This window comes from Trachemys scripta, chromosome 15 (genome assembly GCF_013100865.1).
Source record: "Trachemys scripta elegans isolate TJP31775 chromosome 15, CAS_Tse_1.0, whole genome shotgun sequence".
NCBI lineage: Eukaryota > Metazoa > Chordata > Testudines > Emydidae > Trachemys > Trachemys scripta.
Window position 1 is genome coordinate 30,925,258 of NC_048312.1, and position 117,710 is coordinate 31,042,967.

General features: G+C 47.0%; 4 protein-coding genes across 19 annotated transcripts in view; 2 read left to right on the top strand and 2 right to left on the bottom strand.

The window, feature by feature from the left end:
- Nucleotides 1–11,122: 11,122 nt before the first annotated feature.
- Nucleotides 11,123–31,947, bottom strand: ZMAT5 (zinc finger matrin-type 5). Its single transcript, XM_034790720.1, has 6 exons — nt 31,848–31,947; nt 26,220–26,381; nt 24,665–24,727; nt 23,119–23,199; nt 15,924–16,026; nt 11,123–11,377 (listed from the first exon to the last, which is right to left on the bottom strand). Exons 2-6 carry the CDS (start codon nt 26,344–26,346, stop codon nt 11,248–11,250), a joined length of 504 nt encoding a protein of 167 aa, XP_034646611.1. The 5' UTR covers nt 26,347–26,381; nt 31,848–31,947; the 3' UTR covers nt 11,123–11,247.
- An 82-nt stretch (nt 31,948–32,029) lies between these two features.
- LOC117887923 lies at nt 32,030–34,980 on the top strand. 2 transcript variants are annotated; one of them, XM_034790722.1, is made up of 2 exons: nt 32,030–32,433; nt 34,719–34,980. In XM_034790722.1, the coding sequence occupies exon 1, from the start codon at nt 32,045–32,047 to the stop codon at nt 32,384–32,386; it is 342 nt and encodes a 113-aa protein (XP_034646613.1). In that variant the 5' UTR covers nt 32,030–32,044; the 3' UTR covers nt 32,387–32,433; nt 34,719–34,980. The 2 variants fall into 2 exon arrangements, with proteins under 2 accessions (XP_034646613.1, XP_034646612.1); XM_034790721.1 differs by having other exon boundaries at nt 32,030–32,371.
- Nucleotides 34,981–38,104: 3,124 nt separating this feature from the next.
- On the bottom strand, nt 38,105–77,996 carry ASCC2 (activating signal cointegrator 1 complex subunit 2). 6 transcript variants are annotated; one of them, XM_034790718.1, is made up of 19 exons: nt 77,753–77,996; nt 74,603–74,702; nt 73,410–73,568; nt 72,944–73,036; nt 70,845–70,974; nt 67,710–67,777; nt 66,013–66,123; nt 64,117–64,229; nt 62,394–62,468; nt 59,974–60,081; nt 57,050–57,118; nt 56,232–56,306; nt 55,783–55,969; nt 54,400–54,614; nt 52,590–52,709; nt 43,676–43,900; nt 41,084–41,180; nt 39,897–39,976; nt 38,105–38,864 (listed from the first exon to the last, which is right to left on the bottom strand). In XM_034790718.1, exons 2-19 carry the CDS (start codon nt 74,681–74,683, stop codon nt 38,693–38,695), a joined length of 2,178 nt encoding a protein of 725 aa, XP_034646609.1. In that variant the 5' UTR covers nt 74,684–74,702; nt 77,753–77,996; the 3' UTR covers nt 38,105–38,692. The 6 variants fall into 6 exon arrangements, with proteins under 6 accessions (XP_034646609.1, XP_034646608.1, XP_034646607.1 ...); XM_034790717.1 differs by having other exon boundaries at nt 39,897–39,973; nt 72,866–73,036; XM_034790716.1 differs by having other exon boundaries at nt 72,866–73,036; nt 74,603–74,698; nt 77,773–77,995.
- Nucleotides 77,997–102,143: 24,147 nt separating this feature from the next.
- Nucleotides 102,144–117,710, top strand: part of MTMR3 (myotubularin related protein 3) — a 208,749-nt gene continuing 193,182 nt past the window's right edge. For all 10 annotated transcript variants that reach the window (XM_034790895.1, XM_034790894.1, XM_034790900.1 and 7 more), the window contains exon 1: nt 102,144–102,305. The gene's annotated coding sequence lies outside the window, so the exon portion shown is untranslated. The remainder of the gene's footprint in view (nt 102,306–117,710) is intronic.

Genomic DNA, 117,710 nt, shown 5'->3' on the forward strand with positions numbered 1-117,710 from the left:
GCCCCCCCCCAAACTCCCGACCCCCCCCCTTAACTGCCCCCTCCAGAACCTCCCTGCCCCTTCTCCTGCCCCCTGGCCCCCTTACCCCGCCGCTCAGAACATGGTGTTGGGCTCTGTGCGGAGCCGGACACGTGGCTGCACTCCCCAGCGCAACACACAACCTGGTCCCTGGCCCTGCACAGTGCTGCCCGAGCGGGGTGCGGGGCTGCAGGGGAGGAGGAGCTGCCGAGGCCGATGCAAACGGCCCGGCAGGCCGGCCGGCTCAGAATGCAGGGGAGGGGGGGAGGAGGAGCTCTACAGCTGCTCCGGAATCTAGCCCGGCAAGCTACAGGGGGAAGGGCTCTGGCTGCCAGAGCCCCAGGCGAGAGGCTGACTTTCCTGCAGCCCTCCCAGCCGCACCTCGTTCTGCCTGGCGGGGAATCCCGGACAGTTTGAGTGATTTACAAATTCCCCCCCGGACGCTATTTTTAACACAAAAAGGAGGACATGTCCGGGTAAATCCGGACTAATGGTAACCCTAGGCCCTAGTCCCCATTGCGGAAATTTCATGGATCTCTTCAATATGCTGGGCCAGACCATGGAGCACCTCAAAGATTGGGCCTGAGACCTTGACTTTATATTTGACTCCCAAACTGTGGTGCAAAAAGAGGTGAGCAGCCTGCCTGGATGACAAAGGATCCCACAAATTCTCCCGGGGCCAACCCAGGGAAACACAGAACAAAGCGAATCAGAAACAGTGCTAACGCTGAGAGACTCCACAGCCCCGGGAGGGAATGAGAGTAGGGCCATATTCCTTACAGTGATTAGCCTGCAGATCTCGCGGTCTCAAAACACCAGGACAAGAGCTTCGCAAGGCCCAGGAAAGGCTGAGGCATTGATAGGGAGGATGCGCACAGCAGGGTTACATTACGGAGGGGCACAAACCAGCCTCTAACTGCCTGAGGGGAGGAAGAAATGTCCCCTGGGAGTCAGTTAGACCACAACTGCCAGCTGTGGGATTTCCTGCACCTTCCTCTGAAGCTGGCCTGTTGGTAGGGTGACCAGACAGCAAATGTGAAAAATCGGCAGGGAGTGGGGGGGTAATAGGAGCCTATATAAGAAAAAGACCCAAAAATCGGGACTGTCCCTATAAAATTGGGACATCTGGTCACCCTGCCTGTCAGAGATAAGAGTCGAGTGAGTTGTTCCCTGCTATGGCAATTCTCAGGTTCCTAACAAACTAACCGGCTTCAGAGAGCACTAGACATCATGGGCACTGGGTCAGTCTAATGGCTTCCCATGAGCATCCACCCGTTTGGGCAGCACTGAGCCCCTGGACGTCACAGCACGAGCACAGCGCCCATCAAGACAGGAGTTGGCCAAGATTATGGCCTCAGCCACTGTTGTCCCTTCACCTGCATCTGCATCCTCCCCATGCAGCCAAACCTGACATACGCTCCTGCTGTGTTCAGTGTGGCCCGAACTGCTCTTCTCCCAGTAACCGGAGAGGCTGCTCCAGGGTGCTGCCAGCATGGCAAGACTGCTCCAGACTGGGCTCTCTAGGTTGCCAGCCATCTCTCTAGGGCTAGGCTGTAGCTTGACCTGACTGGCTCCATGAGAGAGCAGAGCCAAAGGGCCTGATCCACATCTTCCTGACAGTAGTTTTATCCTAGTGCAGGGGTCGGCAACCTTTCAGCAGTGCTGTGCCGAGTCTTCATTTATACACTCTAATTTAAGGCTTAGGGTGCCGGTAATACATTTTAACATTTTTAGAAGGTCTCTCTATAAGTCTGTAATATATAACCAAACTACTGTGAGGGTTAGGGCCAGGCCAGAAAGCAGGCTGAGCAAGGCTGGAGATCCAGACCCCGGCTGGCAGGAAGTCAGTGGCTGGAACCCCAGATCGGCAGCTGAGGTGAGTGGAGCTGGCAGCTGGTAGGGCTGAGCAGGGCCGGAGGCCTGGACCCTGTCTGGCAGGGGACCTGCACTGGAACTCCAACCAGAAGCAAGGTGAGTGGGGCTGCGGCAGCGGGGGACCCCAGCTGGCAAGAGGCCAGCACCTGGAACCCCAAAGCAGCAACTGAGGGGCTCAGCCCGCCCCCGCTCTGGGGTTTCGGCCACCAGCTCCTGGCAGCCAGAGTCTCAGCCCGCTGCCAGCCTAGGGTTCCTTCCCCCAGGCCAACAGCAGGTGCTGAGTGGGACCGGCAGTGGGACCCCGGCTGGCAGGAGCCGGCCGCGGAAATCCCAGAAATCCCAGCAGCTCAGCCCGCGCTGCGTGCCATCAAAAATCTGCAGGCCTAGCTCCATCACAGCACTAATCTGTCACCTTCCTTCCCCAGCAAAGCAGAGGCTGGAAGGGCTGTAGCCACAGCACAGAGTGCCTCACCTCTCTCCTGGCAGCAAGAGAGGGGAGGCCAGGTATGTTCAGGCTGCCAGTTCTCTGAGGCTTGGAGAGGAGACAGCAGGAGGTAACAGGAGGATGCCTGCCTCTCCACTGTGTGCAGCGGCCAGCCCTCACTCCCCCACCCCCATTCTCACCCCACAGCCAGACCAAGTGGGAGAACAAAGCCCCTCCAGCCATCTCCCAGCTGCTCACAGAATCCTAGAGCCATAGGGTTAGAAGGGCCCGCAAGGGTCACCTAGTCTCACCCCTGCAAGATGCAGGAGTTGTTGGGTCTCTGACCCTCCCAGACAGATGGCTCCTTTAGAAAACCTCCAGGGAAGAGCTTCCACGACCTCCTGAGGCGTCTGTTCCGTTGTCATTTAGGGCGTTTTTACAGTTAGGAAGCTTTTCCCGAGATTTAATCTAAATCTGCTCTGCTGTATTTGAACCCATTGCCGCTTGTCCTGCCCACTGTGGCAAGAGAGGACAACTTTTCTCCATCTTTTTTATGGCAGCCTTTCAAGTATTTGAAAACCGCTGTCATGTCCCCCCTTAATCTCCTTTTCCAAACTGAACATACTCAGTTCCTTCCTCCTTTGCTCCTATGGCTGCATTCCATCCCTTTGATCCTCTTTGTCAATTGCCTCTGGATCCTTTCCAGTTTCTCTACATCCTTCCTATACATTGGTGACCAAAATTGGACACAGTCCTGCAGCTGAGCCCTAACCAGTGCTGAGGAGAGTGGTACTATCACTTCCTGTGACTTGCATGCTATGCCTCTGGTAATGCCACCTGAAATTGCATGGCTGAGTGATGTTGAGGGTGTGATCCACCACAACTCCCAGATCCTGCTCAGCAGTGCTGCTGCCAAGGCAATTATCCCCCACAGCATTCTGTATTTGTGCATTTGGGTTTTTCTCCCCTAAGTGTAGCACCTTACATTTGTCTTTATTGAACTTCATTTTGTTATCTATAGCCCAGTTCTCCAATTTATCAAGACCCCTCTGAATTTTAGCTGAAATCTGATTTGGCATGATTTTTTCTTGGTAAATCCATGCTGGCTGCCAGTGAGCACCCCTTTATCCGCCAGGTATTTGCAAATTGAATGTTTTATACATTGCTCTAGTACAGTGGTTTTCAAACTTTTTTCTGGGGACCCAGTTAAAGAAAATTGTTGATGCCCATGACCCAACAGAGCAGGGGATGAGGGGTTTGGGGTGTGGGAGGGGGGCAGGGCTGGGGCAGGGGGTTGGGTGCAGGAGGGGATCAGGGCTCTGGGCTGGGGGTGCAGGCTCTAGGGTGGGGCTGGGGATGAGGGGTTTGGGGTGCAGGAAGGGATTCCAGGTTTGGGGGGGCTCAGGGCTGGGGATTGGGGCACGGGGTTGGGGCACGGACTTACCTCCCATAAGCTGACTGGGAGCTGGTACTCGGGGTGGGGGCAGTGTGCGGAGCCCCGTGGCCCCCCTGCCTAGAAGCTAGACCCACTGCTGAACGCTTCCGGGGCGCAGCTCAGTGTCGGAAGAGGTAGGCACTAGCCTGCCTTAGCCGGGCAGCACCGTCGACAGGACTTTTAACGGCCCAGTCGGCAGTGCTGACCAGAGCACGTCACGACCCAAAGTTTGAAAAACGCTGCTCTACTAGCTTCCCAGGTACCGAAGTCAGGCTGACTGGTCTATAGCTCCCTGGCTCCTTCTTCCCCCCCCTTTTTAAAGATGGGCAGAGGTGACTTGCAAAGACATTCTTTAAAAATTGGGGCTTGTCAGCAAGAAAGACAGATGGATATTTAGGTATTTGGCTACCTTTTATTTGATACTCAGAAAAAGTATATTCACCTGAAAAAATAAACCAGCATGCCTGTCCCACTGTTCTGAATATTAAGACCTGCCTGGGCGTTAAATATGTATATAGAGATATTTCACTCCATTTAATAAAATCTTTAGACACAACATAGGTGTTGCAATCTATGACACACTACACCTCAGCGTAGCACCCTGTAATCCCCATAGTCATCATTTGTATATGGTTGTGATATTTCATATAAAGCATGCCATGTAAGATACCATATGAAAGGTCATGATCTGCTGAAACTAATTGTTCTGACAAAATATGTGTATCATTAGTGTGTACGAAGTCATGAGATTTTGCTATATGGTTGTTATTGAAATATGTTGTGAGTTTGGGAGATGCCCACTGCTAGTTCTCCAGTGACAACAAAGGTGGTGACCCATACCCAAACTGGTGTTAAGTGACCATCACGAGCCATCGATCAGCAGGGGAATTGTAAACAAGAGATTTACAGTTCTGTAAGAGACAGTTCTGCAAGCACCACACATTAGGGATTGCTCAACTCTGCGATTCAGCAAGGCCCACCAGGACATGCCTGGGCCAGTATCTTCCCTGGGACATGAATTAAGAGTATAAAATAAGGAACAATGGCATCAAGAGACCACCTCTCCCCTCCCCCACCTACGCGGAAGGCAACAAGAATGCTTGGAAGATAAAGACTTTGAACTAAGGAGATTAGCCCCAGGCTGAGAAGGAAATTCAGCCTGTGTATTAAGCACTGTAACCTGCCTATAACATCCAGTGGGGTGAGAAAAACTGCTTGATTCAAATATTGCTTAGTCTGAAAGTTTAGGATTTAGAATGCGTGTTTACTATTTTTTTTTACTACCTTTATGCCTACCACTTATAATCATTTAAAATCTATCTTTCTGTAGTTAATAAACTTAGTTTAATGCTTTATCCTTAACCATAAGTTTGTCTAAAGCGCTCAGGGAATCTGCTCAGATTACAAAGGCTGGTGTATGTTCACTATCCTTTGACAAAGTGGTGAACTTATTAATGAGCTTGCATTGTTCAACAGGTCTTGAGCAGTGTAAGATGGTACATTTCTGGGTGCAAGGCTGTGGATGAGGGGGATTTGCTGGTGTCTCCCTCTGTATAGTTCATGAGTGACTTGGAGAGCATACACGCAATCTAGCTGGGTGTGGGGCTCGACCTCCTGTTGTGCTGAGTGATCACAGCGCCTGGAGGGGTTTGCTGCTTGTCACTAGCAAAACATTGAGAGAGACAGCCCAGGCTGGAGAGTCAAGGGGGCACAGTTCCAGATTGTACCCCAGGGTCCTGTCACATACTGATGCTCTCTCTATAAGACGGGAACTTGCGGTTAAAACAGAAAGGACTGATGACTATATTTCTGTATAATGTCCTTTTAAACAAAAGCTCACTGTTGTAATGATTGTTTTGTTTCTGATATTTACATGGCAAAGATTTGTAAACTTGTTAAAAATTCCTAAATAGTAAAAAGAAAAAAAAAAAAACCCAAACCCTGAGGACTTTCCCTTTTTGGCTTCTTCATGATGAAGAAAGAAAGCTTGAAGGATGGCAGTTTTGGGGGAGTTGCCTTGTGGTTTTTTACCTTAGAAAAAGAAAGAGTGGGAATATCAGGCCTGGGGTAGCTGGAGGTCTCTGGTTTCAATAGCTCAAATAAAAGGGCGAGAATGTTGGATTTCACAAAGACTTCCTTTCTCCAAAATGCAAGTCACTAAAGTTAAACAGATGTTAACAAAAACCTGAGATTTACAGTCTGGCTAGAACTCCCTTCCCTTCCACTGTCATTATAACTACAGTAGTGCAAAGTACCCCACCCCTGGGCCAGACTCCCACTGCTCTAATCATGTACAAACACAAAAAACAGTGCCTGTCCCAAAGTATGAGATAAGACAACAGTTGGCCGCAGACAGTCAGGAGCGCAAGGAAGCAACAGGACAATACTGGACAGACAGTGGGCTCAGCACACCAGCTGCCTAATTGTACTCAAGATTGTTGTAGGCATCGCAGCAAGTTAGAATCATAGAATATCAGGGTTGGAAGAGACCTCAGGAGGTATCTAGTCCAACCCCCTGCTCAAAGCAGAACCACCCCAACTAAATCATCCCAGCCAGGACTTTGTCAAGCCGGGCCTTAAAAACCTCTAAGGAAGGAGATTCCACCACATCCCTAGGTAACGCATTCCAGTGCTTCACCACCCTCCTACTGAAATAGTGTTTCCTAATATCCAACCTAGACCTCCCGCACTGCAACTTGAGAGCATTGCTCCTTGTTCTGTCACCTGCCACCACTGAGAACAGCCAAGCTCCATCCTCTTTGGAACCCCGCTTCAGGTAGTTGAAAGTAGCTATCAAATCCCCCCTCATTCTTCTCTTCTGGAGACTAAACAATCCCAGTTCCCTCAGCCTCTCCTCATAACTCATGTACTCCAGACCCCTAATCATTTTTGTTGCTCTCCGCTGGACTCTTTCCAATTTTTCCACATCCTTCTTGTAGTGTGGGACCCAAAACTGGACACAGTACTCCAGATGTGGCCTCACCAATGTCGAATAAAGGGGAACAATCACGTCCCTCGATCTGCTGGCAATGCCCCTACTTATACAGCCCAAAATGCCATTAGCCTTCTTGGCAACAAGAGCACACTGTTGACACATATCCAGCTTCTCGTCCACTGTGACCCCTAGGTCCTTTTCTGCAGAACTGCTACCTAGCCATTCGGTCCCTAGTCTGTAGCAGTGCATGGGATTCTTCCGTCCTAAGTGCAGGACTCTGCTCTTGTCCTTGTTGAACCTCATCAGGTTTTTTTTTGGCCCAATCCTCCAATTTGTCTAGGTCCCTCTGTATCCGATTCCTACCCTCCAGTGTATCTACCATTCCTCCCAGTTTAGTGTCATCTGCAAACTTGCTGAGAGTGCAGTCCACACCATCCTCTAGGTCATTAATAAAGATATTAAACAAAACCAGCCCCAGGACCGACCCTTGGGGCACTCCGCTTGAAACCGGCTGCCAACTAGACATGGAGCCATTGATCACTACCTGTTGAGCTCAACGATCTAGCCAGCTTTCTATCCACCTTACAGTCCATTCATCCAGCCCATACTTCTTTAACTTGGGGGCAAGAAGACTGTGGGAGACCGTATCAAAAGCTTTGCTAAAGTCAAGGAATAACACATCCACTGCTTTCCCCTCATCCACAGACCCAGTTATCTCATCATAGAAGGCAATTAGGTTAGTAAGGCACGACTTGCCCTTGGTGAATCCATGCTGACTGTTCCTGATCACTTTCCTCTCCTCTAAGTGTTTCATAATTGATTCCTTGAGGACCTGCTCCATGATTTTTCCAGGGACTGAGGGGAGGCTGACTGGCCTGTAGTTCCCCGGATCCTCCTTCTTCCCTTTTTTAAAGATGGGAACTACATTAGCCTTTTTCCAGTCATCCGGGACCTCCCCCGACCGCCATGAGTTTTTAAAGATGATGGCCAATGGCTCCGCAATCACATCCGCCAACTCCTTTAGCACCCTCGGATGCAGCGCATCCGGCCCCATGGATTTGTGCTCATCCAGTTTTTCTAAATAGTCCCGAACCACTTCTTTCTCTACGGAAGGATGGTCACCTCCTCCCCCTACTGTGCTGCCCAGTCCAGCAGTGTGGGAGCTGACCTTGTTTGTGAAGACAGAGGCAAAAAAAGCATTGAGTACATTAGCTTTTTCCACATCCTCTGTCACTAGATTGCCTCCCTCATTCAGTAATGGGCCCACACTTTCCTTGACTTTCTTCTGGTTGCTAACATACCTGAAGAAACCCTTCTTGTTACTCTTAACATCTCTTGCTGGCTGCAACTCCAAGTGCGATTTGGCCTTCCTGATTTCACTCCTGCATGCCTGAGCAATATTTTTATACTCCTCCCTGGTCATTTGTCCAATCTTCCACTTCTTGTAAATTTCTTTTTTGCATTTAAGATAAGCAAGGATTTCACTGTTAAGCCAAGCTGGTCGCCTGCCATATTTACTATTCTTTCTACACATCAGAATGGTTTGTTCCTGCAACCACAATAAGGATTCTTTAAAATACAGCCAGTTCTCCTGGACCCCTTTGCCCTTCATGTTATTCTCCCAGGGGATCCTGCCCATCTGTTCCCTGAGGGAGTCAAAGTCTGCTTTTCTGAAGTCCAGGGTCCGTATTCTGCTGCTCTCCTTTCTTCCATGTGTCAGGATCCTGAACTCGACCATCTCATGGTCACTGCCTCCCAGGTTCCCATCCACTTTTGCTTCCCCTACTAATTCTTCCCTGTTTGTGAGCAGCAGGTCAAGAAAAGCTCTGCCCCTAGTTGGTTCCTCCAGCACTTGCACCAGGAAATTGTCCCCTACACTTTCCAAAAACTTCCTGGATTGTCTGTGCACTGCTGTATTGCTCTCCTAGCAGATATCAGGGTAATTAAAGTCTCCCATGATAACCAGGGCCTGCGATCTAGCAACTTCTGTTAGTTGCCGGAAGAAAGCCTCGTCCACCTCATCCCCCTGGTCTGGTGGTCTACAGCAGACTCCGACCACGACATCACCCTTGTTGCTCACACTTCTCAACTTTATCCAGAGACTCTCAGGTTTTTCTGCAGTTTCATACCGGAGCTCTGAGCAGTCATACTCCTCTCTTACATACAACACAACTCCCCCACCTTTTCTGCCCTGCCTGTCCTTCCTGAACAGTTTATATCCATCCATGACAGTGCTCCAGTCATGTGAGTTATCCCACCAAGTCTCTGTTATTCCAATCGCATCATAGTTCCCTGACTGTGCCAGGACTTCCAGTTCTCCCTGCTTGTTTCCCAGGCTTCTTCCATTTGTGTATAGGCACTTAAGATAATTCATGGATCATCCCTCTTTCTCAGCATGAGACAGGAGTCCTCCCCTCTTGCGCTCTCCTACTAGTGCTTCCTCCCAGGATCCCATTTCCCCACTTACCTCAGGGCTTTGGTCTCCTTCCCCCGGTGAACCTAGTTTAAAGCCCTCCTTACTAGGTTAGCCAGCCTGCTTGCGAAGATGCTCTTCCCTCTCTTCGTTAGGTGGAGCCCGTCTCTGCCTAGCACTCCTCCTTCTTGGACACCATCCCATGGTCGAAGAATCCAAAGCCTTCTCTCCGATACCACCTGCGTAGCCATTCATTGACTTCCACGATTCGACGGTCTCTACCCAGGCCTTTTCCTTGCACAGGGAGGATGGACGAGAGCACCACTTGCGCCTCAAACTCCTTTATCCTTCTTCCCAGAGCCACATAGTCTGCAGTGATCCGCTCAAGGTCATTCTTGGCAGTATCATTGGTGCCCACGTGGAGAAGCAGGAAGGGGTAGCGATCTGAGGGCTTGATGAGTCTCGGCAGTCTCTCCGTCACATCATGTATTCTAGCTCCTGGCAAGTAGCAGACCTCTCGGTTTTCCCTGTCGGGGCGGCAGATAGATGACTCAGTCCCCCTGAGGAGGGAGTCCCTGACCACCACCATCCTCCTCCTCCTCCTCTTGGGAGTGGTGGTTATGGAACCCCCATCCCTAGGACAGTGCATCTTTTGCCTTCCAATCGGTGGAGTCTCCTTCTGCTCCCTTCCCTCAGATGTGTCCTCTAGTCCACTCTCCGCATTAGTACCTGTGGAGAGAACATGGAAACGATTGCTCACCTTTATCTCCATTGCTGGTACATGGACACTCCTCTTTCTCCTCCTGGAGGCCACATGCTGCCAAACTTCTTCACCATCCTTCTGTCCCTGCTGCGCCGCCTGCTCTGAATCTTCAGAACGTTGTGGCCATAGAAGCATCTCCTGACGTCTGTCCAAGTTGGTTCTTGTCTCCGTTCCACCAGTTCTTCTGGCACCATAGAGGCTTCCCGCCTAGACAGGATCTGAATTTTTATTGTAAAAAAGATTTGGGGGGGAGGGGAGGCGGGAGAATAAAACCTCTCCAGCCATTTTTGTCCCAAAAAATTAAACAAGGACAAAAGCCCAATTTTCCTCCCTTCACAGGTCACCATGGGAACTGGCTGCTAGAGTCCTGAAGAAACAATACAGCTAAACAGCGAGAGAAGCAGGAACTAACACACTTTGCTCTCCCCAGCATATGGCTCTTAACAGTCCAGGCATTTCCAGTGCTGGAGAGGTCATTAGCTGAATGACTAGATCAGGAGCAGGCAACCTATGGCACGTGTGCCAAAGGCGGCAAGCAAGCTGATTTTCAGTGGCACTCACACTGCCCGGGTCCTGGCCACCAGTCCAGGGGGCTCTGCATTTTAATTTAATTTTAAATGAAGCTTCTAAAACATTTTAAAAACCTAATTTACTTTACATACAACCATAGTTTAGTTATATATTATAGACTTATAGAAAGAGACCTTCTAAAAACATTAAAATGTATGACTGGCATGTGAAATCTTAAATTAGAGTGAATAAATGAAGACTTGGCACACCACTTCTGAAAGGTTGTCGACCCCAGACTAGACTCTAGGCCTAACAGAGACCATTAAAAGACAAAAATCGCTGTGAAAGAAGCACATGTTGCCTCATTAACGCCACTTTACTTTAACCACAGGTTTGTTGGCTTGTCCATCATCAGGAATCTGCCTCTAGTGCAGCCATATGACTGGGGCTTGCACAGACAGGTAGAGCTGCCACTGTGCCTCAAAGGCCACAGAATGGGGCTCATGCTAATCTTCATTAGCAAAGGCCTTGCACCCCTACCCCACTAAGGGGCAGGAAAACCCTGCTGCCTTGTGGGAATGACCCTGCATGCAGTGCAGGGGCTACACAGTCTGGGGTTCTGATAGGTTGGTCAATTTCAGCAGAGAGGACAACTTCCAGGTGATCAACTCAACCCCCAGGCGGCTGGAAAACACCACAGTGGGGGGAATACCAGGTCCAGTAGGCCACACACCCAGACCAGCCACAACTGACTCAAGTGACTTTTATTCATTTAAAAAATATATATGAAGTAATACTGAACATTTCCTACAGCAAACAGAGCCCCTCTCTTCTCCATGAGGCATAACTCCACACATCTACGCCCCTGCAGCCTTCATCCCCACTGGAGGTTGGGTAAGACTGGCCATCCTCCAGGGGGTGGAGCTTGAAGGGATGGGGGAAGGTCCTGTATTGGAGGCCAGCCCGGGGGGTACTGAAAAACCAACGTCTTCTCCGTCAGGGAACTGGGTGAGAGAAAGAAATAGCAGCATCAGGTCAGATCCAGCCAGGCTGAGTCATGGTGGTGCTCCCTCTGCCCCCCTCCTCTCCACCCCATTATCATCCTAGTTTTTCAACAGCCACCAGACCTGCCCCCCACAAGAATGAACCTCCAGAAGTATTAGGGGCCATAGGGCTGTCTAGGGAGTTGGTAGAAATCTGAGACTTGGGAGACTTGAGCCAGACAGCAGCAGCTGGTGAACAAAATAAGCAGAGGAGCCGCAAGTAGCAAAATTTGTGCAGGTAGCACAAATCCCTCCAACCTTCCCTGACCGGCCTTTCCAAGGGAAACCCTGGGACTCTGGTCAGGAGGCAGCGCAGGGAGAAGAGATGGCAGAGGGAAGGGTTCTGCTGGGGAAGGGAGCCAGTGGGGAAATGGGAAGACAACAGAGGAATGCAAAGCTGGGACATTTTACAGTCAAGAGCACGGGATGAAAAAGTAGCATTTATCCCTCTATACACTGCTTTACTGCTCTCCTAGTTCCAACCTCTACCCCATCTTCACAGCAATAATCCCGGGAAAGGATCTCTGTGCAAGCAGAGAGGAGCTGCTGAAATGTCTGGGTGCTTTGTGACAGGCCCCACTGCTGGGTGGGAGATGTTTTCCTGATCTAGCCACTGGGAAAGCCACACCTCCTCTCCCTGTTGTGTATCAGTTAAGGTTGCTGCAGACAAGCAAGGATGGGAAAAGTTAAGCCACCTAATCTGACCTAACCTTCCACCCACAGCTATACACCTCATTGCTAGAGCAGTTGCCACATGCCCCAGCCTTGACTCTTTCCCTTAGGCATGCCAGCCTCCAGCACTCCAGGGAGCTGGCTTCCCAAAGCTCTGCAGAGAAAGGGGGGGGGGAAGGGTGTCAGGCTGGTCTTTGTTGTGGTGGGGGTTTGGGGCCAGCACATCCCAGAGAGAGAGAGTCACCACCACAGCAGATGCATTTGCCCTGCGCTTGCTGCCTGAACAGGTGAAAATTTGCAGTTAACACTAGCAGGCAGCCCCTCCGCCCAAAGCACAGCACTCCCATGCCAGAGGTGAACTCCTCTCTTGCTCCGGAGAGGATAATTAATCATTCTGCACATCAAGGGCCAAAGCCAGCCGAGGTGTCACTCTATTATCTCTGGAACAGGGATGCGCTTGGCCCTTTAAGTCTTCCATTGGCAGGCAACCTGCCCCCTTTCCAGCAACTCCTCAGTGCAGAAAAAGAACTCATTTGTTCTCCAGCACGAGTCCTGACAGCCGCTTTCACTGATTCTCGGGGGCTTCTACCTCTGATCCTCACGCATCTCTTTTTAATTGTTATGCCAGGATGAATGTAATCAAGCTCCTTTACATAATAGTCCTTATCCAGAGAATCGCGGAGTCCAGACCATGCGCTGGAATTGACTAGTAACGTTTAGTGCATTACCTTTCATGCGGTCCAAGTGAAACGATCATTCAGGGATGGTCTAGATAATACTTAGTCTTGCCATGAGTGCATGGGACTGGACTAGAAGACCACTTGAGGTCCCTTCCAGTTCTATGATTCTATGATTCGGGCTAATGTTTATATCCCCTTGGGGGAGCTTCTTCTGGAGTTTGGATGACATTGCAGATGCTTTTGGCGTCTGGTGGTAACATTGCTTTTGCTACATTTAGGCTTTATCTATACACAAAAGCTGTTCTGCTTTAACTAGACCAGTATGGCTAATGCCATATGACCTCCCATAGTGTGGACGCAGTTATACCAGTGTAAGAGTGCATACAGGGGTACAGCTATACCCATACAAGAAGGGATCAAGTCTGACTTCCTGCGTGGCCCAGGCCATTACATCTCACCCAGATGCCCCTAATTGAACTTAATGACTTGAGTTAAACCGAAGCACTTCAGTTCACAGGCAGAGAACACAAGAGACCGAGGTGCCACCAATGCCTGAGGCCCCAGCAACGGCAGGGAATTGATGAAGTGAGATGTGCCCAGATGATTCCAGCTAGTGCTCCATGCTCCATACTGCAGAGGAAGGAGAAAGACCCTTCCCAGGATAAGACAGGGAAATGGGTTACTTGCCCCCTGCTGCCAACGTTCTCAGCACTGTCTACGGCCACCCACACATTAGCTGGGTGTCTCAACGCCCTGTGAAGCATCTCACAGTGGAAAGTGAAGGCTCCTTCCCAGACAAAACAGAACACATGGTTGCTCAGGACAGCAAAATAGCAAGGGCTGCTGGGTGTCCTGTGGCTGTTTGTGTGGGTAAGCGTAGCTGAGGGATAGACATTTGCCAGGTCCGTCTAAAGGTGAAGTTCTTACATGAATGATATTCAGCTCCTGGCTGGCAGATGCACCAGCAGTATCTAGTGGAGCAAAGAGGAGCTTAGCAAATAAAACACCCAGCATCCAATGCCTCCTGCCTGCTTCTAATGACCAGGGAGACAGGTGCTGGTTCGTGGCCATTCCACTTGGTACTGCACGAGTCCCTGAACAGGACAAACAAGGGGCGACCGCACTGCATGGGTGCCAAAGTTATTCATTGCAAGCAGGCTCTGCTGCAGGGCTAAGAGCAGCCAAGCAGACAGATGGGAGAAAAGGAAAGCAGCACATCTAGAAACACTCCAGAAGGAAGATCGTGTCCAGACCAATGCGGAAGGGACAAGAGTAAACAGAAAAGAACAAAAGAGAGATCTGGCACCTGACCAAGCAACAGCCAATTAAGCCTGCGGCACAGTCAGGTGAGCGAGACAACAGGCAATGCCAGGCTGTCAGAATGCCACTGGGAGGGGCTGGTTCCATTCCACTGCTAGCAAACCAGAAGGCAGGGGCTGTGCAGGGAGGACAAGCAGAGGGCAGAGAAGCTGTCATCGAGCCGGGCTCAGCGGTCTGTCCGTGGAACTCGGGTTGTTAATGACACACTACACTTCAGTGGCATTTTCCACCCAGAGATCTCCAAGCACTGTGCAAATGGAAGGGAAATATCACTAGCTCACATTAGATAGGGAAACTGAGGCAGAGAGAGAGCAAGGCTGAGATTTCAAAGCCATCGGTATGTAAGGGGACTGTTGGTCCTTACTAAAACTCACTGGGGGTGTTTTGGTTAGCTAGCTCCTGGTACCAAAAGAAAGGGGAAGGGTCGATGGGAAATCAGTATCCTGAGACTGACAGTCCCCAGGACCAATGGGGAAAGGCCAATGCTCGAGGTCAGTCTGACTGACAGGGTGGGCAGGCTAATGAGGGAATCAGGAGGCCGGAGTCCCGTCCTCTGTGTGAGCTGGAATTGCCTGGAACAGAGTGGGGCCCAGCTAAGAAGAGAGCAGGGGCACAAGCTGAGCTGGGGCGAAGGGTCAAACCGGTAAAAGCCAGAAAGAACCAGAGAAACAGCCCAAGGAGAAGGTCAGTGCTGGGAGCGGAGCCGTAGCAACAAGAGCCATAGAAAAAGTCCAGAGAGCAGCTCCATGCTGGGGGGCGAGTTGCAGGAGCCAGAGGGGCCAGAGAAGCAGCCCAGGGGGCTGGAGGCACAGCAGCAGCGGTGCTGGGGCTGGAGCCAGGGCAGTGAGCAGCTGGGGAGAGTGAGGGGGACCCTGGGCAGAGGACCCCAGTGCAGGGAGATGCCCCTAGCCAAGAGGCCTTGCAGGCCAGACCTGGAGGGGGATCATAACTCCGATGGGGGGGGTCGATGCTGGGAAGAGGGTCCTGCCACCTAGAGCCTGAGGGCGTGTGGCCACCGCCAGAGCAAGTGTCCGACATGCAGTATCCCTGCAGTACAGCCAGGGCCTGGGAGGGAGGCCTGGGACTTGTGAGTGACAGACTGTGAACTTTACAACCAGCATCTCTGGAATGTAAGGGATGTTCCTGTGCCACCAGAGCGGGGTTATGTGTTTTCCTTTAGCCTTTCACATTTTTAACTTATTTTTTAAATTGGTTGCTGTTTCATAAATTGTATTTGCTTGAACTGTATATAATGATCAGTGAGTCAGGGAGGTGTCCAGAGCGCAGAGAGCACCCTGGAGTGGGGACACCCTAGCCAGTGCCCTAAGTGACCCCAAGATTGGGAGTCGAGCTCCCCAGGAATTGTCGGGGTTACAAGGACTCTGCCAGACAGGAGAGTGGTAGGGGAGCCCTCGAGGTCAGGCAGACCTCTGGGTAAAGGGAGTGGGAGCGAGGACTCGGATCCTTTCGCTAGCCCATTTCACCGGGGTAGCGTATAAGCCAGGAAAGTTCCCCACAATAGCGGGACCCATCCCCAGTTTACAAGTGCATGCAACCCTGATCTGTGCGTGCAAGTCCAGATTTGCACAAGCAGGTAGGTATGACGTACACACCCAGCGCACGTGCATAGTTTTGAAACCCAGGCTTTAAGTGACTTGCCCAAAGGGTCACAGCAACTCACCAGCGGGGTCTCCTGATTCCCAGCTCCCAGAATCAATCCACTAGCTTAGATTCTGCTCTGACTAACCTCCAACATCTTTAAGATTCAAGGAGGCTGGGGTGAAGAACGGGACCATCTTCTGACTGGGGCAAGGGGAGCTGCCAGCCTCACATACCTGTTGCTCTGAGCCAAGCTCACCCTCTTTGCTCTCTTCTCCAGCCAGTCCTCTACTGTGCCAGCTGGGACCTCTGCTCCTTCCTCCTTTGATCTCCTTTCCTCTGTTTGGGAGAGAGAAGGTAAAGAGGGACCCGTCAGAGTGCCAGCCCTGCAATCCTGCTCATCCTGCAACACTTTCCCTGCAGTGAATCAATAGCTTCTCCAATACAATCCGGTCCCTCCTCCCCTGCTGGCCACCTGCATCTGGATGCTTGGCTTCGCCATGGCCAGGGGCATACCCAGGAGCATCCATTGCCAGACACATGCCCAGCAATGGAGACTGACATGCCCAGCTATTCAGAGAGACTAACAGCCTCCGCATCTGGGAGGGTGTCAGCTTCCTCTCCTGCAGCGCTTAGCCTCTGCTGGCCCGCAGCCCTGAAAGATTTCCAAGGACCTGTCCGTCTGATTGGCAGGGAAGTAACCAGACACCTCAGCCCCGGCTAGCTGGCTGAAAAAAGGAGCATTTGTATCAATTGATGCAGTTAGCAAGTTGCAGGATGTGTGTGTGTCTCAGACAGACACACACACAGGGTTTCTGCTGGAAGATAATGGGGACACTGCCAGCGTTTGTTCTTGGGGCATTTGCTTCTCAACACATCACAATCCCAAACACTTATGAGGGGCAGGCCAGAGCCAGAGGGATTGCTGGATCAATGGGCAGTGTAGTCCAGCAGCCGGTCTCTGACCAAGGCCAATAGCAGATATTTCAGAGCATAGCACAATGAGGGGCGAGGGGGAGGGTACGGCTAACCTTCCTTAACCTCTGCTCAGCCAGCCAAGAAGAGGAGGGGGTGAAAGTGACTGTCACCTTTGCACTTTCTTGATCCCTTGGGCTGCCAAGAGCCTGTTCAGCCCCAGCATAAGAGAGCAGCCTCAAGATTGCTCTAGCTTACCCCATCTGGTAATAGCTCCCTAGGCACTGTTCTGCCAGCTGGAGGTAGCCAGAGTGCAACGGCATCCAGTTACACCCTTTCCTGTGGCACGCGCCCTATGTCCAGAGAGAGTGTTGTACGGAGCCAGCTAGCATGGCTCTGAGAACACCCCGCGCGGGGGGAATTCCCAGCTGCCCCGTTTGGGCAGCTTTGTGCCCCCAGAACAGCATGAAGGGGCCATGGCATGGGCCAGGGTCTAGACCTCTGTGCTGACATTAACAACACAATCACACCCTGACAGCGGGCAAGGCAGAGACAACCTGCTAGATGCTCACAGCTCCGGGAGTCTGCAGCCTAGGTTAAAGTTTCCAGCTGATGGAACTGGGAGTGCAGCTTTAAAACACTCTGAAATTAACAAAAGGAAACCAAACATCAAGTCCTGTCTCGCCTTTCTGGCAGTGGCCAGTAGTGTCTCGTGTGGTACAGAAGCACCAAGACTAGGTTACAATGGATATAAAGGACAGACAGACCCTTGGAGCGCTCTAGCTCCCTGACAAACACAGCATTTGCCGCCCCTTGGCCCCTTCCACAAGGTGCCTGCTCAGCATCAAGACATCATATGTCAGGCTTTTAAGCAAAATATTATACATTTCCAGACAGGGTGTGAAATTAATATCACTCCAGCAGAGTGAAGGATCGCTCCATTCTAATGGTGGCAACACATTATTCATCTGCCTGGTGAATTTTAATGAGGACAATGTGCTACACAATGAGCAACTGGAGATGGATAATTTCCCATACCCGGAATTCGCAGCCTTTGCTAAGGGGGATTGGTTTGATCCCACCAGCTGCATGTCACTCTAAATACAGTGATGAGGATCTTTGCTGGAGAGCTCTGTTCTTCTGCTGTTCTCCCTGGAGAGCGGGGAGGGATCCCCCGTTTAGAATGGCCACCCAGCATAGTCCCAAACCAAAGGCTTGATCAGAAGGGGTGCACAGGGGGGGTAGGAATGATAGTCCAGTGGACAGGGCATTGGACTGGGGCTCAGGAGTCCTGCGTTCATTTCCTGGCTCAGCCAAGGACACACCAAACATCTATGGGCAAAAAGAACAGGAGTACTTGTGGCACCTTAGAGACTAACAAATTTATTAGAACATAAGCTTTCGTGGACGACAGCCCACTTCTTATGCATCCGAAGAAGTGGGCTGTAGTCCACGAAAGCTTATGTTCTAATAAATTTGTTAGTCTCTAAGGTGCCACAAGTACTCCTGTTCTTTTTGCGGATACAGACTAACACGGCTGCTACTCTGAAATCTATGGGCAAGTTCTTTAGTTTCAGTTTCCCCACTGGCATTCCTATTGGGATGAATCTACCAGTGATTGTGAAGTGCTTGGACACATGGTGATGAGGGACACAGAAGTACTTAGACAGGTTTCTCTCCTGCATCCGCCTTGTGCTGGGATTGCCTTTCTACCCTACTTCTTCTATTCAACAATGCTTTTCAATGCCTCTGTTAAAGCTGTTTTATTCAGCCAGCAGGGGGCACTCATGAAATAAACTGCCCCAAAGCATCTCCATGACTTCAGCTCTGCTGAGACTGAATGGGAGCAGGTGGGACTCCGCAGACCCTCGGAGCCAGAGTCTGCTCTCCGTTACCCCACAATAAATCTACTCCAGATCTACACTGGTTTAAGTGAGATGTGACTCTGGCCTCTGGTGTGCACATTAAAACATCCAGTTAGCTACTTGTTCAACAACATGAGTTTCTGCGCCAAGGTGCTCTGATCCTCAGACACCCACATACAGGCAGCAGGGATCAGATACATTTAGCTCTATCCTGCTCTCTGCACACCCGCTTTCCTCTGCAACATTCCCCTCCCCAATCCCATGTTGCCTGGGATGATCCTAGGTGCCAGTGCATTTGGGACGCTCCCAAAAATTGGGATGGATTTGCCAGAATCTACAGTTTAAGCTTGAGAGGCAAGGTTCTGAGCCCATCTGCCTCACTAATAAAAATACATGTACAATACCGAGTACACAGCGAAACAGACAGTAGGAATGGCAGCAAGACTGGGGGGTTCGGTTCAAAGCCTGACGACAACCAATTAAAGAGTGGCTGTAGTGAGTAAAGTGCCTCTCTAACGACGCTGTGAGGGGTTTCCAGATCAAGCTTCTCTCTCCGTGTGGCTTCCAGAACAGGTTTGTTCAACTGGGGGAAGGGGAGGAATATATCTATCTATCAGCTTTTGACTCGCACAGTGACAGTGTGCAAAGCTCATCTGGGATCGGAGAGTCAAGCTGGGTTCGCTCGGCATCTGACATCAGCATCTGTTACAAAGAGAGATGAGCCAGAACCAAACCTTCAGAGCAGAGCAGCCCAACGCATCCTGAGCAAGTTCAGATCCAGATCTGAACTTTGGGCCACTCTCTGGTTAGGAAGCTTCTGCAACCAGAACTTCTCTGGCTCCTCTGCAGCAGTGCATGAATGTGAAGGGACTCCGGCTCTCTCCCACATCTGTATGGGCTTGCCAGGGCCGACAAGAGAGATTGGGGTGCATCAGTACTATGAGCATGAGGGACTCAACGCAGCAAGGAGCCAGTAACTGTGTGTAAGAAGATGCCAATTTTACTGTCACTTTTCCTGACCATAACTGCATTTAAGACGACAACCCTCACATGTCTCGCTGCTGAATGACACAGCAGATCCAGCCAGCGAATGCTCTGAGGCAGATAGTTGGGACACTGCTCCCCATCCTACTACAGGGGGAAACTGTTGCTCCAGGACACGCACATTGGAGTGGCAGCACAGGCAGCTAAAACCAAACTGGTCTTGATGCCTAAGCCACTGTAAAGCAATGAATGGTAGAGAAAAGCTCCTATTTTACCCTCAAATGTGACACAAAAACAGGGGGACACCCACCTCAATTAAAAGGCAACAATTAAAAAAATTTTTCCTTTGATTAACCAGTGGAACTCACTGCCACAAGGTTATCGAAGCATTTAACTGGATTCAAGAAAGGATTTGATATTCATATGGCTAATAAGAACAGACAGACATATTAGACAAGCTCTCGTGCTTCAGGGTATAAGCCAACCACTAACAGCGCTAGGAGGAAACTTTCCGTAGGGGCAGGCTGTTCCATAACTTTTCTTTATGGGGTTTCTTGCACCTTCTTCTGAAGTATCTGACCACTGTTGGAGATGGGAGGCCGAGCTAGATGGGCCTCGGCTCTGATCTAGTCTGGCAATTCCTATGTCCCATACGCAACACACAAAAGGGAATTAGAGCTGGGCTGCTCGAAGAACCCTGCCAAAGATTGATTTTTGTCCCTCCCTTGACTCCATCTGAGGCACAGAGCAGCCACCTGCAGCAAGTTAATAACTTCTGCAAGTGATGGGTTCTGGGACTGCTGCAAAGGAGAGACCCACCCCACCTGGCAACTGTTTGCTGCTCCCACCCCTTGTGACTGTGACTCAGCCCTAACAATCCCCTGCATCCTGTAGCCAGACCATCTTATCACAATCCCACAAGCTAAGCAGGGGCAGGTCAGCAGTCGGATGGGAGACCTCCAAGGAGCAGGGAGTGGGGCTGGTAATCCAGTAAGTGGCACTATCCCCTGTGAGTCAAGATCGCTGGTCCAACAAGTCCTGTGTCACATCCCCAGCAGTGGCCTGTGGTGCATCTTGTGGGACAGAAAATGGATGTAAAGGGAATTCTTTACTGGGACAGATACACAGATCCTATGGAGCTCTCTAGCTCCCTGACAAACACAGCCTTGTGCTACCTAGTGCCACCACGCGGGGCCTTCCTAAATCCTGGCCTGGCCTCAGCATACTGTACCTCTTGCCTGGCCTCTGGACTCCTGCGAGGTGCTGCTGACTACTCCACATGGCGGATACACTTGGTTAATTGCAGTCTGTTCCTGCCTGACCCCTAGCATTAACACCACTTTACCCTGTCTCTCTGAAACTCTCCTGGCATCTGGCTCCATTTTACAAGCCCAGCTACAGTATCTGACCCCGATGTCCCACGCCTGTGAATCCTGCCAGCTGACTGCATGCTGTGCAGCGCTACCTTGTGCCAGCTGTGCTCTCCGACCATTCATGTGATCCAGATTTTCCATGTTACTAGATCCCACCTCCCTTCCACTGTGCTCTTCATTCACAGCCTTAAAAATTCCAGAAATTCCAGAAATTCCCAGTCAGCCCTTGTCAGGCTAAACCACCCTGGGTCTCTCATCACAGCACAAACCAGCTCCCATGGCCAGCCTTTACTCACAAGAGGATTTCCATTGACATGACTGAGACTGCTCCCAGGAGCAAGGTGAGCATAGCCCTGAAGCCAGACATTTATACCACACTCCTCCCAGTGGTGCCAAGTCTAGATAAGAGCCCTGCCTGTCTCTAGCCATCTAGGCTGCTCACTCCTTACAGGGGAATTGCTTTAATTCAAGAGTTAAGTTTGTAAAGCCAAGGGCAAGGGTTCCAAGGAGTCCCCCTGGCCAGTCAATTCAATTCCCCACTTTCATCCAATCAATAACAAATGTACTTGGCACACAGCCCTGTCAGATCCTGCCCTCTCCCTGTGGCTCCACTCAGGACAGCTGTTGCCATGGGCGGCGCGTGAACCGCCAGTTGGGGGAGGCTAGCCCCCAGCCCCACCCCTTCCGCCTGAGTTCCCACTCCTTCCGCACGACCTCACTGGAGCCCAGAGCCCCCCCACCTTCACCCTACAGCCACCGGCCCCTGCCCCAGGCTAGCCCCCCTAGCCCTGGAGCGCCGGGAGGGCCAGCAGCGTGGCCCCAGCCTGAGCCGGGGGCCACCGCACAGGGGGACTGGAGCTGCTGCCTGTGGCACGCAGAGCAGGAATTGGGGGGAGGGCCTGGGGGCAGAGCATGGGTGGGGCCAAGTCTGGCTGTTTGGGGAGGCACAGCCTCCCCCAGCCCATGGTACCCACCACCCATGGCGGTTGCTTCCCCTGCTATAAATAACCTTAAATGGCTAGAGTTTTACAGGTTCTTTCAGTTTAACTGACTTCCCGACCAGCCCCTTGTAGGGCCTTGCAGCAAAGAAGGGTCACCAAGAGGTTCCGCCCAGGGATGCAGGAGCAGAGAGAAAAGGAGGCGAGATGGCAAGATGGGCATTGCTTTTCTGTGTGTACGATGCGAGAGGCAACCGTCGCTGGCTCTCTCCATCCCCCACGTGGCTCCAGTGGAGGGATTTTTACTGACTGCCAGCGCCGGTCAGGGAGCGATTCACAGAGAAGCCTCGGGGATGTGCAGCCTGACTCAGCAACAGCCAGGCCTCTCCCTCCCACTCTTTCAAATCTAGAGCAAAGGCCAGGGGTCCCAAGAGTCCCCCCCAGTTAGCAGCCCCCCCCCTTGCCAGCTTAAGGCTGTTCCCTGCTGGACTGTTATCAATGCGATAGTCGACCTCTCCGACTCCTGGAAGCCTGGGCAAGTGACTGGCTTGGAGGCGGTCAACAATGCTTGACCCTCGGTTTCTTAGCCTGGGGAGGTCATGATCCCCAGGAGGCGTTGCAGCTGCCTTCCCTTTCTTCAGGGCTAGATGGAAGGGGGATCATCTGGAATCACAGTATGGAAAAGCCATGGCCTCCCCCAAGACTGGCCAAGGGGAGAAGACCCCCAGCATCTTCTTTCTAATCCCTTACCCCATCCCAAGCTCCACTCCCCCAGAAGCAGAAACCCTGAATCCAGGTCCCTGTGCATGCCCCATAGAGGACCCAGCTAACTCTAGATCAACCTTTCCTGGGGTTTGGAGAAGCAGTTTCCCTTTAATTGTGGGGAGGGGCTGCGGGGAACCACAAAAGTCTGAGAGTTTGGGAGGATGTGATGCACTGGTGCCCCCTGCTGGTGACAACTCATATAGCTGGCTAGCAAAACCTTCTCCCAGCCATGCTGCAGAGAACCCACATAGCCCAGAAAGCCACCTTCCCACGCCCATTACTGGGCCGTAACTCTGAGCAGTAACATGCACAGGTCTCTCCCTGTGCCAGGAAATCAGGGAAAGAATCCATATAGGAAGTGGCCCCATCTCCAGTAGTGTTACAGGCTCAGATGGTGAGGAGTAGCTGGGGGGCCGGCAGGATGGATCTGCACTGATCATTCCATGCAGCTGCGCAGTCCCACAGACTGTCATTGCACAATTGCTCCTCTGTGCCCCCTTGTGCCCCACCAACACTCTGCAGTCAGGATTCACAGTCCTCACAAATCACTTGGCAGTTTCTTGTTCCATCCTCCCTTCTCCCAATATTCACCTTGTACCTGTGCGTTCAGCTTCTCCAGATCCTCCTCAGTCATGTGAGAGAATCTGCAGTTGAACCCAAAGTCGCATTGCCCTGGAACAAGAAACAAATGCAGGCAGATTAGAGCAGGGCTCACTCCAAACAGCAGACGAACAGGCTTGGTCTCCCCCATGCATCTGCACAAACAGCCTCCATCCTTCCCTTTTTTACTCCTGGGGGAATTCTGCACCACTGCGCATGCGCAGAATTCACATTCCCTGCAGATTTATTTGCTTCCCTGCAGAAAATTGACTTTCTGACAGGGAAGCCACAAGAGTAGTCATGTGACCCTACCCAGCAGGTGCCCAGGGCAGCCAGCGGAGAGGTAAATCACTGTGGGGCGGGAGGCAGGCCTGGGGAAGACCCAGCTGATGGCTCCTACCCTGTGCCGGGCTCAGTTGCTAGTCTGGTTGGCATGGGGAGGATGGGACTTCCTCTTCCCCTACACAGCACCCAGATCAGAGTCAGACCCATCCCCAGATTTCTCTCCAGGATGCAGGAAGGTCTGCAAACTCCCCCGCACCTTGGACCCATCGCTCCTCAGCTGCAGGGGGAGGGATCACTGTACAGGGAGCTACTCCCCCAGCTGCCAAACCCTCATGCATCCGCTGAGCCTCATCCCCCTACCCAGCACCCCCCTGACAAGCCCGACTCCCTCTGCACCTGGACCTGGACCATCCCGACAAGCCACCCGGATCTCCACCCCACTTAGCCCCAACCAGCCGCACCTGGATCCCCAACTTCACTGAGCCCCACACCACTAGCATCTGGACCACCCCACACCCAGATCCCCCTGCTGAGCTCTATCCCCTCCCACACCCAGACACACACACACCCCGCTGAGCTCCAACCACCTTCACCTAGACCATTACTGCTGCACCCAGAACCCCCCAACAAACCTTTCTGCACCCAGATCCCCTCTGCACCTGGATCCCTCACTGAGCTGCCCACACTCAGATTGCCCCACACAGAACCCTCTCAACCCACACCTGGATCCTCCCACACTAACCATCCACACTTGGATGCTGCCTTGCTGAGCCTGCCTGCCCACACCTGGTGCACCTGGCACTGAGGGGCAGAGCCCTGGGGTGTTTCTGAGGCAGGCACGGTCCTTGCGCTGTGTCAGGGTCGGGTGCAGCCTCACCGCTGAGTCTGTGTCCCAGGGGAGAGCTGCACAGTGATCTCCCACCTCTGTGCAGCCAGTGGCCTGTGTTCCCCAGTGCCATGCTGGAGCCTCCATACTTATTTGACAAATAAGATTTGCAGAATTTTCAGACTTTTAAAATACTGTGCACAGAATTTTTAATTTTTCTGCGCAGAATGTCCTCAGGAGTAAAACTTTTTACATGCGTGTGCACATGGGGGTCCACACAAGCACACCCAGCAGCTCCCCGCCATACTCTGTTAGGCACAACTTCCAGGCCAACCCAGAGCGGCACTGACCTGGCTAACAGAAATTTTTTTGAGCTAGTGCACCCAAGTTATCACTGTATGGAAAGACACCATGCAAAAACCTAACCTGTTTGCAGAAATTTCCTGCAGGGCTTCTTGCTTTGCTCCTCCAGCAGGACAGCAGCAGCATCTGGGGAAGGAAAGGAATGAGAGAGATGGGAATCAGTAGAGCCATCTCACCCAAAAACCATGCACATGTCACCACACTTGCATAAGGGCCTGCGGCCCACCAGAATCACATGCAGGTCAGCTGACCGGTGAGCAATCCTTTCACATGAGAGCCGTGAGCAGCAGCCATGGAAAGCTCACTACAAGACAACTGGTGACTAACATTTTCCTTGTCTGCAGGCTCCTCCCTTGCATCTCACTGGCTTCAGAAGATCTTGTTTTCTTTCTGCTACATGCTTCTTCTCCAGCCACACAACAGAAAAACAAGCATGAGGCCAGAGCAAAGACAGTCTGTAAAGCTCACGGGACAGAGACCGACTCTGGTTCAAACTGATGGCAACAAGGGGGGTGGTGCGCAGCAGTTCTGGAAGCTGGGCCCCCAGCACCTCATCCTGTGCATCTAGGGAACACCACGGCAAAAGTGGCCTTTAATGACTATTGAGGTTGTGCCCTGGGAATGAGCCTGGAGAGCCAAGCTGAGCCCTGGTAGAGGCAACTCCCTCAAATTTCAATGGAAACTGCAGCTGCTAATGCCAGGGCTATATTCAGTCTGGAGACAGGAGTCCTTGCTAGCCAAAAGGAAGGTGACCCCTGTAAATCAAGGTTGGGGTGGGTCACTAGGACAGCAGCACAAGATAGGCTTGGGAACGAACAAATCGGTAAGGCTATTCGGCAGCTTGCCCTGGCAAGACCCCATTGGTCCTTCCACGCTCAGCAACAGTCACCTAAACTTCCACAACCCAAACTGCACTAGGCAAACTTCCTGCCCAGCCCGAGCCCATCAGCACCACGCTGTGCCTGACCCAGCAAGCCAGGTGATTTGTCCGACTGAGGCAGTCTCTAACTCCTGGCCCATGGGAGCCCCAACAAAGGCCGTGCGATTTCCCCAAGTCACAAGGGCATCTCCTGGGCTGCAGCTGCATCTTCCAACACAATTCCACACCCGCCTCTGCCTCCTCTGTCCAAACCCTCAGTGCCACCCTCCCCCATGGTTGCGGAACCCCCATACAAACAAAGCAGGACCTTTTCTCCCCATCACACATCTCTGCTCCCCCAGCTCCCAATTCAGGTCACAGTAGTCCTCTGGGGTTTCAAGAGCTGCCTAACTCCAGCACTCTCTCTCTACACCCCTCATCCAGCACATGCCTCCTCTCTCAGCCTCACCACTGTTGGTGCAAGAGGCTTCCCTTTTGCACTTCTACCATCTGGAGCAGACTTCCTGGTTCTTTCCATCTCATTTCAAATCTCACCTGACACCCAGGATTCTTCACAGTGTGATATTGCTGCCTTGGAAATAATTTGGCAGTCATACCACCAAGTCTGGGAGGCGTCCTTGACACACTGGGATGAATGATGACGGATACAGATTACTGATGCTGATCCAGCCTCATTTACTGACCACCTCCCATGACTACCCTCCTGGGAGAAGGTTCAACTCGGCTGGCAGGACCCACCTCGGAACAGGTCATACCAGGCCTTTTTGGCCCTCAGGTGCTGCACCCCGTTCAGGTGCTTCTTCCTGTTGTGAAGATTGTCTTGAAAGGATCGGTCACAGTAGTCACAGAAATACCTCTTCCCCATTTATCCTCCGTTGGGCAGAGCAGGGTCAGTGCTGCCTGGAAAACAGCATCAGACAGATGTCAGCGCCGTGCAGTATTCATTCCCAGGGAAACCCTTACAGCTACTGCTCCCAAAGGACAAGGATATGCACCCTCTGGAGGTGTACACTTGAGAGGGATAGAGAGGAGGGGGCGAGACAGGCTAATTTAAACTATTGCTCCTCCCCCCAAGACATGGCAGCTCTGAGTCTAGTGGATAACGCTCAGCACTGCTGCAGGGAGGCTCCCATTCCCTTCCATGGTGTCTTGCTCCCTAAGCAGTGGGGGGCCAGCTAAACACACCTCCTCCCCAGGGCTGTAACCAGGGCAGGGTGAGCAGGGCAACCGCCAAGGTGCAAAGCTGCAGGGGCAGAAAAATAACGAAAAAAAACAGTAGGGGGAGCAAACATGCTTGCTCGCCCCAGGCACTAAAATGCCTCCTCACGGCACTGCTCCTACCCTTAGGGTTCTCTGCTGTGAGGAGTCCAGATCGTCCAAGCAGCAATGCCAGAGAACCTCCGCAAGCTGCCCAGCAGCTCCTGTGTGGTGAAGCAGTTACCCCTGGGAGCTGGGATGATCTCAGGAATTAGCCACCCTGGATGATAAAGTGATGGTACTGCCTAATCCAGTGCTGATCTAGCTAGAGTTTAATGCTGCCTTACAACATGCAGGATTAGCCTCTCCCCATCCTTTTCTCCTCCTTCCAGCCCACCAATGTATCCCTCCAAATGATTCCATTCCTAGACCTTCAGAAATTGAAGCAAGAGGGATTCTCCCTTCCACTGCACCCCCTGTACAGATGTCCTGGCAGCAAATAAGGGTCATATAAAACCCCTAGCCAGCTGGGAGATAATTTCCCTGGCACAGACACTGCACTGAACCACCACACATTACCTGATGCTGCCCAGCCTGGCATGGGAGAAAGGCTGGTGGAGGGCAGGGGCATGTCAAATGAGTCTCCGTAGCACTGAGCACTACAGAGATTTTGTGCTATGGTCCATTGGCAGGATCTAAAAATTATAACAGGAGCTGACTGCTCTAACTTATACTGGGGCCACGTCAGGCCCCAGAGCAGGCCAAAATCCCGATGGGCAAAGATTGCTCAAACCACCTGTGCCCCATCGCCCGCTGGACTGTGCCTGCTCGAAGCGCAGTACAGAATCTCAGCCAGTAGCAGCTGTATACTCCCGCTCTTGGAACATGACGGACACCTTACAAATACCTAAGATGGACAGATAGGTAGATAGACTCTGAAAATGCCTACCCAGCTTCAGACACCTTGATGACCAAGTCTCTGAAAAGCATGGCACAGAAATTAGCACAAGAAATAAAGACTTAAAAACAAAAAGACAGCCAGGACCAGAGCCCCCAGGAGGTTCTCCAGAGTCAGCAGGAACAATGCCATCAACAGGTGATCCCTTTAGCGCCAATACCCAGCCTTCCCTCAGAGCAGACACCTCAGGGGCAAAACAAATCACTGCTACAAAGTCAATCTATCAGCCTCCCAGAGCCTGAGAAAGGAGGTGTCTGTTCCTTTCGCTTCCAGTGCAAGATTCCTCAATGCCTGTGCCAGCCACTGCACAAATACAAGGGCCTGGAGGAATCACACACCAATAAACCCCCACCTTGAGGCACTGAATATAAATGCCTCCTTTTGGATCGCCCTTTGTTCTCTAGGTACATGATGGATGGTAAAATACTTGGATAAGAATAAGCCAGATGGGGTTGGTCTCTCTCTCTCTCAGGTTCTGATTACCCTACTGGGAAACCAACTATGTTATCTAGAACGATGGCTAAGTCTAGCTCTTGCTAGTAAAGTGCTACCATGGCTTGGATGGCCAGGAGTTTCAACCCTGGTGAGTTCTTAAGCTCTGCAGGGGTGAAGCCTGAAGCTCTGCTCTGCAGTCCTGGAAGACACAGCCCATCTTCAGCATTTACCTACCATTTGTCACCTTCTACCTGATGTACTACAAACTTTTGTAACCAACTGTGGAATCTGGCACTAGGCATATCTCAGCAGCCAGACAGCTTTTGGGATCTGTAGGGGAAAGTTCTTACAGCTTTCCACCACATAAAGGGTCACTCAAGGATTTGGGTTTTTTTTTTTTAAAGTTTCTATGTTTAAAGCCCTCTGACATCTGATTCCAGTGGATATGCCAGCAGCTGACATTAACCCAAACTCTAGATTTCAACCACCTGCTTCTGCAGTCTATTTTTACCCCAATTTCCACAAAACCAGATCTCAGATCAGGGGAAATGAGCTTGGTTTCTGCAATGGATCCACACACAAAATATCCATGGAGTTCAGTGTGAATTTCATGTCCAGAAAACATTACAGCATCAGACTCTGAGAAAATTCATTTAAATCTTTACTTTTCTTTATTTGCATTTTTCATCATTCTGGCCCCATAACTGCAGAAATTAATTCCCAAAATAAACAGCAGCAGCAAAGAGTGAGAACTCTTGTAGATTTCAGCAAATGCTACTTTCTACAAACCAGACATCCCTTGTGGTACTGGCTCCTGCATTCTTGTAGCAAGTCAGACTAGGGGGAAAAAAATATCATAAAGCTCTATTAGAGGGTCACCGGATACTCGATAATAATGGGGACGGGGATGGGACACAAAATGTTTTTTTACAAGGAGTAAGAGCAATAAATATTTTCATCTTCTTCATATAATTTCAATAACAACAGTTATTTGTTTAGATTTTAACAATCCTCTGTAGTGCTGCAATCCAGACTCTTCAGCACAGGGCTAGTGCCTGGGAATCAAAGTGAAAATGACTAGAACCAAAAGTGATATTGACTAACCTATTTCTGCTCTCCCTACCGAATGAAGCACAAAATAAACAGCATTATTGGTTAAAAGTACAAATAGATTTTTTTAAAAGAATTCCCTCAGTTTTAATAATCTTGGCTGTTACTAATAACAGGAGTAAAAAATTCTGCTTAATATTTTTTAACCTGGCTTTTCTCCTGTAATGTAATATTTGCTATTGGATCCATGCAAAGTGGACCCCCGAGTCTCTGTGGAGCCACCACACGAACATCAAGGAGCCTGTACAGGTGCAGAGGTCCATCTGCCTTAAGCCCATTTTAAAATAATATTGTTCCAGTTTAAAATCTTTTCAGAGCAACCTTTTCAAAAAGCAATAGCACAATCCAATGAGTGCAGTGGTTGGCGTAACCACATGGGCTGGGTGGTTGAAAGGATCCAAGGTACACTGCATAATCTCACACCCTTCTTCTCTAAGGGGCCTTTCACTGATTTCATTTACAGGTGCATGCAATCCAGGGAGAGGGAAGGAGATGCTGAAGAGAACATGTCTGATTTGTTTTCATCTGGGTGTAACTGATTTTTTTTGTACTGGACTCTGGGCCTCTCTCTCAATTTCCTGCTTCCTCATAATCCAGGCTCAGGGCATTTCAGCCACCTTGGGTAGGATATCTAGGCAGATGTGAAGTTCATTAAAGCCAAGTGTCAAGCTTATGAGACCCAGCTGCCAATTTAAATATGCTCAGATCTCTATAGTAACAAGTGAAACCAGTGGAGTCTGCCAGCATCTCTCCATGCTGAAAAGAGGACAAATTCTGATCTAATTTATACCAGTGTAAATCCAGAATAACTCTCAATGGATTTAGTCAGGAGTCATGCCAGCATAACTGTGATCAAAATCCAGCCAAGTGGGAATAGTTTATAGGCTTATTAGGAAGATTGCCTTAGCAGAAATGATGCTCAGCAGTTACCATTGAAAAATTGCGGCTGAGTTTTCAAAGCCACCTAAGAGATAGGTACACCTAATTCCCATTATAATTAATGGGAACTGGGTGTCCAAACCTCTTGGCCAACTTTCCAGCTTTTCTCCATGTCTCCGACACAGACAGAAACCTCCACTGATCTTAGCAGAAGCTGTGTGCAAGATCAAGGAAAGCAAATGGCTCTGCAGCCAGGACTCCATTTCTGGGTGGCTGACATGACTGAAACACAGAGAAAATGTCAGTTTTTAAGATCCATTTTAAAATTCAATTTAGATACTCATTAAATGGAAACCCTGGAAGAGAGAGGGAGGTTTTAAAGCGAATTTTCCCCTCCTCCTTTTAGTTTGCTTGAATGCAGCCCCAGATACCCCTCCCCCACACGCTTCTAAACACAGATTTACCTCTGCCCCACTGAGGTTTGCATTGATGGGGGTAATGTATAATTGCTCCCCTTGTTAAAATGAACCACTTTGATATAAATAAACAGAAGGCAAATGGGAACTGGAATTCCTCCAATAAAACGTATTCCAAGCAACTTCACCCTCCTCGTGCTATCACTAAAGTCAATGGCAGAACTTCCACTGATTTAAAGTAGAGGCAACACCAGGCCACAAAATTTAGTGGCTTAGTCAAGAAGCTTGGCCCTGATTGTCAGAGATGCTGTACACTTACAGCTTACATCAACTTCCAATTGCAGCACTTCCAAAATAGCCTCAAGCCCCCACTGTCTCAAGCTTGTGCCTTCTACCTTAGAAGTCTCTGCTCTCTAATGATAACTACTCTCACTCTCATGTGTGATCAATAAAAAAAAATAGCTGCATACACACACACACACACCAATATATGAAACCTAACATGCCTCCCTTGTGGTCCCTTCTATCCCTAGGATTCTATTTCCAGGAGCAAATGTTCTTTCCTCATGGATTTCTCTTAGTTCTGCTCATTACCCACCACAATCCAGTGTCATTATTTGTGGTGCTGTTTCATGTAGATTCAAGACTCTTTCTGTAGGTATGAAGATCACCAAGAATGTCTATTGTGCTGTGTAAAACACACAATATGCAGCTGGTCTATATAAACTTGAGCTGAAATGTTCATTATTAGATACTGATCTTGGGTGCAATTTGGGCTGCCCAAGTCAAGAAGCTTGGCCCTGATTGTCAGAGATGCTGTACACTTACAGCTTACATCAACTTCCAATTGCAGCACTTCCAAAATAGCCTCAAGCCCCCACTGTCTCAAGCTGAGCACATACAAAGGGAAGCAGCTCAAATCAGAGGCCACTGTTTGTTTGGCCTTGATGGTTCATTACTCCTCCCCACAGCAGAAGTATTTGAAGTCATGCTAACATTATAAAGCCTGGTTTGCGTTAAACGTATTCAAATCCCCACCTTCCTTCTGTGCTTTTATTGGGCCGGATTCCTCAGCACCTCGCACTAGCATAACATGGTGTGAAAGTCCCAGCCCGAGGGGCTCCATTTGAGACGCACTCTACACAAGGTGCCAGGCAAAGGGCGCCTCAGCCCATGCTGTGTGTACACGCTGCCTTGGGGTCCCTGGGGCGGAGCGCGCGAGGGGTATCAATGGGCCGGGCCGGGCCTGCATCCCCAGAAGAAATAGTTCCTCTGTCCCAGCTCTCCCGAGCCCGGCCGCCCAGGAGCCGCCGCGTTGCCCTAATCCCGCTGTCCTGACCCTACCCCAGCGCAAAGCCCGGCGCCACTCACCTCCCCACGGCCACAGCCCGACTCCCCAACCGCGCCTCCCTGAGCGCGCACCGCACAGCATGCTGGGGCTTGTAGTTTTTTACCGCCACCAGCGAGGATCCGGCGCACGCGTTCGAATGAAGGGACTACATCTCCCAGAGGTCTCATCGCTTAGGGACGATGGTCAGAGGCGAGCGTGGCGCTGTGCATGCCGGGAAATGAAGTCCGCCTCTGCCCCCGAGAGCGAGGTGCTGTCCCCCTGCGGTGGAGCGGCGCGACGCCGCACTCCAAATCCCATGGTGCCTCGCGGCAGGACTCCAAGCCCCAGGGTGCATCGCCGCCACTATAAATTCCTGGTGCAGGCCGCGCCTGCGCTGGCCCGGGCATCGCCAGAGGAGGCCGTCATGCCGCTGCGCGCCCGGCTGTACAGTGTGTTTTTCCGCCGCACCTCCACCTTCGCCCTGACCATCGTGCTGGGGGCCCTCGTCTTCGAACGCGCCTTCGACCAGGGCGCGGACGCGTTCTACGAGCGGCTCAACCACGGGGTGAGGAGCCGCTGAGGGGCCGAGGCGGAGCTCGCGCAGCTCCTAGGCCGGCGTGGCTGAAGGTCAGGGCGGCCTGCGCACTGCGCGAGGCCCCGGCTCGGGCGCGGCCCCTTGACCGTCCGTATCCCCAGGCGTGTTCCGCCTGCGGCCAGAGTGGGGCCGCGGAGAGCCGGGCCCCGGGGGACCTTGGCCCGGCCGGTGACGCGCTTCCCCGCCGTACTAGCGGGGCTGGCTGCCGGCTCCAGACCGCCTCCGGGCCCCTGCCTAGACGGGACCAGCCGCCCGGGTGGGTCCGGGCCCCTCAGCCCCGCCGATCGGGGCGGGGCGGCGGACAAGGGGCCTATTCTCCACGCTGCGGCTTCCTTCCAACAGACCTCGCCCCTTCTGCGCTCGCCGCTGCGCCCCGTGTCCCCCGCCGCTCTGTGCTAGGCCGGGGGGCACCGCGCCCTGCCGCACCTTCCAGCCAGCTCTGAGCGGTCTCTGCCGAGGTGAACCCAGCAGTGGCTGGGCGAACCTACTCCCTTAACACAGGCTGCCTGTCATGGTAGGGAAGCAGTGGGGTTGAGTTCTGCTCACTTTATTCAGCCCTTTATTTTACAGGGCCAGATGCATATGAAGGGCTGAGGATCCAGCCACCATGCTAGTATCATGGCAGATGCATTTTGTAAATGCATAGTAATGCCAGTGCTGAATTGCCTTGTGATAACCACCATGATTATAGAAGTACTGCTATTATGGCACTTATAGGGGGGATTTATGCATGCTCTTGGACTTCTCCAGTTGTCTTGGCCCTAATGGGGGAGACAGTCAAAGAAATTGTAACACAGGAAGCTTAAAACAAGGACTCATATTTCTTGAATGTCTTCAGTTTCATATTTCTGATGTCTAACTCAACAAAAAAGGTGACAGCAACTTTGCACACAATGTAGGTCATATAGGATGTGTTGCCAATATTGCAGTGCTGTCCCAAGCAGTCTGCAATGTAAGATGAGATGAGTCAAGTCATCATTGTAGTTAAGTTGCATCCATGGACAGGAAAAGCTTGATAATTAATGCTTACATACCATGGCAATAAGTGATACACACATTACCTGATCCTCCAGTTATCTGTAACTGTCCCCTTAGCATACCAAGTTGTGATAAAGTATGTATTTCAACTCTAAAGGCACCCAGAGTTTGTGCAAAATACAAAATTACAGCCAAATATAAAGTGTATGATTTGCACATTTCCTTTTCCCTTCCAGGAGTTTGGGGCCAGAGGAAACTTCTAATATCCAACTGGAATTATGTATTTCTTTGGCTACTTTCTTAATTGAGCAATTCAGTTATTACGTGTTAGTGTACTCTGTCAGTCTAGGGTTGTATGCTGATTTTCCCCTTTTAAAGAGGCTATGATCCTGTCTAGACCAGGCATTAGAAATGCTATGATACTTTCTGCCCACAAACAGGAATCTTACAAGTATTTATTGTATCAGTTGGTTGTGATGGTTGGGCTAAAGACCTTGTTTTGGGTCCAGCTTGAATCTGTTAACTACAGTGGCTTTTCCTCAGTGTGAATGGGGAGCCAGAAGTTGCAACAATTTGGTGTTTCTTAACCTGCAAGGTTACAGAGTAGGGCAGCAGTAGGAACCTATAAAGTTGTATGATCCTAGACTGCCTCCCTATAAAAATATTCTTGAAAGCTACCTACATTCCCTTTCTGCTATTGTAGCTTACCTAATGCAGATCCTGAGAATGGGGCCCCAAGCTGAGGCATCAGTGCACTGCTCCGGGCTCTTGTGGCACTCACCTGGTATCCTACGCTCCTCTGGTGACTGGGTACAGGGAGGTCATAGAACAAAAGAGCAAAGCTACTATAGAAATATTAAGCAAAATGCAGAAAAGGATGTGTGACTAGAAGGAAGAAATGGCAGCAAGTATGCTGGGACTTGAGAGGAAGGGGACATGGTCTCATTCTGCCAGTCCACTGCAAGAGGCAGCTTAATCAAAAAAGATGAGATCCATTATCTTAACTCCATTCAAGAGGAGGAATTGCACTGTAGAAGTTACCCCAGAACCTGTGTTTCAAGTGTGTGCTGTGCCTTCTGGAACAAGTGCTTTGGTATTCCTGGAGTGCACTGGTCTGGCTAGGTAAGGCATTGTGTGGATGTGCCAAAGTGGTCACCCAAACAAGTGCCATTAGGATATGCTGTCAAGGGCAAGACACCAAATGGGACAGCAATGGCAGGAAACTTCAGTGTGTTCCTCACTTGTAGGCATTCCCTTTAGGTGAAAGTAAGAAATTCAACCCAGCATCACTGGGACACATACATAAGACTTCTTGCTTTTGTTTTTTTTTCAAATGCAGAAACTGTGGAAACACATCAAGCACAAGTATGAGACACAAGAAGAGTGAAGTGAGAGCTGCAGGAGCCATGCGGGGGTGCCTGTATCCTCTTGTGTAAACTCTTCAATTGCCTGATACCAGTTACCAAGCATGAAAATGGGCTTCTGACTGAAGAAATCTGAGCCAGAGTACATCACCAACTTCATCTGTGGCAGAAACCTTGATGGATTTACTCCTGCTTTGTTAAAACATTCTGTTAAACTAATAAACTCACTAACCTGTACCTCTTGTGCTTACATGTTCAGTGAACTTCCCTGTGCTCCATATGTAAATAAGGGTTTATTGTTAGCCACAGGATGTTGGGCTCTAAATTAATGTGGCATATAAAGCCTTATTTCTGTGGCACTAGTATGGAAAATCATATGCGGTTTGTTTTTGTATAACCTTAAAAAGTGGAAGCACAGGTACAGCTGAAAGCCTTTGTCAATATTTATTGCTTTTGCCTGGTAAATGTTCCAGTTTATAACTGGACCAATGTACAGACAGGAACAATAGCCTTAAATAGGCAGGCAATAGCTAGCCAAAATCTCTAACCATAAATGGTCTCTCCAAATATTCTTAACAGCACTTTATTTAAAAAATTCCTCCAGCATTCAAACCCATCTTTCACTTTGCTCTTGGTTATATGCAACACTTTAGTCTCTTTATTTAAACATTGTTTTTTATTGTAATTAGTATATCAAAGCACCCAGTTTTGGTTCTGGGGCTGTATCTTTGTTACATCTCAAACAAGCCATCTAGCCTTTGCTTGCTGACAGATGAGATGCATTTGTTCAGGGTGGCTGCCTCTGTAGTATTGATTTTAATTAAAATCTTAACTTTCAAATAGCCTTCACTACTCAGTGAGAAGGGCTGCTTTGCTTTCAGACAGCTGGCCTGAGCTGCACTTAAAAACAAAACACCCCACCCTGGGGAAGAAGGGCTAAAATGAAGGGGCTGTAAATAAGATGTATAGCTGGTGTATTCTAATGACATCTGAGCCCTATAAGCTTGAAAAGTGACTAACTCATTTTAAATGTAGTGCAGAGCTCCAGACCTATATTACCATGTTGGGAGGTCTGTAGTGATCTGTCTTGAGTGTTCGGTTCAGCCTTTTCTGCTTACAGAATGAGTATGCTGAAGTGGTGGTGTAGGTGCCTTACTCTTTTGCTGTTTGAGACACTACATAAGGTGCTAAACAGCTAGTGCCTGCCCTGGGAGCATAAAGCTAAATATCATACAGGCATGGGGGAAAGTGGGAAAAAGCAAGCAATAGGAAGGGATATGGCAATACTATAGTGAGATTGTAGCTATGTCATCCTTGGTTATGTCTGTACAGCAGCAGGCAAGACGTTTCCCAGAATGGGTAGACTACTGCCTGAGCCTGTAGCAGGGGGGTTGAGTGGGATTGTATGCAAGCAGCTAGCCCAAGCGGCCATGCTTGGTTTTGTGTCAAGATGCTATTCTTAGCCTGCTAGGTGGAGCAGCACTAGTGCCTTTCTGGCTGTAGTGGGAAGCAGCTTTAAGAGTCTCATCCTAACTGATAGCAGTGCCATCAGTTCCCATGCCCCTTTGCTGCCTATTTCCAGAAACCCTCTTCCTTCACAGGCCAGGAATGGAGGAAGATAAAGCATTATCTAACTCCCTGGTTCCTTTAAAACTTATCCAATAGGAATCTGTTTTTAGTGGATGGGGATGACTGAAACCAGTTACTACTTGCCTGGCCAGTCCTGTACAAACCAAGCTGGCTGCCAGTCCTCCACACCTTACACTTGAACTGTCTTTCTGCCTGTTACATTTCCACTAATAACATGCAATTGAAGTTTTGCTGATGGATGACTCTGAAGTGGAATGGAACTTGCTACAGCAGTAGTATGAACTGGAGAAAAGCTTTATGGATAGTGAAAACAGCTTAACCACACTAGGTGCCATTTATATTTGGTGGGTAAGAAGGATTTGCCAATATTTTGTTTGAGGAAAAAATGGTGGCTGTAGACTCCTAGCAGCCTTAAATTGCTTTTATAGAGGCACCCTAGGGGGTAGGATTTAGGCCTTGCTGGGCTAATCTCATAACCTAACCAAAAAACCCATGTTTGCTTCTAGTGTAAGTTCTACCTGCAGTACTGATAGCTTTGTGCTATGCTGAACTAGGGATGGTGGTTTCAGTAGCCTTGAAGCTAGAGTTACCTAGCAGTGAATACATATTAGAGGGGGAGATGTGGTAGCAAGTCTGGCAAAAAGCAAATTATTAGCAACGGGATAACAAAGTACAAGGGTTAAGTAGTTTCCCATGACAATGGCTTTTGGGGAAGCACAAAGAGTTAAATTCATTCCTTTTACCCCATGTCCTAGTGGGCTGTTGAATAGTGCAGAAAATTTTATCCTGTGAACATTCAGGGCTTTATCCTATTTGCATAATGGTGACAGCCATTTCCATTCTTTCTGAAAGCAGCCTCACTGTTATAGCACTAATCACATAGCTGTACAATCTCCTCCCCCTGCGTATAACTTGGCAGTGAAGGATGTGCATACAAAGCTTAATACAAAAGCCTGCCTTCTGCAGTATTTGGAGAAAAGCAACATGTAGTACTACACACACCAAAACAAGGGTTAGAATGCTGGAAGCTTAGAATTCAGTGCATTTTACGTAGCAGCAATACACCAAAAATAAATTGCTCTTGACTTCCTTTGGAACAGGTAGATCTACCACAACCCCTTTGTCATCTGTTTATGTGGGGAGCTAATGTACTCATTTATTTTCAAATGTAGGATAAGTCTACATGCTGGTGAGCAGAACGCATTTTCAATGTGCAGATATTTAATGACAACTTATTGACATTCGTATCACAGACAGCTAGCTCCATCTCCAATAGCTGTCTAGGCTCTTGTAAGGTAGCCCTCACCCTGGTATCCGAGTACCTTACAAATAGATTAAAGTGACTTCAGGCACGGTCTCATTCTGTAGAAGTGCCTTTTTGTATGACAAGATTGTTTCTCTTGAGACCTCTGTCAGCAGGCAGAGATTGCTATTACTAGCGCATAGCGTTCCCCATGACAGGTATGATCTGAGCTGTTCTGCTTAATGAGTGGTGACAAGTAGCTATTGGGAAAGCAACTCTATGGACTGACTGCAGAGGCAAATCACTGCATGCCTTCCCCTCACCTAATTTGCATATTGCAATCATCTTGCTTTAGATGCCTTGATAGTGAAGGCCTTTCAAAGGGGCTTTGGGCCATGCATATCCACTGCATACCTCACTTCATTAAACAAGCTCCTAACTGCAGGCATATGATAGTTCACTGCTAATGGATACAGACAGATTAAATTAGATAGGGTTCATTGACGGAAACTGCATAAAACACCAAGCCGAAAGATTCAAATTCTTTATCTGCATGTTTTTATACACGTTTCTCGCTCAAGGGAGAGGAATTTAAAGTACATCACCATACAGCTGAACTCCTAGGGCTTTATCAGCAACAGGACTGGTCTGTTGTGCATTTGTTTCTATACATCCCATGAGTCTACTGCAGGATAAGGCACCGTGTGTGGAGTGGGCAGCTGTAGCTAATGGCACAGGCGAACCTCACTGTCAGTTGTAGCGCTCATTCTAAGTGCTCTTAGCTGTGCTGATAGTTGTGGGGGCAGGGGGATGTTTCTTATATGAAAATAAAGTTCTCATAGAATCATTACAAAATAGTTTAAAAAAAAAATGAATGGCTGTTGCAGCCTGTCCTATGCATCTGAGAGACCTGCTGCTGCATTAGCTGTATTGACAACTAGCACAGCAGCAAGCCTGCCTGATGGGCAGTTCCTATTCATAAATGGAAAGCTCTCCCCAGGGTGGGGTGATCCCAGTTAAAATTGAAGGGCTGGGTATTGCACCATAACCTTAAGATCAGGAGGCCCTCAGAAGTGAAGGCCTGAATCCAATGCAATGCCTTGGGCTAAGAGTCCCTCAGGAAGGGATCATGCCTTTGTTCCGTTTCCTGTCAGCCATGACGCGGCGGTTATGATTAGCTCTTGCCCCTTTGTTGGCTTCCTTCTTCCTTCGGTCTTGGACTGTATCCCGGCTTTGTCCATGCCCCTTGGCGTTCCCTACGACAGCTGAGGTGTTGTCATGCTTGTACCTAAAGTACAGATAAAAATGGGAATCACCACAAGTTCTGCACAAGGCACACTGAGGATCACACATCTAATTTCTCTTTCTAAGACAAAAGAGCCTGAGAAAAAATCAGATGTGGAGAGAGCACACCTGAGGGGAGTCCATCCACCCAGCCATCTCCTCTGATGAGTGAGCTGTGCAGCACTTCTATAGTATCCGAACATTACCCATCAGCCATATGATGCCAGCTCCCTCTTCCTGCTTTTAGCATGCCAGCAGCCAGCCAGATGTTGCACTGAAGCCTTGTACTGTCTAGGCATCCCCTGTGGTAGTTACTGAGGATCTGGGAAGCTCCTGTACCCCCAAATCTTACTAATCTTATGCAGGTTCCTGCTCTCCCTGCCCCCATATAACTGCAGCAGTAGCATTGCTGTGCCAGTGAAGGGACTTGCCAGGCATCCCTGCCACTTGGTGTAGCTGCACTCTAGGCAGCAAAGTGGAAGCTGAGTAAGATGTTGGAAATGGTGACACTCCCAACAACTCTCGAAAAGTGGACTGTCATTTCTGAAAGCCAACCTGAGGCTGTGTGTAGACTGCGCATCTTACAACGGTGCAGCTGTGCCGCTACAGTACTGCCATTGTAAGATATGTAGTGTAGCCGCTCTCCTGACGACCAAACAAAAGCACCCCCAACGACGGGCGGTAGCTTCGTCATCAGGAGAGCGTCTCCCGCCAACAAAGCACTGTCTCCACCGGCACTTTTTGTCGTTAAAACTTTTTTTATTTGGGGTTTGTTTGTTTTTTTCACACTCCTGAGTGACAAAAGTTTTAATGATGAAAGTGCAGTGTAGCCACAGCCTAAGACCTGGAGCTTCTAGTCAACTCAAGATGCAACATACCATTGTGGCTGGAGCCCTGAGGAGACAGAATATTCCGACCAGGTGCAACAGCATGACAGTCACCAAGGAGGAAATCCTGGCCCACTAAAGTCATGGAGTGTTTTGCCACTGACTTCAATGGAGCCATGATTCACCCCTGGAGTAGGATTCCATCTTACCCTTTCCTTGCAAGGTAAGTCATCCGTCTGGCTTCAGCTCTCTCCCTCAGCACTGCTGGGTCCTGCACAAAATGGTCCTGCTGGGGGATGGAAATAAAGTCTTTAATCTCATTACCGTCTTATCAGCATTAAGCGTGACTTGGGGAGCTACAGAAGCCTGACTTCTTGTGGCTCCCTGGTGTGGGGAGAGTCCCCCACATCCCTCAGCTGAAGTTATTCATTACAGCCAAGTAGTCCTCCAGGATCAGTGACAGGGAGCGGCTGATGTGAGGTGCCAAATTGATCAAAGTGAAAAGCATCCGAAAATTTGAATTGCAAGTGGTTTCACTGAGATTTTAGGGATTTTTTCCCCCCATCACAGCCAAATGGTCAATTCCCATTAAATCCATGACAACCATGAAAATAATACAGCTTTAATGATCCTCCCCTCCCCCTCATGCACTCCGCTGGCATCATATCCTCTCTTCCAGAGAGACATGCACACCTCTCCAAGGAATAAGAGTCCTGTGACATGCCTAGGTTGGGAGGCTGTGAGCAATTGCACTTGGGGGACACTTCACTGTCCAACTTGCTGCAGCCTGCCACTCTGAAAAGCAGAGCTGCCTCAATGCTATGTGAACAGATTCATGCTTTGGAAAAGGAAACCCTTTCCACACTGTTACTGGTCAGGGCTTCAACCAGCGGCGTATTATCACCTAGACCGACAAATTTGCAGGGGCAGCAAATTTATAATAGCAGCATTTTTGTAATCGCGGCATCAGTGATGCCGTGATTCTACCAATCATCGCGCATATTGAAACCACCAATGACGGCGCGACACCATTTCGTAAACATACTCGCGAGAATCCTAAACTGCGCTGGACCCCCGCTTGAACGTGGGGTTTTGGATCCATGCGCGGTCCCGCGCTATAAGCGAAATCGCGCTATACAGACGCACGTTCAAGCGAGGGTCCACTCTACTTGTAATTTTATTTATAATAAAACTTGTAAATGTTCAATTATTTTAATGATATTTACATTCATTTTAGTTCAAATGAATTTGTAAAAAAACTAAAACAAGTTCATATGGGGCTGGGGGTGGCAAAATCATTAATCCGCTACTGGCTTCAACAGGTGAAATAGACAGGGCACACAATATAATTTAGCATAATGCCAATTCCCATCAGCCTACAAATTAAGCTAGTAACCTTTGTTGTTTCCTTTTCAGGCTCTTCCACTTCCTCCTCTTCCTCCTCCTCCTCCTCTTGTCCTTTGTGTCTCAGGACTTGAGGGATGGTAAATGGCCTGGGAAATGGAGAGACAAAGGTGAAAGATTCAGTACTATTTCATCTGGGCAGTTCTGATACTAGAATCTTTTAAAGACAATTCTGAATTACAGAAGGGCAGGTCTTTCAAGAAGTGAAATCCACAGCTTTTATGGACCTGCCTAATTTGTAAAGCAAGTGGACTGAATTAGCAAATCTAGAGAGAAGGAGAGCAGCCAATGACAAATTTGCCATGTTCCACTGACTTCCAGGAGATCTGCAATTGGTGAAAATTGACTAATAGGGAAAAGTGTCTTAGTGGAACATGTATCCTTGATTTCATATTTAATACTTCACCACCTGTACATTTGGTCTAGCTGTAGGACCATATACATTGGGGGTCAAGTGCAGCCCTATTGTAATTCCACAGAGGTCAATGGAGATCTCCCCCAGACCCACTCGAGGATAGGGATGCCACCTCTGATGTACAAAAAATCCAGACATCCAGGATGATCCTGAGCCCATAAAACTGGCCAGCCGGCCGTGTGTAATGAGCTCCCTTACAGATTTCCTGGGACAGCTACCTCAGAAAGGGATGATCCCTGGAAAACCTGGACAGACAGCAACACTACCTCAGGATGAATTTGGGGCTGTGTATTCAGTTTAATTCTCCCTTTTTATATATGCACATCTTCCATTCCCTGTGGAATGTACTTTTCACATCTATCAAATCTAACTTAAAAAGGGACAGTTTAAAACACTTACTATCCAGTGCCACCTTGAGGCAGGGATAGGATGGCATTTCATGCACTGGGTGAATTGCTAGGGGGAGGAGAAAGGCAGAAAAGACTTGAGACATGCAAGGGACAACAGAGCTGCACAAAAGAAAACATGCCTTCCTCTAGGAGACCACCCAGAAAGCATTTTGCATAGAGCAATGGCATTTGATGGTTAACTCTCTCTAGACCTCAGCACACAGACAGCGATGGGACTGAGGGTTGTATGTAGGCATATCAACTCACATTACGTGCACACCATATTAAAATCAGGTATCTGCTCAAAATAGTCCCCACTTTAAAACTGCTATGATTGGTCAGAGGTTGTCCCATTGATTCTCAGTTGCACCCATTATGCTGGCTTTGCTGGGGAGTCTTTCACACAGGAGGAAATCCATCGGCTTTATGGCCCCTTTGCACACCTCGAGCAGTGCAAAGGCCTGGAGCGAGGAAGAGAAAAACTATCCCTTTATTTCTGGCTCTAATGTAGTTCTTCTAAAGGATTCCATTTGATTTTAAATCTGTGGTTGTGTCACCAAGGAAAATAAAACTTAAAACCAAAAGTACAACAGCCTTTGTTTTATATCAGACACCCAGGCCTGATCTTCAGAAGTGCTGAGCACCCTCAGACCTCCCAGAAAAGCCAGTGGGAAGGGTGGGTGCTCACAACTCCTGAAGATCAAGCCCCAATGTGTTACAGGTGAACCGTAAGGAAGTTTTTATTCAAGTCCCCTAGAACTCTTTAGGAAGATTCCAAAAGAAGAAAAAAGTAGAGAAGAGAAATATTTTGTTTTAAATGGGGTTAGCACTGCCTGTTAAAAAGGTACAATTCCTGCTTCCTGAAAATGCTGTTATGGCTGGAAAATTACTCTGTAAATCACAAGAGAAACGTTAAGCTTACAGCTTCCAAAAGATGTAGAAAGAGAGAGAAAGAGTGGGTGTGCATACTTGGTTGTCTGTCAAAATCTCATTCCTTTTCCCAACATACCTCTAGCCATGCTCTTAGAATTAATGTTTTTCAGTTCTAACTCTCAGCTAACCCTCATACCCCTGGGAGCCAACTTAGTATTAGCTCTATTTTGCAGATGGTGAGACTGTGGCAGAGAGAGGTGATGGTCACATGCCGAGGCAGTGGAGTGGAGCCCAGAACTCTCAGTTGCATGCTCTAATCACTAGATCACAGAAGAGCCTGTGCCCAGGGTGGGGGGAGGGACTTGCCAAACAAGCAAGAACAGAGGTCAGCTTTTTCTTACTTTTTGCCCAGCGGCTATTCTGCATTGGGATGGGGGGAGAAACAAGCATAAGAGGCCAATTCACATCCTCCATCCCCAATGACCAGCGTTCCCCTCTGTGTGCAGAGTGAAGTGCTGCCTCAGTGAAAGCTTAACCTCTCTGAGCAAAGCCTCCCGCTCAGGTTTTAAAACTGAGCTCAGGCAGCATTTGGTTCCACACATGAAGAAAGGAAAGGAGGTATAGGAGGAATGGGGAGCATGACAACTCCCTGTTCCCACGGCTGGGAGAAGCTCCCAGACCAGCAAGGGAAAGGGGAGACCCAGAAACCCCTCCTCCAGGCTGGGAGCAGAAAGAGCAGAGAGGTGTCTCCAAGCCCCTCTGTCTGGGGTGAGAGCAGAAGCATGGGCAGTGGAGACCTGTGTGCAGGATGAGCATTTTCACCCGGGCTCTGTGCTAGTGTGCAGACACGTGGCTTATAGGACACACCAACCATCCTCTTCCTGTTGGCCAAAGATGCTGTACCCACCTCCTACTGATCAGCTCATCGTCTGAGTCAGCATCGTTCGCCCCCACCTGGTTGCCATCATAGGTGTCGTCGTATTCATCCTCATAGTCAACCCTATAGAACTGGGCTTCCCCCTCCTGCTCAGGGACCTCCTCTACGATCACACTGTACTGGCTGTAGCGTTCCTTCTGCTCAGCTATCAGTCGCTTGTCATTCAGTAAACTCTTTGTTGTATCCTTGTCCTTCCTGCACGTCGGTGGAGAGGACAGAAAGAAATAAAGGCAGTTTAGAGTTGCTCTTTACAGCTGGATTTTTTAAATAAATGGAAATTTAAGCACCATCTGGTGACTACATTTTATTCATTTTGCTCTAGCATCTTTCATCTCAAAGAAGCTCACAAACATAAGCCTCACTGCCTCCCCTCCTGAGGTAAGTAATGGAGATGCAAAAGGATCATTTGACCCACTTCTGGTTTGGAACACAACAGCTGTTTAACAGCACCCAGCAAGATTGTGCAACAGGTCAGAACAGGAATGGAGATTGCCACCTCCGGCAGAAACTGCTGAGGAGATTTTAAGAATGGCCAAATGCAATTACTCAAGCTGGAATTTGACCAGGACCAAACTCTCCCCAAAAGTACCATGGACCGTGAATAACTACAAGTGGTCAGGGCCTGGAACTTGTCTCAGCTGAGGGGCAGCATGTCCAGGTGCACAGTGCCCTTTAACACCAGGCTGCAGCTGTACTGGTTCATGGGGGTTAAGTATCTGTATTGCAGAACTAGCGCCTAAAGACACAAATCAGGGCTCAGCGCTGCATTGTACTAGGTGCTGTACACCTCCCCCCAAGTCAAAGAGCTTCCAACCTAAGCATAGGATGAGAGAACGCAGCTGAACACAAACAAACAGATGAGGAGAGCACAAGGTAACAGTGAGATGATTATGAGTATTACACTAAGGGCACGTCTTCACTACCCACCGAATCGGCGGGTAGCAATCGATCTATTGGGGATCGACTAATCGCGTCTAGTGAAGACGCGATAAAATCGATCCCCGATGGCTCTTCCGTCGACTCCGGAAATCCACCACGGCAAGAGGCGGAAGCAGAGTCGACGGCGGCGCGGCAGCGGTCGACTCGCGCCGTCCTCACAGCCAGGTAAGTCGACCTAAAATACGCCACTTCAGCTACGCTATTCACGTAGCTGAAGTTGCGTATCTTAGGTCGACCCTCCCCTGTAGTGTAGGCCTAGCCTAAGCAGGGGCTAGAAACGCAGGATTCAGAGGGGAAAAGACAGCAGAACAAAACACCAAACAGGGAGATCTGCCTCAGCCAGGAAATCAGAGCCCCACAATAACACCACTTTGCATTCCTGTTGCACTTTATCTATATATCTCAAATCACTTAAACACCCATCAATTAACCCTCATCCAACCCCTGTGAGGCAAGTAATATTAGACCCATATTAAGATAAGGAAATCAAGACATGGGTACAGCCAAAATTCAGATATGGCCATTGATTTAGCATGCCTCAGTTGCACAGGGATCTGATACCTCAAACCGGATTTTCAGACACGCTGAGCACCCACTGGTCCTGTACAGTGATCAAGACCTTGTGATGCTGAGTTGTAAACCACATATGAGAACTTACTGCAGACTTATGGGAAAATCCTTTTCTGAGTCTACTCAGGACCTGCAGCTCCCAAAGCCTGAGGAGGAATTCACATCTGAATCCAGAATTCATTCAGAATCTGCATATTATTAGTGGAGGAACCTGTCTGATGAACAGGTATATCAAGAATTGCCACGTTCCTGTGACACACTTGCAAATATAGGGAAAACCATCCTCTGCCCTGACCATCAATTCCATTCCACGCGACTCAGCTCCGCTCCGGCCAGGGCACTGGGTCAGGGGCCGCACCACGCGGCTCAGCCCCACTCCGGCCAGGGCACTGGGTCGGGGCCGCACCAGGCGGCTCAGCCCTGCTCCGGCCAGGGCCGCACCAGGCGGCTCAGCCCTGCTCCTGCACTCCGGCCGGGGCGCTGGGTCAGGGTCGCACCCTATGTCTCCCAGAAGCAGCGGCATGGCCCCACTCCAGCTCCTACGCGCTCCAATGGGAGCTGCAAAGGTGGTGCCTACAGATGGGGCAGCACGCAGAGCCACCTGGCTGTGCCTCCACAAAGGAGCCAGAGAAGGAATATGCCACTGCTTCTGGGAGCCACTTGAGGTAAGTGCCGCTTGGAGCCTGCACCTCTGAGCCTCTCCTCACGCCCCAACCCCCTGCCCCAGCCCTGATACCCCTCCTGCTTTCCAAACCCCTCGATCCCAGCCCAGAGCGCCCTCCTGCACCCCAAACTCCTCATCCCCAGCCCCACCCCAGAGCCTGCACCCCCTCTCGCACTCCAACCCCAATTTTGTGAGCATTCATAGCCCAACATACAATTTCTATTCCCTGATGTGGCCCTCGGGCCAAAAGTTTGCCCACCCCTGAACTTGTACATTGGGGCCCAGCCAGGTTGTGGTCTTCAGGTGCAATATCATGCAACAACAACAGAACTCTAATAAGATAAAGAGCAAGCACCACAATTATATCACTCTGGTTTTAAGGAGGGAAGCAAAAAGAGTAGAGATCATTGAGACCCAAATCAGGCCTTCGATGAGGCTGGAGAAAACCCTATTGCCCAGAAAGCCTGGGCAAGTCTCAAGTTTTCTGCCTGCTAGACAAGGACAACAGTCTTCACCACAAAATAGGTATGGTTTTGACATCGAAACAGCTATCTTGATGTAAATTCCTAGTGAAGACAAGGCATTGTAGTTTTTACCTTGATGTACCAAGTCAAGGTCAGCCCTAAGTGGAGATATATGGGTGATTCCAATTAGCTACCAAAGGCTACCTTCACTTGGATTTTACATCAAAAGAGCTATAACTAAGGCTACATTTTAATCACGGGACCTCGGCTGGTGCTCGGGGGGAGGGGTTGGCAGGGCCGGGAGGCTCCCTACCTGGCTTCGTGCCTCTCCCCCACAAGTAGCAGCAGTTTGGGTGTGGGAGGGGGCAGGGGGTTGGGGAACCACAGCCAATGGGAGCTGCGAAGCCACTGCTCTGGGCGGAGGCAGCACACCGAGCTACCTGGCCATGCCTCCGCCTAGCAGCTGAGCGAGGTGGATGTCGCCGCTTCTGGGGAGCCCCCGAGGTAAGCGCCGCCCAGCACCCGCCTCACCTTGTCCCGTGCCCCAACCCCCTGCCCCCTCCCACACCCAAACTCAGCTGCGGGGAAGAGGTTGGGAGCACAGGGCCCCGAGACTGCCCCAGCTGCGGCCAGTGCACCTGGCACAGGAGCTGCCTAAGCTGACCCTGAGCCAGGTACCCCGGCTGCTGCAGAAGTCACAGAAAGTCAGCCTTAGCTATAACTGATCTAAAAAACACACCTATTTTGCAGTGAAGACATAGCCAGGAGGGCAGAGCGACAGACACAGCAACATGGGGAACTAAAGGAGCACCAGAGCACAAGAGATCTGAGCTGTCTCAGAAAGATGGAGGATGAAGGGGCTGAGATGAGCAGTAGACATGTGCTGACAGACAGATGGGAAAAGAATGGGTCTAGCTCAGTGGTCTCCAAACTTTTTACACCGAAGATCACTTTTGGAATTTAAGGACAACCCAAGATCTACCCCACCCCTTTCCCAAGGTCATGCCCCGCTCACTCCATCCCCACCTCTCTCCGTCACTCAGACTCCCCCACCCTCACCAAGCTGGGGTAGGGGTTTGGGAGGGGGTGCGGGCTCTGGGCTGGGGCCGAGGAGTTCGCAGTGTGGGAGGGGGCTCTGGCCTGAGCCTGGGGCAGGGAGTTGGGGTACAGGAGGGGGTGAAGGTTGCAAACTCTGGGAGGGAGTTTGGGTGCAGGAGGGGACTCCGGGGTGGGGCAGAGAGTTGGGGTCAGGGCTGGGGCTTCCCCTCTCTACAAGCACCGCTCCCGCAGCTCCCATTGGCCACAACTCCCGGTTCCCAGCCAATGGGAGCTGTAGGACAGTGCTTGCAGGCAGGAGCAGTGCGCGGAGGGAGACCTCTGCCCTCCCTACCCCCGGGACCGCGCTGTCCTGCTGCCACTTCCGGGACTGGTGTGGGGCTGTGGTAGGCAGGGACCCTGCCTTAGTGGAAGCCCCACTGCACCACCAGGGTGGGGGGGCAGGGGTCTCCCTCCGGACACTGCTCCTGCCTGCAAGCACTGCCCCCGCAGCTCCCATTGGCCGGGAACGGGGAGCTGTGGCCAATGGGAGCTGCAGGGGCAGTGCTTGTACAGAGGGGAAGCGCGTGGAGCCAAGTGCCCCTCCCGCCCAGGAGACGCAGGGGTGTGTTGGCCCCTTCCAGGACCGACATGGAGCCAGGGTAGGCAGGGACCCTGCCTTAGCGGCAGCCCCACAGCACCACTGGAGATCACCATCGACTGCGAGATCCTCTAGGATAGGTTGGTGACCACTGGCCTAGCTGATATCAGCCAACAAAGGAATGGTTTGGGAGAAGGCATAGAGCATTGCTGGGTCTCACATGCATGTGATGTCTGCTGGTGCTTTGATCAGAGGAATGTGGTGAATGGGGATGGGAGAGATGGGAGATAACCTAGGGCCAGGTCCACGCTAAGTTAGATCAACCCAGCTACATCGCTCAGGGGTGCAGTTAAGATGACCTAGCCCCTGGTGTAACTACCACCTCTCAGGGAGGTGAATTAACTACTGTGATAGGAAAACCCCTTCTGATGCTGTAGTGAATGTCTACACTTCAATCGCTTCAGCAGTGCTGCTGTAATGGTACAAGTGCAGACGTAACCTGAGTCTGGGGGTTTTCCAGCTGTACTTAAACAGTTTAAAGGTAGGTATTTTGGCCTGCAAAGCAAGCAACAATTTTGTTTGACAGCCTGTGATGCTGACAGATCAGGTGCCAACTCAGGCCAAGGTACTTCGGGGAACTACAGGCCAGTCAGCCTCACCTCAGTCCCTGGAAAAATTATAGAGCAGGTCCTCAAGGAATCAATTATGAAACACTTAGAAGAGAGGAAAGTGATCAGGAACAGTCAGCATGGATTCACCAAGGGCAAGTCATGCCTGACTAACCTAATTGCCTTCTATAATGAGATAACTGGCTCGGTGGATGAGGGGAAAGCAGTGGATGTGTTATTCCTTGACTTTAGCAAAGCTTTTGATACGGTCTCCCACAGTATTGCCGCCAAGTTAAAGAAGTATGGGCTGGATGAATGGACTGTAAGGTGGATAGAAAGTTGGCTAGATCATCGGGCTCAACTCCATGTCTAGTTGGCAGCTGGTTTCAAGCGGAGTGCCCCAAGGGTCGGTCCTGGGGCCGGTTTTGTTTAATATCTTTATTAATGATCTGGAGGATGGTGTGGACTGCACTCTCAGAAAGTTTGCAGATGACACTAAACTAGGAGGCGTGGTAGATACACTAGAGGGTAGGGATTGGATACAGAGGGACCTAGACCAAATTAGAGGATTGGGCCCAAAAAAACCTGATGAGGTTCAACAAGGACAAGTGCAGAGTCCTGCACTTAGGACGGAAGAATCCCATGCACTGCTACAGACTAGGGACCGACTGGCTAGGTAGCAGTTCTGCAGAAAAGGACCTAGGGGTCACAGTAGACGAGAAGCTGGATATGAGTCAACAGTGTGCTCTTGTTGCCAAGAAGGCTAACGGCATTTTGGGCTGTATAAGTAGGGGCATTGCCAGCAGATCGAGGAACGTTCCCCTTTATTCGACATTGGTGAGGCATCATCTGGAATACTGTGTCCAGTTTTAGGCCCCACACTACAAGAAGGATGTGGAAAAATTGGAAAGAGTCCAGCAGAGGGCAACAAAAATGATTAGGAGTCTGGAGCACATGACTTATGAGGAGAGGCTGAGGGAACTGGGATTGTTTAGTCTCCAGAAGAGAAGAATGAGGGGGAATTTGATAGCAGCCTTCAACTACCTGAAGGGGGGTTCCAAAGAGGATGGAGCTCGGCTGTTCTCAGTGGTGGCAGATGACAGAACAAGGAGCAATGGTCTCAAGTTGCAGTGGGGGAGGTCTAGGTTGGATATTAGGAAACACTATTTCACTAGGAGGGTGGTGAAGCACTGGAATGCGTTACCTAGGGAGGTGGTGGAGTCTCCTTCCTTGGAGGTTTTTAAGGCCCGGCTTGACAAAGCCCTGGCTGGGATGATTTAGTTGGGAATTGATCCTGCTTTGAGCAGGGGGTTGGACTAGATGACCTCTTGAGGTCCCTTCCAACCCTGATATTCTATGATTCTAAGGTCCCCATGCTTCAATACTGACAAATACATAGCTGGAATCACTTATAACATCTGTATCACAGATTGTAAAGTAATATTTGAGCATTTGCACTATGAGCCTTGATAATTGTGTAAGTCACCAGACAGGAGAGATGTAGTTGTAGCCATGTAGGTCCCAGGACAGCGAGACAAGATGGGTGAGAAGTTGGTCCAATATAAGGTATTACATCACCCACCTTTTCTCAGACAGATGAGATATATTGATTAGTGTGAAATGCTGGCCTCCAACAGAAGGTGGTCTGTCCTGCCCCACAAGGAAGGCCCACTGACACCAAGCAGATCAGAGTGGAACGTTAAAAGAGAACCAACAACTTTGATGTTTACTCTCCACCCGTCCCGCCTCAGGAAGATGAGTCTTGCAAGTGAATTCCTCCCATCAGATGAGTTCATCACTGGAAGCAGCAGCTCAAAGTGGATGGGGGAAGGGAATAAAACCCCCTAACTTCTGCTGCTGAGACTTGAGGAGGTGGCTGGGGACAGGCAAGGATTACTAGACATCAGCAAAAGAACCTCAATGCTCAGCCTGGTTAGCCCTAGAGGACATAGAGATCTTGCTTATTATAGAAGCTTCTACAACTTTTTGAAACTTAAGATTGGAACTAATTTGTGTGTACCTATGTTTACTTGCTTTAACCTTTTAAATAATTGATGTTTCCCTTTCCTAAATCTGTATATATATTATAGGATTGACTATGAGCGTTGTCTTTGGTGTGAGATCTAAGGTGTAATTGACCTGAAGTAAGCAACTGGTCCTTTGGGACTGGGAGTAGTCTAAGGCCAGGTCTACACTGCAGACCTATAGCAGTATAACTAGGTCATTCAGGGGTGTGAAATATCCACAGTCATAGTTATACTGACTTAACGCCCCTCGCCAGCATGTAGACAGTGCTATGTCAAATGGAAGCACTTCTCCCATCAACTTAGGCCAGGTCTACACTAACCCCCTAATTCGAACTAAGGTACGCAACTTCAGCTACGTGAATAACGTAGCTGAAGTTCAAAGTACCTTAGTTCGAACTTACCTCGGTCCACACGCGGCAGGCAGGCTCCCCCGTCGACTCCGCGGTACTCCTCTCGTCTAGCTGGAGTACCGCAGTCGATGGCGAGCACTTCCGGGTTCGACTTATCACGTCCAGACAAGACACAATAAATCGAACCCAGAAGTTCGATCGCTCGCCGCCGAACTACCGGGTAAGTGTAGACCTAACCATAGCTACCGCTTCTCGGGAGGTGGATTACCTATGCCTCTTCACTTGAGCATCTTGAGTGCTGCAGCGACACAGCTGCATCGGTGCAGCTGTGCTGATGCAGCGTTTTAAGTGTGGACCTGCCCTAAAAATATTGCTGTTTGGTGCAAGGGACCATCTATCACAAAGGTAGGCAGGAGCAATCAGAGTGGCAAGACCAATCAGAGTATTCAAGGGGACTGCCTGTGATTTCATGTTCAGGCTGTTATAGAGCCTGAGGAGTTTACATTTGATAATTGGTTGGTGAAATCTAAGTATAGAACTCAATTTGGAGTTTGTGCCCTGGTTCTTAACAGTCTGCCCTGAGGTTGGTCCTCACTCTCTTGAGTATAAAGAGCAGATTATTATATGCAGGACAGCTTGACACAGCCAAACCAGAGTAGGATTTGTAGTAAAAAAAAAAAAAAGCTATAATTTGATTACTTGCTGCTGCAAATCACAGTCTGACTGGACTTTCCTCCAATAAAAGAGATTAGCACACCCACTTTTCCTCCAATACTTTGTTACAGTCTTGGAGCTGCAAACTTAGCTGATGCTGCCACAGCCAGACAGTTTAATTTACAAATCAGTCTTTCATTTCCCAGCTATTTATATATCTAAAGACAGGTCCACACACAGGCTTGGCTGATTTAAAAGAAATGTTTGAATAATGCCTGGAACACATCAAACCACTCTGTTGGGCTTTTGAGGGAAAACCCCCCATCAACCTGAATCAGCAGAGGGTAATACCAAAAGCACTGGGTTAAACAAACAAAGTACATGGTCATGCTAAGAGATGTGAGAAACAGAGGTAATGCACTTTCACAGAGACAGGAACTACTAGTGGAGGAACTAGATTACTGAGATTGTGTTATCTGAGCTAGATTTCAAAACAGATGGACATTATTGATATATTTGTACTTGAATCTGAAACAAATTTCACCTAGCCTCATTTCTGACTCACAAATCTCAGACTGGTGGCAGTAGTGGCCTTGCAATTTATGGAGAAAAGAAAATGAAACATAAAAATCAGAGTCAGATGTTAAAAGTGAGTCTGACGCAGTAGTGTCAAACAGCACAAGCTGAATAGAGAGAAAGGCCACAACACTATTTCATTTTAATTTCCTAGCGAGAATGAGATCACAGCCCAAAAATTGGGACAATGATGTTTTCTTGTTAAAACCAACCAAATCTCTAGCCCTAGCTGCTTGTGAACAAGTGATCAGGAAAATAACTCTACCAGTTGGCCTCAGACATACAAATATACTCTGAGGACTGCAATGGGATTTTCTTAATGGAATTTATTGCTCTAAGTCCATGAACATTTATACAACCCTGTCCAAAAGAACTGATTGAAGCTGTGATACGCACCTCCTGCCTTTTTGTACCCGGGACATGTCCACTGAGTCCCTGCTGAATATATCAAACTCATCATCCTGGAAGATGTTGTATCGAGAAGTCACCAGAGGGGTTGGTTCTGTCTTCACCTGCCTGTTAGAAAGGAGACAGAACAGAAGCCACTGAGATAAAGCTAAGAAGGGCCACATTCTCTCAGTCAATGCCATGATCTCCATGACTCCGTCAATCCCTTAACCGTACACAGCAGCACAAAGTACAAAACTGAACAGCATCAGATTGCAATAGCTCCAGTCATTTTCCGTTTCACAGCCCCAGTTAACATCCAATACTATGCTGGTCTAGAATAGAGGTCTCAAACCATGTGGCTGATCTTCATGGGGAGGCTCAAACCCATTTAGGAGAAAGCAAGGGGAGAAAATCCTTCTTTTAAGAATGGACAAAACTAGAGTATTCAATACTGAAGCACGATTATGCTCAGCAGTGATTTGGTAAAATCAACACTGTATGTATGTATTGGACTACTCTCTGGAGGAAATCCCAATAATCTGTTACAGATGGTTTCAGAAGGTAGGTCTCCCTATGGTTCCTTACTCATTCTTTCTCAAATATTTCCAGATTAAATTTTTTCAATTTATGAGTCAAAAGAGGATAATCTTTAAATTTATTATTTCTGGTGCTGGATCTGAAAAAAGTCAGCGGTGCTCTGTTCTAAGATCACCAGGAATCACAATTCTGCCTTTGCCACATTAGCTGACAGTTTTGTTGATGATGCATGAAGCAAAACAGAATCCACCCAGCCTCCCGTAACTGTGTTAGCTCTGCAGTGCTAACAGAAATAAAAGTAGTTTGTGCCAGCAAAGTCAGCAGATCTGATTAAAAGAGAATAAAAAGCAGATTGTTATGTACAAAACCACCATTTTATATAGTCTCTGTTCTGATAAGATTGCTTTTTTTTTATTAAAGTGCATCACTACTGAACAACATACCAGACACAGTCAGCTAATGCCTTTCTAGAGTATGACTGGGCATAGCATACCATTCACATCCTGAATCACAGTTGGAAACTGCTGCTGTAGTGCATGCACATTCTACAGCTCCAAAGGCAGCTAAAACCAAGCAGGTTCCATTGCTGATTATGATTCCTAAGCCCCCAATACAACATACAGAAAGCAGCAGAGGCCAGGCAGCTCTGTGAACTCTGATAAAAGTGGATTTGAATTGTAATTTCTCATTTCTCCTTGGTTAAAATTCTTTCTGCATAGAGTACAATTCTAGTACCTTACAATTTAACTACTCTGCCCTGCAGGGTGAATTCCACTTGAATTAGTTTCTTTGAAGATACTCCCTTCATGCAGGACTGGTGGGATTTTAATCATGAAGGACCGTACCATAGCCATCTGCAGCAAATTATTAACTTTTGCAGGTAATGGATTTGGGGCTTGCTGTATAAGAGTGGTGGCACTATTGCCCAGTACAGGGCTAAGCTGTTCTCCTCCATGACGTGATTTTGACAGGTCTCATTTTAGTGTCCAATGGACAATCATTTGTGTCACTTCATAACACATGACCCAGCCTCTGTTGTACAACAACTCAGGATGGAAAAATCTCTGGCCTCTGCAGGGAAACAGGGGAAGAGGCAGGACTGAGGCTTAGTGGCAGACAGAACTGGGCAGCTCCCACTGCAGCTACCCGCCGAGGGAAACACAAGCTCATTCCGTTTCCCAGGCACAGAGTGATTAGTAACCATCATGCAGAACAGTCCCTTTAACAATCCACAACTGGAAATAAAACAACATCAAACATACTAAAACCTCATCCCCACCTTGGCATTGTTCGCTCCAGTTTGTCCAGGGATGGCACCAGCCTATCCTCCAGGATGTTGTTTATCACCTGCTCTACACTGTAGCTGTGCTCCTCCAGGCAGGCCAAGATGAAGCCCTCCCCTAGGTCAGGCAGCAGATCTTTCACTTGAGAGATCAAAGAATCCAACTCCACCCCCGAGACCTTGGCAGCGGGTGCTGCAGCTGCTCCAGCACACTATACATACCAAACACAAGGGGTGAAATTACTGAAAAGGGATCACAATACAGAGAGGGCATGTGTGCATGGAAACCGGGGCAAAGAACAGTTAGGGATATGAGAATAGAACCCAAATGGGGCACTAGGCAGAATCCATCAAGTACAGAATTAGGTATGCAGCTCTTTGAATCTGAGAGAGCTGGGATATTTTACAGCATCTTTTCCTCAAATAATACTTAACAGGTATATCATAGAATCATAGAATATTAGGGTTGGAAGGGACCTCAGGAGGTCATCTAGTCCAACCCCCTGCTCAAAGCAGGACCAATCCCCAACTAAATCATCCCAGCCAGGGCTTTGTCAAGCCTGACCTTAAAAACCTCTAAGGATGGAGATTCCACCACCTCCCTAGGGAACCCATTCCAGTGCTTCACCACCCGCCTAGTGAAATAGTGTTTCCTAATATCCAACCTAGACCTCCCACACTGCAACTTGAGATCTGTGGATGAGGGGAAAGCAGTGGACGTGTTATTCCTTGACTTTAGCAAAGCTTTTGATACGGTCTTAAGTGCAGGACTCTGCACTTGTCCTTGTTGAACCTCGTCAGATTTCTTTTGGCCCAATCCTCCAATTTGTCTAGGTCACTCTGGACCCTATCCCTACCCTACAGCATATCTACCTCTCCCCCAGCTTAGTGTCGTCTGCGAACTCGCTAAGGGTGCAATTCATCCCAACATCCAGATCATTAATAAAGATGTTGAACAAAACCTGCCCCAGGACTGACCCCTGGGGCACTCCTCTTGATACCGGCTGCCAACTAGACATCAGTCACTACCCGTTGAGCACAATAATCTAGCCAGCTTTCTATCTACCTTATAGTCCATTCATCCAGCCCATACTTGTTTAACTTGCTGGCAAGAATACTGTGGGAGACCGTATCAAAAGCTTTGCTAAAGTCAAGATATATCACATCCACCATCTTCCCCATATCCACAGAGCCAGTTGTCTCATCATAGAAGGCAATCAGGTTGGTCAGGCATGACTTGCCCTTGGTGAATCTATGTTGACTATTCCTGATCACCTTCCTCTCCTCAAAATGCTTTACAAACAAGTCAAGCGCAATCAGTTAAGTGGAGATGATGGGAGAGAACAGTTACCCTCCCTGTCCATGCAGCTCCATACTCACATCATACTCCAAGTTGTATGCATCATCAAGCCCTTCTGAGTCCTTAGCAGCATTTTCCACCATTGCTGACGCTCCATCAGATACCATCGGTGGAGGTTGGCTTTTAACGACTGGTGTTTTTCTCCTCTCCACACCTTCCCAGGCACTTTCCACTGCTTGGAGGATATATGCTGTCCGGGTGTCATCCCTACAAGACTGCATTAAGGGCATTTCTCTGTGCTCTAGTCCAGATTTGCCTGTTCAGACATCACATGTGAGTAGTTACGTGCTCTTTGAGGACTCCAAATCTGTGCCTACACTAGGCTTTTTTCTAACAGCTTCCCCACCATTGCTGTCACTGGTGCAGCTTAATCAGAAGTAGCAAGTGTGAGAGTGCCAGTATAGACTGTCAACCGCCACCAGCTTTTTAAAACACAGTGCAGTGTCCACCTGCTGAGAGAAAAGGATACAAGGCAGAGGATGCCTGCTGAAGCAGACTCACATCGTCTGCGACAGGAAACAGCTCATCATAGTCACAAAGAAACCTAAAAACACAAAAGCAAGTATATCAGTCAAACTGAGGAGTGAATGAACTGCAAAGCTCCCTGCTGCAATCCTTAATGCGCTGCTGTAACCTCATCAGCATGCAGTCATGAACCCCACGACCTTGCAGACACCCAGAAACAAACTCCAATGTCTATCGCCAGGCCTAGTTTTTTATTCCATCATAATCCAGTCAACCTGCCCACACCGCAACAGCCAATTATAACCCTCAACATGATGCTGTGACCCTCCAATGACCCAATGTCCAGCTAGAGAGGAGCATGATTTTGTGATTAAAACACCTGACCTGGGGGAGTTAGTAAATCTGGGTTTGATTCCCAGCTCTGCCACTGACTTGCTGTGTCTCCTTGGACAATTCACTTAATCTTGTAGTTCGGATTCCCCATCTGTAGACTGGGGACAAATAATTGTCTAACCTGACAAGGTAGCTGTGATGGTTAATTCATTAACATACATACAGCACTTTGAGAGCCTACAGCAAGAGGTGCTAAAGAAGTGCAAAGCATTATAACAGTCTCTGGCACCACACAGCATCCTCTGCAGCACTACAATAATGCTTGTTATAATTCTCTCTCACAGAACATTTCCTAACTAGACTGAAAGATTTCTAATTCCCACATGCATCAAAGTCCCTCATATACCAATGTCTTCCGCACTTTTAGTGCTGGGAACAGATATGGGAGGACAGTTATTCCTCCTTTGGCTCCCATTCTGTTGGATTTACCTCCTCTCCTGAAGCACTGAGGTGAAGATCTGCAGAAACTCTTCAATAAAGGGCTGAATAGTCTCATAGCTGTAAGAGACAATGCCATGGAACAGTGAGAAATTGAATTCAGAGCTGTACTTTTGAGAACATCACATTCCTCCTTCTGAACCTCCGTGACCTGCCTTGCTAGCCATGTCTGCCACATGTGATGACCACACGTACATCACAGCAAATCCATGTGTTCAACAGATTTCATTCCAGTGGGATTTTTTGAGACTTTTAGTTTTAAAAAGCAGCAAATCATGAAACTGACCCAGCCTTCTCATGAGGCTTCAGTGAACATTTCAGCAAGCTGAACTTGGTCTTAAGGAAATAGGACTTTTGATAGGATTGAAACCATACTGGAAGGCAAGTGAGATTGCAGTGCGTGGCCCAAAAAGAAGTCAAAACAGAGTGGGGAGAGGAGGGGCAGGTACTTATATTCCTAATTACATTGAGATTCTTGCAAGACTGGGTTCCTTACATATGAGGTTATAGCACAGAACCTCCCAGAGAATGTGTGATCTCTCTTTTGCTCACCTGTGTGAGGGCATATGCCAAACAAAGACCACTTTATTATATAGTCTCAACCTCCCCTTGGTTCCGGTGCATTGAGCATCACCACAGAAGCCAAACTGATGTGATGGCTGAGAGCCACCCTTCACAGAATGCTCCTGCCAGTGTATTGATGCCATACAGATACTCCTCTAGAAGCAGGATGTGTCACCTCCACAACAGCCCCAGCTCCTGACAGCCCAGACTACCCAGCTCTGTCATTTGCTGCTGATGCTGCCATCTACCTAAGACAGCGGTTCTCAAACTGTGGGTCAGGACCCCAAAGTGGGTCGCGACCCCGTTTTAATGGAGTCGCCAGGGCTGGCTTAGACTTGCTGGGGCCCAGCCAAAGCCCAAGGACTTTAGCCCTGGACAGCGAGACTCAGGTTGGGCTTTAGTTTGGTCCCCGCACCTGAGGCAGCAACACTCAGGCGGGCTCAGGCTTCGGTGCCCCCTACTGGGGTCGTGTAGTAATTTTTATTGTCAGAAGGGGGTCATGGTGCAATGAAGTTTGAGAACCCCTGAATTCTAAGGTATTAATATGGCCCCCAACCATTACCACAGTACTGTATCTGAGCACTCACAATCTTCAATGCACTTATCTTCTGAGAAAAGGCAGGACTTTTATCCCTGTTCTACAGATGGGAACTGAGGCACAGAGAGGCTAAGTGATTTGCCCACGGTCACAAAGGGAACTGAACCCAGCTCCACCTCAACCACCAGAGCATCATCTCCTTGAACAGATTGTACTGATGATAATTTGGGGTCAGTATTCAAGTATCAGAGGAGCTGCAGTGACATCAACAGCTCAGTGCAGGCTGTCTACAAACATTCATTCCAACAGTGTTGTCATAACTATAAAGGGAAGGGTAACAACCCTCCTGTATACAGTACTATGGAATCCCTCCTGGCCAGAGGCACCAAAATCCTTTTGCCTGTAAAGGGTTAAGAAGCTCAGGTAACCTGGCTGACACCTGACCCAAAGGAACAATAAGGGGACAAGATACTTTCAAATTTGGGGGGCGGGGGTGAGGCTTTTGTTTGTGCTCTTTGTTTTGGGGGGTGTTCGCTCTTGAGACTAAGCGGGACCGGACATCAATCCATGCTCTCCAAATCTTTCTGAACAAGTCTCTCATATTTCAAACTTGTAAGTAATAGCCAGGCAAGGCGTATTAGTTTATCCTTGTTTTCTCAACTTGTGAATGTTCCCTTTGCTAGAGGGAGGTTTATCCCTCTTTTGCTGTAACTTTGAAACTAAGGCTAGAGGGGGTTCCTCTGGGCTCTTTGAATCTGATTACCCTGTAAAGTTATTTTCCATCCTGATTTTACAGAGATGATTTTTACCTTTTCTTTTTAATAAAATCCTTCTTTTAAGAACCTGACTGATTTTTCCAGGGGTTTGGGTCTTTGATCACTTTGTAACCAATTGGTTAGGATATTATACTCAAGCCTCCCCAGGAAAGGGGGTGTAAGGGCTTGGGGGGATATTTTGGGGGAAGAGGAACTCCAAGTGGTCCTTTCCCTGTTTCTTGTTAAATCACTTGGTGGTGGCAGCGTACCAGGTTTTAACCTAAGCTGGTAGAAATAAGCTTAGGGGACTTTCATGCGGGTCCCCACATCTGTACCCTAGAGTGCAAAGTGGGGAAGGAACCCTGACAAGTGTAAAGGCAGCATGGTCCAATGGAAAGGGCACTGGCCTAGAAGTCCCAGGGTCTGGATCCTTCTCGTGACTCAACACATGTGGCCCTGAGTAAGTCACTTCACCTCTCTGTACCTCAATTTCCCCCTCTGTTAAATGGGGATACTCACCCCCCTTTGTACAGCACTTGGAGATCTAGGGATGAGGACCGTTACACACTAGCTTTTCACTGGGGTGAAAATGGAAAGGGCAAACGCATCCATAGCTAGATTTAAAAACATTCTTCAATGACCTACAACACAATGTGGATTTCTATGTATTTTAGGTGTTGCTAAAGTGCTTAGCCTCATGATATCTAAGCACTAGCCTAGAAGTCACAACATATCCCGTATCCAATATGAACATGTTCACTAGGACATGGCCTTATCCCGTCTGGAGGGGTCAAAACAAAGCTCAGTTTGTAAATGCTTTAGATCAGGGACAGTTTCATCCTAGATCTTTGTACAGCACCCAGCACAACAGGGCTCTGATCCCAATGGGGCCTTTGGGCACTACCCCAATATAAATCATAAATCATAATTCATCAGTAAGGCTGGAAATCTCAGGACTCTTCTCTTCAACAGAGCAATTAAGCAACTGAGTTACTCCTAAAGATAGCACCCTACCAGTAGACACTGCAGTCTCAGCCACATAGATAAAGTGCCTGTACCTGCTTTCTAAGATGGGCTGGAGGCAGATCTGGTTAATGAGAATATGAAAGATTTCCACCACCTTCTTCCTGGAATGAGAAAGCCTCCTCCACAAGTCAGCCAGTAAGCTTCAGAGAGAGAGAGAGAGAGAGAGAGAGTGCGCATGGAGTTAGTCTCAACACAAGAAAAAAAAAAACATCTCTGTGGCTTGGGCCCTGCTCACTTTAGAGGAGAACCTGTGTTAGCTGAGCCATTTTGAATGCTTAGGGCTTGTCTACATGAACAATTAGACCACGGTGAGCTGGGGTGTGACTCTACCCCGCACTAGCCTGCAACACTCTAACTGACCTTGTGCACCCTGCTGACATGTGTTAACAGTCTATTAGAGCACTTTGAGCTAGTCCTCTTTGAAACAGGACTAGATCAAATCGCTCTAATAAACTGTTAAACATATCAGCAGGGTGCACACAGACAGACTCCCAACAGGCTAATATGGGGTAGATTCACACCCCAATTTGCGAGGCTCTAAGGGGTTCTCAAACTGGGGGTCATGACCCCTCAGACGGTTGCAAGGTTATTACATGGAGGTTGCGAGCTGTCTGCCTCCACCCCCAAACCCTGCTTCGCCCCCAGCATTTATTATAATGTTAATATAAAAAATGTGTTTTTAATTTATGGGGGGGGGGGTCATACTCAGAGGCTTGCTGTGTGAAAGGGGTCACCAGTACAAAAGTTTGAGAACCTGGTCTAACTGTTCATGTAAACAAGCCCCCAGTTTGTCTCTGCTGCAAGGAGCAGACAGAACCATTACACAATCTGTTTGAATACATATTCTAAACAAAGTTGCTCTATAAATATTTTTTAAATACTAGGAGTACTTGTGGCACCTTAGAGACTAACACATTTATTTGAGCATAAGCTTTCGTGGGCTACAGCCCACTTCTTCGGATGCACAGAATGGAACATATATTGAGGAGATATATATACAAACATACAGAGAGCATGAACAGGTGGGAGTTGTCTTACCAACTCTGAGAGGCCAATTAATTAAGAGAAAAAAAACTTTTGAAGTGATAATCAAGATAGCCCAGTACAGACAGTTTGATAAGAAGTGTGAGAATACTTACAAGGGGAGATAGATGCAATGTTTGTAATGGCTCAGCCATTCCCAGTCCTTATTCAAGCCTAAATCGATTGTATCTAGTTTGCACATCAATTCCAATTTGTTAGTTTCTAAGGTGCCACAAGTACTCCTGTTCTTTTTGCGGATACAGACTAACATGGCTACTACTCTGAAACCTTTTTAAACACTGTTCTCTTGGTTCTCACTAGCTAAGCAAATGGTATTTAAACCATCTTAGCAAGAACTCTTGCTTTCAAACACACAGGAGCAAATCTATGAATGGAAGCATACCGGCTCTTTTACATGCTTGCACTTTATTACAGGTTTAGGATGCAACTACCTTGGGATAGTACACTATGCAGTGCCTCTCCCTAGAAAGAAGAACAGGAGTACTTGTGGCACCTTAGAGACTAACAAATTTATTAGAGCATAAGCTTTCGTGGGCTACAACCCACTTCTTCGGATGCTGTGGGCTGTAGTCCACGAAAGCTTATGCTCTAATAAATTTGTTAGTCTCTAAGGTGCCACCAGTACTCCTGTTCTTCTTTTTGCGGATACAGACTAACACGGCTGTTACTCTGAAGCCTCTCCCTAGAAAGTAGAAAAGGATTTACCATACATACTCGTTCATAAGCCAAATATTTTTGGTAAAAATGTGACGCATCAAAGCGCGGGGGTCAGCTTATAAATGGGTCTACACGAAAATTTGATGATTTTAAACTCTATGGAAACTTTGAATTGAATATCTAATACATTGTCGGTTTGTTTATCTGGAGCGTCTGCAGGCATGGAGCCTATCAGCTCCCAGTGTCTGATGTTTGCCATTCCCAGCCAATGGGAGCTGCGGAAAGTGGCGCGCCACTTCCCGCAGCTCCCATTGGCTGGGAACGGCAAACTGCGGACACTGGGAGCTGAGGGGCTCCGTGCCTGCAGACGCTCCAGATAAACAAAACGTCCAGGCCCGCTAGCAGCTTACCCTAATGGGCCAGGAGCCAAAGTTTGCCAACCCCTGAAATATAGGGTCGGCTTATGAAAGGGTCATACCATTTTTGCTATTTTTACCTGGCCATCTTGGGGGGTCGCCTTATAAACGAACGGGCTAATGAAAGAGTATATACGGTAATTAAAAATCCCACCAGGTGGGAAAGAGGCTTTTTTGAAGTCAGAAAAGCTTCTTCTTCAGGACTCTTGAGAAGAAGCCAAGGAAGGCACAGAGAGACTAAGGGCATGGATGTGGAAGGGGAAAGAATGTTTTAATTTACTGTGGGGGTGGTTCTCTCTGAAAAGAATAGGCAAACCTTCTCTGCCACTTTTTACCTCTTATCCTCACATGTCCTCCTCTTAATTGCAGATTCCAGCTCAGGAATTGCAAGTTCATAAAATGAAGCCAGTCTGCAAAAACATGTAATAAAACAAGAACTGTCAATAGATGTTTTTAAAATGCTTCATTAAAAGACAAATCAAATGGGAACCTTGATATTGATATCGCCAGTCTCTAATTACTAGCAGTTCCAGCTCTGATCCTCATAGTTCCAGCTCTGACCCTTGTTTCATTATAGCTTATTCCCAGAAACAGCAGCTCCCTAAGGATCTGTTCAGCACTTACACTACAGCTGCAGCCAAATGAGATGGTTTCAAAGCATCCTGCTGCTGACTAGGCAAACGATCTGCACTACTCTAGAGCATCCTGCACACACATCTGCAGCCCATGAAGAGTTGACAGACTGATGTACCCAAACTGAACTCCTTTCTTACTGCTGTGAGATCTCCTCTTACACAGACTTAGACTGATGACAGACATGCTTGGTCCCATTTGCAGGGAGAGAGAACACATGCTCCTTTTGGTCTCGGGAAAGGAGGGAGGGAACAAAGGAGCCACTTTGGCCTAGTACCAGGTTCTGAAAGCCAGACAGCCCATACATACCATTTTTACCTAGAGACAAAGCATCATGGGATGCAGATATACTTGCCCACACCAAGAAACAACTGGGTTTGCTTCATGATTTGCTAGGGGTTTACAACTGATGGTTTATAGTTCTTTGTACAGAGGCTAAGACTGCAAAATGGCGTGCAGAGGATACACACACACTGCTCATAATTGGTCTCATACCAAGATGTCAACATGCCTCAAGGACACCAATTTAACAACATAGCAGAAACCAGTTCATACTTCTAGGTCAGGAGACAGATGATTAGCAAGAGTGACAAGAGGCTGATTTAGAAACCTTATAGATTCTCAGAAAGGGACACATGCAAATCAGTATTCATCTGCCATACCCCAAAGGAGCGGTGATTAGTCCAGATTGACAGTGCTTTAATAAAATGCAGCTGTCCCCTCAAAAGAGGGCAGGGCCATTTTAGTGTATTTCAGACAACAACAACAGAACTAAAGCAATTACTTTTTCCCTTTGGGTTACCAAACACCATAGTGCAGCTGTTTGGCCAGTCTAAACATTCACCACCAGTCCAATAATCTGACTACCATCAATAGCATGACCACATACAATGGGGATACCCCTCCAGCAACCTACACCTCTTAGAGCTTAAAACCTCTTATCTTACCAAATGTAATAAGCCATATTTTTAAATCTACATCAGCATTAATATCCACAATCAATGCAGTTGTGGCCAAAGTGACTAACTTAGTGTGTGGCTGCCCACATCCTTGTTAAATGGACAGCCTGCAGAGACCACCAATCCCAGTATACAGTGCTGCCTCCACCCAGATCAAGATGGCGTGCTAAAAGCTGAAGTCTTTATAGGACACACTGCAATATTACTGAGGAAGCGGCTGCAATCTGGTCCATTGTATGGAAATTAGATACAACCCAGCCTCCTGGCAAATTGCCAAGGTAATCCTCAATTGGGGAAACTCTGGGCATCCCCTGTAGTGACCTGTTTTATTCACCAAAGACTACTCTACCATCAGAATAAACTGAGCAGCCTATTCTTTTAATGATAAATGTAAAGGGAAAGGACAAAACAGCACACTCGGCATTTATACTCCACTAAGCCAAGCTGTCAGAGACTAGAAACGTACCTGTAACAGAAGTCATGTTTTTGAAAGGTCTGACAGGCCAGGGGAAAGACATCAAGAAAGGCCCAAAGGGTGGTGCACGTGTCACACAAGTACAACACGATATCCTTCAATGCCTAGTAGAGAAAGAACTATTCATTATCCAAAGAGAGGAAAAAGTCACATCGAGTTGTCCTGGCAGCCTAGTATTCGGAGACTAGTGCTAACGCACTGAGTTCACGGAAAAGCTGCCCTTTTGAGGGTGGGAAGAGAGTTCTTCTTTGTGTCACTCATGGCACAAATAAGACAGTCCACAAATATTTAGGGCAACATCTATACTAGACCTTTTCTCCCTCAGAAGGCATAATGAAAGCATCTGACTATTTATGCTCATTAAAGTTTCCAAGGCACTTTTGTTAAATTAGGGGGGCCCTGGCCAAAGCCCATTTTGCATAATGGCAATTTACCTCATTAAGTCCCTCTAGAAGTCCAGCTGGATACAGTATTCTTCCCCCTTCTATCCTAAATGGGGTTGCACAGCATTAGTGTTTGCACTTAAAGAGCTGACATGGTCCACTTTCAGTGGCAGCAGAAGTGATTCCTCTATATCAGAGGTTCCCAAACTTCTTTGCTGTGCTCCCCCTTCTACCTGGGAGTCACATAACAGGCCCCCCACCTCACCCCCAATGTCCATCCATGCAGAGCAGGAAGTGACTGAGGGGAGCAGACAGCTCACACTCAGGTGGCAGCAGGAAATGGCTGGCTTCATCCCCAGAGGACACTATGGCTCTTCGCTCTCCCTTCCTCATGTCCAGAGCCCCTCACTCCTGCAGCCATCAGAGGGTTTAAAAACACATGGAGCTGTAGCCAGTCAGGTATCTGGGCCATGTGGGCAGGGTAACAATGGGGACAGCATGCAGGGAGTCCCCAGCAGTAAGAGAGGGGAGGCAGTGACTGCAGGGGCGGGATAGCTCAGTAGTTTGAGCATTGGCCTGCTAAACTCAGGGTTGTGAGTTCAATCCTTGAAGGGGCCACTTAGGGATCTAGGGTAAAATTGGTACTTGGTCCTGCTAGTGAAGGCAGGGGGCTAGATTCAATGACCTTTCAAGGTCCCTTCCAGTTCTAGGAGATAAGATAGGTTAGCGTGGTGTGAGTCTGGGGTAGACCTGCACTCCTCCGCCACCAGGACTGAATGTGTGCTCTCCCTGCTGTTCCCCTCTCCCGGACACTTAGCCAACTGCAACCCCACACCCACCTCATACCCCTGATAACCTCATCATGCCCCTACTGGGGAGTGCACCTCCCAGTTTGAAAACTAATCCTATATATGGTTTGTACAGTTAAAGTGCCTGGAGATGCATCCGAAGAAGTGGACTGTAGTCCACGAAAGCTTATGCTCTAATAAATTTGTTAGTCTCTAAGGTGCCACAAGTACTCCTGTTCTTTTTGTGGAAACAGACTAACACGGCTGCTACTCTGAAACCTATTATTAGACTATAAACTCTTTTAATATGTGCTTATACAGCACCTAGCACAATGGGGCCCTTCCCTGCACCACACGTAATAATTTTGAAGGAAAGGGCTATATAAATGGAAGATCAACATCATAAAGCTATTTTGCAGTTATTCAGTTATTGCTTTATTTCATAATATGCCCTTTCACACTGCTTAGCAGGGGTTGGAAAGGAAAGCAGATAAAGGTCATACCAGCATTTATGGGGGGAAAGGCAACCCAAAATGAATAGAAGAACAAAGAATACAGAACTCTGAGTCACATGATAAGCACTGAAACAATGACTAGGAACCATATGCTGAATGAGACCTAAGAATCTGGGATCTCAATGCGGGGTTAACAGTCTGTGGTTAGCTTAGCAAAAAAAATGATGTACACAGAGGGAAAGGTTACAGCAATAACTCCACCTGGAGAGGCATGGCACTAGGAGTCACTTTGACTCTTTCTTCCAGTTTCTGGGGCTTGGCTGAGGCCCCATCACATTGCAAGCCACACTCCTGCAGAACGTTGTTGAACACCTGGATCACAAAGAGCAAACCATTATTACATCAGACAGGCAAATGCACCCAGGTGTGTTCTATCTTGTCAGTAGTCCTTTTATGACTGGCAGCTGAACTGAACAAAAAACATTGCTATTTACACACAATGAAGCTATGCCTAACCTGAAAGCAGGGACAAATTTACCTGCATCTTTCTCTCACAGTCTACAACAGGGGTCGGCAACCTTTGGCATGTGGCCCATCAGGGAAATCCGCTGGCGGGCTGGGACAGTTTGTTTACTTGCAGGTTCCGCAGGCTCGGCTGATTGCAGCTCCCACTGGCCGCAGTTTGCTGTTCCAGGCCAATGGGGGCTGCGGGAAGTGGCGTGGGCCGAGGAATGTGCTGTCCACTACTTCTCACAGCCCCCATTGGCCTGGAATGGCAAACCACGGCCATTGAGAACTGCGATCGGCCGAGCCTGCGGGCGCTGCAGGTAAACAAACTGTCCCAGCCCGCCAGCGGATTTCCCTGATGGGCCGCGTGCCAAAGGTTGCCGATCCCTGGCCCAGAACTTAAGAAACAACTCTATTACAGTTGCATCTTTGGAGAGTTGCATCTTTGGAGGCCCCCACCAGAGCAGGTTATAAGATTAACAGAGGGGCTATAGGCATTTTTTGAAGTTGAATACTTGGGTTTATACTGCTTTTCCTTATAATCACCAAGTGTTTTTCTTTGGACTGGTATATGCATGCATGCAAATATACTGATGCTCTTTCTGTGACAATGTTAACTAACAAAACCTCTAACACACAGTATGCAAAGCAGAGCTCTGTAAACCCAAAGTAATTGCTTCAAGACATACACCACATACAATGGGCAGAATCTTCACTGCCCTTCAAATAACTGTTTTGAATGGATAATCTGGCATCATAGAGCACTTCTACACATGGCACCATCTCTCACATGAGTGCTCCTGGACCGCTGAGTTTAGCACACCCAAAGCATGATGGAGATGGAGACACCGGAATTCAAAGAGAACAGAAAGCCATCCCAGCTGTCTTGGCAAAATGACTTTTTAAAAATTATTTGTTTGAGGACTAAAACACAAATTTTCCCATTGAATGAAGCTAAGGCATCTTGATTCATATTCAAATTAAATATGAGCATAGCCCAGTCAGCTTGGGGAAATTCTTACTGCCTAGAGCAACGAAAGCTCAGAACATTGGACCTGGCTAATATCTGTAGAGGAGCAATTTATGTATCTTGGTTCCAAAGATATTTTCATTCTTTCCTATGAGCTTACTGGGTGTTATCACTAGTGTAAATGTGTCAGTTTCTTGATTTGGGGAGGGGAAAATGGGCACTTCCTATATGAACTATCTAGCAAAGGAAGTCCCAAGGATTCACAGCAAGGAGAGTGTCATAAACAGGTAGGATGTAAGGGGGTTAGCTGTAAGTAACCATTGTAGATAAAAGCTATCTAACATAAGCTGGTAGAACTAAGGGGATCAAATACAAAGAAACACAAACATTCTGCCAGCCTGCAACTATGCCTCCTGGGACTATGTCAGAACCTCCCCTGGGGGCTCAGAAAACCACCCCAAGCCAGATAAAGAGGCAGTACCTGGAGGATTGTGGGCACTGTTTCATTCAAGTCACTGAAGTAACTTGATTGCTGAGTGAAGATGTTTTCTGAAAGGAGAAGAGGAAAAAATCCATTCCAGATTAATTCAAATGTCCAGCCCAACAAGCAGCCTCACACCAAGCAACGTCCTTATGTACTATCCACAGCATCTTCTCTAAAAATAAAACTTGTAACCACCCAGGGTGGAACTATTGACCTATACCCACCACAAGTACAGTGCTTGTTCCTATACAGCTGACCATCTCCGAACAGTTCAGTGCAGCTGGAGAACATAAAAACGGCCATACTGGGTGAGACCAAAGGGACCATCCAGCCCAGTATCCTGTCTTCCGACAGTGGCCAATGCCAGGTGCCCCACAGGGAATAAACAGAACAGGTAAGCATCAAGTGATCCATCCCCTGTCACCCATTCCCAGCTTCTGGCAAACAGAGGCTCGGGACACCATCCCTGCCCATCCTGACTAATAGCCATTGATGGACGTATCCTCCATTAATTTATCTAGTTCTTTTTTGAACCCTGTTATAGTCTTGACCTTCACAACATCCTCTGGCAGAGTTCCACAGACTGACTGTGCATTGTGAGAAAAAAATACTTCCTTTTGTTTGTTTTAAACCTGCTGCCTATTAATTTCATTTGGTGACCCCAAGTTCTTGTGTTATGAGAAGGACTAAATAACACTTCCTTATTTAATTTCTCCACACCAGTCATGATTTTATAGATCTCTATCATATTCCCCCTTAGTTGTCTCTTTTCCAAGTTGAAAAGTCCCAATCTTATTAATCTCTCCTCATATGGAAGCCATTCCATACTCCTAATCATTTTTGTTGCCCTTTTCTGAACCTTTTCCAATTCCAATATATCTTTTTTGAGATGGGGCGACCACATCTGCACGCAGTATTCAAGATGTGGGCATACCATGGATTTATATAGAGGAAATATGATATTTTCTGTCTTATTTTCGATCCCTTTCTTAATGATTCCCAATATTCTGTTCGCTTTTTTGACTGCAGCTGCACATTGAGTGGATGTTTTCAGAGAACTATCCACAGTGACTCCAAGATCTCTTTCTTCCGAGGTAACAGCTAATTTAGACCCCATCATTTTATAAGTGTAGTTGGGATTATGCTTTCCAATGTGCATTACTTTGCATTTATCAACATTGAATTTCATCTGCCATTTTGTTGCCCAGTCACCCAGTTTTGTGAGATCCTTTTGTAGCTCTTCACATTCTGCTTGGGACTTAACTATCTTGAGTAGTTTTGTATCATCTGCAAATTTTGCCATCTCACTCTTTACTCCTTTTTTCCAGATCATTTATAAATATGTTGAATAGGACAGGTCCCAGTACATATCCCTGGGGGAAACCACTATTTACCTTTCTCCATTCTGAAAACTAACCATTTATTTCTACCTCTTTTTTCCTATCTTTTAACCAGTTACCAATCCTTGAGAGGACCTTCCCTCTTATCCCATCACAGCTTACTTTGCTTAAGAGCCTTTGGAGGGCTGGTAATGAGAATGTTCATTAGAACACAGTGTCCGAGGCGCTAGATGATTCAAGCGCTGCACTGTTGGTTGCGTCAGTAAATAATATCACTAAATGCTCCTAGTTCCTTTATTTGACATCTGTAGTTGAGTTTTAATTGCTGATTCCATGTATGCCAGTAAATGTTCTGTAGAATTTTTTTTAAAGGTAATGAGGCCTTATCTTAATAATATAAGACTAAGTATTGCTCTCATTATCTTTTCAAAATACTCTGCAGAATAGCAGAGTGCTGTAAAATCTTAATTGAAGAGTGGAGAGACATTGATTGCCCTTTTTCCGTGAATTACCAGACATGCTGTGCAGATTACCGTGGTTCCACCACAAGGACAAACCTCTTGAAGAGTTTACACAGGTGTGTGAGACCTGTGAAACAGATTTCACAGAAAAGAATAAGGACAGGAAAAATCTGATTTTTTGCATTTGCACACCTGAATTGCACATGCAGATACCATGAGTGCATACACAAACAGTCAGGGAGACATGTCATGGGACATCCGTGTGCACAATTACTGCTGTTGCACACGTAATCACAGTAGTTGCATGTACCATTTAGACTAGGTTTTTGAAACTTAGACTTAAAAAAAATACATTTTGACAAGAGGAGAAAGATCAGCATTCAAAAGTTAAAGTGTTTAGGCCTGGAAATTTGGAAAAAAATCTTGTTTGAACAGCCTGTGTCACAAGATTTCTCATACAGTGCTTCCCATTTTAACTTGGATTGGATTAGAAATCCAACAATAGCCATCTTTCAAAGGAAAGAAAAAAGATAAATTATTCAAACTTCAGAAAAGTCTGGTTTTGAATTTTAGATGAAGGATTCTATATCTTATTGTATCCAAAACTACATGCTCAGGTGGAAGATAAGGATTGCAGATGGTCCCTTGTGAAAATAATAGGGATAAATGCAGTGTCCAGACCAACTCGTCCTCTGACCATAAAACAGGTTCTAATGTCCAAGGCTGAGCTGTTGCTAAATGTATAATTGCTGCTGTGTTTGCTGACACAGGTAGTGCAGTGATGATTTCAGTTCTATTTTTCCAGTTAAAGCTCTCTGTAGTCACAGAACAATCACATTGTGTGTTTTGTCTAGCTGCCAGCTACAGGAGCAAAAGGCCCACTCTTAGCAGTCAGACTGCTCCCCCTTCCCTCATCCTGCAAAGAATAAGGCTTTTCGGACTGTCTCCTCACTCCAGGATCTTCCATGTTCCTCATTGAAGCACAGAGTCCCTTTACAGCCTCAGAGCTGCATTTTAACTAGCCAGAGGAGTTACTGTTGAGCAATAAAGAGACCCTGTAGCAGATCTAACTTAGGAAGCAAGACGGACTATGAAACAAACTTAGTTTTCCCAAACAGCAAAGTGTAATCCCCTCCCCATATCACCCATAAATAAAGATGGTTCACAAGAAAGTAAAAAAAAACCCATCTTATTCAGAAATCAAAACTTCTTATTTTATAAGGAAGAGTTTGTTCTGAGGTTGCTAGACTCAGTAGCAACCCCACCCCCTTCAATGCCTGCCTTTCAGAGAACAACTAGAAAGCCTCAAGCTGCTCCTAGCTTTGACTAACCAATCATCTTCTGAAGTAAGATGCCATTTCCTTTCCCAAAGAGCACACACAGATCCAGAATCTTAGGGATGTCAAACAGGAAGTTATTGTAAAGAATTTCTCCAAAAACAGAGGGTGTGATGAAGTGTTCCTATTAAAAACAAGAGAAAACACATTTAAAAACAAAAAAAAAGACAAAATAAACTTCTAACAACTTGAAAGAGAATCCATATTCTACTCTGCATAGGGTTACCATATTTCAGGTTCCCATAAAGAGGACACACTGTGGGAGAGGGAGTTGTGGGGGAGTGGAAGGGGGTATTTAGAGGATGCTGGAGGGGGGTGTACTGGGAGGAGATATCTGGGGGAGGCTGCAGGGGTGTGTGTGTACTAGAAGAGAGGGCTGCTGCAGGGGTTGCTGTGGCTGCAAGGAAGTGACCAATCAGCTGCAGGGACCAATCATGACATGGAGACAGCTCTCTCTGAGCTGCAACATCAGCTAGTTAGCTCACAAAAATCCAGACATTGCCTCTTATTTGAAAAATCCACTCAGACAGAGGGTGGAGGATCAAAAAAGAAAAAATGTCCAGATGTATGGTAACCCTAACTCTGCAAGGATTACAGCATTTACAGTAATAATAATACTTATACATTCTCTAACCCAAGTACCTCAACGCACTTAAAAAGTGCCTCCCCTGTGAGGTAGGCAAGCATTTTACAGATTTGGAAGCCAAGGCACTGAGGAATTAAGCTCCTTGCCTAAGATCACTTCATCAGTGGCAGATAGGAACGGAACCCAGGACTCCTGATTTACATCACAGTGCTCTAAACCCCTACACCAACTCCATCTTGCAGATATAACTTGTGTAACTAACATGTTAGGCTGGAAATGTTTTTGAAATTCTAAATGACAAAGGTCTTCAAACTAAAATTCTCATTGCTCCTGAAATGGAGAAGTATCCAATTTAAAGAATAATAGTGGACGCAATGACTAATAAAAGAAAGATTTACTTATGATGGCAAACATTATCCATCCAAAGCGAATGGTAGAGAGTGTGTTGCATGTGTTCTCCCAGTTAATACAGAGGACAAGGAGTTAGGATTGCTGGATTCTATTTTTAGCACTCTCACTAATTTGCTATGTGGCAACAGGCAAACCATTGACTTCAATTTACCCAAATACTTAGCTACCTCATTGGAGCTGTGAGGTTTAATCGATTAACGTCTGTACCGTATTCCGGCTTAGATGAAAGGCTCTGCAGAAGTGTGGAGTACTTTTATTGAAGTGATGCTAACTACAAGATACAGCACTTCTTTCATCTGTTCTCTTCCCACTCCTCCAAAACCCACACTGAGATCTTTTCTCAAAACAGACGGAAATTGACCATCATGACAATGCATATTCTTAAAATAAACCAAGGAGGATTACAGGTCAGTAATTATTAAAACCTGAGGACAGAATGAGTTTCCTTAAGGCTCTTGTGAAACTTTCACCTCTGCTAATGAGCACTGCACTCACACACCCTTCATTCTGATGCAAAGAAAATTGTAATTAGATGCAATTTTACCTCAACCATAGGGAGAGGCAGAAATTTGGAGAAAGTGCAATGACAGACAAGTCTCGGTCTGAGTTACATGACTTGATGCCTGGACCAGGGCAGCAGGTGGCATGAGAGTGGTCACCAACACATGGCTACAGGAGCCTCTGACAGCCTCTCACACCTTTTATGCAGCCCTGCAAAGGCTAACTTACTTTAAATTCTCTTATACTACCCATTATAATGCCACACCTCGCTAACCTATTATTAAGAGTAGCATTTTCCTTTGTGAAAAAGATTAATGCATTCGTTACACACTTGAGATAGTTCTATCCTTTACTGATTGGGGACTATCTTTGTGGAAACTATTGGAATGAGAAAAACAGGGGCTAAAAAAGGAAGGCAGCTGGGAGAGATGAATAGGAAACACAGTTTGTTTCCCAAAATGTCTATCAATTTTTGTAAGCCATACAGTGTGCAGTGAGGATAAGAAGAGGTATTTACTTTGGACTCCTTGTGAGTGGACATTCTGAGGAAGGTTAGGAAGACACTCTGATGAAGGCATTTCTGCATGTCATTCACCTCCAGAGGGAAATCAAATGATGCATCAAACTTGCGAGGGGCATGGCACAGGTACGAATCCAGGCATTTCTGAAGTGTCTCATCAAATATGACCTAATACAACAGAACAAAGGCAAGTGGGGAGAAGGAAAGAAGAAGCATACACAGTAGTACACCACATCACATGACACATATGCAGCACGTGGTATTTAAATTCATCAGTGAGCCAAAGAGATCAAAGGTGTTCAGAGGAGTCCATGGTCCATTGATTCCAAACTAGCAGTTTTAAAATTCATTAAAAATTATCAAAAATCTTTAAGGAAATATTACAATCTTAATGTCACACGATCCAAAATTAAGATGTTTGGGTACTAGCAACAAAAGGCAATTATGAGCCCTCATCAGACACATTAATTAAACCTACTTATTTTTCTAAGCACTCATATAAGTCACAGGTTTTTATTTATTATCTATTCAGTAACATTACCTGGCACCAAAATTTATCATGAGGCAAAGCCAGAAGCCAGTTCAGATCATCTGCAATGAATTTTGCTCGTTCCAAGAACTCCTCCACTAGAGCAGGGTCTCTGACTTTAGGGGGTGGTTTATATAGCACAAAAGACCGATCAGCCTTCATTTCTGGATGCTACAGAACGCAAAAAGACAATGTGTTAACAAACCAGGGATCAAGAAACAAGAATTCCTCTTAACCATTTATGCAGCCAGGGACATCTCTCTTATTTTTAGGAAACTGGTGTGTGGTTATCAGGAATCCATCCTCTTATGTTCCCTGGCAGTTCTCCCCGCTCTTTACTCTTTAAAACACTGCAGATCAGTGGTTCTGCATCATCCTTATTTTTCCAATAATATTTTCAGAATCCTGCACAGTTCAGTACATGTTGCTCCTTGTATCCCATTCAGATAAATAGCTGACAAGCAATTCCCACACCTCCAAAACAAACAGCAGCAGCTCAGAGTCATTCCTTTGAAATGTTTCTCCCTTTCAATACTGATCCTTGAGCACCTTCCAGAGTCAAGCTGATTGGACTATCCAGTACAGAAATCAAACAGGTTATCGTCCTTTAGCGCAGCTTGCATTACATTGAGATCTGACTTAAGCCTGTGGTTGCAAATCCACATGGGCGAGCACACAGAATGTGGTGACACAGAGGAACCAACACTGATGCTCCACCTCAGAGTTAAACTTCTAAACTGAGTTTCAAATCTCTCTCCACTGCAGGAATATCAACACTACCCATCAAGCAATTCTCGGAATGAAGACTACGTTTATAATAAACTTGGGATACACCATAGAACAAAAGCCCCAAATAGTTTCAATACACTATTGGGGGGAGGGATAGCTCAGTGGTTTGAGCATTAGCCTGCTAAACCCAGGGTTGTGAGCTCAATCCTTGAGGGGGCCATTATAGGGAGCTGGGGCAAAAATCTGTCTGGGGATTGGTCCTGCTTTGAGCAGGGGGTTGGACTAGATGACCTCCTGAGATCCCTTCCAACACTGTGATTCTATGAACATGCAGACTTCAAATAAAGCCTCCTCCTAGAGGGAAGCCTTTTGGATTTCACTGAATTTTTGTTCCAGGGCCAGTTTTGCTAAAGTCACTTCTTGAAATGAGAGAACAATTTGTTGAATGTTTTCATTTCAAAGACAACACAGCTCACCAATGCTGGTGAAGTCCTCAGTTTCCCTGTCTTTGGATCAGTTTCTGTCAGCTGGAGTTCATCCAAGGGCAATACTGGCATTGTGCTGAGATCTCTCTGTCTTTGGCAAACACCAACATAAAAGTGGTATGAGGAAATGTTTACAGAAACAATTAACCAACAACAAAACAAGACAGGTTATAGCCTTCTATAAAACGCACCCCTAGAGGCTGGAAGCACATCAATACAAAGGAAACCTTTACACCACCAAACATCAGACTTGAGGAGATAGCCAAGGATTAGGTGCATAGGCCACAGAAAAAGCACAGTTCCCCTTGACTCGTAGAGTACAGCCATATTCTCTTTATAGCATTTACCCCAAGCAATCACAGAGACATCTACAGGAGCACCAAAAAGAATTTTTGTTGGTGTAGTTTCTTTTGTGTAAATGCTTATAATTCTCACATGGTTACTGAAGAGCCCTGTTAAGACCTCTCCTTTGTAGAGCCCTGTAGCAATAGTCTCTGTCCAGATGTCAGAAATTCTAAGGGCAGTCATAAGACATCCTGCTAACGTTATCAAAAGAAGATTCTGTGTTCTTATGAAGCAAGTTTATTAAATGACCTATATACATAATATATATCTTTAAGGACATGAGATTAGACTAGAAAAGATGTTCTAGCTTTCACCTTTCTTCTATGCCCATTGCTTATATGATTCTGTACAAGCCCCTGTATTCTCACAGAAACTGTTATTATAAAATTAGTTCTATTACAGGAAAAACCTTGCTAAGGCAATTCAAGAGAAGATGTACCATTAAAAACATCCTTAAAAATCCCAAATATTAAAAAGCTTGGAAACCACAAGCTCAACAAGGCTTTTGTTATTTAATTTCTGCGGTTTTATAAAAGTATGATCATTTATTTCAAATGCTGTTAAAAAGTTGTATTCAAGTTAAAGTTTAAGACCCTAATCCTGAAGTTAGATCAACGCCTCTGGACCCTTATCCTCAGGCAGAACCACATGTATGCCATGTTCACCCACATGGATCCAAATGCAGCATCCAAGCATAAGCTGGAAATTACAGACTCTGTGGGTATATCTACACCACAGCTCTAAGTGAACCTCTAGCCCAGGCAGACAGACTAGTAGGGCTCAAGATAGTACACTAAAAATACCAAAGTGGACGTTCCAGCTCAGGCTGGAGCTCAGGCTCAGAAGCCTTGGGGTCAGACGGGCTTGAGAGCCCGAGGTTCCACCTGTGCCAGAACATCCACATTGCTATTTTTAGCACATTAGCTTGAGCCCAGCTAGGGTAAATCTGTGTACCCATGCTAGGAGACTTGCTCCCAGGTGCAGTGTAGACATACCCTAAAAGGCTGAGGCTTTTGTCCATTTGTCATCTGAAATTTTAGATAACAAAACCTTTAATGTTTAACCTTTTAGATAAATTGATCTTATGACAAAAGGATTTCTTATAAAATCCATTTAACAACAAATATATTTCACCATGCTAATCCCAATATACAACCACTGCGGTACTTGGGTGGGAGGAAAAGAGAACTATTTATAGGATTCTAAAAGCAATTAAAATGGTAAGCTTCCCACCAGTGTTTTAAAAACATAGATATGTAGGAATTTTCACATTTCTATGATAAATCACTGAGGCTGAAAAACCACAAGGATATTGTTTTTATTGTGAAACAAATTACATTATTTTCCAGTCTTCGACACAAAATCAATTCTGCACTTAAATTTCTAAAAACGGTTTTTAAAAATCTACTATACACATACCTTTAAAAACAAAAACAAAAAAACAGCAGCCTGATTTACTTGGTGCTCAGCACCAAGAACTCCAGCTGAAGTCAACAGGAGTTATGGATCAGTACTTATGAAAGTTAGACTGCCACCCTATAGATTGTTGAGCTAAAAATGAAAAGGAGGGGCCAAATAATCTTGAACTATGGAGCATCCATAAGGATCAGGCAAGACTACTAACATATAATGACAGGTTTCAGAGTAGCAGCCGTGTTAGTCTGTATCCGCAAAAAGAAGAACAGGAGTACTTGTGGCACCTTAGAGACTTAGTCTCTAAGGTGCCACAAGTACTCCTGTTCTTCTTTTTACTAACATATACATTTTCCTATGAGCTTTGGTGTAAGCCTTGAGGACACAACTCCCTTTGTATAACTTTGGGGCTGCATCAGCAGATGGAACTAGTGTAAAAGCCGAGCAACTATACCAAGGGAAGACTGAATTGCTCTTCAGTGAGTGTCATAGTCCTGTCACACTGAAATGCTGTTTATGACCTATCTCCTGAGGGATCCCAGGGGACGTACGCTCAGGTGCAGAAGACAGGAGACACCTGCAGGACAAGATGTCACATTGGCCCTCATATGCTACATCAAATAACACAACAGTGCTGATTAAAATGAGGGACTTCGTGGTACAGCTCCAGTGACTTGTGAAAGTGGCTGCAAACCTGCACTGATGTTACACAGGTCACATATATTACTAAAGAAACATCCCCACCCCACCACCCTCCTCATGCAGGCATCGTCCCCAACTCCTTCAACTATCCCACTTCCCCCAGCCATCCCCAAGTCCCCACCCACAGGCACTGCCCCCCGACCCACCTCACTGTCCCACTGCCCCCAGCCACTGCCCCACCCACAGGCACCGGCCCCCCCAACCCACCCCGCTGCCCCCAACTGTCCCGCTGCCCCCACCCACCGGCCCCGGCCCCCGCGACCAACCCAGCTGCCCCCGAATTGTCCACTGCCCCTAGTCACCCCCATGTTCCCATCCACAGCCACCACCCTTCCGACCTACTCCTCTGCCCCCCAATTGTCCCACTGCCCCCAGTCAGCCCCACCCCCCTACCCACAGCCCACAGCCCCCCATCCACAGGCACCGCCCCCCGACCTACCCCGCTGCCCCCCAACTGTCCCGCTGCCCCCAGACAGCCCCACCTCCCTACCCACAGCCCCCATCCACAGGCACCGCCCCCCGACCTACCCCGCTGCTCCCCAACTGTCCCGCTGCCCCCAGCCACAGGCACCGGCCCCCGCGACCAACCCAGCTGTTCCCGAATTGTCCCACTGCCCCCCGTCAGCCCCACAGGCACCGCCCCGAGCCACCCAGCCAGTCCCCGCGCAGCCGCGCACTCACCGGCCGCTCCGGTCCCTTACCGGCGAGTCCGGCTCTGACAGCTCAGCCCCGCCTCCCTCGGCCTGACACTTCCGGGGTCAAAGGGCGCTTCCGCCACAGGCAGGAAACGCGATAGTGGCGGAGTCCTCGCTCCCTTGGGACCGCTGATCCCCTCCGCTAGCCTAGTGCCTGGCTGCCCCGGAACCCGGCCGCCCTTCGCTCTCCCCGCGGGCCCAGCGCCGTTCCCCCAGCTGGAGGGACCCAGCGCCCCCCGCGGAGGCGGCTCCTCTCCCGCCCCGCCCCGCGGCACGGGGCCTGCCGGGGCGGGGTAGCGCGTGGAGGGGGCGGGGCTGAGCCCTGGCCGGGTCAGGCCGCCCCCCCCTCCCCCCCCCGCGTGCCGGGTTTCTGAAGAGGGTCCCGGTGTCTCGCCGGCAGCGTTGATACTGTCTGTGCCCAGGGCTGCTGCAGACAAAGGCTTACGATGCCCCCGCTGTACGGGAGCCGCCAGACAACTCAACAGTTCGCAGCCTCCGTTCGCTGTGCTTCCCTCTGAAGATGGGGGCTGCTGCATGTCCCCATCATCCATGGTAGGCGCAGCCTTTCTGTTCCTGGCCAATTGCCAGCAGGGCCCTTGGGTGAACCTTGGCCACCTCTGCTCTGCTGTACTGATGCTGAGAAAGGAACACGGCCTGGAACACAATGGCTGCCTTTGCACCTGACTCAGACTACATCTACACTACAGGGCGGAGTCGATTTAAGATACGCAAATTCAGCTACGTGAATAGCGTAGTTGAATTCGACGTATCGCAGCCGACTTACCCCGCTGTGAGGACCGCGGCAAAATCGACCTCCGCGGCTTCCTGTCGACGGCGCTTACTCCCACCTCCGCTGGTGGAGTAAGAGCGTCGATTAGGGGATCGATTGTTCCCGACGGGACGCGATAAATCGATCCCCGAGAGGTCGATTTCTACCCGCCGATTCAGGCGGGTAGTGTAGACCTAGCCCCAGAGAAGGACATAGCAGGGCCTTTGATGGGCACTTTGCCTCCATATGTCTCATCCCTCAGATGTCAGCAACCATAGGGTTTGCTGACATTGGTAGCAGATGTCTCTCTAGAATGACATGATTAGCTGGGCTTTCAATAGCCAGTAAATCATTAAGGGGCTTGCTTCAGTACCAAGGAAAGTCAATGGGAGGTTTGTGATTTTTCCTTGTGCACCATGGTGGTAGCACTTCCCCAGAGCTGTACCACCTCACTGAATGAAATAAACAAAATCTCCAGCACTATGCTGGCTGCATGAATAATGCTACCTACCTTCAAAGGCTTAACTGCTTCACTCCTGCTGAATATGCCTGGTATGTGAGCAAAACCCATGGCTACAATTATCCTATTGTACTAAATGCTTCATGATGTGGTGTGTTTTCATTCCCAGGTTAGAACGACAGCAAAATGTTGTTGCAACAGAGACGCAGGAATGGAGCATCAGCTGCAAATATGCAGATGGAATAGGTGAGGCCCAGAAAATGTGTGGTTTGTCTAAGTTCACACAAAAGCCCATGCCAGAGTAGGGAATAAAGCCTAGAACCTCTCGGCTCTTTGAGCTAAAATCAAGTGTAGGTAGTCATGTGACCTTTGTGTCTAAGAGCTTGTGTACATGGGAAAGTTATGCTAGTATAAGGCAAGATGTGAATATAAACCAGTTTAGTTATACTGCTATAACCCCTTGTGTTTAATATCAGAGGGCTGCCTTTGCTTTAGCTTTTGTTGGCCAGGAAGGATTTTAAACTAAACTAAACTAAATCAAATCAAGCCACTCTTATTCCGGAATAACTGGGCATATAGGAGTGTATACTGGTATAACTATATTGGCTCAATTATGCCAGTGTAAGTATACTGGTATAACTGGCAAAACTTTTCCGTTTGGACAAGCCCAAAGGCAGAGAGAAACATCCAAAAGTTACTTAGCTTTCAGTTTCAACTGTGCAGTTCTTTTGGGTGCAAAAAGCACAAGGACAATTCTGGCTATCGCAGTAATCTGTAAATATCTGATCTCACACCCAATCTGAGAAATCATTTAAAAATAAAACTCCTTTCAGTGTGGCAGACAATTGGAATATGACTTTTTCTCCAAAGTGTTTGTATCATGCAGATCAAAAGTCTGTGGCTGTGCTTAGTACATAGCAGACTTCATCTTCAAAGCACTTTTACAAACAATTAAACCTCCCAACCCTATTGTGAGGGAGGTGGTATTATCCCCATTTTACAGATGAATAAACAGGAACAGAGAAGTAAGTGTGGGAGCCATGAAAGTATTTAGGTGCCTTAATCCTGTTTTTAGGCATAACTGTTATGCAGAAGAGTCCCACATGACTGCCGTTTAACCCTGTGGGCTACTAAAGTTACTTTGCACCTAAGTTTTTGCAGTAAAAGTTTCCTAGGTGCCTACATTTCTGCCTCTAAGCAACCACACTTGCTGCCTCATTCTAGGCACCTGGGCACCTAGCTCCTGCCTAGTCCCAGAGTGATCCAGGCACAAGGGAACAATAGATGTTTGGCCACCTAAGTTGCATGGAGGGCCTGATCCAGTAGGCGCATTGGAGGCCACCTAGTTCCACACAAAGAGCTGGAAAGAGGAGGTCATTCTAACTCTTTCTCTGTCCCAATTCATAGTAATTTAGAGTGGAATAGTTTCAATGGGAGATTGAGGGATGCCCCCGACATCAGCATCTTCCATAGCCTAGTGCTAGCAAATCCCTTCAAATCTTTTCTCCCACTCTGGCAGAAAAGGGACTTGAAGTGGTGTCTTCTACAGCCTGAGTGAGTACCCTAACTCCTGGACTAAAGGTTACAAAGTGGGACTGCCTCTTTCCCCACACTCATGGCTGTTTCATGTGGAGTTAAGCAGCTGCTGATGGACCCACACACAACTTGGTTGGGTGGCAGAATGCTTCTCTTCACCAGGTTCATGAGTCACAAGCAGAGCAAGGTGCCTCTTTGAAACCTGGATTTAGATGCCCAACTCAGAGAGGGGTGGGACTTAGCACACACCCCTTTTGTCTGCATCCCCTACTGGCTAACTTAGGCGGTTTGTATAGGTGCCTAGGCGCCTGACTCAAGTTTGGTGGATCTCAGTGCTGTTCCTGTGATTTTCTAGGCACCTAAAAATTAGGTGTTGTGACACTCAGTATTGCAGTCCCTGAGTCCCCTTGTGGATCATGGCCTAAGTGACTTTCCCTAGAACATAGAGGGACTTCGTGTCCAAGTCAGAACCAAAATGTTCCTGGTTGCCAGGCCTGTGCTCAGAGCCACCAGGTCACACTCCCCTAACTCTTTTTTCACAACAACCCTTTCATTGTAAACCGGTGTCACAAATGTTCACATGGACTGAAAATGCAGCTGGTGTATAATACAAAAATAAATGTCTCCTATTCTGTTACAGGAAGAGACACGGGGATCTGGTTACCAGAATGACAACCAGTGCCTATCATAATCAGATATCTGCAGTTAAACTTTCCACCCACTGATTTCTTAAACTTTGTTTTCTCTCTGGTGTTTGAGGCAATTACTGTACAATACAAGCCTGACATTGCAGGACAAGTACCATTCTTGTCAGTTAACACATGCCCAACTGAAGTTAAAGAACAGGTTAGGCTTGTCAAGCTTATAAACACACACTAAACCCAGAGGAATCAAATTCCAGAACTAACTTTAACATTGGGGAACCTGTTACAAGCAGCCTTCTGGAGAGCAAAATATTTCCATTTCTGAAAGCTGGATTGTTGGCAGGTCCAATACACTTTTTTAACCAGACACACAATTCTACTATCTTTGTGGAATTTCAAGAAGTAGTGTTGCAACTGGTGGTGTGAGGAGGAAGAAGAGATATCTGATGATGATGACTAGATGCTGCTGGATGCTGCAGATAAAAATATTGGGTTGCTGTTGGCATTCACGGAGCATCTTCATGGGGATTGGTGCTTCTGGGGCTGAGAAGAGAGCACTGACTGGTGGGATTGCATCGTAATGCAGGTTTGGGATGATGAGCAGTGGCTGCAGAACTTTCGGATGCACAAGGCCATATTCCTGGATCTGTGTGCCGAGCTCATCCCAGCGCATGAACACCAAAAGAGAGCTGCATTGACAATGAAGAAGCAAGTGGTGATCATGCCTTGGAAGCTTGCAGCACCAGATTGCTACGAGTCAGTTAGCAGTCAGTCCAGAGTTGGAAAATCCACAGTGAGGGCCATTCTCATCCAAATGTGCAATGGCATTAAGCATATCCTGTTACACAGTGCATAAGAGCTATTAGAAGAGCCAACCATGGAGCTGTACAGCTAAAGAAGGCCTAAAAAGAGCATTTTAACAGTCAGCCATAGTAGTGTTGTGTGATACTTTTATGAATTAGTGAGCCTAGTGTGCAAAGATCTTAAATATGGATAGGTTATTGACTCTTGTAATGAACTTTGTAAAGTGTCATTTATGCTTGGTATAAACTAATAAATATTCTCTGAATTTCCAAACATATAACTTTATTGTGTGCAAAGAAACAGGAAACAAAGTGCAAATATACAAGTTAAAAACAGTTTAGCAGCACCGTAAGAATATGACTAAGGCTACTATTTTATTACGGAGGCTGCAGAAGTCTCAGAATCTGTGACTTCCGAAGACCTCCATGACTTTGCCTGCAGGGGGCTGGAAGCTGCAGGATACCCCCGCCACCCAAGGCAGTGGGGCCCCCAAGCTCTGAGGCAGTGGGGGTATGCCACAGCTCCTGGCCACTGCAAGTAGTGGGGGACCCCTGCAGCTCCCTGCCAACTCCACAGTTCCCCGCTGCTGGGGGTGGCAGAAAGATCTCTGGAGCTCCCAACTGCTATGGGCGGCAGTAGGGACCCGGCAGCTCCCAGCCGCCGTGGGCAGCAGGAGGGACCCCACATGAGAGACACAGAGACAGAAAGAGACTGACCTCAAGTAGTTGCATTCCTGAGGAAGATCCCGTATTTCTAGCCTCCTCTTGGAGCTTGTCACATTTCTTGGAATGAAAATTCTGCTTTTGTGTCTTAGCACCAGCAAAGCCAGGAGTGTTTTTAATGCTCAGTTGGAATCTAGGAGATTAGTGGTATATATCTGTCAAAAACCTAACAGTGCTACTGAAACCAGGGCACTCTTCCCAGGCTTTGACTTGTGACATCTTGGTAATCTCAATGGTTACATTCAGTCCTGAATAATTTCCATCCACCTATGAATCATCTCAGAAGAAAGATCCCTTTTGATAAAAGCCTTTTTTCCCAAAGTTCAATAGTTTGAAGAAGTTCTCCGCTTAGGGTCTGATCCAAACCCCACTGATCCCAATGACTTCAGTGGGCTTTGGATCAGTCCCTTAAAAAGGAATTTTTCTGTGGACCTCAGCAGTCTGTGAGCTGTTTTTAATGTTTTGTCATAGATAGACAGACAAACTGGGGCCAGTGACTGCACATAGATTCACGCTGGACTGTCAGGATTTAAGGGTTGTCTTATATCATTGGAAAGGTGATTTTCCCTAGATATGCAATAATATCTTAGATTTGATCTATGGCTTCAACGTCATCAGGCATTAAAGACCAAAGTAAACAAATGTGTTTTTTTTTGTTTGTAGAATTGCTTGAATTCTATTCATTTGTAAAATTCAATTCAATTAGCAGAACTCATACTTTGCGAACAGGGGCTGCTAACAGGGAGTTTCGCAAGGGAGTTTGGAAGGGGAGCAGGAAGGGGGCGAGGGTCCCTTGCCGGTTCCATCTGTTTTCTCTTGATTCCCCTTAATACCTATAAAGCAACTACATTCATAACTTTTCGCTTAAACAACCCTTTCAGCTGACAGGGGGCTGCAGACGGGAGTTTGACAGAGGGAGGCTTACGATGGTTAGGAAGACCCGCAACACCTGTGCCAGCACTGCTACTGTCTCCTCCACCTGTGCCTGTAGCCAGACAGAGTGCCTAAGCATGGATGCCTCTACCCAGATCCTGGTGTGGTTTTGCAAAGACTGTAACTTGCAATTTCCACTTACTGATATCCAGGCTGGGGGGACCATCCAATGTGAGAGGTGCCTGCTGGTGGAATCTCTCAGGCAGCAGGTGGGAGAGCTACAGGAGGAGGTGGCTAGGTTGAGGAGCATCCGTATCCATGAGCAATTCCTCGACAGTGTCCATGTGGAGACAGCTGAGGTAGCTGTCCCAGTACACAGGACTGCTGATACACCACTGGTGGAGGAGGAGATGGCTCAGGGTGGACACTGGCAGCTGGTTACTTCTGGCAGCAGGCAGTGCTCCACCCTTGCTCCGAACCCTCCTGCCGTGGTTATAGGTAACCGTTATGCTCTTCTTGACACAGGAAAGAAGGAATCACTCCCTACAGTAAAGGAGGAGAAGCCTCGTACCCCTAAGGCTGGAGGGTCTGCTGCCACCACTGCAAATAGGAAACGTAGGGTAGTGGTGGTCGGAGACTCTGCTGAGGGGGACGGAGGCGCCCATCTGTCGCCCTGACATCTCATCTCGGGAGGTATGCTGCCTGCCGGGGGCCCGTATCCGAGACGTTACGGAGGCATTGTCGAGGATTATCCAGCCCTCTGACTACTACCCCATGCTACTCATCCATGTGGGCACAAATGATACTGCGCGGTGTGACACTGAGCAGATCAAGAGTGACTACAGGGCTCTGGGAGTACGGGTGAAGGAGTTTGGAGCGCAGGTGGTATTCTCTTCAATTCTTCCTGTCAAAGGTAGGGGCCCGGGCAGAGACAGATGCATCATGGAGGTGAATGCCTGGCTGCGAAGATGGTGTCGCCAGGAGGGCTTTGGCTTCCTAGACCACGGGATGCTATTCGAGGAAGGACTGCTAGGCAGAGATGGCGTTCACCTTTCGAGGAGAGGAAAGACCCTATTCGGACACAGACTGGCTAACCTAGTGAGGAGGGCTTTAAACTAGGTTCGACGGGGACAGGTGAGCAAAGCCCACAGGTAAGTGGGGAACATGGAGACCGGGGAGATGGGTCGGAAACGAGAGGGAGTGTGGGCTATATTGGCAGAGAGAAAGGAGAGTCAGGACAAAACCGGGAGGAAAGATCAAACCAGTATCTTAGATGCGTATATACAAATGCGAGAAGTATGGGGAATAAGCAGGAAGAACTGGAAGTGCTAATAAATAAATACAACTATGACATTGTTGGCATCACTGAAACTTGGTGGGATAATACACATGATTGGAATGTTGGTGTGGATGGGTACAGCTTGCTCAGGAAGGATAGACAGGGGAAAAAGGGAGGAGGTGTTGCCTTATATATTAAAAATGTACACACTTGGACTGAGGTAGAGATGGACATAGGAGACGGAAGTGTTGAGAGTCTCTGGGTTAGGCTTAAAGGGGCAAAAAACAAGGGAGATGTCCTGCTAGGAGTCTACTACAGGCCACCTAACCAGGTGGAAGAAGTGGATGAGGCTTTTTTCAAGCAACTAACAAAATCATCCAAAGCCCAAGATTTGGTGGTGATGGGGGACTTCAACTATCCGGATATATGTTGGGAGAATAACACAGCGGGGCACAGACTATCCAACAAATTCTTGGACTGCATTGGGGACAACTTTTTATTTCAGAAGGTTGAAAAAGCTACTAGGGGGGAAGCTGTTCTAGACTTGATTTTAACAAATAGGGAGGAACTCGTTGAGAATGTGAAAGTAGAAGGCAGCCTGGGTGAAAGTGATCATGAAATCATAGAGTTTGCAATTCTAAGGAAGGGTAGAAGGGAGAACAGCAAAATAGAGACAATGGATTTCAGGAAGGCAGATTTTGGGAAGCTCAGAGAGCTGATGGGTAAAGTCCCATGGGAATCAAGACTGAGGGGAAAAACAACTGAGGAGAGTTGGCAGTTTTTCAAAGGGACACTATTAAGGGCCCAAAAGCAAGCTATTCCGCTGGTTAGGAAAGATAGAAAATGTGGCAAAAGACCACCTTGGCTTAACCACGAGATCTTGCACGATCTAAAAAATAAAAAGGAGTCATATAAAAAATGGAAACTAGGACAGATTACAAAGGATGAATATAGGCAAACAACACAGGAATGCAGGGGCAAGATTAGAAAGGCAAAGGCACAAAATGAGCTCAAACTAGCTACGGGAATAAAAGGAAACAAGAAGACTTTTTATCAATACATTAGAAGCAAGAGGAAGACCAAAGACAGGGTAGGTCCACTGCTTAGTGAAGAGGGAGAAACAGTAACAGGAAACTTGGAAATGGCAGAGATGCTTAATGACTTCTTTGTTTCGGTCTTCACCGAGAAGTCTGAAGGAATGCCTAACATAGTGAATGCTAATGGGAAGGGGGTAGGTTTAGCGGATAAAATAAAAAAAGAACAAGTTAAAAATCACTTAGAAAAGTTAGATGCCTGCAAGTCACCCGGGCCTGATGAAATGCATCCTAGAATACTCAAGGAGCTAATAGAGGAGGTATCTGAGCCTCTAGCTATTATCTTTGGAAAGTCATGGGAGACGGGAGAGATTCCAGAAGACTGGAAAAGGGCAAATATAGTGCCCATCTATAAAAAGGGAAATAAAAACAACCCAGGTAACTACAGACCAGTTAGTTTAACTTCTGTGCCAGGGAAGATAATGGAGCAAGTAATTAAGGAAATCATCTGCAAACACTTGGAAGGTGGTAAGGTGATAGGGAACAGCCAGCATGGATTTGTGAAGAACAAATCATGTCAAACTAATCTGATAGCTTTCTTTGATAGGATAACGAGCCTTGTGGATAAGGGTGAAGCGGTGGATGTGGTATACCTAGACTTTAGTAAGGCATTTGATACGGTCTCGCATGATATTCTTATCGATAAACTAGGCAAATACAAATTAGATGGGGCTACTATAAGGTGGGTGCATAACTGGCTGGATAACCGTACTCAGAGAGTTGTTATTAATGGTTCCCAATCCTGCTGGAAAGGCGTAACGAGTGGGGTTCCGCAGGGGTCTGTTTTGGGACCGGCTCTGTTCAATATCTTCATCAACGACTTAGATATTGGCATAGAAAGTACGCTTATTAAGTTTGCGGATGATACCAAACTGGGAGGGATTGCAACTACTTTGGAGGACAGGGTCATAATTCAAAATGATCTGGACAAATTGGAGAAATGGTCTGTGTTAAACAGGATGAAGTTTAATAAAGACAAATGCAAAGTGCTCCACTTAGGAAGGAAAAATCAATTTCACACATACAGAATGGGAAAAGACTGTCTAGGAAGGAGTACGGCAGAAAGGGATCTAGGGGTTATAGTGGACCACAAGCTAAATATGAGTCAACAGTGTGATGCTGTTGCAAAAAAAGCAAACATGATTCTGGGATGCATTAACAGGTGTGTTGTGAGCAAGACACGAGAAGTCATTCTTCCGCTCTACTCTGCTCTGGTTAGGCCTCAGCTGGAGTATTGTGTCCAGTTCTGGGCACCGCATTTTAAAAAAGATGTCGAGAAATTGGAAAGGGTCCAAAGAAGAGCAACAAGAATGATTAAAGGTCTTGAGAACATGACCTATGAAGGAAGGCTGAAAGAACTGGGTTTGTTTAGTTTGGAAAAGAGAAGACTGAGAGGGGACATGATAGCAGTTTTCAGGTATCTAAAAGGGTGTCATAAGGAGGAGGGAGAGAACTTGTTCACCTTAGCCTCTAAGGATAGAACCAGAAACAATGGGTTTAAACTGCAGCAAGGGAGGTCTAGGTTGGACATTAGGAAAAAGTTCCTAACTGTCAGGGTGGTTAAACACTGGAACAAATTGCCTAGGGAGGTTGTGGAATCTCCGTCTCTGGAGATATTTAAGAGTAGGTTAGATAAATGTCTATCAGGGATGGTCTAGACAGTATTTGGTCCTGCCATGCGGGCAGGGGACTGGACTCGATGACCTCTCGAGGTCCCTTCCAGTCCTATAATCTATGAATCTATGAATCTATGAATCTATACATTTATATATTTACATGTCATATTCAGACGCCTTTGAAGGAAAGCTTCAATCGTTCATAACACCATCGAAAGACAAACACATAACGCACAGATGACCAGATAAGAAAAAAAAAAGCATATTGAATCAAAATGGACACTAAGGGTATGTCTACACTACACCTGGACACCTCCAGCTGGCCCGTGCCAACTGACTCAGGCTCACAGGGCTCAGCTAAGGGGCTGTTTAATTGTGGTGTTTGCCAAATAAAATTAAACATGAATAATTCATGTTTTAAAATTAATAATTTAACAGACATGACAGAAGTGCTGCTAAGATTTCAGCTTTCCAAACAACCTATCACATTATTTGAAGGGGAAGTCGACTGAACCTTCCAAGAGTTTACTCTAGTCACACTTTCCAGGAAGAAAATGTTGGCATGTTAATAATTAAATATTGAATATGGAAACATTACAAATGCTAATAAAACCATCAGCTTTTCCTAATGTCCTAACACAAATCATGCAGATATTTAACCCTACACCATCCTCTCCTTCCTATGTCTATACAATGGAGGGCACACAGGATGTGTACACCGAGGAAAACAAATTTCAGACCAGTACTCAAGTGACCTCAGGGTCTTAATTTGCTTAAGGGTAGAAGGCAGACAGTGTGTTTCTCAACTCTCATGGGTAGTATTGTCTAGTGGTCTGGAGTTAGGGCCTGGGAGCCAGAACCTTTCAGTTCTAGTCTCACCCTGACACTGACTGGCTGAGTGACTTTGGGCATGTCACTTAACTTCTCTTTATCTGTCTTTTGCCTCGTGTCACTTACCAAGGCACATGAGATCTGCTGGAATGACCTTGTTTACCACCCCAAAGTTCAATCTGGATCACATCAGGGACATTACTGAGCAACATGCCCAAAGACCCTGGGCACAGCAGCCTTTCCAATTCATAGAAGACTCCATGGTCATTGCTCCCTATGCCCATCAATGTGGCATGAACTCTTCCCCCTATCCCTCCATGCCAGGGGAAAACAAAGAGAACCATGACTACACCAACCTGTGATAGCAACAGCATTAGTCACCAAGCACTGTGTGCTACATGTTTTGTAACATGAATGAAACACTGTTATATGTATTTAATATGCAATCCTGTATGTTTATTGTTTCCATATTTATAATTTTTATAAACATGGGTCATACTTAAGGCTAAGATTTTTTCACGGATCTTTTTAGTAAAAGTCACGGAAGGTCATGGGCAATAAAGAAAAATTCACTGAGGAAAATTCACCGAAGCTGGTGACCTGTCCGTGACTTTTACTAAAAAGATCCATTTGTATCAGCATTTCGGTGGCGATGCTCTGGATGACACTGCTTCTCGGCGGCATTTTATAGGGGGGAGGGATAGCTCAGTGGTTTGAGCATTGGCCTGCTAAACCCAAGGTTGTGAGTTCAGTCCTTGAAGGGGCTACTTAGGGATCTGGGGCAAAATCAGTACTTGGTCCTGCTAGTGAAGGCAGGGGGCTGGACTCAATGACTTTTCAAGGTCCCTTCCAGCTATAGGAGATGGGATATCTCCATTAATTCATTCAATTCAATCCATCACAGAAGGGGAGCCGCTGGGCAGCTGCAGGGGCCTGGCTGGGAGGTCCAGGTTCCCCTTCCCTCACAGCCCTGAGCTGTGGGGTCCCCTACTGCCAGAGGCCAGGAACTGCAGCCACCAGCAAGGAGCTGTGGGCTGCTCAGAGCCCTCTGGCGCCCGCAGCAGCATTTCAGTGGTGATGCCTCTGGATGACACTGCTTCTCAGCAGCATTTTGGCGGATGCTCATCCACCAGCCAGTACGCGGGCGCACTTAGATGCCCCAGCAGACACAATGGTACCCGCAGGCATCACATTGGGGACCCCTGCTCTAAGGTGTCAGGAGGACTCCTTGTTGTTTTTGCTGATACAGACTAACACGGCTACCACTATTGAGCAGTTAAAAGATTATATATATTACAAATGCTTGCAAGGTCCTTATATCAGATTTGTAGCAGTGATGGATCAGTCTGCAAGCTTGCAAAAGTCTCTCTGGAATCATCCCAAAAGGTTAGAATCCAAATGCAGTTTAGATATAAAGCCTGATGGAGTCTTTCCATGCGTTTTCCAGGGTATTCCAAATTAATAACTACTTGGAAGATCTCAGTGCCACAGCTTAAGCTTTCCTTATTTAAAGTTCAGCAGACTAGAGATGTAGGATCAGGCCTGAGGTTTCACTTTTATAGCTGAAGCAGGCTGTTAAGAGTTTTAAGAACAGCATGTGACTAAGGATTCTTCTTTGTTGAGTGCACACTGACTAACCACTTTGAAGTTAACATTCAATTTCCTATGAATACACAGGTAATCTAGTTATACTATAAAACAACAGCCAGGTATTCATTATAATAGAGACAGATAAGATGAAGACAATGTAGATAATAATATTAGTTTCCAGCAGTATCTCACATTTTTTATCTTAAGGTTAACTGAACACAGGCTCATACATAATGTAAGGCAATTAAGTCATTAAAAGAATTTAGCACAGAAAAGCTAATTTGGTTACATTGGTAAACTTCTAACAGGATACAGGTACACAGCCAAACACATTTAGCATCTATCCTTGACTTCTATTACTACAAGTGAATGGGTTAATGATTGCTGCTCTAATACATCTCTTTGAAATTCACATACAAGTGAATTGTCCAGACACAATTGTAATGCCTCTGGTCAAGTTGTTCTGGGTCATACACAGGTTGGCTGGTCTGCCAGTGTCACAGGTGTTATAGGTGATAACAGTTTCATCATTTTGTTATGAGGTAGGGGGTGCATATATGTATACAGCACTTTGGGATTCTCAAGTAGAAGGTTCTATAGAAGGTCTAAAGAAGTATAATTGAACCTCAGTTTTACAAATTCCAATCTTATGAATGACAGGTTATATGAACCAACGGGAAAAAATAAATCACGTAACAAAAGTGATGTCAATGAAGAGCAAGTCAACATCCCTTCACATTCCAATGCCTTCAGTGCACTGGAAATCACTTCACAGTGATTTGAAAGACACGTAGAAAGTGATACAAGGCACCTAAATACAACTTATGCACCATGCTGACTGTAATTTTGAGATATTAAATTTTACAAACTTTTTTATTTTTATGAATTCCTTAATCCTCAATTAGTTCATACAATAGGGTTCTACTGTGTTATTAAAGCAAATAAGTTGGTTTATTTTTCTTATTATTATTGCATGAATTTGTCAAATGGTCAGCTGATCTGGGACTCTAGAAGCCCTGGGATCCTCAACTTGGGGCAATGTGCATGGCAGAGCTGCAGACGCTGGGAGCCAGTCCTAGGAGTTCCAGGCTCCAAACTCCATGGCAGGGACCCTGGAAATCTTGAAGGCTCTGTCTTGAGTGGAGAGCCTAACAGCCTGGAGAAGCCCTGCTTTAGCCATGGCTCGACTTCTCTGGATTGGGGAACCTAACAGTCCAGACAGACCTAAGAGAGACCTGGCTCCAGCTGGGACTCCTCGGGCTGACAGGAACCCTTCCACAGAGGGGAAGACCTGGAACCCCACCAGATTTCCAATTAAAACTTGCCTGTGTTTTCACAAAAGTTTTGTCAAATCTGTAACAAAGTCAGAAAAACTTTTTGCTTCAACAAGTTGGAATTTTCTGACATAATTTAATTTATTTTAAAACAAGCTCCTGAAGAGATGAACTGCATCCTCGTGGACCTGTTGGGATAACAGAATTGCTAACTCCAAATATTAAAAAATCACGAGTCAGGCTCACCAAAAATCATGAGATTGGCTTTCCAATCACGAGATCATGTAAAAATAATAGATTTGGTGTTCTTTTTATTAACCATTTACTTTTTGAGCCTTTAGAGTGCACTGGGGTCACATTTTGAAGCTTTCTCCACAGCCATGAGGGCTAGAAACTTTTCTTTTTTTTTTTTTTAAGAATTATGTCTGAAATCATCACATACCCACTTGATTCCAGGAGCTGGGGCTTTAAGGAAAACAAAAATTATCATAAGAGTCAGCAACACTGGGATAAGCACAGTTGGTGCACAGGATACTGTAACTCAGGTCCCTGTCTACAAGTGGGAGAATCATGGGATTCCACCCCAGAGAGGGAAGAGAAAGAGGCCCAATACTTGTAGGGGCACACTCAGAGAGACCAGGGAAGGGGTCAGAGATGCAGTTACCCCTGTAACCATGACTCTCATGGACTTTAATGATGCCTTTATTGATCTGGGTGGCATTTCATAGGGTATGTCTACACAGGCGATGTTAAAGCGCTGCTGCGGTAGCACTGCCATGGCAGCGCTTTAAGGTGTCTGTGTAGTCGCGGCTCCAGCACTGGGAGAGAGCTCTCCCAGCATTGTAATAAAACCACCTCCGCGAAGGAAATAGCTATTAGCACTGGGAGCTCAGCTCCCAGCACCGTAGCACTGTCTACACTGCTACTTTACAGCACTGAAACTTACATCGCTCAGGGGGGTGTTTTTTCACACCGTCAGTGAAGAAAGTTTCAATGCCGTAAGTGACAGTGTAGACAAGGCCTCAGGTCACAGCCTCAACCAAATCCTCCAGAATAGGTATTTCATTCAGGGACAAACTCATTGATTTTACCTGGAAACAATTCAAGACTTTAAAGCGCTAGTGTAAACAGCGTTCCCAGTGCCTAGTGGAGGTGGATTACTCGCGACCACACTCACACTTCAAAGCGCTGCCACGGGAACGTTCCTGCACAGTGCTTTTAAGTTTCCAGTGTAGCCATGCCCAAATGCATTTAATCTTGTCAACAATTAAGCTAGATAGGGACAATTTGTGCTATCACCTCTCTCCCAGTGCCACTCTGCCACAGCTGCAGTCAGAAGAGATGCCTTGGCTGGTTCCCCTTCGACATAAAAGAGAGAGGGTGGCTGTGAAGTTCTGTACCTCGGGGGAACACCCTACACCCCCATATTCATCTTCATAAAATGGTGTCCAATGCAAAGTTTGTCATGAGCCTTCGGAGGCTCATGATTCACTGAGCATGGTTGTTATAGTGATGTTATAGTACAGGGGTTGGCAACCTATCGCACGCGTGCCAAAGACGGCACACGAGACGATTTTTAAAAATCCTGCCTGGCCCGGCCCACTGTTCTCCGCCCTCCACTCCCCCGGCTCTCTCCTGCAGGGGCAAGGGGCAGGGGGTGGGGGGAGGTGGAGGGCCGAGAAGTTAGGGTTAGGGTTAGTGGAATAGGGGCAAATCCCCTCTAGCCCCCTGCTGTGAGCACCCGACGACCCCAGCCCACACCCCCTGCCCTCCGCCCTGACCCCCCTCACACACACCCAGCCCTCTGCCCTGAGCCCTGCAGCCCAGGACACCCCCCCAGGCCTGTGCCCTGAGCCCTGCACCCCGCACACCCTCCAGGCCCCTGCCCTGAGCCCTGTACCCCCCTCACACACACCCAGCCCTCTTCTTGACTCCTTCACCCCCCCATGACCCCAGCCCTGACTCTGGCACCCCCACACATACCCAGACCCCCCAAACACTATGCCCTGACATCTGCAGCCCCCTCACATGCCCCCAGCCCTCTGCTCTGACTCTTGCACCCCCCCACACCCTATACATCCCCCCACATTCTGACTCTTGCAACCCCTACATCCCCACCCCGACCCTGAGCACCAAACAGGAGCTCCTGCACCTCCCCTCCACATTCCCACCTGCACCCCTCGCAACTAATGGGAGCTGCCCAGGTAAGCACTCCACACCCAAACCTCCTGCCCCAACCCTGAGCCCCCTCCCTCATTCTAGCTCCTGGCCAGACCCTACACCCCAAACCCCAGCCTGCTCCTTCACCCCCTGCCCTGTCCTCAGTGCACTCCCACCCTCAGCTCAGTGCAGAGAGAGAGGAAGAGAATGGGCCAGAACCAGGGAGAAGGTAGGTACCCACTGTATGTGGGCAGGGCCGGGACCCCAGACTGGCAGCGGGCTGAGTGGATCCGGCAGTCGGGATCCCGCTGGCAGGAGCCAGTGGATGGAACTCCTGAGTGGCAGCGGGCTAAGCCGCTCAGCCCATTGCTGGTCTGGGGTTCTGGCTGCCGGACCCTTGCCAGCCGGGGTCCCGGCCACAGGCCCCGCTCAGCCCACTGTCGGCCTAGGTGAACAGAACCCCAGACCAGCAGCGGGCTGAGCGGGCCAGCGGAGTAAGATCAACGTTTTAATTTAATTTTAAATGAAGCTTCTTAAACATTTTGAAAACCTTGTTTATTTTACAATACAACAATAGTTTAGTTATATAATATATAGACTTATAGAGAGAGATCTTCTAAAAACATTAAAATGTATTATCGGCACGTGAAACCTTAAATTAAAGTGAATAAATGAAGACTCAGCACACCACTTCTGAAAGGTTGCTGACTCCTGTTATAGTAATTGTTACAGTAATGTTATAGGTCAGGGGTAGGCAACCTATGGCACAGGTGCCGAAGGCAGCACGCGAGCTGATTTTCAGTGGCACTCACACTGCCCAGATCCTGGCAGTCTGGTGGGGCTCTGCATTTTAATTTAATTTTAAATGACGCTTCTTAAACATTTTAAAAGCCTTATTTACTTTACATACAACAATAGTTTAGTCATATATTATAGACATATAGAAAGAAACCTTCTAAAAACATTAAAATGTAAGACTCGGCACCTTCTGAAAGGTTGCCGACCCCTGTTATAGGTTATAATTTCATTTATATAGTTATGAAGCTGAAAATGTATCCTCATGGCTTAAAGCAAGCTCAGGCAAAAACTCTCCAAGGACAGAGAGGCAGTTCACACCTCGTCAGGGCATGGATGGAACAAACCCACCCCAGCCACAAAGGAACAAAGGACGCTGGCCTAGGCAACAATAAAGGAGCTGTTAGACTCTGAGTGAGTCACTCCCCTTTCTTTAAAAAGCAACAGAGGGTCCTGTGGCACCTTTGAGACTAACAGAAGTACTGGGAGCATAAGCTTTTGTGGGTCAGAACCTCACTTCTTCAGATGCAAGTAATGGAAATCTCCAGAGGCAGGTATAAATCAGTGTGGAGATAACGAGGTTAGTTCAATCAGGGAGGGTGAGGTGCTCTGCTAGCAGTTGAGGTGTGAACACCAAGGGAGGAGAAACTGTTTCTGTAGTTGGATAGCCATTCACAGTCTTTGTTTAATCCTGATCTGATGGTGTCAAATTTGCAAATGAACTGGAGCTCAGCAGTTTCTCTTTGGAGTCTGGTCCTGAAGTTTTTTTGCTGTAAGATGGCTACCTTTACATCTGCTATTGTGTGGCCAGGGAGGTTGAAGTGTTCTCCTACAGGTTTTTGTATATTGCCATTCCTGATATCTGACTTGTGTCCATTTATCCTCTTGCGTAGTGACTGTCCAGTTTGGCCAATGTACATAGCAGAGGGGCATTGCTGGCATATGATGGCATATATAACATTGGTGGACGTGCAGGTGAATGAGCCGGTGATGTTGTAGCTGATCTGGTTAGGTCCAGTGATGGTGTTGCTGGTGTAGATATGTGGGCAGAGTTGGCATCGAGGTTTGTTGCATGGGTTGGTTCCTGAGTTAGAGTTGTTATGGTGCGGTGCGTGGTTGCTGGTGAGAATATGCTTAAGGTTGGCAGGTTGTCTGTGGGCGAGGACTGGCCTGCCTCCCAAGGTCTGTGAAAGTGAGGGATCATTGTCCAGGATGGGTTGTAGATCACTGATGATGCGTTGGAGAGGTTTAAGCTGAGGACTGTAGGTGATGGCCAGTGGAGTTCTGTTGGTTTCTCTTCTGGGCCTGTCTTGTAGCAGGAGGCTTCTGGGTACACGTCTGGCTCTGTTGATTTGTTTCTTTATTTCCTTGTGTGGGTATCGTAGTTTTGAGAATGCTTGGTGAAGATCTTGTAGGTGTTGGTCTCTTGTAGGTGTTGAACTAACCTCGTTATCTCCACACTGATTTATACCTGCCTCTGGAGATTTCCATTACTTGCATCTGAAGAAGTGAGGTTCTTACCCACGAAAGCTTATGCTCCCAGTACTTCTGTTAGTCTCAAAGATGCCACAGGACCCTCTGTTGGTTTTTACAGATTCAGACTAACACGGCTACCCCTCTGATACTTGTCCCCTTTCTTTGGTCATCTTGGGATTGCAATGAGGTAATGCTCACCTCACTCTGAAGTGCGGGGGGGGGGGGGGGAAGAGGGGACAAAGCCAAGAGGGAAGAAAGGACATGATAAAAGGGAGAGATGTTTAACATGCTCTTCATCTCTTTTCCACCTACATCTAGAGACACCACATCAAGCGGCTGATGCGCTGATCAAAGGGGAGAGCTGGCTGAAGAGCAACCAGCCAGCCCGTGGTGAGAAACATCTTAGTTTGTAAGGATGTTGAAAGTATTAAGATCAGCTTAGAATGCGTTTTGCTTTTATTTCATTTGACCAAATCTGACTTGTTGTGTTTTGATGTATAATCACTTAAAATCTACCTTTATAGTTAATAAATCTGTTCGTTTATTCTACCTGAAGAAGTGCGTTTGGTTGGAAGCATATCAGAGACTCCGCTTGGGATAACAAGCCTGGTATATATCAATTTCTTTGTTAAATTGACAAACTCATATAAGTTTGCAGCATCCAGTGGGCATAACTGGACACTGCAAGACAGAGGTTCTTAGGGCTGTGTCTGGGACCAGAGATATTGGCTAGTGTCATTTGGTTGCACAATCCAAGGAGCAGCTTACATGCCAGAGGCTGTGTGTGAACAGCCCTGGAGTGGGGGTTCTCACTGCAGAGCTGGATAAGGCTGGCTCACAGACTCAAGGATTGGAGTGAACTAGCAGATCAGCGGTCCAGATAGCACCAGAGGAGAACGTCACAGGGTTCTCTCTGCAAAGGCTCTGGTGCTTGCTCCCCTTCTTGGTCTGACAACCCAAATTTGGTGGCCTTCCAAGCACACATCAAAAGACACCTGTTTGATAGGGTTTTTGGAGACAGTTTTTGGCTTGTAATTTTCACTCCATGCATCTGAAGAAGTGTTTTTTTTACCCACGAAAGCTTATGCCCAAATAAATCTGTTAGTCTTTAAGGTGCCACCGGACTCCTTGTTTATTTTAGCTTAGGGTATGCCTCCCAAAATGATGAACTGGGGGAAGGAATTTTTTAATAGGTGGCCTACTGGCTGAATTCTTGTTTGAGCAATCATTTTAATGCTGCTGGGATTATGTAGTTTTATTAATTATGTGATAAGGTGCCTAAACTATTTAAATATAAATACAATACATATTGTACTCCTTCCTGGGTAGCCTATGAATGAGACAGCCTTGCCCCGGTGATACCTGTCACCTTTCTTCCTCTCTCATCCTCCCTCCCAGGCCTGTTTTCATTTTCAGGTTTCTTTGATGTAGCTGACTTATTATCATACCAAACACCTTCCCCACTCCCACACACAGTGATGCATGCAGGTATCTCTGCAGCAGAGGATATTATCCTTTTCCTTTTCATGCCCCGTCCATTGCATATTTTTTTAAAGTCTTTGCTGTTATAATCATTGCACTTGGGTATAAACAAGTTTTAAGAGGCTAGTTTTTCCTCCTGTTACCTGTGTTCCTTTGAAAGTATATGGCTGACTTACAAATAACATTTGCATTCCCTACCCTCTAGACAATGGTTTGTTGTTGGAAGAATCCCTTTAAAGATGCTAATTAACCTCCTTTCAAATGTTTACTATCCCTGAGCAAAGGCCCTAACCTAGAAAACCACTCACTGCATGCCTTGCATCCCAGTTCATAGATTCCAAGGCCAGAAAGGATCATTTGTGATCGAGGTTCTCAAACTTCATTGCACTGCAACCCCCTTCTGACAATAGGGTCACCAGACAGCAAGTGTGAAAAATCGGGACGGGGGTGGGGGTGGGGGTAATAGGAGCCTATATAAGAAAAAAAAAACCAAAATCAGGACTGTCCCTATAAAATCGGGACATCTGGTCACTCTATCTGACAACAAAAAATTACTACATGATCCTGCGGAAGGGGGGCCGGAGCTTCAGCCCTGTTGCCCCAGGCTGAAGTCCTCAGGCTTTGGCTTTAGCTTTAGCCTCTAGCCCCAGCAAGTCTAACATTGGCCCTGGCGACCCCATGAAAATGGGGTTCCAAACCACAGTTTGAGAACTGCTGTAGGTCTGACCTCCTGTATCATAGAATCCATATTCTATGGAATATCAGGGTTGGAAGGGACCTCAGGAGGTCATCTAGTCCAACCCCCTGCTCAAAGCAGGACCTAATCCCAACTAAATCATCCCAGCCAGGGCTTTGTCAAGCCTGACATTAAAAATCTCTAAGGAAGGAAATTCCACCACCTCCCTAGGTAACCCATTCCAGTGCTTCACCACCCTCCTAGTGAAAAAGTTTTTCCTAATATCCAACCTAAACCTCCCCCACTGCAACTTGAGACCATTACTCCTTGTTCTGTCATCTGCTACCACTGAGAACAGTCTAGATCTATCCTCTTTGGAACTCCCTTTCAGGTAGTTGAAAGCAGCTATCAAATCCGCCCTCATTCTTCTCTTCTGCAGACTAAACAATCCCAGTTCCCTCAGCCTCTCCTCATAAGTCATGTGCTCCAGCCCCCTAATAATTTTTGTTGCCCTCCGCTGGACTCTTTCCAATATTTCCACATCCTTCTTGTAGTGTGGGGCCCAAAACTGGAAACAGTACTTCAGGTGAGGCCCCACCAATGTCGAATAGAGGGGAATGATCACATCCCTCGATCTGCTGGCAATGCCCCTGTATCACATAGGCTGTAGCATTTCTCCAAAATAATTCCTAGAACAGATCTTTTCGAAAAACATCCAATCTTGTTTTTAAAATTGTCAGTGTTGGAGAATCCACCACAACCCTCGGTAAGTTGTTCCAATGGTTAATTACCATCACTGTTAAAACTTTATATCTTATTTCCTCTCTGAATTTGTCCAGCTTTAACTTCCAGTCATTAGCTCTTCTCTGCTACATTAAAGGACCCATAGTGACACAGATTTTTGCAAAGGTTCTCCTGTCCATTGCAAACAACTCTCACCTGAGACCTGACAAATTGACTACATCAAACACATGTCTTACAGGACATTCATCTGTAAAGAGTAATATGTAAGGTACCTACAGAAAGTTCATAATTTGTCAAGATTAATTATCATTCGTGATATGTATATATGGGTAGTATTTAAGGAATAATGTATTTATATTGAAAGGAGGCTTTAGGGACTGTCCGGGAGTAAAAATTAGTCATCAGGGGATAATGTGTCTCGATGATGGCCCATTCAGGCAGGAGGGAGTTGTCACCTGGCCCTGTTTACCAAGTAGTGCAATGCAAGGCTCAATTGTTAAACCTTTCTCAAGCCCCAGATTTTCAATGGAAAAACAGAGACTGCAAACAGTTGAAACCTCTTGAAGGTACAAAAGAATCTTTATAACAAGGCGGGGGTTCACTCTGTCTAGGAATAGAAACAAAAATCTGTTTCAATGTAAGAGAGGAGGGAGAAAGATCCTCTGCAAGAAATGAAGTGTTAAAAATTGGATCCTGGTTACATACAGCGCTGCAGTGCTTCTGGTGAAGACGCTCTATGCTGACAGGAGAGAAGATCTCCTGCCGACATAGCATTGTGCACACGTGCGCTTATGTCGGAGTAACTTATGTCGCTCAGGGGGGTGGTTTATTCACACCCGTGAGTGACATAAATTATGCCGACATAGGCTGTAGTGTAGACATAGCCTAACCGAGCTTTTGGGGGGAAATCTACTTTATTAGTCAGGAAAGGGAACAATTGATAAGTGTAGATCCAGGTTTGCATTTGATAATTTTGTTTTGCATTGTAGCCATGTATTTCCATTACTCTCTCTTGTTTCTGGTACTTCTTTCTTAAATAAACCTACTTTTGTTTTATTATAAGTGCTCACAAGTGCTGTGTGATTTACAGAAGTGCTGGTTTAAGGGAAAACTGATACCTTAGCCTGACCCTGAACATCTACACAGCAATTAAACAGTCCCCTAGCCTGAGTCCTGTGAGCCTGAGTCAGCTGATATGGGCCAGCTTTGGGTGTTTAATTGCAGTGTAGACATACCCTTAGTGTCCACCTCATAGATCAAAAAATACTGCATTAAAATCATCTTCTGGAAAGAGTTCTGTGATAGGATACCTTACTTATCTGTAACCTAGTAGCAGCAGGAAGAAAGTCCCAGAGTTCCTGTCTAATAGATCCTGTCTACACAAATAAATTGGCCAGCATAGCTATTCCAAAATAAGATTTTGAGGAGTAGCCATTCTATTCTGTAATAGAGGGTTCACATGGGGAGCTATTGAAGTAGTTTATTCTGGAAGACCTATGCTGGTCAATTTCCCCATGTAGACAAGGCCTATGATTCTATTCTGGGAGGCGAGGGTTAATAAGCAAAAATCAAAATCAGCTGGAGTTCATTAACCTTCCAGGAGACCAACCTGGTGGTTATAAAAGGAGGAAGAGCAAATTAATGACTTGGCTGGTGAGTCAAACAGCTCATGTGATGGGGGAAAGGGTCTCTAAAGCAACTACCTCATTTGTTCACTTTAATCCCAGAGGAAAGGGACTTTGGAGCTTTAATCCTGAAAAAAGGATGAATACAGGTCCCCCCCCCAAGGAAAGAGGGGAGGGTGTTGGGATTTGCTTTGTTTGCCTGAACCATTTTCTTAGAGGAAAAGTGATTTTGAAATTGCTTGTCTGATCCTGGAAGAGGGAACTTTAGAAGTGTTTTCCACCCTAAGAAGAACCTGTTTATTTTAGTTTTATAGGTTGCCTGGGATTCTTTCTGGTTGAAGGACTTTTCGCAAACAGGCTCAGGATGACTGTATGGTATGTGTAGTATGAGAACCTTTGGTGGGGACTTAATGGCTTGGGGATCAATACTGGCCTCAGTTTAGAGTTTTAACAGTACTAATTCAAATCTGGTTTAATTGTCTGAAGGCCATTCTGTTCATTATTCTGTGAAATGTGGGTCTCAGTTTATATCTTGGATAGGTGTCTATATTACAAAACCACAAACACAAATAACCCCTTTAGAATTATGTAGAGAAGAAAAGTCTTGAACTAAGCTGTGGAAACAGAATTCCTCTTTCTATGTTGGAGGGGCAAGGACTAAATAGGGCAAATTAGGGGAGGGCCATGCTTTGCAGACCACTGTTCAGCACCTTCCACCAGCAGTTAACTTTAAATGTTGTATTTAGAAATATATAGTTAACTTTATTTTATTTGCATCCATGTCTTGCAGATTGTTCCGAGGCAGGGATTTTGTTTAATATGCGGGGAAATTGATAAACCCCCTAGCCTTTTCTCACCAGGGCATCAGTTATTTGTAGAGGCTGTTGTACTGGACACTCTTACAAACATAAGACACACTCTACCCTAAACCACTTGTGTAAGATTGCTTTCTGGTCTCTACCTGCTGTGAGCTAATACTGGTCAGCATGATGAGTAGTGGTTACAGCACACTAGTTGGCTAACTATTATTGAGGAGTTTTGTAGGCCTTGTGGCAAAGGAGACCTTTTTAACTGGTTTGTAATTGTGTGCCTCCTGTGCGGGTGGAAAAGTTATGGAGACAGAACAATAGGACTGTTGCTTTATGGAATACACTAAAGCTGGGAGAAGAGACCACGGGCTTGTTTTGCACAATTATAGTGGCTCTTGGTTTCTCCCATTCACAAATGTAACACTTCAAGGATTTGGGTCACATATAACCAGGAGAATAGATGTCACTTGTGATACTCTTTGGATAAGAGTCTACAGCTATCCCTTTGCATTCAATTCCCTTGGGGATTGCTGTGTAATTTCTTCTGCATGAAGAATGTGTCCGTGGCCAACTACAGACCTAGACATTTAAATCTCTCTGGCAAGAGTGAACTGGCAGACTGGAATTGCTCCGACAAATTGATCTAAAGGCAGGGGCTGTAGATTTAGTTAGTGATTTTTAGACTTGTATAAGGGTTGAAACCCACTCAAGAAGCTTTGTTAGTGCAGGAAGTGGCGTTTCCCAGGCTTGAAGAGCGCAAAAAGTAGCGCAAATGTAAGGCTATTCCCTACTCAAAGGGGCCTGCCTGGCTATTTAGGAGACTGGCCTTTGTCCCCCGAACCTCCTGGGCTGCGTAACACGTGCTTTCCCCTCGGATTACAGATGTGGTTAATCACGGAAGCTCCCCCTGGGCCTATCGCTCTGGCGAGCCGGAGGGCTCCGGGGGTCGGTGCTTGACGCCCCGCTGTGGGGGACAGGGAAAGGAGCGCCGTGCCGCCCCCCTGCGCCTGCCGGGGCTGGGAACAGACAGGGACCGCTCCGAGGACGGGCCGGGGGAGGGCGGTGGCGGTGCCGGTCCCGCCCCTCGCCCTGGCCGCGCGCCGCCGCCGGTCCCGCCCCTCGCCCTGGCCGCCCGTGCCCGCGCGCTGTGCGGCCGCCATGTTGTTGTGGTTGTGAGGAGGCGGTGGCAGCGGAGAGGAGCCTAGCGACCCCGACCCGCCACCCCCGCCCCAGGCAGGAGGCCGTGCCCCGGGGCGCTCCGCGCCATGCCCCGTCGTACGGTAAGGAGACCCTCGGCTGGGACAGCAGCGGGGCCTCCACCGCCTGGCGCCCGCCGGGCCTGGCAGGGGCGGGAGCTGCTCGGGCTGTCAGCGGCGGCGGAGCGGGCTCCTCGCGGAGGCCGGGAGCTGCGGACCAGGCACGGGGCCCTCCGCTTTCTCGTCCGCCCCCCACCCCGCAGGGATCTAGGCTCCCCCGGGCCCGGTGTGCGGGCCAGGCTGCCGCTCGCCCTGGGACGGGCACGCCCCTCCCCACGTCTCGGCTCCTGCCAGGGGCTCGGGCTTCCTCTCCGCGCCCCGGGCAGAGTTGCCCCTTAACCGGGGGCGGGGGGCGGCGCCGCACTGGGCTCCATCTCCCCTGGTCCGGGGCGGCGGAGAGATTCTGCCCGGGGCAGAGTCCTCTCCTGTGCCCCCAAGACCCCTTATAAAGGAAGGTTGGCTTTTCTCTCGCGCGCGGAGCAGGCACCCTCTTTGGGGTAGTGAGGCATGGGCTGCCCGCCCGCCCGCTGTATCCCTTCAGCAGCGACCCTGGGGTCCATCCACCGGGGTTCTGAGCACCTGGCTTTCCCCTTGCTCCCGCACCATTACTCCATCGCGTGTGTGCGCGTGCGCTGGGGTCATAGGGATTCTCCTAGAGGTGGGTGGTGTCCAGGCTTCCTTCCCACGTGGCAGAGATACCCCTATGCCTCCTATAGAGCAGTCTCTCTCAATCTTTCCAGACTACTGTACCCCTTTCTGGAGTCTGATTTGTCTTGCCTACCCCCAAGTCTCACCTCACTTAAAAAAAACTACTTGCTTACAAAATCAGACGTAAAAATACAGAAGTGTCACAGCACACTGTTACTGAAAACTTGCTTACTTTCTCATTTAACAATATATTACAATAAATTGGAATAATCCTATTGTACCTACAGTTCAGTGTATAGTATAATATAGAGCAGTATAAACAAGTTATTGTATGAAATTTGTACTGACTTTGCTAGTGCTTTTTATGCAGCCTGTTGTAAAACCAGGCAAACATCTAGATGAGTTGATGTACCCCCAGCAAATCTTTGCGTACCCCCAGGGGTACATGTATCCCTGGTTGAAAACCACTGCTGTAGAGGGAGACTGGTGTGTGCCTCTTTATGCATTGGGCCTGTGTTGTCCCCCCTCTAGCCCCTTGCTTCCCCACCATACCAAGGATCCAGACTCAAGTGGGGGTTGCTCAGGTGTTTATTGCTTACTGTGTGTGGAGCCTTGACTGCCTCTCCCAGTTCCCTGAACAGAGGTAACTGTCCCCATGTGTCAGGGGAATCTAAGCAGGCACTCCCTGTCCTCTGTGGGGAGCCTGACTGAGCTTGGCGTCTGAACTTTTCCTGTATCAGAGATGTCCCTTCTCCCATCCTCTTCCTTGAGGGAGCCAGGGCTTGGCTTCCCTTCCCCTCCCTCCCCGCAAGAGACCGCCCATACTTTTCCATCCAATGTCCAAGTTCACCACATGATAGATACCTGGTGAAAGGAGAAGTCAGGTTCCTCAACCCTTTCCCTTAAGGCAGAGATGACATCTTTGTCTATTTGCCACTTAAAAATAAAAAAATAACTTCCTGACAAGACACGCTTTCCCTTCATTCCTTCCACTCCACCTATGCAGACATCCCTCTTTTCCCCTTGTGTGGTAAGCCTGTGATCCATGCACACGTGGTAGGGATGCAGGTTTTGGTTCAGAAGCAAGAATGGGGCCCGCGCCTGCCTTCCTGAATCAGATCAAGGAGTGTTGATGTGATGGGGCATGTGGCACAGCTTAGCTCTGATGGTGTAGATGAGGGAATGTTTGGGAGTGGCTGGGAAAGAGTATTAGCAGAGTACAGAAATGTGAGTGCAGAACTATGCTATTTTATGAGGTGCTATTGTGAGGGGCCATTTGGGGTAGAAAGGGGAGAATGCTTCTAGAATGTGATATGTGGCACAGGATTGTGCCCCACTGATTGTTCCTGAGGCAAGTGCTAGATTACTGTGGTGGTTGGAATGGCAATGTTGTGTTTTCGACGGAGGGAGGTTGGGCTTGAAAGGGGACACTTCCAGATTGAGTCTTGAGAGGTAGCTGTGGCATCTCAGTGGTTAGAGTATCATCTGACCCACATGGATTTTGGGAGAGGCAGTGAGGGAGAGGTTGGCTTCAAATTATAAACACTGGGGCCTCCTGTAGATTATTCTTAGTCCAGGTAATAGAGAAGATGGGGGTGGGGAGAACCTCTAAAATAGCTCATGTCAAATATAATATGTGTAATCTTAGTTTAGCATTTTAACGTAAAGCTGTAGTATTTCTGTATGTTATGGAGTTTCTCTAGCATTTAGGTATGCAGGTCCCCCTTCCTAAATTCTCTAAAGGGATTTAGATTTTTAGCTTGCTTATTGTTCCTGAAAACATAAGCCTAGATTTCCCCCCCTCCCCTCCCTCCCTCAAGTGTTGTTGTATGATCCTACCCTGGAGCTCCATCAGTACTACCCATCTGCATTGTTGCACTGCTTTAAAGATTCAAAGGCCAGTGTTTAAGTGGTTACTTCTTATGCAGGGAATTATGTTGTGCAGACTGTGAATGATGTGTAGTATTCCTCGTGGATTGTATTTTCTAAATGGACAACCAACCTAATTCTCAAATTACTGAGGGACAATCTCCACTCGATTGCACAACCAAATCTCTGTACAGCTTTTCATGAGTCATGTACCCAGTATTTGAATTCTAATTTCTAAACTGTATTCTTAAATCTGTTCACCTAAATTTGGGTTATTGCTGATTATGTACTCTATGTAGCATATGACATTTAAAAAACTAACTTTGTATTTGTGAAAAGCAACTTGCATCTGAAGAAGTGAGGTTCTTACCCACGAAAGCTTATGCTCCCAGTACTTCTGTTAGTCTCAAAGGTGCCACAGGACCCTCTGTTGCTTTTTACAGATTCAGACTAACACGGCTACCCCTCTGATACTCTTGTATTTGTGAATAATCTAAGCACTATACCTAGATGTACAGACACTCTTTTCCCAACCTATACACTATATAATTTTTGTAAACGTTAGCTTTAATACATTTTTTAAATTTGTTGATGGCAGTTGCAGCTTGAGAGAAGTTGTCCATTTATATGGGTTAGAAAATGGCAGTATCTCATTCCAGAAGATATAGGAGATGGGTGTCTCCAAGTTGCTGAAGGTAGAGGTAAAATGCCAGATTATCACAGTATCAGAAGATCTCATCCATCTTATATGTCATTGAGGGTGGTGGAGAGGCACTTCTCCAAGAGTCTAAGGAGCCTGGAAGGAACAGTGCTGTGTGGTGTTTTGCTGTGAAGGGGGCAGTGACATGGCATGGTGCTCCTATTGCAGTGGTTCCCAAACTGGGGTTCGTGAAATGTTACAGGGGGTTCTCAGGAAAAAATTCCCTAATTGTGGACAGAGCTGTCCCTAGGGACAGCACGGGGCGAGCAGCACGGAGCCCCTGGACTTCCAAGAGCTAAGCTGATGAAAGCAAGCATATCTATCAAACTTCAAGACTCCTCATAAGAAATAGAAAGGGAGGTGGATATTTTTTGCTGTTTTTAAAATTAAATAGGTAGCTAGTCTTGTTTTTTAAATTATTATGAAGAACAAGTTTAAGCTTTGTTGTAATGTGAGTTGTTTGCCTGGACTGCTCAAGACCTGAATGCTTGTGTAGGAGGAATTCTTTGAGTTGGCTTCTTAAATACCTTCCTGCTCTTTCACATCTTATACTCCTTGATGAAACATAGGAGCCTTGTCTTATAACAGGCTTATTCAAAGTGATACAAGCTACGAAAGTGAGATCTTGGAAGAGTGTTGCCATTTTCATAATGTAATAAAAATACTGTAATGATAAAAAATAATTAATGTGTGATAAGCAAGTCTTAAAAACAAATTTTATATTTCCAAGATCACTGCCTTTATAATTTATACTCAGGTAAAGGAGAAAATCCCTGAAAATACTCATTTTGAGGAGGGGGTTCGCGAGACTTGACATTTTAATGAAAGGGGTTCACAGGTTGTTAAAGTTTGGGAACCACTGTCCTATTGCTATGTTACCAGAGTTAGATAGGGAGGATCAGTAAGTGCTGTGCCATTTCATGTGGTGATAAATAAGGTATTTCTGTTACTAGGGGGATGGAAAGGATGGAGCATTTTAAAAAGTCCTACTGGATGTATAGGGAAGGATGCAAAACTGATACTATTGTGTTTTCAGAGCAAAATTGTGGTTAGGCTTATGGGATCACCTTATCAGGTATGAAGAAGAGACATGACACCTCTTCTCTTGCTAATTTAAATTACAGAACTATATTCCAGTGCATGTGACTCCAATTGCTACAATATTGCTGATTATATCAGAAGAGGTGGTATTTTAAGCTAGAGCTACAGGTCCTTGTGGATATACACTGATTCCTTCTTAATTTTGTCTGTAGTTAGCTTAGTTAATGTTACTTTAGTTCGGAAACAAACTTTGATTTAAGTATCCATGTTTATATCACCCACATGTTCTTTACTATACTTGTGTACACTTATTACAAAACAAGTAATAAATTCAGCATTTTAATTTTATTTTGTGCCAAACATTTATACTTTGCTAGCTGCTTTGTTTAGATTGTGTGAAGAGTTGGAGGCTGACAAGTATTGATTTCAGAACAGTTTTTTGTTTGAGAGTCAGCTGTAACTTTAATAGCCTGACCAGTGATCCCCAGAAAACTGTAAATATAACTTTGTATTGCTCTGGAAACTGCACTGGGGTATGCATTGAACTGAGGAAATGTGCTTCTATCTCTGTAATTCCCTGTGTGGTGAAATCAAATACTATTAGTTATTGAGAACTTGATATCTTTGGTGTGATGCCACAAAATCATAGGTTGAGGGTAATTGCCAATAGACCCAAGGGTGGTTTTGTGCTAATTCAAACACTTGAAAAATTAACTTGGCAGTGAAAGGCTTTTAATGGCAAGTATGGGTCTGAAGATATCCGAATTCAAGCTTTAACTTCTTTAGGGTGGGATGGGGAATTTCCTGCCCTTATGCTGGCAAAATATCCCTTCCAAATGCAAACTGAATGTAGACTGGCACAGTGATCTGCCTGAGACTGCAGAAAGCCCCAGTGCCTCTGCTTGTAGTTCTGGCAAAGAACAGTAAAGTGAGACTAGACTTCTATTCATGCTGGTGTTGGTAGCAGCTGGGAAACTGTCAAGAATATTTTTTTGTGCTTCAGCTGCTCAGGAAAGCTGTGAGTAGCACAGCACTTGGCAATGGAGGCTGGAGGAAGTGTAGAGTAGCAGAGATTTGTTTCCTTTTACTGTTAATAGGGGTGTAGGTGTAGGGTAGTGGAGACTCATGTATCAGTCAGGGAAGTTCTACAAGTAAATAACTAATTTTCCCTTCCAGCTGCTGGGCTAGGGGTGTGGAGGCCTTAAAATGTCCCATGGCCAGAAGCTGAGATGAAAGGCAAAGCCACCTAAGTAGTATCCAGGGACAGTAACTTGATTGGAATCCCTCATCATCCTTCACCTTAGTCTCTGGGAGAAATCTGCACTTTTTTCTTACCATTTTTTGGCAAGTTTCTTGTGTGCTGGGACCTGGAATCAACATTTTGGAAACTATGATGTTGGGGAGAGCAGGACTAGGCCTTAATTAGCCCTTTTGAGTCTTAATTAGTTTTTGTTAATCTGTTAATGGACACAAATCTGACATCAGGAATTATAACATTCAAAAACCAGTAGAACACTTTAACCTGTCTGGTCATTCAATGACAGACCTGCGGGTGGCAATTTTGCAACAAAAAGCTTCAAAAACAGACTCCAACAAGAAACTGAGCTTGAATTAATATGCAAATTAGATACAATCAGTTTAGGTTTAAATAGAGACTAGGAATGGCTGAGCCATTACAAACATTGACTCTATCTCCCCATGTAAGTATTCACACTTCTTATCAAACAGTCTGTACTGGGCGATCTTGATTATTACTTAAAAAGTTTCTTTTCCTCTTACTTAACTGGCCTCTCAGAGTTGGTAAGACAACTCCCACCTTTTCATGCTCTCTGTATGTGTATTTATATCTCCTCAATATATGTTCCATTCTATGCATCCAAAGAAGTGGGCTGTAGCTAGGGTGACCAGACATCCCAATTTTATCGGGACTGTCCTGATATCTGCTGCTTTGTCCCACGTCCTGACTAATGTTTGGTCGGGACACTGGACAAACAAGAAATTTTGCCCTCCCCAAGGCACGCTCCGCCGCCTCCTTCCCCCATTGGCTCCCTCCCCAAATCCCTGGCCTGGCCCCGTCTCTTCCCCAACTATGCGGCATTCCTCCTCCCTCCCAGGCTTGCAGCTGCATGGCGGCACAAGCCTGGAGGGAGGGGGGGTGGTGGCGGCACCTGGATCCTGGAGCTGGTGAGTCAGCTCCGGTACATGGGCTGGCAAGGGAGGGAGACGGGGGGGCTGAGCTCTGAGCCCCCCACTGTGCCAGAGGGCTCCTGCCTGGCCCCCGGGCTGCTGCACACAGGGGCCCGGGGCCTGGAGTGCAGTGTGGTGGCTGTTTCAGACTGTGGAGCAGCACTGTGGGTCCGGGCGGGGGCAGCGCAGAGCGGGCAGGGGCCGGGTGGGCGTCACGGGGGTGTGGGCCGAATCCCCGCTGCTGCTGGGAAGCCCCGCGCCTCTCCCTCCCGCTCATGGCTGCAGCTCCTTCCCGGCGGGATGTGCCCCCTGGCCAGACCTGGGCACATGTGGCGCGCGTCCCGCCACCGCCGGGGAGCCCGGCACCTCTCCCGCTCGGCTGCGCTCCAGCGGCTCCTTCCTGGCTGGAGGGAGACTAGGTGCAGGGGACGTGTGCTGCATATGCCCGGGGTGGCAGGAGGCGCGTCCTGCCGGGAAGGAGCCGCAGCCGCGAGCGGGAGGGAGAGGTGTGGGGCTCCTCGGTAGCAGCGGGGATTTGGCCCGCGCCGGCCCCTGCCTGCTCCATGCTGCCCCCACCTGGAGGCACCGCATGCCCCTGGGGCAGGCCGGGGGGGGCGGGAGGCTCCACGGGGAGGGCAGCGTGCACGGCTAGTGCCTGCTAATGCCCCTAGCCCCTTTGAAACTCCCTTTTTTTGTTGTTGTTGCTCCGACCTCCCCACATCCCGACTATTTTATATCTCTATTTTAAGCTTATGCTTAAATAAATTTGTTAGTCTCTAAGGTGTCACAAGTACTCCTGTTCTTTCTGTTTCCTTAGTTGGCTCTCTTAGAAGGCTGAAATTTCACTGTTCCAAGAACAGAGCTGTTTCCTTTCATTTTTATTTCTGTTCTATTAAAAGCATAATTTGCCTGTAACTAAATGTAATCCAGTATACAAAATCTAACTTATAGATGTCACATCAGTTCTTGGAAAAAGGTACTTCAAAATCTGTGACCTACAGAATTTGAGGTTAAGAGCAGATGGGTTGGCACACAAATCTAGCAACAGTGGGTCAGGTTGTTGACTGGAACCATATACATCCCGCTTCAGTGTTCTCTCAAAATAGTTATTTGGATAACAATACAATATCTCATTTAATGAGCAATATCTCATTTAAACAAATCCTGTTTTATCAAACATAAACAAGTTAACAAAGTTAGTCAGCACAGAACCTGGCTTTAGCACTCTGATAGTCTCTAAAGGTTCAATGAACATGTGTGTATATATACTTTAATGAGACTCAAACTATGCTATCACTAACCTATAAGAAAATAATAATATATGGAGATATACCAATCTCATAGAGCTGGAAGGGACCCTGAAAGGTCATCAAATCCAGCCACCTTCCTTCACTAGCAGGACCAAGTACAGATTTTGCCCCAAATCCCTAAGTGGCCCCCTTAAGGATTTTACTCACAATCCTGGGTTTAGCAGGCCAATGCTCAAACCACTGAGCTATCCCTCCCCCTCATATTTATAATGAATAATATAGCATTCAGTTTGTGGATTCATTCAAACTGTTTGACAAGAGATTCTTTGAACGTGATTTAGTTTTATAGAAGCTCTTGGAAGAGGATGGGCAAGCAGAACCGGACCACAAATGACTATTAACTAATTGCCTCTGTTTAAAGCTGTACAGATGAATTTTTGAATTTAAACTTGATACAGTTTGGGATTGATGAGTACAATAACAGGACACTTCAAACTGAAAAAAGTGGAAGTAGTGGTGGTTGGAGTTTATCAAAGTATTAGTTATTAATGGAACTGGGAATAGAGAAATTTGTGTGCAGTATGTGTTTGGGGTTGGCCTTTTTACACAGGAGTAGGGGGGAGTAAAATATTATAGAAGGAAAAATATAATTGTAAAACACTGTATAAGAGTTCAGAGGCAAAGGGTGGTACCTCAGACTACTCAACTAATATTTTTTTTAAGTTGATATGTCCCTTAAGTGGTAATGAAACATGCCTCTGAAAAGATAGGAGTCCTTGTTGCACCTTAGAGACTAACAAATTTGTTAGAGCATAAGCTTTCGTGGGCTACAACCTCACTGTGATGCTCTGTACCTCAGGGGAGCACCCTGCACCCCCATGTTCATCCTTTATAATATGATTGTATGGTGTCCAATGCAAAGTTTGTCATGTTGGGTGTCTTCGGAAGGCTCCTGAAGCACTGAGCATTGTTATAGTAATGTTATAGGTTGTAATTTCATGTATATAGTTAGAAGGCTGAAAATGTGTCCTCCTGGCTTAAAACAAGCCCAGGCAAAAACTCTCCAGGAGCTGAGAGGCAGCTCACACCTCATCAGGGCATATATGGGACAAACCCAGCCCAGCCTCACAGGAACAAAGGATGCTGGCCTAGGCAACAACAAAAGGATCTGTTAGTCTCTGAGTGAGTCACTCCCCTTCCTTTGGTCAGTTTGGGATTGCAATGAGGTAACTCTAAATTTGGAAGGACTTTGAAAGTGTTAAGATCATCTTAGAATACATTTTGCTTTTATTTTCTTTGAACAAATCTGACTTGTTGTGCTTTGACTTAGATTTTAAGTGATTAAATCTTTTGTAGTTAATAAATTTGTTCGTTCTACCTGAAGCAGTATATTTGGTTTGAAGCATGTCAGACTCCCCTTGGGATAACAAGCCTGTTATATATCAATTTCTTTGTTAAATTGACAAACTCATAAGCTTGCAGTGTCCAGTGGGCATAACTGGACACTGCAAGATGGAAGTTCTTAGGGTTGTGTCTGGTACTGGAGATATTGGTTAGTGTCATTGGGTTGCACAATCCAAGCAGCGGCTGGCCAAAAGTGCTCACTCCTGAAGCTGGGAACAGCTTACATGCTAGAGGCTGTGCATGAACAGCCCAGGAGTGGGGGCTCTCAAAGCAGAGCAGGGTAAGGCTGGCTCCCAGAGTCGAGGATTGGAGTGACCTAGCAGATCATCGGCCCGGATAACACCAGGGAAACGTCACAATCACTGAGCAATAAAAAGAAACATGTACAGTGTTGTTGTCTTGACTCAAACTCAAATGAAATTGTTATAGGGTAAAATAGAAAATAGACTTCTGGTTTCAATTTCTATTTTAAAATATAAACATCAATTAAAATGTTTTGTGAGTTTGCTCCTATGCTGCCAATTGAAATCTTCACAGGTACCCAAAAATACCTGTAAAATTGTAATTAGAAAGCAGTAAGGAAACATGAGGTCAGGGGACCTAGATCTAAAGTAGACTTGCAGGCTCTAGTACAGAAACAATCAGCAGGTAAATTTGGAAGAAAATATCTAATTTGGCCTGCTTGCTTGCTTGTCCATGTCTTGCTGTGGTTTTCAGTGCTCTCTCCTACCTTTTTTAAAGATGGGGGGGGGGGGGGGTGTAATGACAGTGAAATCTCTAACTTCTTCTGTAGCTCTGCAGATTGCTTTGTGTTATCTTTAGCTTTAAAACTGTGTGAGTAGTCATGAACTTCCTTACTGGTGATGCTGGCTTAGTCTTCCTGTGATATTTTCTTCAGATTGTGTTCCAATGTATATGAATAGTGTGATAGTGGCTTGTTGGGGATGTGCATCAATTTCTGTTTAGAGGGATTAGGAGACTAGTCTAAAAACACAAGCTTTAGGGCTGGTCTACACTGGGGGGGCGTCGATCCAAGATGCGCAGCTTCAGTTACGCGAATAGCATAGCTGAAGTTGAAGTATCTTGGATTGAATTACCTGGGGTCCAGATGGCGCAGGATCGACTGCAGCGGCTCCCCCGTCAACTGCGCTACCGCCGCTCGCTCTGGTGGAGTTCTGGAGTCGACGGTGAGTGCGTTCGGGGATCGATATATCACATCTTAACGAGACGTGATATATCGATCCCGGATAAATCGATTGCTACCCGCCGATACGGCGGGTAGTGAAGATGTACCCTTTGTGTAACTTTTTGTCAAGTAAAAGTAGTCCTATCAGCACTTTGCCTCTAAACTGAAGTAGCAACAGAGATCCGTGTTCATATAGTTCTAGATTGTTTTGGACCATCACTAGGGACAGAACTGGAAAATTAGATTTTTATTTGGGGAACTGGTATGCAGAATTAAGTGAACATCTGAAATTATTCACACAGATGGGTGAATGCTACTTTGAGATCAGAAAATAATCCCCAATTTTCTAGAGGTAGATACTAGTTTGTGGGCTTACTGTACTTCTGCCCTTGTTCCTATGATCTGTTGCCACAACTTTATTATTGACTAAATGATTAACATATAAAAAATGAAGCTATTCACTAGTTTGTCTGAATTCAGTCTTCCCTACTTCTCCTTAAACAAATCCTTAACTTTTGTTTTCATACACATCCATTTTTTTTAATGGCTTGGCTTTTTATTCATTTAGAAATGTTTGATACATCAGAAATCAGATATAATGGTTTATCTTGGAATTTTAATTAGCCATCCAGTGAATCAGTGTACATATTAACTGCTACAGGAAAATGCTTGTCTTGAAGAAATGTCATTAATGAGCTGTGTACAACAGCTTCTGAATTTGTAAGCAGACTGTGTACCAGAATACTCATGCTTTGTTTCAGCCATGTTTTCTTGGTGAAGCTTCGTGAGTAATCTATACATCATACAGTGCCATCAACGGGGCTTGAAATTTTTTTACCCAGTACTTACTGGATAGGGGGACAAACTGTCATCCTGTTCACAATTTTATTATTTTAAATTGCATACATTCAGGTTTTTTAAGTTCTCATTTCTTGCCATCCATTGAGTTAAGTTCAAGTTCCTGGTCTTCGCCTCCAAGGTCCTACATAATGTTGACCTTGCGTACATATGACCTCTTCTCTCCCATATTTTTTGCTTTTGCCTCTTGTATTGTACAATCACATTCACCTTGAACAGCGTCTTCTGTTGAAATCCCTCTGCCCTGACCTTGTTTAACTGTTCCACGTTCTTCCCCTACCTGGGTGCCATCTTTCTCTGTCCTAAAGAATGATTTAAAGACCTTTTCTCCTTTGTAAGGCTTGCGTAACTTGCACTATAATAGGAAAAAACTAACTTTTCAGTTTTATTTTTATATATATATTTTTTTGGTTTGGGGATTCTAACTATCTTCCAAGCCTATTTGTAACTTAGCTAATAACAGACACTGTAGCATTTGGCCCTTTCCCCACAATCATGCACTCAACTTAAAACGCCAATAGGAAAAGAGGAGATCAAAACCTTAATGACTGAGGTGTTTATCAAGTGACTGACATGAAACTATTCAAAAGGGTAATATGAACAAAACTAAGAGCATGAACTGACAATACAGTAACAAAGAACAGGGCATGAAGGGAGTTTAAGAGCAGTTTATTTGCACAGAAGGTAATCGTGTGGAACAAACTATTCATGATTGTCGTTCCTATTGTGGCCTTTAATATATTTTAAAAACAGACAAATATAGGTTCAGCTGCACAGTACATAGATGGGATGATCATAGTTTCATTTTTATCCTCAGATACTGATGTTATTAAATTAACAGTAACATTTCAGATTTTAGTTTTTGATGCACGGAGGGAGTAAGCAGCTGTCTTCACCAGTTGATCCATTGTCCAAATGACTTAATTTGATGGGTAACAATCACCTTTTAGCACTTTAACTTGAGTGTTGAACTGAGGCCCAGTTGTGGCATCCTCCAGCTTTGGTAGCAAATTCTGGAGAAGACTTCAAGTAGTTGTTTTTTCTCTAGTGGGTGGGGACCATGAGCCACACTTCCAGCAGTCTTCCTCGTGCTCTCAGAAGTGGTTCCTGGAAGAAGAGGCCAATAGCAGCTTGATCACTTCCTTTAATCCCTTGTGGCAGCACTGGATCTAGGACTGTGTGCCAATGGCATCTCTGTTCATTGAATTTGAATTGGCAAATGTGTTGCTACTCATTGAAACTTATACCAAAAATAGATGTGGGTTGCCTCATAGCTTTGCCAGCCTGGTTATAAAAATTTATTTAGGGCATTTATCTGGTCAAGTATATGATGATTGAGACCTCTGCATTCACATATAGTCAACACTGATTTGTTACAACTAATAAAATTAGCTACAGTGTAGTATGTCTAGAGCACATGCTGTTCTCCTGTGATTACTTTCAATGCCATTACACTCTTATTTTGAAGATTCTCAGTTCATTAACCTACTTAATGTTTATAAGGAGGACTAGAGGTGACTTTCATGAAAATCCATTGCTCCAGAGGTGGAGCCTACTGGGTTCAGCTGCACCCACTGTGTCCCAAAGGCAGCTTTGCTGAAAAGTTCTTCCTTGACCTGTATCAGAAGCAATAGCAGGGTTTCTTGGTTGAGCAATAGATCTACAACAGAGCAGGACTGTTGTACTACTTGAAACCTTGTCTCTCTAGTACTTAGACAAGTAATTAAACTTTAATAAACTGGCTGAACCTGTTTTGTTTAAAATGTTTTGTTTTACATCCCCCACCACACGTGAAGGTCAACAATCATGTGCCCTTGTTGGACGTTAAGTGAATGTATTGATCTGTAGCTGCAGCATTTTTGGCCTTTTTTCATTGTTCTCGTCTAAATATTAAACAGCTTTTTTGCATTTCCTTAAGACTGGATAAATCTAACTGCACTATGAATGAGTATTCCATGTAATGATCAGAAAGGCAAACTCTCTGAAATCTCTGAGCATGTTGGGTTTGTCTTTCAATTATGGTGGAATGTGGACCTGTTAGTCATGAGTCTAAGCAAATAGCATATTTGGGGAAAGTTCAAGTACTGAATTTTCTCAGTCACCACTGCTGTTCATACTGCTGGTGACAGCAAATTCCAGTCAATGGGTCATTACATTCTGGTTGGATACCCATTATAATTAAATCATCCTCTTTGTCTGTATTCAGTGAACCTTCTTTATTAGACTAACGCTCACAGGAAGATAATGTACCTTTTCATTTTGGAGAGAGTCCTAGTGGTGTCTCTTTGGCAGGGGCAAGGTAAACATTTTGATGTCTGCATTCTAACCACTGACATTTCTTGTAGGTTTTGGTTTGTGGATTGTTGTTTGGGTACATGGTGCTGCATTGTAAAGTACAGTAGTTTTTGTGTAGTGTGTTTTTGGACTGGAATCCTGGTTAATCCCTTTGTATTCCAATGCGAGCTTTGTATGATTTGGAGGCGTTTAGTTCACACACTGCTGCAGAGCTTCTCCTTTCCCTCCAGTTTTGATCTACTATGTTTGAAAAAACTGAATCTGGGAATCTTCAGTCATGGAAATATACACATCTGTTGAATTCTTAATAAGTTGCTTTGGGGTTCCCCTCATGTTTCAGATCTCTCCCATTTGTAAAAACCTGCATCTCGTACAATCATTTGTGATACTAACTTTCTTAGCATTGCAAAACTAGTCTCCTCAGTAAAAACATCTAAACTGGACTTAGAGTGGAAATCTAATTGAAGTTTGGCTCTGTTCATATTTCACATTTCTAATATTTCACTGTTCAAAAAAATTTCCCTTTTCCAGAAAAAGGAGACCACCTGCCAGGTGAAAGGAATACTTAAAAAAAAATGTAGTAAAGCAGTGTGATAAATATTATGTTGTCCTTTTAAAAGTGACACTTAAAATCCTATTGCCATAAGTAGGTTTGCACAGATGTAACTGAGTGAAACTTGGTAAACAAGTATGATGCATAACAGAATACAATCCTGCTCTTGTGTTGGCTCTGGAGTTCTAACAGGAGTAAGGCCATGTAGCTAGCTTACACAGCTGTATGCTGTAAGATCGCTTGTGTAGCCACTCTGTGCTGACGGGAGAGAGCTCTCCTGTCCTTATAATAAAACCACCTCAATGAGCAGCAGTAGCGATGTCAGCGGGAGAAGCTCTCCCACCAACATAATGCTGTGCACACTACCACTTATGCCAGTAAAACTTATGTCGCTTGGGGTGTGTGTTTTCACACCCCTGAGTGACATAAGTTTTGCCGACATAACCTAACTTTGCTTGGAGTACCTTCAATAGTGGTATACTATTTCTTAGAGTTTCTGAGGAATACACTAAGAAACTACACCATCTACTCAGGACACTCCCTACACTAACACAGGAACAAATCAACATACCCTTAGAGCCCCGACCGGGGTTATTCTATCTACTACCTAAGATCCACAAACCTGGAAATCCTGGACGCCCCATCATCTCGGGCATTGGCACTCTCACTGAAGGACTGTCTGGATATGTGGACTCCCTACTCAGACCCTACGTCACCAGCACTCCCAGCTATCTCCGTGACACCACAGATTTCCTGAGGAAACTACAATGCATTGGTGACCTCCCAGAAAACACCATCCTAGCCACCATGGATGTAGAAGCTCTCTACACTAACATCCCACATACAGATGGAATACAAGCTGTCAGGAACAGTATCCCTGATGATGACACAGCACAACTTATTGCTGAGCTCTGTGACTTTATCCTCACGCACAATTATTTCAAATTTGGTGACAATATATACCTCCAGACCAGTGGCACCGCTATGGGCACTCGCATGGCCCCACAATATGCCAACATTTTTATGGCTGACCTGGAACAACGCTTCCTCAGCTCCCGTCCACTCATGCCCCTTCTCTACCTACGCTATATTGATGACATCTTCATCATCTGGACCCATGGGAAGGAGGCCCTGGAAGAATTCCACCATGCTTTCAACAGCTTCCACCCCACCATCAACCTCAGCCTGGACCAATCTACACGGGAGGTCCACTTCCTATACACCACCGTACAAATAAGCGATGGCCACATTAACACCACCCTATACCGAAAACCCACCGACCGCTACGCCTACCTTCATGCCTCCAGCTTCCACCCCGGTCACACCACACGATCCATCGTCTACAGCCAAGCACTGAGGTACAATCGCATCTGCTCCAACCCCTCAGACAGAGACCAACACCTACAAGATCTTCACCAAGCATTCTCAAAACTACGAT

Excerpts from the sequence above, each read along its gene's own strand:
- ASCC2 (XM_034790716.1), bottom strand. The coding sequence starts at position 74,683 with ATGCCAGTATTGCCCTTGGATGAACTCCAGCTGACAGAAACTGATCCA. Across the intron at positions 57,119-59,973 it reads CAGCCCATCTTAGAAAGCAG|CTATGAGACTATTCAGCCCT; the intron begins GTACAGGCACTT and ends TGTCTCTTACAG. Across the intron at positions 41,181-43,675 it reads GATGAGCTGATCAGTAGGAG|GCCATTTACCATCCCTCAAG; the intron begins GTGGGTACAGCA and ends TCCATTTCCCAG.
- ZMAT5 (XM_034790720.1), bottom strand. The coding sequence starts at position 26,346 with ATGGGGAAGAGGTATTTCTGTGACTACTGTGACCGATCCTTTCAAGAC. Across the intron at positions 24,728-26,219 it reads CTGGTATGACCTGTTCCGAG|ATGCTGCTGCTGTCCTGCTG; the intron begins GTGGGTCCTGCC and ends TTCCTTCCCCAG. Across the intron at positions 23,200-24,664 it reads CAGGAAATTTCTGCAAACAG|GGCAATGCGACTTTGGGTTC; the intron begins GTTAGGTTTTTG and ends TTCTTGTTCCAG.
- LOC117887923 (XM_034790721.1), top strand. The coding sequence starts at position 32,045 with ATGAAGTCCGCCTCTGCCCCCGAGAGCGAGGTGCTGTCCCCCTGCGGT. Across the intron at positions 32,372-34,718 it reads ACGAGCGGCTCAACCACGGG|AAACTGTGGAAACACATCAA; the intron begins GTGAGGAGCCGC and ends TTTCAAATGCAG.